Source organism: Macaca mulatta, chromosome 7, assembly GCF_049350105.2.
Source record: "Macaca mulatta isolate MMU2019108-1 chromosome 7, T2T-MMU8v2.0, whole genome shotgun sequence".
In the NCBI taxonomy this organism is placed as follows: domain Eukaryota; kingdom Metazoa; phylum Chordata; class Mammalia; order Primates; family Cercopithecidae; genus Macaca; species Macaca mulatta.
Window position 1 is genome coordinate 46,350,904 of NC_133412.1, and position 144,179 is coordinate 46,495,082.

Consider the following 144,179-nt stretch of genomic DNA (forward strand, 5'->3'; position numbering starts at 1 on the left):
TTTGCTCCCTGCCTGATAACTCCACTCCCCCTGCAGACTTCTCATGAGGAAGCCAGAGGGACGGCTGCCCCTCCTTCCTGGGCCCCAGAGCCTGGAACTGGGGCATTGTTCTTCGTTCCACATTACTGCTTCCATGGCTCCTCCCTCCTCCTTCAAAGAGGCATGAGTGCCTCTTCGTTGCTGCAACTGGCCTCTGCATGAATGAGGACTAGCTTTGATTCATTTTTTTTTCTAGTATTATTCCTATTATCATTCTCAGCAATGTCAACAATCTCAAGAATGAACTGTCCAATACCTCAGCTTCTCAGTTCTGCAACCTCCTCATGTCCAGTGAAGGTCAGCTCCTCTATCCTATGAGATACCTGCTCCCATGGTCACATCCTTGACCTTCTCACCATCTTCTCACCTTGACCTTCTTGATGTTCCCACCCCAGCAACCCTTCAGCCCTAGCACATGTCCATCTGTTGACCTTCCCCACCTTCTCACTATCAATGCGGACTCACTTCCTTCCCTAGCCAGCTTAGAACTCATGGTCCATCCTTACAGTCTTCTAAATGCCCTATCCTCCACGGCCTGCGCTTTACTCATTAGAATCATCTGGCTAGTTAACGCAATTGTCTGCCTCCTTGGTGCCTGCACTCAAGCTGCTGAGCCATGATGATGGGCCTCCTCTTAACATCATGCTCACTGGTCTCAAATAAGTGGGCATTTAGCTCTCCCATGCCTCCCTGGTGTAGTAGTTTCCCGCCCCCAAAACAACTCTCATGCCTCCTCTCTCTCAAACTTCCCACTCCCATTCTGCCCTTCTGTGCCCCCATCTCCCACTGATGACCTTGCTTCACATTTCCTTTAAAAGCCAACATGAACTCTCCCATCTTCCCTCCACCGAATCTGCCCACCTACCTGTACCTACAGTCTTTCTCCTACTCTCCTGTTATGAAGGATGAAGCGTCCTGTCCTTTTCCAAAGGTCAAACTTCTATTTATGTGCTAGAACCCATGCCTCTGAATTTCTCCAAGATTCTCCCCCTCTCGGCCGGGCACAGGGGCTCATGCCTGTAATCCCAGCACTTTGGAGGCCGAGGTGGGCGGATCATGAGGTCAGGAGTTTGAGACCAGCCTGACCAATACGGTGAAACCCCATCTCTACTAAAAATACAAAAATCAGCCAGGCGTGGTGGCATGTGCCTGTAATCCCAGCTACTCAGGAGGCTGAGGCAGGAGAATCGCTTGAACCCAGGAGGTGGAGGTTGCAGTGAGCTGAGACTGGGCCACTGCACTCTAGCCTCGGTGACAGAGTGAGACTCCGTCTCAAAAAAAAAAAAAAAAAAAAGATTCTCCCCCTCTCTCCTCTATCGTCGATGCATCCCTCTCTACTGGATCATTCCTATCAGCATGCATGGATGTCCTGTATCTCCTGACACTCTGGGAGGTGGAGAGTAGAGAGAGGTAGTTAGTCCAAGGTGACACAGGCTTCCTAGCTCTAGCCTAGGATGGTACCACCAACTGTGTTGCCTCTTCCTATTTTTCAGGCATTGAAAGGAGCTGCTGTTGATCTTTCACAACATCTAGTGTCCCTCTCTCCAGAAGCAGAGATCCATTATCCTTGTTCCTGAGGTTCAAGACATTTTTGTTGCAAGACATCTGTTCCCAGAGACTATGGAGAGACTGGTTTTGTCACAGGCTTGGAAGTCTGAAGAACTGCAGAGATGAGTGGGAGGACCGTGCTGGGCCTGAGAGCTGGATTCTTGAGAAAAGGTGTGAAATTAATCAAGCCAAGATTTGGGTGAGATGAATCTTGCTGCAGTTCGTTGTAGGCTGCATAAGACCTAAAAATTGAGGAAACAGCTTCATACTTTAGACCAGGAAGCTACGGGTTCTAATACCAGCTGGTGCCTTCCTGGCTGTGTGACTTTGAGCAACTTAACATAATGTCTCTGAACATCAGTTTCTTCATCTGGAAAGTGGAAATCATAATAGCTACTTCAAGTAGAATTCTGCTGTGAGAATTACATGAGATCATGTGTGTCAAGTTCTGGGCACATAAGGGGCACTCAAGACAGATTAGTTTTATCTACACTTCCTTATTGAGCCAGTTGGATTACCCAGGCAATTGTAGGTGTGTATAGATCAGGTTATCGGTCTACACTTTGAGACCTCAGAAAGCCGTTTTGCAAATTCTCCATCAAAACACTCCTGCCTCACTAGAGAGGCTACTATTTCTCCCACGTTGACCCTTCCTACTGCCACTGCAGAGTTTTGGCAGGGGAATGCTTTATTTTGTGTTCAAAATAGATGTAAATACAGGCCCCAGGGCAATGAGGGAAATAATACAACAAACTATCGACTAAGACTGTCAAAGTCATTTAGTTCGCATCACTGTTTTTGTAGGACACAGAGGTGACTTGGCGACTACCCAGCTAGTTAGTTTCAGAGTTAGGATGAGAATCCAGGTCTCCTGACTCCTGAGCGCCTCACCAAAATGTGTAACACCTGCAGAAGGCCATCAGCAAGATTTAGGATACTCCCAGAGGGCAAATCCATTGCTTTTTATAACCAAGATAGTCCATGGAATGTATCATGACTGTGGTGGTTGATACAAATAAATTATTTAATGGATACAATGTATATTATTCAGGTGATGGTTACACTTAAAGGCCCAGACTTTACCACTATGTAATATATCCATGTAACAAAACTGCACTTGTATCCCTTACATTTATAAACAAACAAACAAAAAACAACAGAGTGGATTTTGCTAATGTAAATTTTTAAGGGGAAGGGAGGAAAACTTCTAAGAAGCTTGTCTTAATTACCAAGGGCCATTGAAAATTTTGTTTTCTCCTTGTTACAAAAAATATTTGGGTTGCCTGGGCTTCTTTACCATACTTTTTAAAAAAATAGAAATTTTCACTTTCCACTGCTCTTTCCCATCTGGTATGGTTTGGATATGTGTACCCTCCAAATCTCATGTTGAAACGTGATCCCCATTGTTAGAGGTGGAGCCTGATGGAAGGTGTTTGGGTGGGGCAGATCCCTCACGAGTGGCTTGGTGCCATCCCCATGGTAGTGAGTGAGTTCTTGCTCTGAGTTCGCTCAGAGATTTGGTTGTTTAGAAGAGCAAGGCATCCCCCCTTCTCTCTCTTGCTCCCTTACAATGTGACGGACCTGTTCCTGTTTCACCTCCACCATGAGTAAAAGTTCCCTGAGGAGGCCGGGCGTTGTGGCTCAAGCCTGTAATCCCAGCACTTTGGGAGGCCGAGACGGGCGGATCACGAGGTCAGGAGATTGAGGCCATCCTGGCTAACATGGTGAAACCCTGTCTTTACCAAAAAAATACAAAAAATTAGCCAGGCGTGGCGGTGGGCGCCTGTAGTCCCAGCTACTCAGGAGGCTGAGGCAGGAGAATGGCCTAAACCCGGGAGGCGGAGCTTGCGATGAGCTGAGATCCGGCCACTGCACTCTAGCCTGGGCAACAGAGCGAGACTCCGTCTCAGAAAAAAAAAAAAAGTTCCCTGAGGACTCACCAGATGCCGAGCAGATATCGGGACTACACTTAATGTACAGCCTGCAGAACCATGAGCCAATTAAAACTCTTTTCTTTTTTTGAGATGGAGTCTTGCTTGCACTGTTGCTGAGGCTGGAGTGCAGTGGTGCAATCACAGCTCACTGCAGTCGTGACCTCCTAGGCTCAAGCGATCCTCCCACCTCAGCCTCCCAAGTAGCCAGGACTGCAGGTGCACATCACCACACCTAGCTAATTTTTGTATTTTTTGTAGAGACAGGGTCTCACCATGTTGCCTAGGCTGGTCTCTAACTCCTAGGCTCAAGAGATCTGCCTGCCTCAGCCTCCCAAAGTATTGGGATTACAGGCATGAGCCACCATACCCAGACAGGCATTTCTTTAGAGTGAGGTAAGAACTGACTGACACACCATCTTTCCATCATCTCACAGCCTGTGAGATACACAGTTGGCTATTATCATCCCCTTTCTACAAGAGGTGTAAAAGACATGTTGACCCAGATTTGAATTCTGCTTGCCACTTGTGTGATATTGGGCAGGTCAGTTAACCTCTTTGAGCCTCACTTTTTTGTTTAAATGAGTATGGCCATATTAGCTGTGGCTATTGAGTTTAATGCAGCATTTCCCAAACTTCCCTCATGATGAGAATCCTCTGGGTATTGTTAAAATCACAAATTCCTGGGCCCTAGTCCAGGGCTACTGAACTAGAATTCCCAGGGATGAGGCCTGGCAGTCTGACAGGCCCCAGGGATTATCAGGGAAATTTGGGAAACACTAGGTTGATTTTTATAAAGCATTTATTGTTGTGTCTGGCACTAAGCAGCCAATATTGAGCGCTTAGATGGGTTCAATCTCTGAAATGTGGATAATAATGATTACCAGATAGGGTTATGATGAAACACAAGAATAATAACGTATAGTGCCTGGCAAACAGTAAGTTGTAAGTATCTGTTGGAGTCCTCACTTCATTGCACTCATCAGGACTCCCAGGATGGGATGGGATCACCTGGAGGTTCGCTGGTTCTCTGTCCTGGCTCTATCCAAGTGCTGTGCCTCCTCAACTCCAGGCCTCCATCCTCTAGCCCAGCACCTCCCATGGGAAGATTCTTGTTTTCTAGATTTCAGGCAGCAAGCCTCATTTGACCAATTTGGGTTTCAGGTCCTTCCTTGTACCCGTCACTGTGGTTAGGATTTGGACTAGGCTGATTGGCCAGGACAAAATAACTTGCTTACCTAAGACCCAGAGGGATGGGGGCCATCCCATCTAAACTTCAGGAGTGGAGAATGGTCCATATCCATGTGAGTCTTTCCAATGGTCCATTGGAGTTGTTGCTAGGCCAAGAAAAACGGATGGTTGGCAGGCAGCCCCACGGACGTTCCCTGCATCAGCTCCCCAGTTTGCAGTTAGCCAGCAGCCTCCAGATGCCTCAGTGACTCCGGAGCTTCTGGCAATCTCTCCTCTGCTAGTGCGACCACCGCCAGACTTGAGGGTCTCAGTCGGATGACCTAGCCTTTGACCTACCCTCATCGGTGCAACCATCTCCAGCCCCCTCCTTGGCCTGTTCACCCTTGGGCCGGCCTGTCCCAGGGGCCTGTCCAAGGGCTGGACCAGGGACTTAGAGCTGCTGTTGTCCAAAGCTGCTTATTAGAGACCCACTGTGGGAATTCTTCCAACCATGAACAATGAGTTTCTAAACCAGGATAAAAACAGCCTTTGCAAGTCAGCAAATGAGACAAACTGAATTGCTCAACCCCCCTTCCCTCATCTGCCTGGTACTTTGAACACAGTGGCTAAGAACAAGGTCTCTGGAGTCAGAAGGATGTCGTTTTGAGGCCCTTCACTTACTAGCTGGGCTAGTTGTCTCACTTCTGAGCCTCGGTTTCCTCTGTGAAATCCGCAAAGATTAGAGGAGGCAATGGATGGAAAGCACATTACACACAGTAGCTCATAATCAAGAAGCATCGTCATTACTGTCCTCTCCAGGCACCGGTCTGCACCAGGAAACACGCAGCCCTTCAGTGGTGATCAGTGTCAGATAGGACAATGTCAGGGAGCCAAATTTTCCACTGTGAATAGCAAGAACCTATGATGCATTCCAAAGCCACCTAAAACACATACCTGGCCATGGCACTCACTATATCCTGTTCACTCAAGGCTCAGCTGTTTCCTTCCTGGAAGACACACTGCATGGTGTGTCTTCTCACTGCAGCTGGCCTCCCCCAACCCAAACAGTACAGCTGTGTGTGAGACGGTGCAGAAGCCCACGGATGGGAGTCCTGGTTTCCAGGCTTGGCTGTCACTCCCCTGCAGTGAAACCTTGGGCACGTCACTTGCCTTCTCTGGGCTTCGATTTCCTCTTTGGTCAAATAAGAGGGTTGCACGGGGACTTAGAAACCTAAGTCCTTCTATCTCAGGGGTCTGTCCTATGGCATTTACTAGCACACTGAGTGGTGAAACTTCCCTCGCTGAAGCCGTGATGGTCAGGGTGAGGAACTACTCCAACACACCTCACTCACACAAGTGGTCTGATCTGGGGAGCAGGAGTCAGGACGTGGGAGGCACTTATGGTACAGGCAAGAGGGCCGGCTCTAGAATCGCACACCTGGTTAGTTCCTGATGGTGCTCTTCTTCCTGGCTGTATGGCCTTGGGCATTACCCTCTAAGCCACTGTGTAGCAAGGGTAACAGCATCTACCTAAGGTGGCTGTGATGATTCGGTAAGATTAATGAGATGCTGCATTTGAAGCAAAGGGCCTAGAACATAGCAAGAGCTCAGGAAAAGCCAGCCCTGCCCCTCTCTCCTCTTTGTCTGAGCTTTCTGTGCCACTCGTAAGTTCCACGAAATGCAAATAGCCCCAGATGGGCCTGGGTTGCATGCTGATTCCACTTTTTCCAAGTGACTTGACCTGTTTTCCTTATCTGTTAAATGGGCATAATACGATCTTCCTCAAGGGTTAACACGAATGCTTGGCATGATCAATACAGAAAGGGTTCTCCTCCCCGAGGCCCATTAACATCAACCTGTTCACCACCTTCCCTTTTTCCTTACATTTTTTAGTTCTTTCTTTGTGAGACAGGTCCTCAGCCTGTCGTCCAGGCTGGAGTGTAGTGGGGTGATCATGACCCACTGCAGCCTCAACTTCCCTTGCTCAAGTGGACTACAGGCATGCACCACCACGCCTGGCTAATTTCTGTATTTTTTGTAGAGACGGGATCTCCTTCTGTTGCCCACGTGGGTCTCAAGCGATCTCCTAGGCTCAAGCAATGCATCCGCCTTGGCCTCCCAAGGTGCTGGGATTATAGGCATAAGCCACCGTGCCTGGCCTATGGTATTTATTGCTGTATCTGTTAGTCACCTGATCCTTAAAGGCCCCATGGAGGGAAGTCAGGGCCAGAAAACCTGAGGCCAGACCAGAGTATCTCTCAATTTCACCCCACTTCCATGTTCTTTCACTCTGAGAGGCACAAGAACATGCTTGCCTAGTTCATTTTCACAGCCCAGCTGCTTATTAGCACAGCACTTGGCCCGGAGGAGGTCACTTCTCCATCCCATCCATCCCATGCTTGGAACCACAGGCAGCTTGCTCCAAAGGGCAGTAGGTGCCAGGGTACCACCCAGAGGGTGAGGTGGGTCACAGACTCTTCTGGAAACACTTTACACTGCTGGAATCACACAATAACTATAAGACACTGTAAGGAATTAGGGCTTGTTGTGGGTTCAAGGCTGTAAAGAATGAATACATAAGAATGAGTATATGTGAACATGTATAAAAAACCACAGTAAATTGGCTTAACTCTTCTGGAAAACATGGAACCTTGTACATGAGCCTCATAAATGTTTTCAGCTTTTGGTCCAATGACTGTACTACTTCTAAGAGTTTGTACTAAGAAATCCACAAAAAGTATGAATAAGTAGTAATATAACAATATCCACTCTAGGGGTAAGTTGGACATAACAAAAACATCTAACCATTTGGTTAGAATTAAGTAAATCAGAATATAGTTGATGGACTACTATGTAGCCATTTAAGATACATGCTTTCGAAAATTAAAGGTACAAGGAAATGATTCTAATACTGTTAAGTAAAGTAACAAAATAAAACACCATATGTAAACCTCTGGGTTTGTGAAATAATTTGTTTTATAAACATTCCTGAGTTTTCAACCATACATTCTTTTTACAATACGACAAACAAAACAATGAAAGATATTCAAAACAAGGTTCCAAGGTTAGCCCAACTTGATTGTTTGGGTACTTGTTTTTTTAGTAACTCTGTAACTTTTTTAAAGGAAGCTTTTAATGAAGATACACCACTGAGTCTTGCTTTAAGACCAAAAATATCCAAACTTAGTATCACATTATATATATATATATATCTCATAAGAAAAGCTATTCTGTCAGGTAACAAAAATGAAGCTTCCCCCTCACCTAGCAGTTCATCTGGAATGCATCTTGACAAGATCAATGGCCTGTTGGACTCAAAGAAGCCATCCCCAAAAAAATTGTATAAAAAGATTTATTGAAATTTATCAATGACAAACAGACATAAAACTCAAAGTTTGGCTCTTCTGAGGGGCAGGAGAAAAACTGGTGCAGATGTTCTTTTATACAGATGAAACATGGGTTCAGAAATTACACGTCACTTCTAAAGCAACCAGAAGAGGGACACGAAAGCAAACCTGTACATTCACTAGGAATTTGCAGTCATTTCAGATTTCCACTAGGTAAGAAAATACAATTTTGCGTTAGTTTTTCCGTGCTCGGGTGTATGAAAAAAAAAACCCAGCCGACATGCAGCAACGTCTCCAGCGCTTAGGACTGTAAAAATGTTCTAAGCACAGAAGTACATGTGGAAGAATTCTCTCATCATTTTTGTAAAACAAAGCGTTCTAATATTTTACAGAACAAGATAGGACAGTATTTTTTTTTTTTCTTTTAAAGAAGTTGAAGTTTGAGGGTGTGTTTCTTCTCTTTTAATTTTAATTACCAAATCCATTTTCCTTGTAACTTACAAGCCTGCCGTTTTCAGCTCTCTGGCTCATAAGCTCTCAAGAGTAACATCAGAGTCCTCTTTGTAGAGCAAAGCCCACCACCATCTGTGAAGGGGGAAAAGGGATGAGAGATGGGGAATGTCCCCAGACCAGTGCCAAAATACGCCTTTAGGTTGCTATTTACAAACCAGGGCGTTGGATGCCTCTAGCAGGCCCGAGAAAAGCAGGTATCACATGAACCAAAGCAAAAAAACATGGCTGGTGCTCAGCCCCTCCTGGGCATTGAGAAACCAAACTGAGACCAGCCACAGCCTTCCACCCAACCCAAGAGACTTGGGAAATACCAGGAAACGTAAGAGAACTCCAAACCATCCTCTTTGAGAGTCAGGAACAAATGCTCACTTAGTGTGTACTTAGCTATCGCATTTACAGGGACAAAAACCGGACACAAAGAAAAAGTAGGGGGAAAAAATAAAGAGTGGCAGTAAAAATAGTATTTTATTCCACCCCCACCCGCCCTCCCTCCCCCCGCAACCCCCAGTACACTTTTCCCCTCTCGTTCCCACAGCAACGTTACAATCAGAAAAAAATAAGTTTCAGGGGGCAGGATTGGAGGAGGGGGAGGGGATATGGGTAAAAACAGTCAAATCACAATAGGAATTTTTCAAAATAGGTTATTCCACTTAGTCATCATCTTCTCCCTCATCTTCAGGTTCTCGTTTTCGCTTCTGACCCCTTTCTTCTTCTGGAAGAGCAAGAAAGTGGCATTTAGATTAGTTATGAATCCCACACCTCTTTAACTCAACCCACCCAATGAGAAGCCACGGGGCCCACGACTACCAAGCTGTGCCATCCTTGGAAACCAAGGCAAGACATCTGCACAGCTGGAGGGGGAACCTGAGGCCTCTGACAGGAGTGTCCTGCCCACTGCCAGGGGACTCAGAGCCTCAGCGATCTAAGGCCAAAGTAAAAGGGCCAGGCTGCTACCAGTTGAGAGTAAAAAGGCTGCCATACCACCAAGCTCTTCTTCATCTTCCTCGTCATCTACCTCTCCATCATTATAACCTTCTTCATCCTCCTAGGAGAAAAGACGGACACCAGAACATTAGAAACGCCCCGCCTTGAGACACGCTGAGGAAGCCACACAGAGCACAAAAAGGCCGGGGTCACCCCCAGCCTCTCAGAGCCCCCACCAAGACTTGCCATCTCGGGAGGAATGTAAAGCAAAGGTTCTTAATTTATTTTGGATCAAGGACCCATTGGGGAATCTGCAGAAAGCTTTGAACTCCTTCTCCAGAAAATGTCCGCATCATTTATAATATTTGCAAGCAGTTTCAGGGGGTGATGGATTCCAGCACCCAGGTTAAGAACTCCCATCTGAAGTCCCTGTAAGGCAGGCAGCTTTCCCGTCTGCGCGTTCTCTGAGGAGAGCAAGTTCCCGAGCAGACTCCCTGCCGTGCAAAGTAGGCCATCCTTTCTTGCATCTGTCCTCAATCTAGTTTTGGCTTCAAGGGAAGACCCCAGTTTCAGCAAATCCAGATTCTGTGGGCAAGTCCAATGTCACCCGATCCAGTCCCTTCCCTAGCTTGCAAACTTGGACCACCTGGAAGGGATGGGGAAGATAAATTCAAGACCCCCCTGAGGACATCATTGCCAACCAGCTTGAGGTTCAGCAAGGTATACGACTTTCCTTCTCAACACAGGACCGTGGCTTTCCTCTGCTCCTGAAAGTATATGCAAGCTGAACCTCTGCTTGTTAAACCCAGTTCCTGAAGTTTAAAAGAACTTGGTGACAGACTTCTTTTTTGTCAAGGGAAATATTCTTTTAAAATGTCACCAAAGAGTTCCCTCATAAGTCTGTTTGCTAAGGTTCTGGGTTTTTCTGCATGTATAAGCTCTCCTTTACTGAAAGTTGGAAATATGCAGATGGTCAGTGAGATTATTCAAAAAAAAAAACAACAAAAAAAAACCCCACAATCCTCCCCGCCCTGCACCGCCGCCAAACCCCACATGCAGCACTTCTGTGACAGGAAGGGGAAGACGAAACAGCTATTAGCCAATACAACTTACTGCCCTGTTCTAGGGAAACCTGTTTTACTAAGACTTTATTTTTAAAATACAATATTCTTTAGAGATGAGCCTAAGAGTCTAGACCTAGGGAGAAGACAAAGCCAGCAGCACAACTAAACAGAAACCAAGCTCATCTCGCCAGCTTTTTTTTTTGGACTGAGTCTCGTTCTATTGCCCAGGCTGGAGTGCAGTGGTGCCATCTTGGCTCACTGCAACCTCTGCCTCCCAGGTTCAAGTGATTCTCGTGCCCCAGCCTCCTGCGTAGCTGGAATTGCAGGTGTCCGTCAACATGCCTGGCTAATTTTTATATTTTTAGTAGAGAAGGAGTCTCGCCATGTTGCCTAGACTGGCCTCGAACTCCTGACCTCAAGCGATCTGCTCACCTCGGCCTCCCAAAGTGTTAGGATTATAGGCATAAGCCACCGCGCCTGGCCTCCGCTTTTCTATTGTCATTGGCCTGTGTCTCTCAAGCCTGGGCCGGCTGGCTGAAACTGGAAGACACTATCTGAGTGAGTCCGTGTGGCAAGCGGATGTGTCTGCATCCTCCATTGAGGGAGACAGGAAACTGCGGGGGGAGTTGGGAGGGGACACAGGTACCTTGTCCATGCTATTGTCACTTTAAAACTCTCTAGGTCTAACTTCTGCAATTAGCAAGAGTTGATTTAGAATTCTGAGCAAGTTATAGAAAATGACTCTGCTACAGAGAGACTCAGAACACACAAACACAAAACCCAACACAGTGCCAGGAACCTGGAGGAGGGTGTGAACGCCTACAATAAGCAGTCAGACACTTACCCCTTGTCAGACATTGTCCTTAAGCATTTTACTTACACTTCACTTTATCCTCTTAACAACCCTGTGAGAAAGCTATCATGATCCCTGTTTTACAGATGAAGAAATAGGCTCAGAAAGGTCAGGTAAATTGTCCGGGGACACACAGCTAGTGAGTGGTAGATCTAGGACTCACCCCCTCACAGATCTTGTTAAAAAACTGGGAACCAGCCAATCTGTTTAGGAAAATGGCCAACTCCTGACGCTCTATTTCCATAGTGTCACTCTCTGATTTGGGATCCAGCAGTGTTATCCTGCTACCTATCAGTTCAAGGCAGTCTTTGGTTTTCCCCAGCACAGTTTAAGTGCTCAATGAATATCTTAATTAGCATATGAAAGCAAAAAGCAGAAAATGGGGTCATGCATTCTGTACTTCTTCACACAGAAACAATGGCCAGGCTTACCCCAGCAGGTTCAGTCCCTGCCTCTAAAATCCTCTTCCCCTCTTCTAATCCAGCCTCCCCAGAGCTTGCTGCAAGTCTTGTCTCCCCAGAAACAGTCCAGTGAAAGGCTCTGAAATGGACTCACTTCACTACCCACGGGGGAGCGACTTTCCTAACCAGGGCTCCAGGGTTGCCAAGACTGATCACAGAGGCAGTCAGTGGGACTGCCTCAAAGGGGCAGACGGTGGCCCTGCCCAGCCCAGTCCAGCCTCCTTACCTCCTCCTCTCCACTCACGTCCTCTTCTTCACCTTCCTCCTCCTCATCCTCGTCCTCCTCGTCTTCCACTACCTGAGCATCTTCATCATACTCCTCCTCTGTGCAATGGAAATGGGGAATGGAAACAGAACTAGTGGTGAGCTGGCTCCGCCCCCACACAGCACAGGCCCCTGTAGCGTCTTCAGTGTGGGGCTCACGACCCTGCCACACCCACCTAAGCCCAAAGATTGAACACACTAACTCTCATGAAAACAATGCCGACATAATTAAACACATCCTGAAGTTGTGCCAAAGATAAGCCCCCCCTCACAAGTGTTATGAATGTGAAAGACCCCTTCTGGAGGTCTCTCACACTGAGACCACCAGGAAATTGTCAGAGCGGAACAATAAGTTCCAGGGCCCGGGAGAGCGGCAAGGTCAATCCAAACTCCTCACATTAAAGGTGAGAGATCGGAGGCACAGAGAGAACTGACTTGTTCAAGGTCACACATTGAGTCACTGGTTGAGCTGGGCCTAGGGGACCTGGTACTGGGACTGCCAGTTTTGGCTCCTTTCTGCCATATCACAAGATCCCCACCAAGGCAAACACGGTCTCTGAGTATCTTGCAACACACTCCCAATTGAACAAGGAAAACCAAAATCCTGTATCTGAATCAATCAGGCAAGTGTCTCCATTCTCAACTTTATCTGGCCACGAAGACCCATGGGAAAGCTGCACTGTGCTGGTGGCAAGGGAGAAGGGGATGTAACAGGACGAAGAACCCCATTCTTTTCCCTCTTTCCTTCCTGTAGGCCGCGACTGCACACCACACTGCCAGGGAACCCTACAGGCGGCCTGCAGCCCTCAACTTCCCAGCACTTGTGGCTCCTGAGCACCTGAGCCAGTGCCCCTAAGTGTGGGGCTGTGGGCTGCAACTACCAGGGGGCCCCACAACCCCTCTAGCTCTGGACCTCCTCTCCACTACTGAATACCTAGACAGGAAAGGGGGGTCTACACCCTCTTCTCTCTCTATCCCCTCCCTCCCTCCCTGAGAGAGTGTCTAAGTGCGGGTCACACTATAGGATGACAGTAGAATACCACTCCCTGAAGGGCTTTGGAAAGGGACAAAAATTGAAGTGGGGATTCAGCTGGATGATTTTAAAGGAGTTATTACGCAGTTGGAGAATCTCAGGATATTTCCATGAGCATGGGACTCATACTTTGTTCTTTTAGGGAAGACAACCAACGAGACAGGTTAGGGACTATGGAAAATAAAGCAGACAGCCCCACTCCCCTCCCTAGCTTTGGAAGGAGGTAGCTGCCAGCTAGCCAGCCAGCCAGCCAGCCAGCCAGCCTTCAGTAGCTGGGTGGGGGCCTCCCAACACCCAGCCCACCCACCTCTGCAAAGCCAAGGAGGAGCCCCAAGGCCTCAGCTGGGCCCCTGTAGCCCTGGGCCACCCCCTGTCACCCACCATCCTCATCCTCCTCCTCGTCATCCAGGCCCTCCACGTAGCCCTCAGCATCCGAGTCAGGGGCCTCCTTGTCGTCTCGGTCGTAGCCGTCGAGATATGTGAGCTGCGGGAGGAGCTTGAACACATTTTCTCGGTAGTCGTTCAGGTTGGTTACCTCGCAATTGAAAAGGTCTAAGCTCTTGAGGTTTTCTAACTTTTTCTGCAAGTGGAAAAATGAAACCAACAGTAAGTGATTTGTGGGAGGAAGGCGGGGGAACAGCCCTAGCAAAAAGGCAAGGATGCCATGAGATACAGTGGACAGACCACGACTTCCAGGTGATAAGGAAGCTTGGATTTGGCTCTGCTTAGCCACAGTGTTTGCCCAGACTTATCACCACAATTTGTGGGCCTCAGTGTCTCCATCTGGAAAATACGGGGTTGGACTGGAGGATCTTTGAAGCCTTATCTAACGTTAACACTTTTATTTTGCAATTATAGCTTCTCTTAACAGTGATTGACTTGAAATTAGCCTGGGGCTTTCTTGGTGCATGAGCCAAGAGGTTTGCTGCCTTTCCCTGAGACTAAGGAACGAGAGGGAAACCAAAAGCAACTTGAACTAACAAACTAACTCCTTCTGTATCTGATAATGATGATGATGAGGGCAGTTAACATAGCACTTCATGTACTGAGTCACTTTATCTCACAACCCCTGTAAGGTAGAAATAATTATTAGTTCATTTCACCTATGTGGAAATGGAGAGTACAGGATTTGGTAATTCATCAGGCAGCCCAACTTCAGACCTGTGCTCTTACTCTTTGAAATACTACCTCTCAGAAAAGGATAAGAGAAAAAGCGATGGAGGATTCCAATTCTGTCTGTAGTATCTGACATCATGTGCTCTGTCAAAGTTTTACACCAGACGGGTTCTAGCCAATGTTATCCCTATTTGATGGTAGAGGAAACTGAGGCCCAGGAAGTGAAGGGTCATACTGCTTGAAAGTAACTGATTTGCATTTTGACTTCCCACCTTTGAGGCACCAGGTACAAAAAAATCCCATCCCAGGCTGAGTCCCCATTCCAAAGGGGGCCAGGTCTAACAAGGGAGTAAAACACTGCTCCTTGGAGTCAATGTCGGGAGCTAGGTTGCTCTCTCTCTACGACCTTGCAGTTGAGACCTGGGTCATTCTCAGCAGAAGCCAAGGGCAGGGAGGAAGTCTTGACAGTGGACTGTGTAGGCAAGCCCAGCACCCCCTACCAAAAGCAGCTTCCTGCCCCAGGGAGGTAAGGTAACACACACTGACAAGCAGGGGCAGGGAAAGCACTGAGACACGGGTGATCTGGGCAGGGGGCAGTGGAAAGTGTGAACATGGGCGTGCCTGAGTGCCTGATCCCTAATGGTGACCGAATCACAATGTTTTACAAGGATTTTATATACTCAATCCCCATACCTCGCCCATACACAGAACTTCAAAGACGTTTTCCTTTTGTAATAACATAAAATCAAGACTTCCAGACAGATCAGAATAGTTTGGCTTTCTCCTGGAAGACCAGTGGAAGGCCTGAAAAGAAGTTCTGTGGGAAGTACATTCTACTAATTGGCCCCAATGCCATTGATGGACAGGTAAAGAGCTTGGAAAAGAAATGCCAGTGTCCTGTTCTGCCACATTGGCCACCAGCAAGTCCCATGAGCATCCATGGAGAGCAAGGAGTGCCTTTTGGGACAGAAACCCTGAAAACTCCAACCCAATCTGAGGGATACCCCACCTCCCCTATAAACCCAGAACGGAAATTTGGCAAACGTGGCCAATTGTCCTCCTGGTCTTTCCCCCAATTCTAAGATGCCTGAGGTGCTGCTGCTGCCCCCCATTTTTTTTTTTGGAGATGGAGTCTCGCTCTGTCACCCAGGCTGGAGTGCAATGATGCGATCTCAGCTCACAGCAACCTCCGCCTCCCAGGTTCAAGCAATTCTCCTGCCTCAGCCTCCGGAGTGGCTGGGACTACAGGCACCTGCCACCACACCCGGCTAATTTTTGTATTTTTAGTAGAGATAGGGTTGTCACCATGTTGGAAAGGCTGGTCTCAAACTCCTAACCTCAGGTGATCCACCTGCCTCGCCCTCCCAAAGTGCTGGGATTAAAGGTGTGAGCTACCACGCCTGGCCTTATGAGGTGACTCCTATATGTATATTCACAACAGGTGTATTTACTTCATGTGGTAGTATTTCCTATTCCAAAAGAGTTGTTTTCAGTGACACATCTTACAGTTGATTTCCTTAAAAATCAAAGGAATACAGCAAATCAGATCCTGGTAATAAAGAAAGCATTGTTTTGAACATGACCTGCCCCTTTCTGGCTGGTAAATCGGTGAAGCTTAGGGGATGTCCATCTCTACAAGGATGAGCAGAGGAGCCAGAAACGCTGCCCAGGCCCCTGAGAGCCTGTTCACTATTGCACCAAGGACTGGTGACCAGGGGTCAGTCTTCTCCACACCACATTGAGGAAGGCCTGCCTGCATGAGGCTCTCACACCACACGGCTCTCAGTCATTCCAGGGTTCTATGTCAGGACTGACTCATCTCCCACAGTTCAGGGGCCAGCGACCCAAGGAGAAAACTGGAGTCCACCTCCAGGGACAGTTTAATTCTTGGATTGCTCCTCCCTTCCCAAAAAGGGGCAACAAGCCACGCCCAGAACCTGAAGACATTACAGCTCAGGTTTCCAAAGCTGAGCAGAAACTATGAGTGGAAAAGCAGGAGCAGAAATTGAGACTAGGGTTCTACCCTACCCATACAAAAGCTGCCCATTCTGTCTGTGTGACCTTGGTCAAGGTATTTAACTTCTCTGGGCCTCAGTTTCTCTATGGACTCAGCAGAAACAACAGCTCAATTCTATCTCATAGCACATCATGAGAGTCAAAGAAATTAAGTGGGAAAAGGATAAATGCAAAAATAGTATTCGCTGATGCCAATTCCTCCCACCTCCTACCCCTGCAGGGAGGGGAGGGTCCGAATGACTTACCAGTGGCTCTATTGTGCTGAGGTCTTTAATTTTGTTGCCACTTAAATTTAGATGCGTGAGGTTCGGACACTTTTCTGCCAATACTTCCAGGCCCCCTGAGACTCTGTTATCGCTTAGTTCAAGCTAAACAAGGCAGGGAGAGAAAAATCAGAAAAGGCTTTTAAAATGAAGGCTCCTGGCTCAGAGCTGCCTGGCTTTCCCCAGACGGGCAAGAAGGGAAAGCAGTCTCAGGGAATTGTCTGGCATGTTAGTGCAAGCACCTGGCTTTCCCTTCAATTACGCTTCCTAAACACAGGTAATAACCCTTCCCCTCCCCACCCCCGCCTCCCAGCACACACAGACTCCAAACACTCTATTTACCTTCTTAAGTTTGTTTAACTTTGGTAAGTTTGCGATTGAGGTGAGGCCTACGTTGATTGTACTTAAGAATTCCAGTTCTTCAAACTCATCTGTGAGGCCTTCGAGTTTGCCTTCATTCGACCGACTGTTGTCCAGGACAAGTTCTTTCACCTGAAAGAAGGCCCAGCTGTGTGAGTGGGGGTGAGGAATGGGGCTGAAGCAGGGGAAGGGTGTTAGAGGACTCCTTAGGGGACAGGGAGACAGAGGCAGGAAGCGGTCCGTCATTCCGTCACTTCTTCTAGCTTTCCGGATCACTGTGCTGCCAACGACCGCACACCCTGACTTTTCTGCCTTTTCAACATTGGGGTGAGAAGAAGTCTGTGGTGAGCTAAGCTGCAGAACCAGGGGGCCACTCCAGACAGGGGCCTTGGTTGGACTGCAGAAGACAAACCCAGTAAGCCCTGCTGCCTTTGCAAGGTTGATGGTCTCATTCCAACCCTGTTCTCCCATTATCCCAAAACGCACACACATCAGCCACAGCGTTGTTAGGGACTTCTGGGCTTGGCCCGCCACCCCAATGCCCCCACATGCCCATTTGCTTTCACCCACTCCTGCCATCACAGCAGAGCCTGCCCCTGTAGCTGGCATTCACACAGCAGTACCCATGTGGCCTGTCCTGAGGCAGGGGCAGCAGACCAGGGGCTCCTCCAACTCTCCCACCTCTAGCCCAGCACTGTCCAATAGAACTTCCTTCAAGGATGGCAACAGTCTGTATTGTCCAAGACAGGGGCCACTAGCCACGTGTGGCCATGGAGCACTTGCAGTGTAGCCAGTGAGACTAAGGAATGGAGCTTTTAATTCTATTTAATTTCAATTAATTTAAGTATAAACAGACACAAGTAACTATTATATTGGATAGCACAGCTCTAGACTTTGCTCTTCATGGTCCAGCATAGACGTGGAAGGAGAGTGGAAACCCACAAACCTAGGATGGGCCCATAATGAAATGCTGAGGTCTGTCTCAAAGGCTGTCTTTGGAGGCACTTCTGTGGCTGTCTTTTTCCCCACTCAGCTCCCTTACCCACAATTTGGGTCCTAAATCCTTTATTTCTAATGAGGTAGAAAGAACGAATAAAAGGCCACCCTCTCACGGGGCTGTTAAGAGGTAGACTTAGCTGAAGGTGAAACTGCAGGTTCTAATGAAGGTAAGAAGACAGGCCGAGAAGAGTAACCAGGTCGCAGGCACGAAATGACCCTTGGAGTAAGCGAGGGAGACCCGGCGTGTGGTAGCTGGCCCAGAGTTCTCCATCCTGCCCCAGAGCAGCCAGCTTCTGGGAAACCTGGCCTCTCTGGACTGGAAGACACCTTAAAGGTGATCCCTGCATGCACCTGATATCTGAAAGAGTCCCTTCAGCCCAAGACGCAGCAGCCCAAGCTCCCAGTAGGTGCCAGGAAACACTTACCAATGTCAACTGGATTTGTTGCCTCCCTCCCTGGAACTTCCATCCACAGGCCCTGATTTCTCACCAATGGGTCACATGGTACAAGCCTGTCCTTCTCAACAGCAGTACGGCATTGTTCAAAGGGTTGCTCCTGCCCCTCAGGGCCTTTTCTTCTCTTGGATAAGCAGCCAGGCTTTCTTTTTTTTTTTTTTTGAGACGGAGTCTTGCTCTGTCACCCAGGCTGGAGTGAAGTGGCCGGATCTCAGCTCACTGCAAGCTCCGCCTCCCGGGTTTACGCCATTCTCCTGCCTCAGCCTCCCGAGTAGCTGGGACTACAGGCGCCCGCCACCGCGCCCGGCTAGTTTTTTGTATTTTTAGTAGAGACGGGGTTTCACCGTGTTAGCCAGGATGGTCTCGATCTCCTGACCTCGTGATCCGCCCGCCTCGGCCTCCCAAAGTGCTGGGATTACAGGCTTGAGCCACCGCGCCCGGCCAGCAGCCAGGCTTTCTAACCTGTCCCTGTCCAGGGCCGCTCCTGCTCCTTTGAGCAGGCCAACATGCCTACCTTCTTCCTTCTGGGCCCAGAGTGACCAGGTACCCCTGTTACTCAGGCATCTCTGGGCCAAACAGAGATATGGGTGGAAAGGAGATGGAAACAGAGTCCACGTGAGGCCTGCTATGCCCCTCCTCAGCCCCCTCTTGCCAGTGGGCAGAGCAGGGGAGCACTGGGGTACATCTGGATCTCAGAGTCCTGCAGGGCCCTGCAGCTGCCCTGCCTTCATTCTTCACTGGTGGGTGGAGGCATGCCGCTCCGCCAGGGACAGCAGCAATTTGTGGCTTTCATCTAGCACAGCCCACAGAGCGGGAGAGCCAGGGAGCGCAGCCCTCTCCTGGAGCTAAGGCGTTCTCAGCCTAGGAAATGGTCACCAAGGCCCACCTTCCTGTTTGGGTCTGGGAGGGGGAGGTTCAGTCCTTTCCCACCCCCTCAGTCCCTGAGATCCAGATGTCCAGGTCAAGCCACCTTCTCAAGGTCATGGCAAGAGTGCCTGGGAATAAATCCTCTAAGGCCTTCTGCCCTAGGACAGGAAAGCAGTATAGAGCCAGGAAGCCAGGCCTTAGGGGACCAGTGCAGATGGAGGGAGAGTAACTGTATTGGGGGAGGGGAGACATCTCCTTCGTTTGCAGTAAACACTGGAGTCACATGGCCCACAGTCTTCTTTAGTAATTGGTTTTCTTGGAAGGCCTGGGAATTCTTGAAGCTCCACCAAAGCAAGGCAAATATGAGAAGAGATTCCAGTCTACCCTCAAAGACTGCAGACATGCGGTTTTTCTAGACAGGTCAATGGCTTCTCCTCTTACTGCTGTTTGCCAAGGAGAGGAGGGCCTCAGAGTGCGGTGCTGGGGAGCCCAGGGAATTCATCTAGGAAGTTGGCCTCCTTCCTGGAGAGGAACAGTGCTGCCTGTCACCCCTGCCCAGGAATGCTACAGATAGACATAGGTTTCGGAGTCCTGACGAGGCCAGTCCCCGGCTCCTACCACCACACCAAAACTGGTGGCTGCTCCTCTCGAGGACAATATGCAAGCAACCACTATCAATGCTTTTATTAAAAATAATCATCGTACCTTTCTCGAACACTCGCTAGGCACACTCTAGGTGCTTCATACACAGTCTCGTTTAATCTCCATAACCATTCCTTGGGGTGTGTTCTCTCTGTTTTAAAGGCATATCCGAACTGCTTATCCTAAAATCCCAAAAGAAGGTCACAGGAGGGTGGGTGTCTACTGCACTCAGGTGGCTGGTGTTAGCCACAAGATGCGGAGGGGCCCCTGGTGGCTTCTTGGGACAGGAAGCTCAGGCGCAAGCTCTCTCCAGACCCCCAAGTCAATTCTACAAGTTCTTGACTGTGTTGGGGCTCAGAACACAATACCCCCAATGTAAGGGGCTTTGGCGTGCTGGGTACTTTGAACTAAAGAAGACTGGAAGGCCTCAGAAGCAAGCTCTGTGAATTTACCTCACCCTCTCTCCCCAGAAGTCATAGAATCCAGAACTTCTCTTCCCCAAGGCAGGCCACAGAAACTAGAATTCCTGTCTCCCAAAGCAAAACTGAGAAAGGCTACTGTCTCCTCTCCCTTCTCCCTTGAAGACCCTCATTCCAGAGAGGTCCTGCCCCATATCCAGGAGGAAGGAATGCTACACTGGAGGCCACAAATTATCTGAACAGACAGGCCTTTCTGGGTTCCCTCTCAGCCTACACCCCTTTGTCCAGTCACATTTCTTCATGGCTGTCTTTTCTTCATCAAACCTAAGTATAAAAATAGGCAGTTTCCCTGGGTCTTTGGGTCATCTTCTCTGAAGGTTCTCATGTCACAACTTTAATTAAATAAATTTGTTATGCTTTTCTTTTGTTAGCCTTTCTTTTGTTAAGTGTTGGCCATGACTCTTAACGATGGGTGAGGAAAGGGAATACACCTTTCCGCCCCTACGGCTGTAACGGTTCCTTTTCAGCTCCTCTTCTAACTGTTCTACCAACCAGGTGGGCACCACCCCCAGAGGTCTCTGCTCTGGTTACACATCCTTAGCAACCAAAGCACAGAGCCCAACCCTGCCCTGGCTCAGATGACACTGCAGGAGTGGGCAAGGATACAGAGAGGGACCTGGGACCCTGCTCTTCCCCAAACAGCAAGAGGTTGCTTCCACTCTCTTGGGAAATCCCCATCTTTTTAAAGGTGAGGTCTTCAGAATCCCCACTGTTTCTGCATTTCCTCCTTGATTGGTTTCAGCACTGTGCAGGGTGGGATCACAGAGGGGAGGGAGGGGACAGGGCTTAGACCTGAGGTTGCTGATACCACCAAAAAGCCCAAATCACATGGGGGAAAGACCCATTGCTTCGTTGTGAGGTGAAAAGGGGTCCCAATGGGAGCAGCAGGTGAGCTGTGAAGTATCTGAAATGCATCAAACAGGACAAAACAAAAACGCCAGCCCAACAGCTGCCTGTGAACCCATCCCCTTCCCTGCCTGCCTCCACGAGGGCCACACTTTCCTACTGCTCCAGTTTCAAACACTAGACCCACCCCTGAACTCTTGCTACAATACCAACCCATTTCCTCTGTACTTGGCTCTAACCCTTCCATGCGAAGAGAACATCCCTTTTCCATCCAGGGTGTGTTCCGCTTTAAAAAGAAAAAAAAAAAAAAAAAATCAAGGCCCACTTCCCCTGCCAAGTCCTGGATGTGAGCGAAGTGCAAAGTTAAAATTAAACTGAAAATTTGTACTTTCGTAGACTTTTCCCCAATTCCACTGGCCATTTAAAAATATCCGAATGTGGTTACTCTATCTAGTTGAACTGAAATTACTCTGCTTGTATTAGGAGCTTTTCCAACACCCCAAAGAGAAACCTACACAGGACCCAATGCTTCATTCCTCAAGTGAACACCTAAAAGGGGCCCTCATACTCGTAAGAGAGGTCAGTGAGGAGGCAGTGAAGGTTCCCAAGATGTCAGATTGCTGGGGGTCCTGTATTTCCTGAAAAACTTGTCCCCAAAGCAAAGACCTGTCAGTCATTTTTCACCAATGGAACCTGAAAATTCCATGATAAACACAAATACGTGATTACTCCAAGGAACAACTTGTTGTTTAAAACTGAAATCTTGTCTTTACAAATCTCTCAAATTTGGCCTTTCCTCTCTGTTCCCAACATTGCACTGTCACCTCAAGTCACTTCAAGCCTGCTTTTGCCTCCAAACCAGGTCTCTATGACTATGAGGATGGAAGTGGTCAAGAGGCAGCCTCGATTACTGGGAACAGGCCTCGACCTAGAGGGCAAGGACCCAACTGGCTCAATGATCTCAGCTCTTTCCCCCAGGCCTCAGGCTTCTGCCTCTGTAGAAAGGGGATGATGAGATCTATTTAACCTATAAAGGGTAAACTCCAGCCTGAAAAACGTTCCTGGTTTCTCACTGCCTTGGGAAAAATTCAAGTTTTCCTACACATGACCTCCAAGGTTCTCCACTCTTGCAGCTCCCTCCCCTTCATCCAGCCTCAGCACCCCCCATCTCTCACTCTTACCCTACAAATCCAGTTCCCCTCCCCAGGAAGCCTTGTCCAGCCCAGCTCTGTGCATCCTGGGGCACCAAGGGCAGCTGCTGCATGAATCATTTAATCGTGTATTAAGCATCCGATCCTCCTAGAGGTCAGGGACTGTCCTCCGTAATCAGCCTAGCAGGGAGCGGAGACCAGAGCAACTGCTTAACAAATGTCCTGTTTATTGCGCCAGGTATAACATTAGGTACTGGGAATATAGAGGTGAGTCAAACTGTCATGAAACGTATTCAACAATATGACGAATAAATGTTGAGTGAACCCTACCTTTTATAAACACCAGTGTTTTTTTTTTTTTGGAGTCTTTCTTGTGCCCCAAGACAAGTATAAGCCCCTGAGAGGCAGGTCAGCTGTGCACACTCCCCCCAACCTGACTGGCCCAGTGTTCTGCATGCAGGTCTCCAGCCCTCTCCACATGGGGCACGCCTGCGACATTGTTGGCTGAGGGGACACGGAAGAAACAGTAAGCCAAAGTCGGGGTCCTTGCCAGCAAGAGGTGTGGTGGCCGGCTGGGAGGAGACAGCCACCAGTAAACAACTCCAGTCCAGTGTGCCAGGTAGCAGGACATGGGCCGGGCCAGGGTGCATTCTTCAAATGCCTCTACCAGATAGAACAGGCACGCTAAAGGCAGATGAGGGGGACCCAGAAGGACCTACAGAGGAGATACACTATATCAAAAGCCAGGACTGGCTTACAGGGCCCAGCATAAAATGAAAAACACAGAGCCCCTTGCTTAAAAATTATTAAGAATTCCAAGACAGTGACAGCAGCGCATTAAACCAAGTGCATGCTGCAGGGGTCGCATGCCTGTGAAGCTGGCCCTGATTCAAGTAGACAGTTTGGGCCTGAAACAGAGCCCTTTGAAGGACAGGACCAGAGAGAAGGAAGCTTACAGTAAGAACTGCTCCTTCTTTTTCTAGTACTTCCTGAGGCAACATGGAAAGGTGGACAGAAGGCAGGCTCTCGAGTCCAAGAGAACTGGCTCAAGTTCAATTTTTCTTCTTTTTAGCCCAGCTTACCTTTCTGAGCTTCCGTTTCCTTTAGTGACTATAATGTCCATCACCTAGGGTTGGATTAAATAAGAATGTACTTAGAGCATCCCCAGCTTGGAAAAAGCCACTTGCCTTCCCCTTTTTCCACGGCCATCTTTACTGTTGTGTACAGTCAAGGCACAAGAATGGGAACAAAAGGCAGGTTAGCAGATTTGAGTCAATTAAGCTGTCTGTACAGCTTCCTTACAGAAATACGAGGTCTCTTAACCTATTGGGGAACCAGGAATGGTGTGCTCAAAACAAACCCCTTTGGATATTTACATTCACACCTTGTTTTGTTTTTCACACTAACCCTGACTACCCTTGATTTTCTTTTCCTGCACGGAGCAAGAATTCAGTAAATATTTGTAGCTTTGGTTTCAACCTTGTCAGTCCCTGACCAATTTGGTTTTCAGGTTCCAGTCTTTGCACACAAGAGAAGACTCATATCAAATTGACCCTGTGTTTTTTGGTGCTCGTGGGTTTTAAATAGGTCAGCTTTTAAATGGGCCATCCCCTGTTGCAGATCCCATTTCAGCTAGAAGGCCAAACTGTCTGAGACACCGAGGTTTTAGACTGGGGTGATAGATGCTTGTGATTTTGTTGTTTTAACCATAAAATCGATTGTTTTGCTGAACAGGCAGTGTGGCAAAACCTGCAAAAATCAGTCAGGTTCCATGTTAGGGAAAAGCAACAGCTCTGGGAGAAAAGTTAGACACTTTGAAAGCTAGAAAGGTCTTAGGGATCTCCTAGGCCAGTGGCTTTCCACATTTTACAGCGTGGCTCAGTACACACGTTTTTATGTGTACATAGACACAACTGAAAACAAAACTTAACACTTGCAATTACTTTCTTATGTTACTTAGAACAAAATATGTGTAGCGTGACCCACAGTCTGCAAAACTCTGGTGTAGCTCAGCTCTCTTTTTCCAGAGGAAGAAGCAAGGTCCAGAGTTGGGCCCAGAGTCACTGTGAGCTGGGCGATTCGTTTCCTGGCAGAACACACCACCACTAGGCATCAGAACTCACATCCCCAATGGAAGACCATGGAATTAACAGATCACCCATGCAGCTTTCAAGTTTTTGCTAACAGGAGGCCTGTAGCCTCAACAGTAGTAGATCCGGATCTCTACACCTCTCAAAGATCTTTTAAAATCTTAACTAGGGGCAGAGTCCCCTATTACTTTAAAACAAACAAAAAATCTCCCCAAGAAAAAAGCATCCATGTCTCTGATGTTTTTTTTTGTTGTTGTTTGTTTCCTACAATAGAGCTCTGAAGGCAGGCGGGGAGCACATGGCCCGGGGAAGTCGGTGACGCCATCCTTATTATTTTAGGGAGCCAAGGAACACAAGCTGAGGCGCGCTGCAGCGGTAATTAAGCTGTCTGCCAGGGCCCCAGCTCATAGGCTAAGCCGCCGGCGCGGGGAGGGCCCTCATTAACATAAACCCTGTGACTTGCTCCTGCACCGCCTGGAACCGGCTTCCTCTCTCTCCTCCCGTGGGTGTGAGAGGGACTTGGGTTTCTGCTTCACCAAAGCAGAGGAGCTGGTTCCACCGCAGATGTTCCTCCAGCCAGAAACAGACTCAGGGCAGTACTCTGCAGGCTGGGGTGGCTGCCGGACCTGAGTTTTGGGCTTGCCAAATGGGCCTATTTAGCTGGTAAATCCTAGCTGGGCCCCTCCCTGATATTGTTCCTTCGCTTCCTCCCCTTAAACCTCCTTCCTATCTACCAGCTGGTATAGACTCTACATCAAGGACCTGTCAGTTCTACCTCCTGCAGGAAGCCTTCCATGATTGCGCAGCCTCTAGCCCAGGCCTGACTGGTTTAAGAGCATGTATAGCTCTTAAAAGGGTTCACAGGAGGAGCAGGAACTGTTTTGGGGTCTGAAGAAGGGAAGGAGGGGTCTTGGGTCTAGCTTTGCTGGGGGATGTGAGCTGCAGTATGGAAAAGGGGAGATGAAGGTTTTAGAACTGGCGGGTTACATGACCCAGTGAAAATCTCACAGACTCGACGACTCTTCTTTTTTTTTTATTTTATTTTGAGACAGAGTTTCATTCTTGTCACCTAGGCTGGAGTGTAGTGGCATGATCTCGGCTCACTGCAACCTCTGCCACCCAGATTCAAGCGATTCTCTTGCCTCAGCCTCCCAAGTAGTTGGGATTACAGGCACCCACTACCAGGCCTGGCTAATTTTGTATTTTCAGTAGAGACGGGGTTTCACCATGTCAGTCAGGCTGGTCTTGAACTCCTGACCTCAGGTGATCCACCTGCCTCAGCCTCCCAAAGTGCTGGGATTATAGGCGCCCACCACCACACCTGGCTAATTTTGTATTTTCAGTAGAGATGGGGTTTCACCATGTTGGTCAGGCTGGTCTCAAACTCCTGACCTCATGTGTTCCACCTGCCTCCACCTCCCAAAGTGCTGGGATTACAGGCATGAGCCACCGCACCCAGCCACAGACTTGACTCTTCTAAATGGTTGTTCCCTTCCTACCTTCAGTGAATGCTGGAAGACTGAAGTGGTAGGCACTGGAAGTAGAGTCCCAGCAGGTGGTGTGTGAACAATAACCAGGGAAGAGAAGGAAAGGGGGCCAAGATGCACCAAGGTGTAGTGCACAGAATACTTGTCAGGCACTCTGATGACCTGGGCTCTGGTCTGCCTTGCCACTAACTTGCTGCGTACCCTTCAGGAAGTCACTACCACTCTCTGGGCTTCTCCAAGTTCTCTAGTCCACACACTGGACAATAGAGCCTGAGTACAGAAATAAGGTCCCTCTAGTTTCAAAATTCTCTCGGTACATACACTTTGAGCCTGAGTGCCCATGCCACATCCAAACTCAGTCACTGTTCCTGAAAGAATGTGGCCAATTTCGTGGGCCAAGGGGCCCAGGATTCATCACTGAGGGATGCCAGAAAGGAAATCTGGGACACGGGGCAGTTACCCTGGGTGAGTGAAATGGGAAACTCAATCATCTAATCTCTTAAAACATATCAGCACCCCCAAAGTAAGTACAACTATATCAATTTGTAAAATTAATTACAAGTTTTTAAGAACCACACATCAGGATATAAAAACACCCCCCAGAGGCCCCGGGTGCTGGGTTCCGAATGTGGGAGTCCGGCATTGTCCCATCTGATGTCTTTCCTCTCACAGGTCATTGCGTGGCCTCCAAGATGCCTGGGGTGGGAGGAGAGGAGAGACTAGGATCACCAATCACTACTCACATCCGTGAGCTGACAATTCGGTGATTCACAACACAAACCACAGCCATTCTTGGTGATCTTATTACAGAGCCACAGCACTGCACCCATGCAACAGAAAAGCCACAGAGAATGAAGACCATGGCCTAGAGAGCAAAGAGGGTAAATCCTGCTCAATCTTCCTAAAATGCTGCTTTGATCACATCACATCATGTCTCATTACTCCCCTGTCCAAAAGCTTTTAATGGCCACAGGGATCAAGTGTAAATCCAGAGTAGGATTCCCAGGCCCCCCACCCATCAGTGTCCTCTGGCAAAAACCCTGTGCTTCCTCCCATCTCAGCCCTCTGCTAGCCTCCCTGATGTGCAGCAAAAATAATGACACAACTGGGTGCTGCATGTTACAGTTTACAAAGTGCTTCCCCTCATAGACAATGGAAATTTTACCCCTTCTGTCCCTCCCAGGCAACCTGCCCCTGTCCACCAGGGCCCTGAGAGCTGCTGAAGGCCAGTCATTCTTCCTCCTGTCTCTCCCCCAACACAGCCTTGCTAAGGTCCGAGGTCTCAGGGTCACCTTGGTGCCCTCCCCAGAGGGGCTGGCTTTCAGTAAATGCCTGCTGAATGGCCAAACAGGCTAGGGGAGGGGTTGGGGTGTGGGTGGGGAATGGCTCTGGAGAATCATCTAGATTATAGAAGGCAAACCCTTTATTCACTTTCTGAGGCAAAGCTCCCCACTAAAACCACTCAGAAAAATCAACTGTCCCAGCTGACAGATACAGATAGGGTTAATTCTGGCTGCTGAAATCAGATTGGGAGATTGAAGCCCAACTTGGCTGGGACCGCTTGCGGACTGCGGGAGCTGTCTGCTAAGGAAATCCCACTGGAGTCTTCAGGGAGCAGCCCAGGGTTTCTGCCTCGGAGTCCGGGATGGACCCCCGAGTGGAGGAACTGTCAGCAAAACAGAAGTTAATTCATTTCCCCAGTGTTACTATTCAGAGACCCAGGAGCTGGCAGTTCAAAGTTTCTGCCTATTCCAGCCCCCAGCGTAACCCATCTAAGAAAACATGCCAATCAGACTCAGAGGCCGGGACACATCCCACAGCCGTGGTGTGAGCGTCTGCTCCATTTCCAGATAGCTTTTAAAAAATGCTTCAAAGAAATAAAGGACCCCATCAATGCCACTTTTCGGGAACCACTGTATCTAATCCAACTTCCCTAGCAATTGACGAAGCTGGGTGGAAACTAACTCTGACTCACCCAAGGCTACACAGTTACCCCATTGTAGAATCGAACCTTAGGCCATTCTCTCAAGACTCCTAACTTAGGGCCCACACCCTCAAAGTTACAGGCCTCTCCATCCTCCCTGAAGCAAGAGGAAAGAAAGGTGAAAAACAAAATTAGCTGTTAGGAAGAGCCCCGGCCTGAACTCAGCCCCTGCTCTCCCCTCCCACCTTCCACACACCCAGGCAGGGCTGCAAATGCAGAAGAGGCAGGGAAAGCTAAATGGCCTCATAGATGAAACCTCGACCTTGGCCTCCTTCCCTGCCACCTCTATGCAAAATGACAGCAGCATCAGCAATGACAGAAGCAGAGCAAACGCCGCCTCGGCACTGAAGCCCTAGTGTCCAACCACCAATGGGAAATCGCTGATTTGGGCAGAAATGGGAACCAATCATGCAGAAGAACCTAAGGCTGGGGCTGAAAGTTTTTTCTATCCAAGGCCACAAAACAAATTAGCCAAGGGCTACACATAAGAAGCCATTTAACATTAGTTATTTCTCCCTTAGACAAGTGTGAAATGTGCAGCTTCCTTAATCTGTAAATTACACATGTATGGCAAAAAATATTAGTGATGGAAGTGCAAGAAATGCTAGCAGTATATGTTAGCTCCATATTTCTAATTGGAAGGAGGATTAATAAAAGCAATGGAATGAGGGAGAGCAAGGAAGCTATGGCAAAGTGAGGGGCTGCTGGAAGGAAGGGGAGAGGGAGACAGACGCAGAGAAAGACACGGAGAGGGAAGAAAGGAGTTAGAGGCTTTGCAGGTATTGCTGAACTTCCAGAGTTCCATCTCCTTCCCCTGGGTTTGGTGATAGAACTTTACCTACACTTGTTGTTTTTTAAAAAGAGTGCAGGTTAAGTTTATTGTTGTTCACAAGTCTATGGCTGCTTTAATCTCAAAATGCTAAAAAACAAAACCCCCAAACCAAAAAAACTATGAAGAGTCAGGGAGGGTCCACATGACTCGAGACAATGTAAAACGGAGCTTAATGATTTTAGTCTTCATCAGAGGCTCATGAAGGAGGCTTCTACCATGGCAGCCAACACAGACGAGCCATTGAAGGCTATGCTGATAGGAACACGTGGGATGGACCAGGGTTCCTTGGTCCCGAAACACTCTGCACTGACAGGACTAGACCTGAAATTCCAACATTTGAAGAACAAACTTGAGGAAGGCAACCAGGGTAGGAAGGCATCTGAAAACTGGGATACTAGAAGAATAACTGAGGGAACTAGTGATGTTTAGGCCTGAGGGTAGGGGAGACCATGATCTCTCTCTCTCTCTCCACTTATTTGAAGGAGTGTCATGTATGTTTATTGTGTTTTCCAGCGGTTCAAGAACTAAGATCAGAGTGTAGGAATCATAGGGACAGCTTTCTCCCCAGTGTACTTTGTAAGAAGGTCCCCAGATCATTATGGCTGTCTCACAAAATAATGGGCTGCTCTGAAAATCTGGGAGCTTCTCATCCCTGTATGAATCAGAAGGCTGTAAGTGACTGTCTGCAAAGAGCTTCATACATAAACAGTGCTGGATGCTTATTAGATGAATTAATAATATTGTATGATAAAGCCCTACAAAGAGAGCCCTGAGTCTTTTCCCCTCTTAAAATGCTATGATTTGATTCCTTCTTCTTAAATATTACTTGCTTTAGGATGCAGGCCTGATACAGTCATTCAACAGTCCATATAGAGTATATACTACATGCCATGCTAGGTACCATGCTAGGCATTAGTGATACCGTGGTAAACAAAACTAGGTGCCTATCTCACGGGTTTACATTCCAGTAGGGGAGCCAAATAATAAACCAATAAATATATACATGTGTATATAATGTGTATGAATGCTTTAAAGAAAAAAAAAAGGACAGAAAAGCAATAGTGACAAGGGATACTACTTTAGAAAGGGTAACCAGGAAGGCCTATCCAAAGTGAGCTTTCAGCAGAGACGTAAGGCCAAGTCTACAACCGGGAAGGGCCTTCCAGGCAGAAAGAAGGAACAGCCAGGGCAAAGACCCTGAGTGGGCAGCATGCTTGGCTCTATTGGGGAACAGCTAGGAAGCCAGCTTGGTACGAGAGAATTTGTGGAAGGGAATGAAAGGAGGTGGCAGCATGAGATTGGGGTGGAGAGAAGGCTGCTGTAGGTTACACAGGTTACACACACCTTTACCCACATGGGACATTCCGCATGCAACTGGTGGTAGGATAGTGGGTTTCACAGGCAAAGCAAGAAGAATTGCTTGGACCACAGGAAAGGAGATAAGACCTGAGATCTGGCCATAAGCCTAAGAGTTACCTTGCTCTGCCTTAAAGGAAGAAAAAAAGCAATGGAAAAAAGTGAAGGAGAAGAAGCTTTAATCAGGACTGTGCTTGCCCCATGTTTCCAGGTGGAAACCGGCCTAATCTACACCCCAGATATCTCCTATGGGAGAATGTTTTGATTACGGGGGTTAGGACACGTGAGAAGTAGTCGGAAAATCTTGTTTGGTTCCAAACTGTGTGACTTTGAGCAAGACTTCACTGCGAGTCAGTTTCCTCACCTGTAAAATGGGAAGAATCCCTACCAATCCCACATGTCTCCATGGGACCCAATGAGAGCATGGGTAAGCCAGGCTGTCCTAGAGGTTACTATGATGAATTTTATGAGCATGTTTCTTACTTAAGACTTTGCACCCCGGAAAGCAGAGGTGAGGTATTACGCAACTGATTCTCCCACACTGCCTTGCACTTAGCTTTCAATAAATGTTTGCAGAACTGAGAAGCATTAAAAATAACCCGGAAAATGTTCTGCCATTTTTTTCCTTCCTATTAAACTGTAGCACTTTGCCAGAATGCTCCAGAACAGTCTCTCTTCACTGAAATCCTTCACTTTGGAGGAAGAACCAACTGAGTCACATCAGAGGCATGTGCTCAGAGGATAAACTGAGGAAAGGGGACAGGAACAAGGCCTGACTCCTCTGGGGAAGGCTCCTTGCTCTCTGTGGCCTCCAACCTTTCTCAAACATCCTGAGAGGGCCAGGCCAGGCCACCAATGAAAGGGACTGCAGATTACCCTAGCACAAGGTCAGGATCTCCTGGAAAAGTCCACGAAAGCCTGGGAAATACAATATTCACAACGTTCCACTTCAGACTAAGGAGTCACAATCTGGTCCAACTGCCTCACATACAGATAGGGAGACTAACGCCAGGTCAGTGGAATCGCTGGTTCGAGGTCACCTCTTTTATTTTTTTTCTTTTCAATTTTTTGGCTAGCACACTCATTCTGATGGTTTTAAAACTAAAAAGTATAAGAAGATACACAGTTAACTCTCCCTCCCATCTTATCCTCTGTCTGCCCAGTCAACCATACTACCTGCTAAGTATCTCTCTAGAACATTCACACACATACAAGCAAATTCAGAATCTTATTTCTTCTCTCTTTTATTAAAAATCTAGCATATTATCCTAATCATTGCCTTGCCTTTTTTTCATGGAGTTTGTGTAACAGAGCACATAAAAACCTTCTTCGTTTCTTATTTGCAACTACATAGTGTGAGATCATTTTTCTTAACCAGTCTCTTATTGATGAATATCTGGGTTGCTTCCAATCTTTTGCTGTAATAAATAATTTTGCAATATCAATAAGCTTGGGCATGTCAGTTTGCATTCCCCTAGCTTATTGATAAGAGCTGGAATGAGATCCCATTTCTGACCTACAGGGTGGCAGTCATAGAGCCTCAGAGTCCTATTATCTTATTTATTTATTTATTTGAGACGGAGGTTTGTTCTAGTCGCCCAGGCTGGAGTGCAGTGACGCCATCTGGGCTCACTGCAACTTCCACCTCCCAGGTTCAAGCGATTCTCCTGCGTCAGCCTCCCAAGTAGCTGGGATTACAGGTATGTGCCATCATGCCCGGCTAATTTTTTATATTTTTGGTAGAGATGGGGTTTCACCATGTTGGTCAGGCTGGTCTCGAGCTCCTGACCTCAGGTGATTCACCCACCTCAGCCTCCCAAAGTGCTGGGATTACAGGCATGAGCCATTGCGCCCAGCCCAGAGTCCTATTATCTAATGTCTAAGTTACTTAACCTCCATTCATTCAATACACGCTCCTCGGAACCTACTAAATCCCAGGGACTACACCAGGTGCTAAGGGTACAATGATAAAGGTGTCTTTGACTTCTGCTCCCAAAGTGTCCAGCCTGGGAAGGACAAACAGAAGGGACCATTACAACACACAAGGGCTGCTCAGTGTGCCCTGGAAGCCATCTGGACCTCTAGGCCAATCTCTGTCTGGAAATGGGTGGCCATACCTACACCTCAGGGGTGTTCTAAAAGGTCAAAAAGATGCTGCTTGCCAAGTACCTGGCAAGCAAGGACCATACAAAGCTCATGGTAGATAATCAATAACGGGTAAGCCTCCTCTTATCCCAGAATGGGTCTTAAGTGATGGCAGCAGCAAGGTGCTCCAGGCAAAGGCACTGCATTGCCACACCTGTTCCACAATGAGCAATTCTCTTTTCTTAGAGGAGTCTGGAATACGCTGCTACTTATTTTTTAAAGCAGCACCTAAGCCCCTAATTATGTCTTAGCCTACTTTTATTGGAAAACTATTTGCCTTTCTCCCACATTCCAGACTCTCTTCGGTATCTCTGAGGCACCTGGGGATGCTTCTCACCTGCGTGCACAAGCCCTGGTGTCTGATGGAGTGTCAGAGCCACAGGGGAAACCCAGACACATTTCTAACGCCCTAGCACAGAAAGGCACAGGCAGGCACAGGGAAAGTCGCTTTTACTAGGATATCCCTGAAAGTATTAAATAATAATTTAAATAGAAAAAAATAGGCAAAAAATCATTAAATCTCACACATATTGTTTGGTTTTATGTGCTCTATTTCACAATCAAACTGTTTTTTTTTTTTTTTTTTTTTTTTGAGACAGAGTCTTGCTCTGTTGCCTGGCTGGAGTGTAGTGGCGCGACCTCGGTTCACCGCAACCTCCACCTCCTGGGTTCAAGCGATTCTCCTGCCTCAGCCTCCTGAGTAGCTGGGATTACAAGTGTGTGCCACCAAGCCCAGATAATTTTTCTATTTTTAGTAGAGATGGGGTTTCACCATGTTGGCCAGGATGGTCTCGATCTCCTGACCTCATGATCCACCTGCCTTGTCCTCTCAACGTGCTGAGACTGCAGGCGTGAGCCACTGTGCGCGGCCGTGTCTTCCTTTTAGAAGCTCCAAGAAAAATATTAGGCATGAAATTATCCAGCCCTCATAATACTGGGAAGCTGTTTTCCTAACAGGCTAATTAATAAAGTCTTACTTCAACCAGAAGCTCCTTTCACATTGATGTAGGATGCCTGCTTCTAGATGAAACTATTGGCCAATTATGGCTCAGCCTGGTCCTTGGGAGAGGTGGGGTCCGCTGCTTTATTTGTGACCTCTGATTTAACTGTGGGCCTCTCTCTCCCTGAAATAAGCCCTGGGGGCCCTCTGAGTCCTGCTTCACCATCTCTGGTCAGAGGCATCAGTAGGGTCTCTCCAGCCTCCATTCAAAAGCATCCAACCCCCTAAACCAGGTCCAGATGGAATCCAGAAAGTACTAATGGGGGTCTTCCAAGAAACACTGCTATTTCAGAAACACCAACAGAAATTCCACTCTGACAGACATTGACAGCAGCTGGTGGTACAAAATTGGGCCGTGTCTCTGCCTAGGCAGGAAAAACACCAGCTCCAGGTAGTCAGCCCTTGCCTTACCTGGAGGGCTGATCAACCATCACAAATGTGTTCAAAATTTCTACCCCATCCCCACACCCAGCCATGAGAAAATACATTTATTATTGTTAATAAATGCAATTTGGAAGTCTAAATCTTTCAAAGGGCTGAGTCTTGAGGAAAATAAAACACATTCTGGGATGAAAAGGCAGATGGCTAGAGCCCAAGGCTGGTGTGGGCAGAGCAGTGGCCAGCTATTATACTTGTCCTTCTTGGATATAATTTCATCTTTCCCATGAGTCGTACCATGAATTCACATCTTAACCTCACTGGACCCTAGCTTGTTTACTGGGAAAAGGACTTCTAGAGGTACTTCTAGATCAGATATCCTAAGTTCCAGCTCATGGGGTCAGAAATCCAGTGTAAGTCACTTGAGTGCTCAAATGCCACCTCCTCAGAGAGGCCTTCCTGGACCACCCATCTCCTTTAACACAGCTTTATGGGTCTTCATGGAACTCATCACACCAGCAGCCATGCCTTTGCTTGATGGCTTACTACTGACTGTCTCCCCTAGTGGAACAGAAGCCCCACAAGAGCAGCATAGGTGATGTGTCTTATCTAGTTCCTAGAACAGAACCCAGTACAGGGTCGGCATTCATCAGTGTGTGTGGAATGGAATGAATGAATGAGTGAGTTAGGCAAGCCAAGGGTCAACCAGAAAGACAGGGATTCCAATCTTGCACCTTCATTTGCTATCTGGGCACCTCTGGGTAAGCCACATAACCCCTCCACAGTATTGTGTATTTGCAGAAACCACCCCCATAACTCTGGTTAACATCAGACAGTAGTGGCCAAGTGCTGCTCACCATCAGGGACATTTGTGGCCGTAAAAAGCCTCCTGGGGCTAACAAGCCATTTGCTCAATACAAGTCTAGTTTCTGATACAGTGGGCACCTCTCAGACCAAGATCCTCATCTTGCTGGAGTCTATGGCTACTGGTCAATCTCAGAGGCACACTCTCACTCCCACATCCGACCTTATCGCTCCTGATGATGACCACACTGGCCGCTGGAACTGAAGGAAGGCTCCTGAGTGCCTACACATGCCAACTGCCTGCCCTGAACGAAGTAGGCTTTTGGCTTTAAGAGGGCAGCTAGCGTTCCATTTCCGCTCCCACTACTCCCACCCCAAAGAGCAACCCTGGAGGGCTCTCCTCTAGGAGAAGCTTTCCCAGACTCATAGACCACACCTAAATGCCCAGACATACCAGTACTTTTAACCAAGACACAGAAAGGCATGTCTGCAACACAGTCATAAACTAGACAAGGGCTAAAAAGAACAGAACTGCTCATTATGGCTTCAGGCCAACCTCTGCAGATAGGCTTCATCGGGCCTACCAGAGAGAGCAGAAAGCTTCACAAAGTACATGCCTGCCCAGTCTTCACAGGCCACAAACAGGGTACACCCAAATCTTCACGGGGAAAGGAAGACGTACAGAAGTGGAAGGAATGCCTGGGTGGCTGTGAAGGCCAGTTCCTGGCCCTCCATACGGAACAGGCCCCTGTGCCAGAGCAGACAGGCTATTCCCACTGGCAGCCAGGCGGGAGGCTGGAGAACCACATCTGCTATCATCACAGAGCTCTTCTATGTCCCCAGCTGCAGGAGAGTCACACTGGGCTCTGCACACCCTCAATGCTGCCCTCTGGCAGGGGGTATGGACATATAAAGGAGCACTGACCAGACACAGAGAAAGCCACAGATGCACACCTAAGTGAGTGGTACCGGACTTGGCTGAGAGGCAAACGCTGCTGTGTGCCCTGGAAGTCCCCAGGGTGGGGACTTACATCACCTGGGTGGACACAATTTGCTCCCTTTCTTCCAATGAGTTGAGGAGGGCTTCCCAGAAAAGGGGACCTCTCAGGAGCTGTGTGAATGAAAGATAAAGGACAGCGAGAGGCTTGCCCAGAGTTCTGCAGCCAGAAGGGGAGTTTAGAGGCAAGAAGGCTAGGGTCACAGAATAACTGCTACAGAAAAGGTGAGCCAGGGCGAGAGCCCACACTCCAGAAGAGGCCTGGCAGGGGGCAGGGGATGCCTGCAGCTTGGCTGGTATCCCTCCAGCCCCAAAGCCCCCAAAAACTGGGGGGAGTCTCTCCTTTGCCCAGAGCCTCCCTGCCCCCTCTCCTCCGCTTCAACAGCTCCAGGCGAGGCCTCCTCCTGGGGCAGGCCGAGACAGCTCTTCCGACTTTGCTCCCACCCCAGCAAGCGCCTTCTGGATAGGGGCTGACTCCACCCCACCCCCACCGCTGACCAAACAGCTCATTCAAGCCCTGACGGGTAGAATTTAACCTTCAGTCCTTCTACGACACATACCTGGCATAAAGGATATCTCTTTCAGTCCTAACAATAAGCCCTGGGAAGCAGGTAGTACTGTTATTCACCATTTCACAGATGTGCCAACGAAGGCTCAGTGAGGTGACTTGCCAACATCCTCAGGCTCAGTAGTCCTCAAGCACTACTGCCCACTGTATCTGATTGCCTGGGTCTGTGCCTGGGCCCCTGCCATTTTACAAAAGGTCCACGGCCTCTCAAGAGCTGGACATGAAGGATGGGCCAAGTCCAGTCTTGATCAGTAAGGCTCACTCGACACTCCCAGCAGCAGCATCCTGAAATACACGTAAATGAAAAATTCCAAGTGTAATGAGCAGAACGTGCTCGTGTGAACCCCGTGGTGGTGGGGATGTGGGGGGCAAGTCAAGGAGCGGATCCCTATACCCCAGCAGATTAAATCCTGCATCCTTCTTTCCTATTTCCTGGTTTCTCTGCTGCATTTTCCTCTAGTTTCCACTTAGTTACTTCTTTCTACCTGCTGTGAAGCTCTGCACCCTGCTCCATGGGGTAGTTCCCAACTGTGCTTTAGAGTCCCCTTTAGAGCTTTCTAAAAATACACGGACTGGGGCAACACCCTCAGAGACTGATTCAGTTCAGGCAGAGCCTGGGTATTGATTCAGATGCTCTCCTGGCAGTTCTGATCCACAGCTGGGGTTGAAATCTGCTTTACTAACCACACACCTTCTTCCCTCCAGTGTATGTGCTATGCTCCATCACCCCAGCTCCACCACGGGAGCCAGACACCACCATCCTCTATAATCACTCTCCCCTACCCAGCCCAGGATGCAAAGACTGGATTCAAGAAATGAAATTTGCTACAAAAATACTTACACAGCATTTATACAACTCCTTGCCTCATTCTGGATGCTGGGCACACAGGCCATGTCAGTGGACTCCCCTCACCCCTCCATTCAGTTATACTACTTAGGCCTGCCTGTGAAGCCAGTGGCTAAGGTGACAGTTGGTTACATAAAGTGAAGATGAGTCCCTCTTCCAGATGCATGGTCCCTGAAGAAATCTGAAAGTAATTCCTCTAAATTTAGAATGACAGGCCCTTGCCTCCACCCTATCACCCCCTGCACACGCACATGCATACACACATAGTTCTCACGAATTCTATAGGAGGCAGCAGAATCCAGAAACCCAGGGGTGGGCACTACTGGCTGCAGAGTCCCAGCACAACTTTGCTGAAATCTTTCAGCAAAGAGACTCTGCGGGCCTCTCTTTCAAGCTTCACTGTGTACCTCTGTCTCTGCCCTTCCAGCCCACATATGCTGCCTCTTACCTGTTCCCCACTCCAAGATAACTAGGAGAAAGCCACGTTCCCACCCACCCTGAGTCTATGGCTGATGGAATCCTTATCATAGCTACTTCTTGGCCTCTCAGGACATGGGCAGAGAGAACCTGGGGATTTATCAACGTGGGAGCCCAGGGGTGACTGGAGGGGACTTTGGTGGATCTGTCCACACAGCCTAAACAAAGAGTACCAAGCTGACACATGGCAATGGAGCCTTGATTCACCAAGGATCTCGGACAAGCTAGCTTATTATATTAAAGGGGGACTGTGAATGTCCCCCACCCCTACTCATCACACGCTAGGGCTGGAGAGATCTTAACAAGCAAACAGTGTCTGGGAAGGTATGAGCATTTCTTTTACAGAGTGAACTTTAGTAACTGAATTTAAAATAAAATGAGCAATTAATTAGAACAGTCGTCTCTTATGTGGACTGCCCAAGACAAACCACTGGGATGCAAGAATTTCAGGACTTCTTAAGATTTTTAAACGCAGCCTTTTTAATTTATATTTTTGGTGTTACATTTTATAATGTACATATTTATAGGTAGTGTATGTGAATAACTGTAACTGCAAGATAGACATACTGGGGCTCAGGTTCAAATTGTTTACTGGTAAGGGATGTGATAATGAGAAAAACGTGATGACCAGCGACCTGCGAAGTATGCATCACCCACCCAGAGGCAACTCCAATCAGAAACTCACACCAGCATGGGTGGGGGTGGGGGTGCGAAGGTGTGGGCTTCGTTTCAGTGGCTTCCCTGCTTGATGTACCAACCGGTAGGTGGTGAAAGTGACAAGAAGGTGTAAGTACCGCAGATCTTTCTCTCCATCAGTACTTCTAGAATGCTTACCATGTGCCGGGCACAGTGTGGAGCTCTGAGGACTATAATGATCAGCAAAAGCAAGTCCCTCAAATCGTGCAGTGTACCCACAAGGCAAGGGGACAGAGATGCTAATTAAACACTCATAATCTGGAATATGTAGTTATAAACTGAAGCACTCTGAGGGAAAAGTTCTGTAAGAGTTTTCTGGCAAAAGAACTAGATCTAAACCTGAGAGAGGAGGCTGGAGACAGTAAAGATGACTAGATGCTAACTGGATACAGTGGCAATCTCCGTGTAGTGCAGATTTGCAGGAATGAGAGGTAGCCGGGAAGGCCCAGAGAGGGTGGGGCAAGGGAACAGATGACAGGAAGAGGCCAGCAGTGGCCAGACCATGCAGCACCTTGTTGGTCTTTATTAAAGATTTGGGACTTTATCCTAGGAACAATGGTGAATTTTAAGTATGGGGTGACATGGTTACATGTGTGCTTTGATAAGATCATTCTAGTCGAAGGTCACAGCATGGCTTCAAGAGGACTAGACTATGATACAGGGAGATCAGTGGCAAGCAACAGAGCATGTTTTAAACAGACAGGACTTGTAATGGTGATGGATGGAAAGAGGATCATGAGTGTGTGTGTGTGTGTGTGTGTGTGGGTGGTGGGGGGCAAGGGACAGAGGACACGGGTTCCCTTTGGACTTAAGAGTAGGACACTGTTGGAGCACCAAGGTGGAGACATCAGGTGGGTCTCGAGCTTACCCAAGCAGTAAACATCAAACCTCAGGGAGCAGCACATAGTACCTGCAGCTGTCAGTGAGGGAGGGCAAATTTCCCTTTGGAGAGAATACAGGATAAGAAGGCCCAGTGCCCACGTTTGACTAAGTCAGTACTTCATGGCTAAACAGGAGAGCAACAGGACACCAGAAACTGAGGAGTGACTAGAGCCGTAGAAGACATACCAGAGAAAGGGAGAGCCAAGTGGGGAACATCTTTCATAAAGTCAAGAACGCTGAATCCCGGCCAGGCGTGGTGGCTCATGCCTGTAATCCCAGCACTTTGGGAGGCCGAGGCAGGTGGATCACTTGAGGTCAGGAGTTCGAGACCAGCCATGCCAACATGGTAAAACCCTATCTCTACTAAAAACAGAAAAGTTAGCCAGGCGTGGTGGTGCGCACCTGTAATCCCAGCTACTTGGGAGGCTGAGGCATGAGAGTTGCTTGAACCCAGGAGGTGGAGGCTGTAGTGAGCTGATATCACGCCACTGCGCACTCCAGCCTGGATAGAGCAAGACTCTGTCTGGAAAAAAAAAAAGAATGCTGAATCCCGCCACTGAGACATCATGCAAGATAAGAAATGAAGGCTGTTGGGATTCTTGGCACTATCTGGAAACAAACCAGACTTCACGGGGTGGAGTCAGAGAGGTGACAGGGTGGAGAAGATAGACAATTCAGAAAGTTTAGGGAATAGGGAGACGAGTGTGATGGGCAGTAACTATAGCACAACACAGGATCAATTAAGGGAGTCTTTGCTTTAAGATGGGAGAAGCATCCCCAGCTGGAGAAGAATCCAAAGGACAGGAGTGGCTAGGTGCCCAGGAGGAACAAGGGAACTAGGCAGGGGTGGCCAAGACAAAAGGACCGCTGAACTGGGAGGGATTAAGGCAGGTTCAGCCTCACAGTTGCTTAGGAAACCAGGAGGTTTCCATTTTCTGTGAGGAGGATGTCCTGGCTGGGAGGGAACGGGTGGAGGCCTGAAATAGTTGCTGAGGGCAGTAAGAAGAGCTACCCAGAAGAGGGACGAGTCGCTTTATCCTCAGTAGAAACTACCCAGAGTCCAATATCATGACTGTAGTGAATTCCTAGTGGGAAAAAGTAACTTCTGGTAAGTTTGAATCTCTGGCTTCTAAACCTCTTTTCCCATTGAAAGAAATGTCACTTTTTTTATGTAATTTGTCTGTGAATAATATAAGCTGGTTATTTTCTTGAGACAGAGTTTCGCTCTTGTTGCCCAGGCTGGAGTGCAGTGGCATGATCTTGGCTCACACTGCAACCTCCATCTGCTGGGTTCAAGCGATTCTCCTGCCTCAGCCTCCCGAGTAGATGGAATTACAGGCACCCGCCACCACACCCGGCTGATTTTTTTTTTTTTTTTTTTTTTGTATTTTTAGTAGAGACAAGGCCAGGCTGGTCTTGAACTCCTGGCCTCAGGTGATCTGCCATCTTGGCCTCCCAAAGTGCTGGGATTACAGGCGTGAGCCGCTGCGCCCAGCCCTAAGGTTTTGTTTTTTTTTTTAAGTGAATACCAGTTATGGTATTCCAGCTATGGTATTCTAATGGCAACAACAGCTAACATTTCTTGAGAGCTTACTGTGTGCCACCCAGTGTGGCAGGCACTATTACAACCTCATTTTGCTGAGACAAAAAGGGAAGGTGCCCTGAGAGGGGCATACCCAAGTGCCACAGTTGGAAGTAGGGGAGGCAGGACATACCCCCACGCAGTCTATGTGGGGAAACCGGGTGCACTGTCCTCTCTCCACAGTCTACCCTGACCCAGCACACAAAGTGTGCAATGCACTGAAGGATGGGTGCCCTGGGTGACAAGAGTGTGGAGAAGGGGCTAGGGGAACATGGCTGATGGGGGGCCACTGGCACCAGGAACTTTGGAAGGCACCAGTCTGGGGTAGGAGCCTAGGATTGAGTCCTTATGCTGTGAGGTCTGCGGGGAGAGGAGCAAGACAGAGGAGAGCAGCTGGAGAAGATGGGGTGGGCTGGTTTAAAACAAGTCATGACTGACCCTCAGTGGAGAGGCCTCACAAAGTTACCAAGGGCATATCCATCTTTTAATGGCTTTCAAACATTAACAAGTAATGAAACTAATTTGTAGGTCCAAGCCAGTCAGTTTTCTTTTTAATGAATAAAAATATTTTACATGTAGTAAGAGAGGAGTGTGGCGTCGGTTTTTCACAGAACACAGGAATGCATGTACACAACTGATAGTGGTGTAAAATGGATTTCTTACTATTAGGACCAGAAAGTTTGAAAGCCACTGATCTAATTCAACACTCCCATTTTAGAATGGAGAAAACAGAGGCCCAAAGAAGCCAAACAACTTGTTCAACTTAGTTAATAGCAAAGTATCCAAGTCTTTAATAGTTGTCCGGTAATTTCCTTACCAAACCAGAATCTCCAAATGTAAATACCTCTGGGAAAAACAGCGCTGACTTTAATCCACATTAGAGTAAATAACAGTGGAGTAGTAAGTAAGCTGATCTTTTAGATCTGCTGCCTGGAGCAAGTTTTGGTAAAGGAAACAGTAGCTGAATGAATTCAGGGGGCAGCTGTGGAGCTAAAAACAAAATAAATCCGAGGGAAAGCAGGGGGTTGCAGGGTGTGGCCCAGCACAGGGCTTGGTATGGTAGAATAAAGGGACGTCTATCTTCTTTAGAGTCTGTATATCATCAGGACAACTAGTTCTAGACAAGGAGGCTGCTTCCATGTCTGAGAAGGTGGCTCAGGGCCATGGTGCTTTGCTCATCTAGTTTCAACAAATTTTATTAAATGAGAAGTTCTGAATAACAGATGCCTTCACAAATCTCTGTCCCTGCCAGACTCCATCTCTTTAATGAAAACATCATTGTTGGGTATTTATCATTTGTTGTATAATTATATTTCAAAGCAATAGAAGATTCAGAGTCAGGTCCATGTTTCTCTACTTGAAGGCAGCGGTGCTGGGGGACTGGGAGAGGGTAGTTCCTAGGAGACCAGAGAACTAGCTAGAGCAAGGGATGGACTGCCAGAACAAGGAGGAGGGATCCTGGTGGCAAACGTTTCTAAAGAAATGCCTCTCTGGACACCAGAGCTATGAGCCTCCTCTTAAACTAAGTTAGAATTCAGGCCAGACAATTGGACCACGTTCACTGGGCCAGGGCCCAATCACCAACAAGCTCCCTGCTCCTTTCCTAAGTGACTGCACCAAAATAGAGAAGGCATGAGATGTCTGAAGAGTATCCTACACAATTTCCAGGAAGTTTTTAATTTCAGTGTGATGTAATTAATTTGGACCCAAGTTCTGGGATGGCCAGCTCTGAAAGCTCAAGCAGGTGTTTTCCAGTGGTACTGAAGAAGGGGGCCAGGCGCACTGGCTCACACCCGTAATCCCAGCACTTTGGGATGCCAAGGTGGGCAGATCACTTGAGTCCAGGAGTTTGAGACCAGCCTGGTCAACATGGCAAAACCCCGTCTCTACAAAAATTATAAAATAAATAAATAAAGGAAACAAGTCTCATACTGCTAGAGGAAAAGAAAAAAAAAAAAAAGAAGGATGGCCAACTGTCTAAGTCTAGAGTAAGTCACCCTGAGAGGCTGGTGGTGCAGCAGCAGTACGAGAGAGGGAACTGGGGTTGTGGTTTGCTGTCATAACACAGGCTGCCGTTACGGGGACTAGAATTTGTCCCCTTGAATTTATCTCCTCCTTCCCTTGACCTGGCCAATTTTATAACCATTCCTTCTGTTCATTAGCTCAGGCATAAGAGGCTAGAGGGAAAAACTGTTCTGAAACTCAAAGCCACTATGCTGCTGGTTCATTCCCCAGGAAACACACATGGTAGAAAAGCAGCAGGCCAAAAACTAGAGATTCCAGGATTATCTGTTGTTTTCAAAGATCTGTGCTCTGAAAGGCTGATGTCAGCCACTGGGGCCCCACCTTTGGTTCAAGCCTCAAAGCCCTAACTGTTGCAATCCAAAGCTCCTTCTGTCTGAGATGACATCTAGAACCTAAGAGTGACCATTCAACTACAAGATACACAGAAGGCTTTGACATGTTCTGGGTACACAACGAAGAATTTCAGTTGGCTATACAGAACTCTAGATGAGAAGTGCTTCATATTAAACCAGTAACAAGGATAATTTCTCTTCCTGTGGAGGTTCCTGGGTTGAGCCTGATTTCCACTAGGCGCCAATTACTTAAAGGGCACAGAACACATAAAAGGACTTAAAAAGACCCTGAGAGTACCACCCAAATATATGGCTTGCCATTTGCTTAAACAAAGCAAAACACCAGATCCCAGGAGCCAATCTACTGAACCACCTTTTCACCAAACCTCTTCTGCAAAGGAGACAGATAGTAAACTTCATCAAGAGCCAAAATTGAGAACACTACATAGGCACTTTTACAAGAGAAAAATCTAACACATTTCCACAATTCTTTTATTGATAAAGTTCAGAATATATTGAGTACTTTTTTTTTTTTTTTTTTTTTGCAATGAGATCTGCTAACGAGACAAGTGGATTTCTTATTTCGGGAGGGAATAACATCTCGTCATTGGGATTCAAAGATAGTGTTCCATACCATCAGACTGACTGCAATGTTTGTATGTACAAATAATTCTTAGCTCATGGCTGTACAAAAACAGGGAGCTCAGTTACAGTTTGGTGATCGCTGTGGTACTCCTGTGACTAGGGGTAGAGCCCAGAAATCCACATTTTACATGCCTCTCACATGATTCTGGTAATGGGCCATGGATCCAACGGACTATCCAATCCTCGGAGTCTCTGTCCACTGTCCACCAAAGGGGACTGTGGTTTTGCAGTGCGAGAACCCAGCTGTGCCACCTACCAGTTGCTCAACCTCTCCAAAAATCAGATGATTCATCCTCACAACAGGGATGGCATTGCACTGCTTGGCCTACCCTTAAAGAGTTGCTGGGATGATTAAGTGAGATGATCCATGAGGTGTTATGAGTATACTATGTCCCAGATACTAACGACATGCCAATTATGTTGAGTTTTTTTTGGCTGCAGATGCAGACTGCCTGAGCAGCTCCTGCTTGTCTTCTCCTTACTCAAAACGTGTCCCCCAGCACCTTAAAGGCCAGATCCACTTCAATCTAACCCACTGTGATGTGCTAAAGTAAACTCAATGCATGGCTTCATAAAATGATAATCCAGAGCCCCTGGTCCTGAACCTCCTGGCCCTCTAACATCTTCAACTAGGATGCTATCCACTCTTCATTTCAGCATCTTCAATAATAGAAAACTCATTCTCTTTCTAAGGTGGCACCACTCCAAAGCTGGAGAAGTAAAAGCTCTTCCTTACGGTATCTTAAGAAAAAAGGGTGTTTCAAAGGAGTGTGTAGAGGTTGAGTATGCAGACTGGCTGAGTTTGAGTCCTGGTTCTGCCACTCCCTGGTCACATGACAACCCCTGTATGCCTCAATTTCCATATGCACAATAATGATGATAATAATACTTACCTCACAGTGCTGTTGTGGGGACTAAATTAGTTGATACATGTAATCCACTTAAGAAATGTGCCAGACACAGCGTGGCTGCTATGTAAGCATTAGCTAATATTGTTATTATCCTAAACCATGGAGGAGCTCAAAGTAATGCCTGGAAGCACCCTGATATGTCTCGGAGACTAACACTGTCATATAGACAGCATATACTGAGAGTCATATCAAACCAGTTTTGTCATCATTTACTGATTAAATGGAATTATTTCATTTTACAGGTGAAGAAACCAAGTTTCAAAAAGGTGGGTTAAGCTCACCAGTCCAAGGTCACAAGGGCAGGTAAACGTATCCTACCTCCTTGTGGCAGGGGGAATTCAAACCCAGGTCTGTGTAATTCCTAAGCCCATCTTCATCATGGAGCCCCCCAGACTCCAAACTATCAGCAGCAGAACTCAACTGACTATGACCATACGGGAACTTCAGGCTCAATTTTCTGCCTGTGAGTTCCTGGTTGGCTTGCATAAACTGGAGTTAATACCACGCTACTTGAACCCAATTAGGCAGTAAGTCAGCCTGGAAAACATCATGCGACGTATTCCAAAGGTCAAAGTAAAAGCTGGCTTCCAAGGCAGTCTCTGCTGGACACTGCCATGAAAGTTAGTCTCTGCACAGATACCAGAGTTCAGCTCGTGAGGTGCTTAACCAGCACCTAAATACCGGCTTTTAAAAATTCTCAGAGACGCCAGCACCGGAGGACCCGACACGACGAATTGCCTGGCTCCTAAGTCAACAGCCGGAGGAAGGCGGTTTACTTTTTTCAAAAGCAAACCTTCATCCCTCTCTTTCGGTTTAGGACCTCATTACTATTGTAGCTGTCTTCCCCCAGGCAAAAATAAAAGGGCGAAGGAGCAGGTTAAGACCGAGGAGGGTTCCCCTAGCCTGCAGGGCGCTGCAACATCCACCTGAAACACGGAGCTCGACCTACCTTCCCGGAGAGCCCAGCCCGGGAGGGCGTTTCCCCAACGGATCGACAACTCTTCCCTCCCGGGGAAGAGGCTGCTGTCCTTGGCTTCAGTCAGGGCCACTACAGTCGCGTGCGCGACACCCTTCACCCCCGCCAAAAGAACCTCATGTTTAATGTTCCCCTTACTCTATCACTTCCGCCGAAAGAGCAAACACCAGAGCGAACGGTTAGTCCTTAAGGCCACATTTAACTACGTCTGAACGCCTGCAGGAGGAACAGCGAAACCCCGGAGAGGAGGGCGTGGGAGGCAGGGAGCGCGTGGGGGGGCACTTGCACAGAGGATCGTCGTCCTCCCGGCGCCGCGGCCGCCGTGACGCTCCAGCACAGCCTCAGGCCGCTGGCGCCGGGCGGAAACCCCCATCGGGGCTCAGAGCACAACTGGGGGTCCCCAATGCCGGCTCCCCCTGCCGCCTCCGCGCGGGAGGCCGTCGGGGCGATGGCGCAAGACTCCGCTCCCCCCGCCCCCCACAGCGACAACAGCCACGGTGACAAAATGGCAGCCCGGCGCCCGGCAGTCGTGCCACAGGCGCGCAGGGCCCTGGCGGCGGCTCCTGCCCCCCAGTAACGCCTGGGCGCCCTTCGGGCTCAGCCCCTGGCGGGCCTAGCCGTTAAAATAAATAAACAAACAAAAACAAATAATAAAAATAAAACCTGGAGCTCGAAACCAGCCCGGGAAGCCACAAGGCCGGCCCCGCGCGTACTGCACCCCCACCGCCCGCCTGCCCGCGCCCCGCGCCGCATGGAGCCCGGAGCCCGCATTCCGAGCCCCGCGCCCCGCGCCGGGGAGGAGGGGCGGGGCGTGCGGCGCGAGCCCCGGGAAACATGGCTGCTCGTCCTATTTCGGCGTCGCGGCATGGCCACCAGCTCCCGGAGCCCAGTTGGGAGAGGTGCCGAAGGTGGGTGTGTGGGGGGCCCGGGAGCAGCGCGGCGGGGAGGGGCGCAGGGGGCGCGCTCTGGGAGCCATTTGTCTTAAGAACGTTTAAAAAAATACAGTTCCTCCTCCCCCACCCCTTTTGTCCCTCTTTCGCTAGCTTTCTCCCCCACCCCCGCAAATGTGCAGAAAGTGCCCCCTCCTCCGCCACCCGCGCCCCACCCCGCCTCCAGGCAGGGGGCAGGCGTGTGGGCCGCGAGGCTGGGAGGCGAGGGGGCGAAGCGTGAGAAATCGCTCCCAGAACGGCGCGGTGCGCTCCCCTCCCCAACACACACACACACTCGGGGAAGTTTAAAGAGCCGGTTCGACCCGCTTTCCGGCTCGCTCCCGGGGGGCCGGCAGCGTCAGTCGGGTTCGCCAGGCCAGCCGCGCCCCCACACCCACCCGCGGCGACCCCGACCCCGCGCTCGGCGCCCTTCCCCCTCCGCGCAGGGGGCTTCCGGAAAGTACGCGGGAAGACCGCGGCCCCGACCCCCTCCCCCATCACCACACCCAGCCCCCAAACGCAAGGCGCCGGGTCCCGGCCAGGACGAAAGCGGCCGGAGAGAAGCAAACCAATGGCAAATAGTGCGGGGAAACTCCGGCCTCCTCCGGCGGCGCCCCCTACTCTCCCGCGACCGCCCCCTCCCCGCCCTGCGCGCCATAAGGCACTCGCACGTCTCCAGTCCACAGCTGCGTTAAGGCGGGGAGGGGGTAGACAAAAAGGATCTTGTTTTCAAAAGTCTCACTCAGGTTTGGGGGGAGGAACTAGGGAAAAGAGGAAGCGAGGCCTGTCTTCGCGGGGATTCGGGTTTAACGGGCTGGAGGAGCGACAGGCCAGCGCACGGTGCTGCCCAAACTCCCAACTCCGTGGAGCTCGGGCCACCGAGACTGGGGGCGTCCTCCCGCCAGCGCGTCCCCGGTCCCCCCGAGGGGCCAAGAGGGGAGTTGGCCGGGGTCTCCGCCCCAGAGCCGCCAACTCGCCGAAAACACTCAGGTTTGAAAGCGAGAGGGAGGCAGAAATAAAAACCAGCGTTCGAGTCACCCACCCTCACCTTCCCCCTCCTCGGGGGTGGGCTTTCGCTCGAGCCTGGCGATTCCCACCCGTGTAAGTTTCCTCCGGCTGTGCTCCCGCCGCTGCCCAATCAATAACGGCGGCTAGCGGGCAAACTCCCATCCTAGAGCTGCGTGTTTGCCATGCCCGCATAAACGTGGACCCAGCCAGTACCCACCACCGGCGCCAGCTCCGGGCAGCTCGCGTCCTGACAAAGTTTCCCGTGCCCATTTATTAAGCAGGCGCCGAATGGCTGCCGACGAGCCCAGCCCTGAGAAAGACGGGCCGGGGGTTCGAGCTGGGGGACACCAGGGCCCAAAGGCTGGCATCTTGGGGAGGCCGGAAGGAGCTGGGGCGAGGGGGGACCGGGACGTAGCCTTTGGGCAACTTGCACCAGCGATCACTGGAGGCAGGGAGGCGCGGGGATTATCTGTGCCTTTGCACGTTCGAAAATCCCTCCCCCTCCTTCTAATTTATCCTCCCTTCGGAAGGAAAGGAAGAAACATCAGCATCTGGCCCGAAGGTGGGGTGGAAAGAGTGAGGGAGAAAGAGGAGGAGAGGAAGGGAGGCAGAGAAAGGGAGGGAGGGAGAGAAAGGGCGCGTTCACGAACACTACAAAGTTACAAATATGGCTCCCCCGTCTCTCGCCTCATCACTGCAAAGAAATGAAGACGCACTTTAAACTCCAGCCATTCCCAACTCCGCTGCAGCCCCCTCCCCACGCGCTCTCCCCGGGGCCCTCGGCCCACATTTATCAGAAACTAAACCGGACTCGCGAAGCCCCAAACTTATTGTGTGTGCGAGCGAGCGAGCGAGAGAAAGGGAGGGGGGAGGCGCGGGAGGGGGGCGGAAGGGGGGATACATTTATAAAATGTAAAACCCCCTTTTTTTGTTGTTAAATTCAGGAGGCAGCCCCTCTCCTCCTCCTCCCTCGTTAATCTTCCCCCCAGACGGAGTCACGGGAGCAGCGATCTGCGAGGGTGATTTCGCCTCATTCTCTCCGACCCAAACGCGTGCGCCCGCCGGCCCCCGATGGGTGCACACTCGCACGCACACTCTCGCACCCACACTCGCACACGCGGGAGCACACGCACAGGTAGTCACACACCAAGGGCAGCGGCGGCGGCAGCCGGAACATGCTCGGATGGCATTGCAACCCCCCAGCCTTGCCAATTCGCTTGCAGTCCGACCCCCAAACCCGCACCTCCCGGGCGCCCCCCCCGAAAAAAGTGCCTCCCCCCAGCGCGCACACACACACACAAAGTAGGAGAATGGACCGACAGAGATATTTTTGGCAAATGCTCACATCAGAGGGCGTCCTGTTCCGCAGCTCTAAATGAATCCGTCTGCCCATCTCCATCTCTCGCGCTCTCTCTCTGCAGAGGCTCCCGCGCCGGCGGAATTCAATCAATAAACCCCGAACCCACGGCCGCGCGTTTTAGGACTTTGAAGGCTCAACCAGCTCCGCTCGGTTCTCGAGCCCCCAGCACCCGCGGCGCACACTAACCTGATCGCCGTGGAGGCGGGATCTGCGGCCCCGCGGACGAGCGGCAGCGGCCCGAGCCAATCGCCGCCGAGGGTCTCCGGGCAACAGCCAATGGCAGCGGCGGCGGGGGGGGAAGGGACCAATGGGCGGGCTGCGCAGCCGGCCAGGGAGGCTCGGCCATTTGGTTGTGGTGCCGGAGACGGACCCCTTTAGATTTCGGGGCGGCTGAGGAGCGCAGCGGCTGCTCTGTGGCTGAGTGAGGGGGGTGGGCGGAATGGCGGGGGAAGGGAAGGTGACTGTGCCTCGAGGGCCGAGCCGCCCGGCCTCGCCAGCCCGCCGCCGCCTCAGCGTTCGGCCGGGGGCGGGGCCGCAGGTGCGTTCTACGAGGGGGAGGGGCGCGGCCGGAGGGGTCGGGTCGGGGTCCCAGCCCGGCTGAGGGCTTCGCGAGGCGGCGCGACGGGGTTGCGGAAGGAGGCGGGAGGCTTGAGGTCTGGGGGCCGCGGGCTGCCCAGCGGGAGGGCAGATGAAAGGCCTGGAAGGAGGGGAGGGGTCAGGGTGCAATGCGGGGAGGGGCTCGTCGTGTCCCGGGTCCGGCGGCTAGCGCTGGGGAACGTGGCTGCCCCCGTCACCCCCGCCGCGGCCGCCCAGCCCGCGCCCCTCTTCCCCTCCGGCCTCGTCCCGGTCAGGCCGCCGCCGTCGCCACCCGCGTATACATAAGTCAGTAAAAGCAAGATGCTTCCACTTTTGGATGACTTACCGCGCGGTCGCGACCCTTCCCACGAAGAGGCTTTTCAGTTTGCTGTCACATAAGGTCAGCTTGGAAGAAGTGATCACCAGGAGACACCCAAGATCTTGTTTAGGCAATAAAGGAATGAAGACCATGGATTAAGAACTGTTGCTGGATATACAGAATATTAAAAGGTGGAAAAGGAAGGTGCTCATAACTCCTGGTTTTCTGGACGAAACATAATTTATGGGCTTTATAGACCTAGTGAAAGAGAACGGCGCACGGTTTATTCTAATCGTCCACCTGAGTCATTTGGTTCGGTTTGGGTTGCCAAGGAGGCTCTAACTGGAGCACTTTCTCCAGGTTTTTCGGCGTGCTTGCCTTGGGTATTTTTGAATCACATTAAGTTTTAAGAGACCCTAAAGCCCTGATGCCCACTGGGTTACCGACTTATGGCACTAAGTTGGCTGCCTGTGGCTGTTAATAAACCACGGGGATTGTTGTCAACAAGGACAGATACATCCTTACCTTTCCACACAACTGTATTTTAGTGTCTGTTTCTACATGTCTGCACTCTTCCCCACACACCTCAAGATAGTTTTTCCGGATACATTGTGTTTATTTTTCAGGAACACGGGTTCAAAGGAGAGAGAAACCAGTATGTATGTTGCAAAGTTAAAATACTGTTACATAATAGCAATACAGTTTCATTCTTAGACATATAAAGTTGAGGAGGAAGTAAAAAGTGACAATGTAAATAAAACACATACAGAATGCTTACACTGGGGAAGAAGCTGTAGTAACTTTAATGTTGCAACCTGATGGATTGCAAGTGTAAAGCCCTGCAACTAAGGATTTGACTGAGGAAATTCTTTCAGATAAAATGATAAATGGAATTTGAAGTCTGATGTTTACTCTGAGTAGGTGGGAAATGCAACATAAAAGTTAGAAGTCATTGTTTTATTTCATCTGGGTATAAATAGTATAATTTATTTAACTTGTTGACTTACCTGTCATCCTCAGATTTTGTTAATCTTACTGAAGCCTATTTGTATAGTTGGAATTTATTCTAAGTTTTATTGGCTTCTTTGTAATACACGAGAAACCCCAAATTACCGATTTATGCCATTGAGACAGTTGTTGTTTCTGGAGATGGTGTTTAGGGTTGTATTCAAACAGAACCTTATCAAAACAGGTCAATATAGTGTGTATGATCTGTGTAACACAGGAGTCCTGAAGTTTGTGTTCTCTTTGATGGTAAATGTTCATCTTCTATTTAAAAGTTGAACCACAGTTAAGACCACGCTGCTAGCAATTCGATATGAGACAGTGTCTTTCCAGAGGAGTAATCCCTTAAAAACCAACCAATCAAATGCAGAGATATGCCCCATCCAACTCTGCTAAATAGAAGCAAATAGCTCACTTTATTGTACAAAGACTCAAGAGGAAGACTTAGAAGCCCACCCCCTCTCCCATTAAAGAGAAAGTACAGAAACAAATTAAAGTTAGAGTTGAAAAAATCATGACCTGATTACTAAATCACAACATTAAATGTGACAGTTGTTTTTAGAAGCATCTTACTTTTATGCATTTTGATAACTTTTGTATTAATGTTAGAAAATTGAAAGAAGGCTTCACTGGATGTCAGTCATTACAGAGACTGAAATATCTAAAAGTATATGTATAACCAATTGAATACTTTCCGCTTTCCTTACATACTTGAAATAAGAAATTTTCTTTTGCTTTTACAAATACATCTATTTGTAAGAAAATTTTCATATGATTTTGCTTTTTTATTATTAAAAAAAGGAATATAGCTCAGCCAAAGCGGAGCTGTATTTGCCCCACACAACATGACCAAATACAAAAAAACAAAACAAAACAAAACAAAAAAACACTGCTCTTACATACCTTATTTTACAAAGTTGTTTTTTAAATTACATTTTATTGTATATTATAGGAGTAAATAAGTGTTCTAAGTGGCAATGCAGAAAATATAGAAAGAAAAGAAATCCTATATCAAGGAATCTTGGCTGAATTTTGAAACGGAGTTGGGAACAGGTAAGAGTTCCTATCTACTGTGTAATTCTACATTAGGAATTGTGTTTGAAAGATGTAGAATCTCTAACCTCTGAAACTAGGTTTGAGTCACACTGAGAAAAATAAATGAGATACAATTCAAAGTTTGACCCCCTAGAGAGAGAGATGGCCAAGGGAGGAAAGATCTTCCCGCCTTCTAGAATATCCTCCATCAAGAACCATTCCAAATAAATAAGCAGCCTATTTTGTTCTTAAAGACCTGTGATCTATGAGTATCTTTAGGCTCTTTTGAAATGTGTAGGAGAGTACTGTTTTACAAATAACCATATCGTTACTATTGCCATTTTATTAGGTTGGTGCAAAAGTAATTACCATTTTAAAAAAAGGCAAAACCACAATTACTTTTGCACCAATAGCACATTTGCCCTTGTTTGGTCTCTGAAGATGGAGACCTTTTGGTTAACATCCTTTTTATGAGTCAAGCTAATATACCCACAGCTCAGCTTTTTGTTTTTGAACTTGAATCACATCACTGGCAATCGGCCATAGTACTCTTACCTACATCATGGTTCTGCTGCTTGAACCCCAAAGACAATGACATGGAAAAACTCCAGCTTAATTATATTCTCTTTTGTTTGTATATGTAAATAGTTTTTAGGAATGTAGATTATTATTTTGAAATCTGTGGTAACAAATGTGAAAACTACTACATTTTTATTTGAATAGCAAAATAATGTTGAAGCCTGGGATCTAAAAAGTTTATTCCTTATTTTCTTTTGCTTAATAAAGTATTTGATAATTTAGAAAAAGGATTTTTTTTTTTTTTAATGATTGGGTAGTTACTTTATCAATGGGTTGGTCATGGACAAAAAGCACTGTTGGATGAAAACAGTCATATATGTGACTTTTAAAATTAATAAGCCAGGCATGGTGATGTGCCCCTGTAGGCCCAGCTACTTGGGAGGCTGAAGTGAAAGGATCGCTTGAGCCCAAGAGTTCAAGAACAGCTCAGACAACATAGCAAGACCTGTTTCTCTAAAGACAAAAAATAGTCAAAATCTTTACAAACAGCTTTAAGATGGTTGGTTTCTTTTAAAAAGGAAAAACAGGCCTGGGTGCGGTGGCTCACGCCTGCAATCCCAGCACTTTGGGAAGCTGCAGGCAGATTGCTTGAGCTCTGGAGTTCGAGACCAGCCTGGGGAACATAGTGAAACCATCTTTACCAAAAATGAAAAAAAAAGAAAAGAAATTAGCCAGGCATGGTGGCGTGCACCTGTAGTCCCAGCTACTCCAGAGGCTGAGGTGGGAGGATCACTTGAGCCTGGGAGGTGGAGGTTGCAGTGAGCCGAGGTCGCACTTCTGCACTCCAGCCTGGGCAACATAGCCAGACCCTGTCTCATAAAAAAAAAAAAAAAAATGCCAGGTGTGGTGGCTCACGCCTGTAATCCCAGTACTTTGGGAGGCCAAGGCAGGTGTATCACCAGAGCTCAGGAGTTCAAGACCAGCCTGGCCAACATGGTAAAACCCCATCTCTACTAAAAATACAAAAAAAAAAAAAAAAAAAAAAGCCGGGCTTGGTGGCACATGCCTATAATCCCAGCTACTCGGGAGGCTGAGGCTGAGGTGGGAAAATTACTTGAACCTAGGAGGCAGAGGTTGCCATGTGCCAAGATTGCGCCATTGCACTCCAGCCTGGGCAACAAGAGCAAAACTCCATCTCAAAAAAAAAAAAAACAAAAAAAAACACTTGCACACTTGTTTGGAAGTCTCTAAAAATTTTGTGAATCAGTTTCTTAAATATATTAAAGACAATTTTGAAGTAGCAATGAGGGAAGTTTGTTTACCATTCATCAGGAAGAAAACCAGAGCTGTAAGCTCTTACTTTTAGTATTAAAATATGACTGTGAAGGAAAAAAATAAATGCCTTAAAGACAGATAATGGAATGAGGAGCTATAGAACAAAGTGACCTAAGGCAATTTTGGTTGTAAAATAGAAATACAATTAAGTTAGATTCTACTGATTTGTTTTAATCCATCTGGAGTTGAGGTTTACCTCTATGAAGAAAAGAATACTAAAATCTATTAAGATGTGAGGTAGAGATCAGACTTTTTAGGAACTTTTAATATTTTTGCTATTTGCAAATGGCATTTGTAACTTTCATATACATAGTAAAATTATGTGTACAATAATTAAATCCTCTTAGATTCTCTGCTTTGTAATGGCAATTGTTATTTGTACCTCTTAAGTAATGATCTATCTGTAAAACATTTTCTACAACGCCTCTTGAATTAGAAATCAATTTAATGCATTCTGAGAAACTAGTAAATTTTTAATGTATTTCTAGTTGAAATATTGGGTCCTTTCAGGCGAGAGTATATGTATACCCTAAACTTTCTTTGGAAGTTCTGGATCCTAGCAACTATAGTATAAAAACTTTGAATTCATTTGTACATGATGAAATGAGATAGCCATGATAGGTGTTAGAGGACTTTTACCCAGTGGAGGAACATGTTTCATGTTTTACTCTGCTGCGTTGGTCTTTTTTTTTTTTTTTTCCTTTCTTTTTGAGACAGGGTCTCACTGTCACCCAGGCTGGAGTGCAGTGATGCGATCATGGCTCACTGCAGCCTTGACTTCTTGGGCTCAAGCAATCCTCCTGCCTCAGTCTCCCAAGTAACTGGGGCCACAGGTATGTGCTAGCATACCTGGCTAATTTTTAAATTTTTATGGAGATGAGCTCTCACCATGTTGGCCAGGCTAGTCTCAAACTCCTGGGCTCAAGCGATCCTCCTGCCTGGGCCTTCCAAAGTGCTGGGATTACAGATGTGAGCCGTGCTGCCCAGCCTTGCATTGGTCTTATAACTCAATAATGTACGTGAAATTATTGTATATGCCTTCTTGTATATGAGAATTACCACTTCTACATCTATTTGTTGGAGGGCAAGTCAAGTAAGTGTGACAAACATTTTTCACTAGGCTAGACCAACTCATGTCTGTGTTCATGTTGAGAAGTAATTCTATAGATGAGGCAGAAGAGCAGACAAACTCAGGATACAAGTGTGCAAAGATGTATAGCAGACGTGTTGATCATCGTATCATAGCACTTTTATAATAGCAAAAAAAAGAAGAAAAGAAAGGGGAAGAGGGAAAATGAAAAAGAAAAAAAAAAACAGAAAAGACTCATATGCCCAGGAAAAAAGTCTGGGAGAGTATGTACCAAAAAATGTTTTAAAACTTTGATTACAATGGTTTTGCATGGGTGATGAGGTCATAGTGGTTTTTGGTTTTGGGGTCTTTTATTTGTCTATATTTTAAAAGTTTTCCATTGATAATTTTTGCAATGAAACAGTTATTTTAATGGAAATTATAGGTGTAGATGATATGTGGAATGTTTATGCTAGTCAGAATTTTTGGTGAAGACAACAGAAATGTACCCTGACCAACGCAAGAAAAATTTTTATAAGTCTGTCACAGAGCTAAAGAAGAAGAACAAGGTCTAGGAAAGAATAAGCAGCCAGGGAAGCTGGCAACCTGGAGCACAGCCAAGATGGTCCCTGCCCTAGGTACAGTCTTCAGAGGACCGCACACCTCAGAAGTCATCTCTATGCTGTGGGCTGTGAACCCCACCATACCTACAATGATCTCAGCATCCTGCCTTTTTGTGTCACTCCCTCGAGGTTGAAAGCCCTTGGCAAGAACATTTGCAGATGCCCCAGCTGTCAGAGAAAAAAGATTATCTTCCTCCTTCAGCTTCTACGGTGGGATGTGTGACCCTGCCTCCTGCCTATTTTAGGACTCTGCCTAAACAAAGTGTTCTGGTGCTAGGTGACCAAAACCAAAAATCCATGAACATGTTCTAACAAAATAATGCTGTGAAGGTTTCCTGATGATCCATGTTACTCCCATAGTATCTCCTCTCTTCCTCCCTACTACTTACCAGCAAGAGACCATATCACCTATTTAGGATCAATGTAAAGCAGAGCTAATATCTGAAATCCCAATTTCTTTTCAAATGCTTGCCTTCCCAAATTTGAAGTCAGAAGAAACAATGTATTCCTGCTGATGTCAATAAGACTTCCTCAGCTGGGCATCGTGGCTCACACCTGTAATCCCAGCACTTTTTGAGACCGAGGTGGGCAGATCAGTTGAAGTCAGGAGTTTAAGACCAGCCTGGCCAACATGGTGAAACCCCATCTCTACTAAAAATACAAAAGTTAGCTCAGCGTGGTGGCGCACACCTGTAATCCCATCTACTTGGGAGGCTGAGGCAGGAGGATGGCTTGAACCTGGGAAGTGGAGGTTGCAGCTAGCCAATATGGTGCCACTGCACTCCAGCCTGGGTGACAGAGTGAGACTCCATCTCAAAACAAACAAACAAACAAACAAACAAAAACAAAAAACTCTACCAAAGCAGAACTGGTGATAATCTTAAGACTTGGAAAAGAAATATCCCTAGTAGAGATATTTGATTTTTAAATTACAAGGAATTTAGTTCTAAGGGATAATCTATATATTTCATAGATAAATGGAAATCTCTCTAGATATCAGATGATAGAAGATCTTGAGCAGTGATGGATTACTGCTAATGGATTTCTGTCTGCTACTCTGAGCACAAGTTCAGGCTCAAGTGCAGAACTAACATGAAGGGTTTGAGAATTTAGTCAAAATCTGGAAGTAGGCAAGTGGTCACAGGCTAAGTAAGGGTTCATAACAGGATGCAGTCATTGAAGGACAATTGTGAAGAAAAAATGCTGATGGTGAAGCGAATGCAAAAACCACAAACACATTGAAGAGGCCTATATTCCTGGGAACAAAGAGGAAGATTATCAATGATGTGCTTGTAGAAAACATATTAATACTGGAATATTGTCTTCTTTCCCATCATTTCAGATCAGTTAGCTTAGATTACTATTCAGCTAGAAAAAAACAAATTACACCCTTGCAAGGACTCTGAACAATATTGGAATTCAGCTGTTTTGTTTCTAATAAAACATGGTTTAACTGTTACCTGGATAGAAGTTCCTTATAAGTGCAAATTACTTCAGAGAATCAGTGCTAAAGATTCTGTTCATTGGTACACTAAGTGTTCTTCATGACCCAGTGTTTTATTTCTTATAATTTAACTTTTTTCTCAGATAATTTAATGAAAATTATGGCAGTCTGCTCATTGTTCAACAAAATCCATTTCCTCTTCTCCTTGAACACAAAACTTGACTATGTTTCCTAGATGACCCTTGCAGTTAGATGGGGCCATGTGACTGGGTTCTAGCTTGTTGATTATAAGTGGAAGTGATGCTGCCACTTAAAGGCTTGAAAGTGCCACTGCATACTGACTGAGATGCAGTGACCCTTGGAAACCTTGTGTTTATGAGGTGGACCCCCTCTCAGGCTGTATCTCTTAAGAGTCATTTCAGCAACCTATTTACTTGCCCACCAAGAGATGAATTGTGACCAAGAAACTTTTATGGGGCTGTGCCATTATGTGCTTGTATCTGTTTGTTACTGTAGCCTATGCTAGTAACTAGTACAATAATAAAGGTTTTTTTCGGTCTTAGTTTTCTATTCATTTGTAGACCAATTGTAAATGTGAATATTGTATTTCCATTGTATCTTGGCTTACATGTTCAAAGCACCATAAAACAGATAGAAGGATTATATTAACAAGTACTTATTGAAGAAAAGGTCAGTGCAAGGGAGTCTATAGAATAACATGTAAATGTGTCTCTTTCCCCCAAACTTAGTGCTTGGCTCATAGTAAGTATAAAACAAATGCCTGTTGTTTCATCAATAAGTAACCGTCCCCTCCCAAGCTGCAGACTCACATTTTAATTGCTCATTGGGCATTTCCAAACAGCTGTCTTACAGGAACAAACTACATGACATTTCCAAAATGAATCTCTTCCTTGCCAGCCTCTGCCTACTCTGCCTCCACCAAACTACCTTTATCCTCCTGGCTCTCCTGTTTTGATTAATGGTACCCTTGGAATTGTCCTCTGTTGACTCCCATAACCAAATAGTTACCTCGTCCTCTAAATTTCCAACTACCTTTCCTCCTACCAGCCCCACTTTTTCACCACTCTATCCAAGCAAGCTCGCCCCACTCTCTCATGTCTAAATTGGCACCGTGTGCTAAGAGTTCCCAGGCTTTGGGTTTTCTCACCAATAACATTTCAAAAAAGGGTTTAGGACCAACATAGAATTCCAAACTTTTAATTGTGCCAGATAAAGACATTCTTTAAAAAACTTATCTTTTATTCTATAGACTATTTTAAGAATGGTAATGTAGAGAGGACTCAGCTTTAGAATATAGGACATTCCTCTACATTGAATTTAATTTTATGAGAATTCACTACCTTGTTCAAGATTGGGTAGTTGGAAAGTCTTGCCTAGATCAGCACTGGCCCTGAGGTCTTGATGTGGTCTTGTGGCCAGATGAATGTTTCTGAGTTCCAGTTCCAGTGCTCCTCTGGTCAACAACAGCCTCTCTGGTTCCCTGTGGCCTGCTTTCCCCAACCTGGCATTAAAACTCCCCAAAGAAGACCTCACACTACCTTTCCAGTGTTATCTCCTAATTTCCAGGCAAATTAGACCTTCCATTATTCCTTTTTGTTTCCTCTCTTTGACTATGCAGTTATTGCACCTGTACAGTCTATCCTTTTTTCCCCACCACTCAAAATTCTACCCAAAATTTAAGACCACATTTGATATCACTGCCTCCTTTGAAACCTTTGATCCACTTTACCCACACAAACAAGAGCTTTCCTCTCCTTGAACTTGCATAACATTGTAAAGTATAGCAAGTGGCTGCTTTCTTCCACATGCTGTGCTTATTTACCTCTCCCACAAAATTACAATAAATCCTTGAAGAAAAATGTTTGATTCATTTTTATTACCCCTTCATTATTTGAACATTAAATATTTAATATATATTTAATGACTTAATGAATACTTTAAACATAGTGAGCTCCAGACTTTAAAAAGTATCTTTGAAACGTTTAAATAACTTTAATCTTCAATGTCAAGTAAATAACAATAGGGTATTGGGGAAACAGATTGCTAAGTAACTTGTTTATTCTTTCCAAAATGAAGGAAACAAAAATAAATTCCAGTTTCTATGACCATAACACAGAAGATTTTTCTACTATAAAGATTTTATTTTGGGCTCCTACCCAGGAATTGTCTTTTATTTTAGGGCCCTAACCAGGAATTGAATTGTCTTAAAAGACAATTTGTAGGAGAAATAGGAATTACAGATCTTCCTAACTCTGATCTAATTTTGTGTACAAGCCATTTTTAGTGAAGGTACTTGGGCACGGCTTTTATTCCTTTAGATTTTGTTTTCACCAAAAAGCAAGAAAAAAATGGGGTAACAAAACTCATCTATTTCCCTCTTATTTCACTTTTGAAGGAAATCTGAGCACTTGTACTTCCATGTTCTGTCTTTGACCTAAGAAATATTTTTTTTATAGTGTGCTATTATTATGAAAATCAATATTGGCCAAGCACGGTGGCTCACGCCTGTAGTCCCAGCACTTGGGAGGCTGAGGCCGGCAGATCACCTGAGGTCAGGAGTTCAAGACCACCCTGGCCAACATGATGAAACACTGTCTCTACTAAAAATATAAAAATTAGCTTGGCATGGTGGCACACACCTGTAATCCCAGCTACTCGGGAGGCTGAGGCAGGAGAATTGCTTGAACCCTGGAGGTGGAGGTTGCAGTGAGCTGTGATCGTGCCATTGCTCTCTAGCCTGGGTGACAAGAACCAAATGTCTCAAAAAAAAAAAGTAAATTTTAAAGTTTTATTCCTCTTATAGGAATAATAGAAAAATCCTCAAAGATTAGGTCAAATATATTCTATCTTGTTATTAATCATTTTGGGGGTTGTTTTTTGTTTTTTTGAGATTGAGTTTCACTCTTGTTGCCCAGGCTGGAATGTGGTGGTGTGATCTCAGCTCACTGCAACCTCCACCTCCTGGGTTCAAGCGATTCTCCTGCCTAAGCCTCCTGAGTAGCTGGGATTACAGGTGCCCGCCACCACGCCTGTCTAATTTTTGTATTTTTAGTAGAGACGAGGTGTTGCCATGTTGGCCAGGCTGGTCTCAAACCCCTGACCTCAGGTGATCCACAAGCCTTGGCCTCCCAAAGTGCTAGAATTACAGGCATGAGCCACCGCACCCGGTCATTTTTTTGTACTTTTTAGTAGAGACGGAGTTTCTCCATATTGGTCAGGCTGGTCTCGAACTTTTAACCTCAGGTGATCCACCCACCTCAGCCTCCCAAAGTGCTGAGATTACAGATATGAGCCACCGCGCCCAGCCATGATTAAGTGTTTTATGGAAGGTATGAAAATAAAAGACAGAACCCTATAAAAATATAGAACTTTCTTGGCTCTTAGAACTGGCCAGGAAAATACAACTTGTAATCTGAATTTTAGTCAGAGTATGTGGTAAGAGCCTTTTTATGTGTAGCCGTGTACTACAACTAGAGATGGGGAAAGCATAATGGTTTTTCAAATTTATTCCTTTAAAAAAATAAATTTCTTGACATCCAGTTCCAGTCATGATTGAGGAGCTGGTATTGGATTCACCTTTCTGATGTAAACAACAATAGAAGCTAGACACATTACGTAAAATGACAACATGCGTCACTGGATTATTATCCTTCAGAAAAAGGAAGCCTGTGGCCAACCTCACATTCATCCCAGCACAGAGAGATGGAGCCCAAAGAGAGAGCAGCAGTGTCTCTGGGCAGAAGAAACAAAGATTGGAGCTCAGGCCTTCTAACACAGTTGGGTTTGGAGGGCAAGGAGACAGGAGCTACAGAAAAGGAGCCCTCGCAAATTGCATTAAAATTTCCCTCAGCTATTCAGCGCACTGTTAAGATCTGTATTTTCAGGGCAAGACTTCAGAATGTCTAGCAGATAATAGTTTTTGGGAGGCTGAGAGCTGAACAGAGATTTCAGAGGTTGCACAATAATGTGGATATGCAAGCCGTTAGGCTCATTCTAATGTACAATGTGTAAACCTTCATGGATGCCGAGGTATTCACAGAGACTGGAAAGCCCACATCCTAGGATTATGGACCATGAATTACCAGTGTTACACAGTAGGAGTGAAGGCTAAATTTATTTATTTATTTACTTATTTATCTATTTTTAATGTAATGCCATTTATTTAACCTCAAAAAATTTCAACATTCTAAACATACAAAAAATAACAACAAAATAACAAATTGTGTTTAAGTATGGAAGATTCTTGAACTTTCATTCATACAGTGGCTCTTCGCTTTGCTGACAGTGAAGAGTTCTACAATTTGTTTAGAAACAAAGTTTAAAAACGACCGCACTTAACTAAAACAAAACAAAAGGAAACAAAAAAGCTCCTCATGCCAGCTGATCCCCCTTTGTCCACAGCTAAGATGGCAGCAGAATGCTGTCACTATATACAGAAACAAGACAATCTGAAGCTAAATGGATGCCACTGCAGAGTCAACAGGCCCAGCCTCGCAGTGCACGCCCTGAGCTACCGCCCCTCCAAAAGGCATCTTCTCCACTGCCTCGACGCCAAGCAGGGAGTGTCAAGAATTCATCTCGTTTGTTTTGTTCTTTTTACAAATATATATAAAATATACAATATATGCATATTATATGTTATATATGCATATTATATATACATATATGCAATATAATATATACATTACATATATTACATAAATATTACATATATAATATATACATGTATTATATGTATAGTGTGTATATATTATATATAGGTATATATTATATATAATATATGCATATATTATATACATATACATTATATTATATATAATATATACGTGTATTTTATATATAATATATACATATATACACACACAGTTGATAACTTAGAATTTCTAGCCAATAACCACATAGTTAACACCACCTTACCAAAAAAAAAAAAAAAAGCCAGAAACATCTTTAGATGCCTTGTCACACCAACAGCAAAGTGCACAGAGGGAGGAGAACACGAGAGTGGCTTTTCATTTTGAAAATGTTTGCGTGGGGTCAACGACTGAGGAGAAGCTGGGAGCGAGCCCAGGCGGCAGTTTTTAGGTTCATCAGCACTGCACTGCAGGAATGGCAGACCTCGGGATCTCTGCTAGCCAGTTTATGGCAGTGGTCTGGGATAAGTCATCCCCAGTGGAGGCTCTGAAAGATCTGGTGGATAAACTTCAAATGTTAACTGGCAATAAAGGCCGCGTGTCTGTGGAAAACATCAACCACCTGTTGCAGTCTGCCCACAAATAATCCAGCTTTGACATTATTTTGTTGGGTTTAGGCCTGGGAAGTACCACTCTGCACAGTGCTGAGATTTTTGCCTGAAATCGCCCGGATCCTTCAGCCTAGTGGATGTCTTTTTCTGAAAGAACCATAGAGACAGCTGTAGGTAACAATAGCAAAGCGAAGACAGCAAGCTGTGTTCAGCCTTGACTCCTTCTGGTCTTGTGGAAGTGAAAGAGCTGCCGTGGGAGCCCTTAAGCCCTGAGGAGGTACAGTCTGTTCAAGAACACCTGGGTCATGAAAGTGACAGCCTGCTGTTTGTTCAGATCACAAGCAAAAAAAACCAAGCAAACTTTGAAGTAGGTTCTTCTAGTTAGCTTAAGCTTTCCATCACCAAGACGTCATCTTCAGTGAAGTTTGCTGGGTACCCTGCTGCTGCCAAGCTGTGGACCCTCTCAGCCAATGATATGGAGGATGACAACATGGCTCTCATTGACTCAGAGGAGCTGCTGGATCCAGAAGATTTGAAGAAGCCAGATCTGGCTCCCCTGTGGACTGCTTGTGGGGAAGGGAAAAAAAGGAGGACCTGCCAGAGCTGCACCCATGGCCTTGCTGAAGAACTGGAAAAAGAGAAGTCAAGGGAGCAAATGAGCTCCCAACCCAAGTCAGCTTGTGGAAACTGCTATCTGGGCGATAGTTTCCGCTGTGCCAGCCGCCCCTACCTTGGGATGCCAGCCTTCAAACTTGGGGAAAAGGTGCTTCTGAGCGATAGCAGTCTTCACCATGCCTAGGAGGGACCTGACATGGGACACATCTGCTCCTCTGGCCAACTCCTGTTCCTCAAATCCCACCACTGTGCTCCTCCCACCTCCTCTGGATTTCTTCTCTCTGTTTGAGATCCGTTTGCAAAGTGGGTGCTTAGCAGACAGAGTGAAGCTGGCTGGGGGGCACAGTTGTGTGTAGTGCTGCTGTGTATCAAAAGACCAAGGTATTATGGGGCCCCGTTACCCAGAATGAGATGGGTTTCTTCACCTCGTGTTAAGAGAAGGGAGTATGTCCTGAAGAAGCCCTTCTCCTTATGTTAAAATGCTGACCAGACACTCTTGAGCCCAGGCATGCTTGAGCATCAACACTCTGTGACAAAGCTCCAGGCCCTGGCCCCTAGTCTAATCTCAGCAATGCTGCCACCTTACTTGTCTTTCAGAGTTGTTCGTTTACTTCATTCTTTGTGACACAGTCAAGTGTCTCATGACCTCAGGGCACCAGAGGAGTCATTCACTGGTGGTTGTGATGATATCCAGTGTCCCTCTGCCCTGTTCTACCCCCAGCCCCATTTTACTGTAGCATTGCATCTGTGTCCTGTTGTCATTTCTGTTAACCTTCAGGTATTAAACTTGCTGCATATCTTGAAAATAAATAAAATAAAAGTGTTTGGAAATATGTACAACTTTGATACAGTTTCAGGGTGCTCCAGATACCCATGACCACTTCATGTAAACCACTGAAAATTTCTAGAGCACTTTGATAGGCTACAATATGATCATGATCCAATTTTGTAATTCTCAAATAAGACGTGTCAATTATGGCATGTGAGGGCTAAATTTCAATTTGCTGCTAGAACAAGATTAAACATGCAGAAGAATATAATCTAGAGCCCATCCGCTGTTTTAATCACTATATCCAGCATACAAAAAAAAAATCACTGAACATGCAACAAAAAAAGAAAAAGGAAGAAACAACCAATCATGAGATAAAACAGTAAAAGAAGCAGACCCAGAGATGATTCAGATACAAGAGTTAGTGAACAAGGACTTCAAAATAATGATCATGAGTATGTTTTAAAAAATTGGAAAGATGGATAACATGGATGAAAAGATAAAGTACTTTAACTGATCATTTGAATCTCTGAATAGGAGTCAAATGGACATTTATAAATGCAAGTTGAAATATCTGAAATTGGCTGGGCGCGGTGGCTCAAGCCTGTAATCCCAGCACTTTGGGAGGCCGAGACGGGCGGATCACGAGGTCAGGAGATCGAGACCATCCTGGCTAACATGGTGAAACGCCGTCTCTACTAAAACATACAAAAAACTAGCCGGGCGAGGTGGCAGGCGCCTGTAGTCCCAGCTACACGGGAGGCTGAGCCAGGAGAATGGCGTGAACCTGGGAGGCGGAGCTTGCAGTGAGCTGAGATCCGGCCACTGCACTCTAGCCTGGGTGACAAAGCAAGACTCCGTCTCAAAAAAAAAAAAAAAAAAAAGAAATATCTGAAATTAAGAACTTTTTGAATGGTTACAGCACCAGTCTAGATTCAAAAATAGTCATATAAAATATTCAAATGGAACACAGAAGGAAAAAACATAATGGGGATAAAAAATAACAGATGTGGGCATAGGCAAAAGGTCTAACGTATGTGTAATTAGCATTTAGAAAGAGAAGAGAAAGAGAAAGAACATAAGTAATCTTGAAAAAATAATGGCTGAGAATTTTCCTAATCTAATAAATGATAAAGTCCACAGATTTGAAAAGCTTCAAGCAGGATAATAAATGCACACCTAAGCACAGCACAATAAAACTTCTGAAAACTTAAGATAAAAATAAAATATCTTTTTTTTGAGATAAAGTCTTGTTCTGTTGCCCAGGCTGGAGTGCAGTGGCACTATCTTAGCTCACTGCAACCTCCACCTCCTGGGTTCAAGCGATTCTTGTGCTTCAGCCACTTGAGTGGCTGGGACTACATGCACGTGCCACCAAACCCAGCTAATTTTTGTATTCTTAGTAGAGATGGGATTTCGCCATGTTGGCCAGGCTGGTCTCGAACCCCTGACCTCAAGTGATCCGTCCTCTTTGGCCTCCCAAACTGCTGGGATTACGGGCATGAGCCACCAAACCTGGTCCAAAAAGAAAATCTTAAAAGCAGCCCGGGGCCAGGCGTGGTGGCTCACGCCCATAATCCCAGCACTTTGGGAGGATGAAGCGGGTGGATCACCTCAAGTCAGGAGTTCGAGACCAGCCTGGTCAATATGGTGAAACCTCGCCTCTACTAAAAATACAAAGGTTAGCCAATCGTGGTGGTGGGTGCCTGTAATCCCAGCTACTCGGGAGGCTGAGGCAGGAGAATCACTTGAACCGGAAAGGCGGAGGTTGCAGTGAGCAGAAATCATGCCACTGTACTCCAGCCTAGGCAATAGAGTGAGACTCAGCCTTAAAAAAAATAATAATAGGCCGGGCGCGGTGGCTCAAGCCTGTAATCCCAGCACTTTGGGAGGCCGAGACGGGCGGATCACGAGGTCAGGAGATCGAGACCATCCTGGCTAACACAGTGAAACCCCGTCTCTACTAAAAAAATACAAAAAACTAGCCGGGCGAGGTGGCGGGCGCCTGTAGTCCCAGCTACTTGGGAGGCTGAGGCAGGAGAATGGCGTAAACCCAGGAGGCGGAGCTTGCAGTGAGCTGAGATCTGGCCACTGCACTCCAGCCTGGGTGACAGAGTGAGACTCCATCTCAACAACAACAACAAAAATAATAATAATAACAATAAAGGCAGTCAGAGAAAAAAATGATACAATTTCTCTTGGGGAACAACAGTAAAGATAACTGATCTCTTATCAAAAACCTATGGACAGCAGAAGACAATAACATCTTTAAAATGCTGAAAGAAATACAAAGCTAAACAAAAACCCTGTCAACCTAGAATTCTGTTACCCTCCACCAAAAAAGAACTTCAAATATGAAAGTGAAAAAAATGTCCTCAGACAAATAAGAACTGTGAAGTTGCACACCTAGTAGACTAACATGAGAAGAAATCCTAAAGTAATTTATCAGGTCAAAAGAAAATGATCCCATGTCATCCTGCCCAGTAAATACGAAAGAAGACCATTCTCCTTTTTTTTCTTTTTTTGAGATGGAGTCTCGCTCTGCCACCCAGGCTAGAGTGCAGTAGCATGACCTTGGTTCACTGTAACCTCCACCTCTTGGGTTCAAGCAATTCTCCTGCCTCAGCCTCCCTAGTAACTGGGATTATAGGCAGCTGCCACCATACCCGGCTAATTTTTATATTTTTAGTAGAGACAGGGTTTCACTGTGTTGGCCAGGCTGGTCTCGAACTGCTAATGAGACCAGGTGATTCATCTGCCTTGGCCTCCCAAAATGCTGGGATTACAGGTGTGAGCCAGCATGCCTCACAGCAGACCATTTACTATTAAAACAACAATTATAACAAATATTTGCAAGGTTTATAACATAAGTAGAAAATTAAATGTACCATCTTGGGCAACATAGTGAGACCCTGTCTCTACAAAAAAATTCAAAAAATTAACCAAGCTGTGGGAGGCTGAGGTGGGAGGATTGCTTGAGACCAGGAGGTAGAGATTGCAGTGAGCTGAGATTGTGCCACTGTACTCCAGCATGGGTGACAGCGCCAGAATGATACTTCCCTAAAATTAGGAAAAGGTAAGACTATGCATTATCACCACTTCTGTTTGACATTATATTGAAAGTCCTAGCCAGTGTGATAAGACAGGAAAAAGAAATAGGTATGCAGATTGAAAAAGAATGAAGCAAGACTGTCTTTATGGCAGTCATGATTGTTTACATTTAAAATCCTTAAAAATCTATGAAAAAATACTAAAACTGAAAAGCGAATTTAAAAATATTGTGTAATACAAAGTCAATATACAGTCAACTATATTTGTATATGCTACCAACAAACAATTGAAATAAAAACTTTAAAAATACCACTTATGATACTCTTCAGAAGTATAAAATATTTGAGAATAAGTTTGATAAAATATCTTCAAAACATTTATACTCCAAACTATAAAACATTGTAAGAAAATTTAGCAAATACCTAAATGAATGGCAATATATGATGTTCATAGAATAGAAATTTAGTATTATTAGGGTAACAATTTTCCCCAGTTTGATATATAGATTCAACATAATCCCGATCGAAATACCAAGCAGTACTTTTTTTGTAGCAAATCAAGCTGAGTGTAGAATTTATATTTACATGGCATTGGATTGGAATTAGAAGTGTTGGCATAGATGGGCATGATGGTTCACACCTGTAATCCCACCCAGCACTTTAGGGGGCAGAGGTGGGCAGATTGCTTGAGCCCACGAGTTCCAGACCAGCTTGGGCAATAGGCTGGGAAACCCTGTCTTTACTAAAAATAAAAATAAAGAATTGCTGTAGACTCATGGTTTTCAATACACATAGTTAGATATAGAAAATTCAAAGACCTAGGAAAAGCAATCTTGCAAAAGAAGAACAGAATTGGAGAGCTTATACCACCTGATTATCAATGCGATAGTGGCCAGGCACAGTGGCTGACACCTGTAATCCCAGCACTTTGGGAAGCCGAGGCAGGCGGATCACCTGAGGTCAGGAGTTTGAGACCAGCCTGATCAACATGGAGAAACCCTGCCTCTACTAAAAATACAAAATTAGCCAGGTGTGGTGGCACATGCCTGTAATCCCAGCTACTCGGGAGGCTGAGGCAGGAGAATTGCTTGAACCCGGGAGGCAGAGGTTGTGGTGAGCCGAGATCGTGCCATTGTACTCCAGCCTGGGCAACAAGAGCAAAACTCTGTCTCTAAATGAATGAATAAATAAATGCTATGGTAACCAAGTACCATGGGATATTGGTGTATTGATAGACTACAGATCAATGGAATAGAATAGAGTCCAGAAATGAATCTCCAATATATGGCAATTTATTTATTTACTTGTTTATTTTTTAGAGATAGTGCCTTGCTCTCTCTCAGGCTGCACTGCAGTGGCACAATTATAGCTCACTGCAGCCTCTGTCCCGTGGGCTCAAGTGATCATCCACCTCAGCCTCCTGAGTAGCTAGGACTACAGGTGCACACCACCACACCTGGCTAATTTTTAAATTTTTGTAGAGAGTCTCACTGTGTTGCTCAGGCTGGTCTTGAACTCCTGATCTCAAGCAGTCCTCCCGCTTTGGCCTCCCAACATGCTGGGAATACAGGTGTGAACCACCACGTTCACCTGGTAATTGATTTTTGACAAAAGACCCAAGGTCATTCATCAGGAAATGAATATATTTTTCAATAAATGGTGTTGGAAAACTGGATATCTGCATTTAAAAAAATAACTTTGACCTCTGTCTCACAGCATACACAATTTATTTTTAAATGGGAGAATATCTTTCTGAATTTAGGTAAGTGTTTCAGACAGGACACACAAAAAAGCACACTAGCCATAAAATTAAAAACTTACACATTGGACTTTGTAATAAGTAAAAATTTCTGCTCAATACCATTAAGAAAATAAAAAGCAGGCCACAGTGTGGTTGAAAACATTCTCAATGTATTGATTTAAAAAGGACTTGGATCCAGAATATATGAACTCCTACAAACCAATAAACAAGAAAAACAACTTTATAAGTGGGCAAAAACCCAATCAGACATTTGACAAAGGAAGATGTATAAACGGCTAGTAAGAACATGCCACATGATGGGGATTTGGTGAGGTAGGGGGAGGCAGCTGCAATAGGTTAGAACAGTATTATCAGAGCCTGAGAAAGGTGAGTAAAGCATCCCCACAGTGGAAGTCCTGGCATGGTCAGAGCCCAGGTAGGGAGAGAAGGCCAGTCATGTAGGAGGAAGCCTGGCATGGAGGAGTTCAGAGCTCCAGCAGAGAGAGAAAGAGAGGTGGTCATGTCCAGGGACAGTGCAGCATGGTGTACTGGAGTAGGAGCCCCAGGGTGAGACAGATATCCAGATAGGGGCAGCCCAGTGTTGCATATCAGAGCCTGAACTAGGAGAGCAGAGTCCATAGGAGAGATAGCCCAACCCGGGGAATTAGAGCCTTAGCCCGGTGAGAGGGGTGTTGCTGTGAAGGTGGCCCAGCATGGGGAGTCAGAGCGTAAGTGGAGTAAGGAGGGCATCTACTGGAGGGGAGGCTCAAAGAAGATTTCAAGGTGAAGATTTCAAGAGGCGAGGTGAAGAGGGTACACTGGCAGAGGGATGACCTGGAATGGAGCATCAGAGAGTGGGCGCGATGAAGAGGTTACCATGCTGGGGAGGGGATGGCAATGAACATGGGAGATTGGATGCACTTAGCATATTGACCAAATAAGTGGATATAATAAGGACAGCACGTGTCAGAGAAAGGAGCTATGAATGCAGAAAGGAGAAAAACTAAAGTGAACTCTATGGTGTTGGATTGGATTTAGAAGTACTGGCATAGGCCGGGCACGGTGGCTCACGCCTATAATCCCAGCACTTTGGGAGGCTGAGGTGGGCAGATCGCTTGAGCCCAGGAGTTCAAGACCAGCCTGGGCAACATGGCAAAACCCCGTCTCTACTAAAAATAAAAAAAGAACAAATATTAGTGTACACTCATGGCTTTCAATACACATAGGTGTAGAAATAAATTCAGATGTAAACGTATATGCTTGTGTGTGTTTGTGTATCCATCCATATATTCTCTAGCTATGTTCTGAGAGACGCCCTGGAAGCAGTAACATGCCATAAAATTGAGCACACCAAGTGCCTAAATTTTGGTTTCTAGATACAAGTTTTCACTAAAAGAAACTAGGCTTCCTTGAAGAAATGGCTGATTCCAGGGTTGGATAGAAAAAATATAGGGGATTCTGGATATTCTTGTTCCAGAAAGGAATAGGTTGTTCCAAGAATGATAGGAACATGTGCGTCAAAAGGACACAGAAGCCAGTTTGGAGAGCCAAATTTAGCACAATCTGAGTATTAAAATAAATGATAGATTATAACTCACTGAAGAATATAGGAAACCACAAGTTTATGCAGATATAAATTAATAAATGAACAAATTAAAAATCTGTCTGGGAAACAACTTGTTAACTAATCTCAGAGTACCTCTGTGCAAAAGTATTACTTACAAAGGGAAAACAATAACTTTAGTGGAGAAGACTTGCAAACACCACCTAATTCAAGTGATCGTGAACATCATCAGTAAAGGGGCAAATGAAAGTGATGTGCCTTCTATGATAATCTTGCCAAAGCTGCATAATCTGAATGTAATTATGAAGAGACATTAGATAAACCCAAATTTTGTGGACGTGTCTAGAAGTGAAATTTCTAGATAAACCCAAATTTGGGGCTGTTCTTCAATATGCTTGGCTTGTAAACTTCAAAAGTAGCAAGATCATGAAAGTCAAGGAAACCTGAGAACAGTTCCAGCTTGGTGGAGACTAAAGAAATTTGACAACTAAATGCAGCATATAATTTTTGAATCATCCTTTTACTAGAAAGAATATTATTGGGATAATTGTTAAAGTTCGGGGCTGAGCACGGTGGCTCATGCCTGTAATCCCAGCATTTTGGGAGGCTGAGGCAAGAGGATCACTTGAGCCCAGAAGTTCGAGATCAGCCTCAGCAACATGTCAAGATCCTGTCTCTACAAATAAAATAAAATTTAAATTTAAAGAAAGCTTGAATAGGGTCTGAGAATTAGATGGTTGTTTGCATCAATAATTTCCTAATTTGTTGGCTGTATGTGGTTAAGTAGGAGAATGTCTTTGTTAGTATAAAATGCACACTAAAGAATTAGGGGGAATGGAGCAGGTTGGCAATTTATTCTAAAACGTTCAGGAAAAAAGTTATTTGTTTTGTTCTTGCAACTTTCTCTAAATATGTGATTATGCCAAAATTTTGTTAACTATTATCATCACACACATACACACACACACAAATAATACCAAGTGTTTGTGAGGAAAGGGAGCACCTGTCCCACTTAGGAAAATTGTGTGTCTGTTTCTCTTAAAGTTACACCTAACCTAGGTGTAACAAACTTTTGCTTCTAGACACATCCACAAAAGGACCTGTGTATTCTTAAGTTTTATTCAACATATCCCCAAACTAGAAAGAACCCAAATGTCCATTAATAAGCAAATGGATAAATTGTGGTTTGTCCATACAATGTGAATACTATTCAGTAATAAATAGGAATGAGCTGCTAACACACGGAACAACATGGATGAATCTCAAAAGTGTTATGTTGCATGAAAGAAGTCAGACACAGGTGAGTTTGTACTTATGAGTCCATTGATATGAAATTCAAGGACATTCAAAGCTAAACTATAGTGATTGAAATTAGAATAGAATAGTTGTTGCTTTGGGGAAAAGGAGATTGACTGAAAAGGATTGTGGGAAAATTTCTGGGTGCAGAAATATTTTATATCTTTTTTTTTTTTTTTTGACAGTCTCTGTTGCCCTGGCTGGAGTGAAGTGGCATGATCTAAGCTCACTGCAACCTATGCCTCCCAGGTTCAAGTGATTCTCCTGCCTCAGCCTCCCGAATAGCTGGGATTACAGGCTACCGCCACCGTGCCCAGCTAATTTTCGTGTTTTTAGTAGAGATAGGGTTTCACCATGTTGACCAGGCTGGTCTCAAAGTCCTGACCTCAAGTGAGCCACCCACCTCGGCCTCCCAAAGTGCTGGGATTACAGGAGTGAGCCACCGTGCCTGGCCATGTTTGATATCTTGATTGGGTGGTGGTATATATTTGACAAAACTAATCAAATTGTACATTTAAAATCTATGCATATTGTTTTTGTAAACTATATCTCAATTTAAAAAGCTAAAAACTTTAAAATGTACTAAATCCTCAGCAGTGGTTATCTCTAGGGAACGGGATTCCCACATTATGTATTTCTGAGGTTTTGAACTATTTCAACCAGTATGTCTTAGTTTTTAAAAAGAGCCACACTGAGCATCTAAAAATATAATTACATGAAGATAGTGGGATTTGTCCAAATTGCACTCAAGCAACTAGTTATTTTGAGGAAAACTTAAGTTAGATCTTCTTTTAATATATACAAAAAATACTTAGGTAAGTCAAAGAGGTAATGTATAAAATCAAGCCACAAATTTTAAATTAAGTCATAAATAATAGAAAACAGGGGTTAACATTTATCTGCTTTCTGAGTTGCAAAGAAACTTTCAATGGTTAAAAGTAATGTTAGGAACTCTAACCAAGTAAATTTTTGCTACATTAGAATACCCCAATACATAATGAAATGGAAGCAATTAAATGTAACAGGAAGTTGGGGGAATCTACAAAAACAGAAGGACATTCAACAGATTTATAAATAAAGAATGTAAATCTAGAAAGGAAAAAAGAGGGGAAAGAAAGGAGGGAGGAAGGTAGGAAAGGAACAATGGCAGGAGGGAAAGAAAAAAAGACAAGAAAAAAAAGGGGAAAGGAGTTAAGGAAGAACAGAGTGGGGAGAACACAGATGGTTAATCAGCAGGTGGATAAAAAACCTGAATTTTTACACCCAAATTAAATCTATCAAAGTAGCAAAATTATTGTTAAATGATAGCATTCGATGGCAGCCGTGGCGTGGCGAGATGAATGTATGTTCAATACGTGGAAGGGTGTAATTGTTACATTTCTGAAAGCCAATCTAGGGATGTGTAGTGATAATCCTTAATATGATTATATATTTTGAACCAGAAATACCACATTTTGGAATCCGTCTAAAAGAAATAATAAAAATACTTTTCAGGATTATTCATAAATCAAAACAAGAAAAATTAAATGCCAACATTAAGGGACTAATTCTTAAATTATGAGACATCCGTTTGATGGATTATTATTCTACCATTAAATGGTGTTTACAAGGAGTTTTTAATACTACGTTTTTCTTTTTTTAATGTTTTATGCTCACGATAACTTAAGGACAGCAAGGCTGAACTCTGTGTGTGTGTGGGCGCGGGGGCGGGGGGGAGGCGGGGTGGAGGCAGTATTTAAATACAATGAAGGAGAACAAAACTGAAGCGTGTCTTAGAGGCCAACTGTGCTTTCACCACCCGTCCGAAATAGAAACTTCCCGGTGGTGAAGGGTGCCTCCACCCTTCCCCGCCCCCGCCGCCCCCCCCCCAACACACACACACACGTGTGTGTTTCAGGGGCTGCTCAGGAGACAGGCGGCTCTGCGCTGCCGCCGTGGCGAGCTCCGTGCACACCGCGCTAGGCTCACAGGGCAGCTGGCAGGTCCAGAGAGCGGCGTGGAAGCAGCTGCTGCGACGGTGGCAGCGGAGATGAAGGTGTCAGCCTGACGCGGGCGGTTCCTGAGAGCTCGCTGGGGCGCCTCAGCGACTCTCACATCTGTTCAGCATCTGGCTGCCACCCCCTCAGGAGAATCAGATCCCCTTCCCTTCTCCCAAATATCCCTCAAGTTCCTCCCAAGGCAAACTCCAGCTGGAAGGGGGCATCCTGGGAAGTGTAGTTCCCGTTGCTCTGCATTGCGGAGGAGGGGCGGGAAGGATGCTGAGCGCTGTCTGTTTATCCAACACAACACGCCAGGTCCGGCTGGAAATCGTCCCACCTTACCTGTCAGCCAGGGAGTCAGAAGGTCACAGGTTGAGTCGGAAAAGGATCTGGATTATAGATAGCAGAGCTTGGACTATATATAGTTTATAAGTAAAATAGTTTTTTTTTTTTTTTTTTTTTTAATGTGTATGGCATTCCCAGTGTATTTTATTATACATTTGCAAAACAATACAAGGCAAAAGCTGTATCATTTAAACCAAGTTATACAAGCTTTTAGAAGTTTAGAAAAGAACAGCATTAGAAACTTTTCACTTGAAACCCTCATATATTGGAGGGAATGTAAAATATGCAGCCACTGTGGAAAACAACTTGGCCGTTTCTCAAAAAGTTAAACGTAGAGTTTTCATTATAACCCAGCGATTCTATTCCTAGGTATATTCATTTTCATGTTTACAAAAACATTGTAAACATGTGTTCACACAACAATTTGTACACCCATGTTCACAGCAGCGTTATGCATAATAGTTCAAACATGGAAAGTCACCCACATATCCACCAACGAATGAATTAACAAACAAAATGTGGTATATCTAGACAATGAAATACTATTTGGCCATGGAAAAATATGAAGTACTGATACATGCAATGATATAGATGACCCTTGAAAGCATTATGCTAAGAGAAAGACACAGGGCCACATATTTTATTTCATTTATATGAAATGTCAAGAATAGGCAAATCTGCAGAGACAGAAAGATTTGTGATTGCCTGGGGCTTGGGGTGGGAGGAAACAGGGAGTGGTTGCTAATGGGCTTGGGTTTCTTGTTGGGGGAGATAAAAATGTACTCAAATTAGATAGTGATGATGGTTATACAACTCTGTGAACTGAACAATGTTTTAAGAATTGTGGTAAAATATACATAAAACTTACCATTAACCATTAAAATATTAACCATTTCAAGTGTACAGTTCAGTGGCATTAAGCACATTCATATTGTTGTGCAAACATAACCAGCCACCTGCAGAAGTTTTTCATCTTCCCAAACCAAAACTTTGTGCCCGTTAAACAATAACTCCCCATCCCCCTCTACCTGCATCCCCAGGCAACCACCATTCTACTTCCTGTATGAATTTATTATTCTAGGCACCTCATATGAGTAGAATCATATAGTATTTTCCCTTTTGTGACTTGCTTATTTCACTTAGCATAATGTCTACAAGGTTCATTCATGTTGTAGCATGTGTTAGAATTTCCTTCCTTTTTAAGGCTGAATAATATTCCATTATGCATTTATGCCATGTTTCATTTAACCATTCATCCATCATGGATACTTGGGTTGCTTTCACCTTTTGACTATCGTGAATAATGCTGCTATAAACATCGATGTACAAATATCTGTTCAAGTCTTTGCTTTCAGTTCTTTTGGATATGTACCCAGAAGTGGCATTGCTGGATCACATGGTGATTTTATTTTTAATTTTTTAGGGAACTGCCACACTGTTTTACATAGTGGGTATATCATTTTACTTTCCCACTGACAGTGCACAGGGTTCCAATTTCTCCACATCCTCATCAACACTAATTTTCTGATGTTGTTGTTTATAATAGCCATCCTAATGAATATGAAATGATATCTCATTGCAGTTTTGATTTGCATTTTGAATTGTACATTTTAGGATGAATTTTATATGTGAATTATATTTCAATGAAAAAATGTTCATTGAGAGACCCAAGTAGCACCAAGCACACCTTGTGCCCAGAGTTGGGTTTCTAAATAGCTTCCTTCAATAAAGGGGGCCCAATATGGGGCAGAGGAAGTACAAGGTGAGCCTGGGACATTTCACTGTACAAGAAAGCAAGGAAGTGCTCAAAGAATGGCAGGCATGTCTAAATGACACTAGTCAGATCTGGGAAAATTTGAGCATCAAAATGAATAATGACCATAATTATTTGTAAATACTGCGTAAATAACAATTCATGAATTCATGGTAATAGAAATAAAGAGAGAAAAAGGCAATTTTTTTTGTGGAAGAGTGCTAGTAGCTAATAGATGTAAAAGGAATGATAGAATTTTAAAGTCACCATTTTACAACTTCTAATGAAATAATTTTGGTTCCAGCTGGGATTGGATGGCAATCCCATCCCAATTGCTGGGATTGGCAATGGATGTTACAGTCATTAGGTGAACAATTACTAGGGAACCAAATATTCACATGATTATTTGAATCATGCAGATTATTCGTAAACTGCAAACTGAAACATATCTTTGCAATGAAGAAATCTGGCAATTACCACCTTAAGCAAGTAATCAAATTCAACATCATGAATCATAGAAAAACTTGATATGTATGCGTCCTAATATGATGCAATATTAAGCGTACAACATCAACTACAAAGCATTTTTACTACAATGTGTGGCCTGAGTGTAAGCAAGCTCCTCTAGACCGGATCTCTACCTTTCAGGAATTCAGGGAATAGTGGGACAAGTTAAAGAACACCATGCAGAATATTTAACAAGGCAATTGACCTGGAATCTTCAAAAAGTCAATGTCATGTAAAGAAGCAGGAGCAGTAGCAAGGGGACTGCTGTAGATGAAAAACACTTGAGGGACCTAATTAAACAATTGCAACAACAAAACACACCTGTTCAGTGAGGGCTTACTGCTAGCTGTACTTAGATTTTATAAATTAATGCAAAAATGATGCAGGCACATTCATTTATGATGTGTTAGCGATAATCAAAAATATTTATTATTAAAACTTTTTAATAAATGGGAATTTTTATTGCAATTTGCTTTTGTATTCCTTCCCGTGGGAAAAGAAACCATAATCATATAAATGGCTATCCTTGAAAGCAGATAATATAACATGTGCTCCAAGATATTTGTATGATTTATCACTAAATTACAGATTCAGCCTGGGAAGAAAATAGAAATGTATGGAACAATTTTTCATTTCACTGGACATGAGAAACCTTTCTACCTGTTAATGTCATTAATTGCAACATGGGCATCTCCATAACATAATATTTCTAGATATAATATGCTTTTTTGTGTGTGAGACATAGTCTCACTCTGTCACCCAGACTGGAGTGCAGTGGCGCGATCTCAGCTCACTGCAACCTCTGCTTCCTGGGTTCAAGCAATTCTCCTGCCTCAGCCTCCCGAGTAACTGGGATTACAGGCGTGCACCACCACAACTGGCTAATTTTTGTATTTTTAGTAGAGACAGGGTTTCACCATGTTGGCCAGGCTGGTCTCAAACTCCTGACCTCAAGTGATCCACCTGCCTCGGCCTCCCAAAGTGCTGGGACTACAGGTGTCAGCTACCACGCTCAGCCCATAATGTGCTTTTAAAATAGCACTGTCCAACAGAAATACGACGTGAGCCACAAATGTGAGCCCAGATATACTTTTACACTTTCTAGTAGTCACATTAAAAAATGTAAAAAGAAAATAGGTAAAATTAATTTTAATATTTATATTTTACTCAATATATCCAAAATACTATCATTTAAATAACTAATCAGTATAAAATGATTAAAGAGAACTTTTATATTATTTTATTGTACTAAGTCTTTGAAATCCAGTGTATAAATTACACTTTCAGCAAATCTCAGTTGGGACTGGCCACATTTCAAGTACTTGGTAGTGGCTTACATGTGGGACAATTCTGGTCTGAAATAAAAATACTGGGCCTAGTAGAATTGGCTTTAGGTGTTGCAGGTGAGCAGTATTAAGTACAACATTTTCAAAGGTGAACTTTCCAAATATGTACTTTTGTTTTGCATTTGTTCTAGAATATTTTCAAGAATGGAAAAATAAGCTGAAAAATTCTATTTACCCAGCAAGCAACTAATATTTTTGCATTTAGGATAAGATAGTGGAGATAACAGTGAAAAGAAAGAACCTTCGACTTTGTACGTATATGTCGGAATCATGAAACACTGAATTAACTTATAATGCAGTTTGCCACTAGGGTCTGAATGCAAGGGACACAGAAATTCCAAATCCTCTCTATCCTTCCTTCAAACAAGACTTTGCATTTCCCATTGGGTTCTCACTGCCCAGGTCTTGTTAACCCAAACACTTTTCCACCAGTGCCTGGTTTGGTAAAGAAGGCTTTTCTCTGTTGTCTCCGCTCCTGAAGTTGCCCCAGCTCTGCCTCACATATACCACTAGATTTGTCCTTCTTTTCCATACCCCTGCCTCGAAGACCAGGTGTAGCCCCAGCTGCCTCATTGTGTCCCAGCCATCCTGAATGGAAGGTTTACTATTATCTGGACTAACATCTTTCCACCGTGAATGCCATCTAACTCCCCGCAGCAGCCCAGGCTCATGCAGTTTCCCTCAGCTAAGACATTCTCCCCGCACTCCGTCTGGCTACTTAAGTCCTATTTCTTTCCCTGCCTAGTATACATTTCATTGCCTTCAAGGCGCCTTTGCTGTCCTGAGTGTTGGCAGGTTGCTCTCATCTTTCTCTGCCCGTGTTGGGGTCACTTGTGGTTCACTGCCATTCACATCTCCTGATTGTTCCCATGTGTATCTTATCTCGCTTGCGAGCCTGCAGAGACAGCTTACTGATTCCTATAGATTCGTGCCTCTGTACGCTCCTCAGCCTCACAGTGGTGCTGAGCTCACAATAGCCACTCAGCAGGTACTTACAGACCTTTCCAAGGCTTCCCCACAGTTTAGAGAGGAGATGTCTAGAATGCCAAAAGACAAACATAATACTTGCACTTGAAAAAGTGTGTATGGGACCCCCTGCTACTTTGCCTGGAGAAAAGATCAGGGTTGTGGAAGATATTGGCCATTTGTGGTAGATTAATTGCAAAAATATTCTGGAGTCTTCACCCTGTCCTAAAGCCATATCTGTTGCAATGTGACTTTGCAGGTACTCCTACTGGGAGGTGGAGTCCACTTCCCCAGCCTTGAATCTGTGCTGCCCATGTGACCTGCTTTGGCCATTACAATGAGACAGGAGGGAAAAAGTGCCAGTTATGAATGTAGGCTTCCAAATAAACATGATCTGTGTGGACACATGGGAGGAGAGGAGAGTGAGGAGTCTGGACCCCCACAAACCGGTCTTGGCTCTGCCAATAAACTAGGAGGATACCCAGGGAAATGCCTTTCACCTCCTGGGCCCAGTTTCCTCATCTATGAGACAAAGAGATCCAACCAGGATAATCCTACAGATTCTTCTAGATCTTTATGATTTCATGTTCATGAACACTTTTAATGTATGTATGTTACATACAGCCATTCTCACCCGACTAGACTAAGGAATACAATTAATTGCCAGCCATTGTGGAAAAATATTCTCTATGTGGAAAGTATTCTGCATGTGGAAGTGACACTCTAGCTGTTGTGTTCACATAGTTTTAGTAATCACTAACCACATCTTAAACCATCTTTGAAAATAGTCACTAAAAGAGGAAATACAATTTGCCGGGTGCTTTCATGCACCATTGTCTCATTTAATTCTCACAACTCTGTCAGTTGGATTTTTCTTTTATTGAGACAGAGTCCTACTCTGTCGCCCAGGCTGGAGTGCAGTGGTGTGATCTCAGCTCACAGCAGCCTCCGCCTCCTGGGCTCAAGCCATCCTCCCACCTTAGCCTCCCAAGTAAGTAGCTCAGATTACAGGCATGCACCACACTCCTGGCTAATTTTTATATATTTAGTAGAGACAGGGTTTCGCCATATTTCCCAGGCTGGTCTCCAACTCCTGGGCTCAAGCAATCCACCCACCTTGACTTCCCAAAGCGCTGGGATTACAGGCATAAGCCACCATGCCCTGCCTGTAAGGTGGACATTATTAATATCATAATTTCTCTTAATTTTGGGGGAAACAAACTCACATAGATTAAACAACCTCTGTGAGGTCACACAATTAGTGAATGGTAGGTGGGGCTGGGATTTAGACCCTGGTCCTACCCAGAACGCATACCCTCCCCACTGGGCCACAGGGCCCTGCAACAGTTGGGATATTCACAGTGACACATGTCTGTTAAATTAGTTACCTATGTGCATTCTAGTGTGAAGACAACCCAGTGATACACCTTTAAAGCTGGACATTTTTTTATACCTTAATTATTTTCCTCCCAACTTGAGGCCTAGGGATAAGGCCATAATCAGGGTTTTCTTCTAACTCCTGTTTCTTTGGAACAATTCTCCCAGGTATGGTCTGTCATGGTCAGGGATGCACATTTCAGAGAATCACATGTGAATGTTGTTTCCAAATGAGATGATATCTGACTTCGTAAGGTACACTGATGAGTGGAAGAAAAAGATGTTCTTACAACTTTAAACTTTATTGGACATCAGTGCTGATAGTGTAGAGTAAATTAATACTCTAATAATTCTACGATTATCTTAGAGTAAATAATAAAATATAAAGGTTGTACCTGTTTTGTATTTTAAAGAAGGTCACATTCATTACACGTAAAAATGTAAAATGCGCTCCAGTTTTTGTAACCCTTGCTTAAAGTTTCTCTGTTTTATAATATAGACTTGATAAAAGGAAGAAATGGGCTTCTACTAAGAGAAACAGTTTCTGCTCATATCCGAGCCATTCTAGGTACAGATAACCCTATAAGGATGGCTGGTTTCATGTTAGCCCCTTTTAGAGAGGAACAGAATATACCTAATTTCTTCTAGCACCAAAATAGATAATTACTCTAGAAGGATGGTTGTCTACAACTACTCTAATCCTACTCCGGAAACCAGGCAGTGAACCTATTGACTTCCCAACTCAGAGAAACTTTCAGCAAAAAACACAAAAACAAAACTCAAACGGAGATTTCTGCATCTAGGTGTGACAGAGTAGTTGATACCATATTTTCTCTCCTACTGAGAACCACTATGAAAACTAGATTTAAAAAGCTATTTTATGAAAGCTGTTCGAAAGCGCTAGAGAGGAAGCGGATAACTAGGATTTGAAGGACCAATATCCTGAAACAAAGAGAAGTGAATTGAATTGTTTTCTAAATGCGTTCTCAGTAGCCTTTCCCCTTGGGGTGTTTGCAAATTCACAGTTCTGGCCATGGAAGCTGACTAGAAAGCAGCAGCCTGGAACCTTCAGCAAGTTTACTGGGACAGGGAGACAAAAATTGCAGTTCAGTGCTACCTATACAGCTAGGATTTGAGGGGTCAAAAATCCCAGGAAAAAGGAAACTACAAAAGAGTGAGCCTGAAATTCTATTTATAATCTTCTTCTAAGGCATTTGCTGACACCAAAGTTGAGCTTATAAGATTCCAAAAAAATAAAATAAAATAAAAATAAAGAGGTGCAAACAGGCTAAAAAGCTAAGCAGCGATTTTGGCAGTTTCATATTTATGAGGAGACAGATATTGAAGTTCAGAATTCACCTTGGATGAAAGACCCTCATAAAGCCCAGGCCCTTCACTTGAGCCCCCTGAACAGGCGATGCCTTAGGCAAACTGGTCGTAGAGCAGCGTCAGGGGGACAAGACGATCTGCCTGAATCTCTCTGTCTGATAGTGTGAGGAGGGTGTCCAGTCTGTGGGGTTTGGGGTGTCAGAGCTGGAACAACATGAAGACAGCTGCCCAGCACAGGGTGGGAAGGTGTCCATGCAGCAAGGGGAGGGTGAGAACCAGACCAGAGCCAGGTGAGAAGCACATTCACAAGGGGGAGCCCATCCTAGGCGTGCAGATCCCAAGCAGGGTGAGGAGGATACCCAGGGTGAGGGGCAAGAGCTGTCACGGGTGTCAGAGCCTAAGCCAGGTGAGGACCAGCATTCACATGGGGGCCGGGGAGGCCCTGGGTGGGGTTTCAGAGCCTCAGCAGGGGAAAGGAGGGCCTCCGTGTCGAAGGCCAGCCTGGCATTGGGTGTTGGAGCCCGAGCAGACTGAGGAGGGTGTTCATACAGGAGACTGGTCTGAGGGGAAGAGTTGACACCTGGACATGAGTTTTGCATGAGGGAGGAGTGGATGGCAGTGATGTCAAATTGATTCCATACTGAATAGCTAGACATTTTAAGGATGATTGAAGCAAGGTTTCTCACTGTCAGAGAAGAGAGTACAAACCTGGAAAGGGATTAAACTAGAATGAGCACTGAGATGCTGGACTGGAACTCAAGGTATTGGTGTAAGCTAATAGTTCTCAATTTACATAGATAGATATAGAAATAAATAGAGATAGAAATATATGTATCTTTGTATGCATATATATATACATACCATATACCCATATATAAGCATACATACGTATTTTGTGTGTACACACATAATACATATGCGTATATTTGTGTTATGTAGACACTTGCTCTGTCTACTGAAAGGGCCTGGGAGAAGGAGCCCCCCAATAGTGAAGAGTCCAAGGGAAGCCTGGGACATACTGTTGTGCCTGAAAGCCAGAAAGTGCTAAAAAAAAAATGATGAGGATATGTCAAAAGGACAGAGAAACCAGCTTGAAAGGACTCCTACCAGCCAAATCAGGGACAATTTAAGCATCAAAATACATAGTGAATAGTAATAGATTATGACCATTGAATTAAATAGGATGGATGAGTGAGTATGGAACATGAGTCCATACTGATATAAAGAGGTAAACAAATGGAAAGTTTAATGAGCAGCAATACATTTACGTACTCAAAAATGATTTTCCCATAGATATTCATTAATTATGAGGGACAATAGAGTGGCTTTAGCTACATATTGCGTGATTCTACATACATTCTTTAGCTATACACTGTATGATTCCATTTATATGACATTATCCTCTAAAGCACAAAGACAGTATGGAAAAGGCAAAACTGTAGGGATGGAGAACACATCAGTGGTTGTTTGGTGTAAGGGGTTGAGGGAGGGCTTTACTGCAAAGGAGCAGCATGAAAAACATTTTCTAGAGTGATGGAACTGTTCTATATCTTGACTACAATGGCGGTTACATTGTTTTATATATATATATATAAAAATATATATATACACATATAAATATATATATATACATATATATATATATGTATGTCAAAACTCACAGAACTATGTGCTAAGAGTGATTTTTGCTGTGTGCAATTTTTTTTTTTTTAAACCAAAAGGAGCAACCTTATAGTGGAAAAGCCTGGGAGACAACACTTTAATCAAGCAATCAAAGTGAACTTTGTCAGTGATGAGACAAATTGAAACCTAAAAACTGAGAGGATGTAGCAAGAAAAACCAGCACCCACTTTTGTGATATTCCTGACAAAAATGCATAACCTGAATCTGTGAGGAATCACCAGAGAAACCCAGATTAATTGGGATTCTACAAAATACCTGCCCTGTAATCAAAAGTGTCAAAGCCATGAAAGTAAAAAAAAAAAAAAAAAAAGGCTTTGTAAATTTTGTATACATATCCTTTACATATTTAGTTAGACTTACATCTATATATTTCTGTTTTTTGTTTGTTTGTTTGTTTTTGTTTTTTGAGACGGAGTCTCGCTCTGTCGCCCAGGCTGGAGTGCAGTGGCGCGATCTCGGCTCACTGCAAGCTCCGCCTCCTGGGTTTACGCCATTCTCCTGCCTCAGCCTCCTGAGTAGCTGGGACTACAGGCGCCCGCCACCGCGCCCGGCTAATTTTTTGTATTTTTAGTAGAGACGGGGTTTCACCGTGGTCTCGATTTCCTGACCTTGTGATCCGCCCCCCTCGGCCTCCCAAAGTGCTGGGATTACAGGCGTGAGCCACCGCGCCCGGCCACATCTATATATTTCTTTTTTTGAGTGATTGAAAATGCTATTGTGTTTTAAATTTGGTTTTCACATGTTTGTTGCTAGTATATATGACGGATTTTTGTGTGTTGCCCCAAAGCTTTCTTAACTCATTTATTCTAAGACGTTAGCTTTTTTTTTTTTTTTTTTTTTTTGAGACTCCTTGGTATTTTTCATATAGACAATCGTGTAATTTGCTAATAGAGACAGTTTTATTTCTACCTTTCCAATCTGTATGCTTTTTATCTCGTTTTCTTACTTTATTGGTCTGGCTAGGATTACCAGTATTGTTGAATAACAGTGATGAGAGGGGACATCTTTGTTTGATTCTGATCTTAAGATAAAAGCATTCAGTCTTTCACCATTTAATACAATGTTATCTGTAGGTTTTTTGTAGGTTCTCTTTATCAAGTTGAGAAAATTCCCCTTTATTGTTAGTTTGGTAAGAGTTTTGGGGTTTTGTTGTTGTTGTTGTTTAGTTGGTTTTTATCATGAATGGGTGTTGAGTTTTGTCAAATGCTATTTTTGTGAATTGACTGATGTGTTTATTATTTGTTTACATATTGCTAGATTCAATTTGCCAACATTTTGTTGAAGATTTTTCTTCTATGTTCGTAAGACATATTGGTCTGTTTTACTTTTTCTGTGCTTTCTTTGTCTGATTTTGGTATTAAAATGATAATGGCCTCATAAAAATGAGTTGGGAAGTGTTTCTTCTTCTATTTTCTAAAAAAGATCGTATAGGATTGGTGTTAATTCTTTTTTAAACATTTAGTAGATTCAGCACAAAATGATTTGGCATCATTTCTTGCTGCTCATCCATTCTCATCCACTGAAACCATCTGGGCCTGGAGATTTATTGTTCAGACTTAAAAAAATATAAATTCAATGTCTTTAATGGTTATAGGCATCTTTAAATTACCTATTTCATGTTGGATTAATTTTAGTAGTGGTCTTTTTAAATGAATTTAATGAATGGCTTCACGAACAATTTACCTAAATTATTGAATCTATGTGTGTAGAATTGTTCCTAATATTCCTTTATCATCCTTTCAGTGTCTACAGAATCTGTAGTTTTATTCCTGATATTAGTAATTTGTGTCTTTGTTCATTTTCTCTTTGTCAGTCTACTAAATGTTTGTTAATCTATTGATCTTTTCAAAGAACTGGTTTTAGTTTCGCTGATTTTCTCTGATGTTTTTCTGCTTTTGTCTTTATTCTCTCATTCCTTCTGCTCATGTTGCATTTAGTTTTCTCTTCCTTTTCTAGTTTCTTAAGGTAAGAGCTTAGATTATTGATTTGAAACCATTTCTCTTTTCTATTATAATCATTTAGTTCTATACATTTGCCTCTTACCACTGCTTAAGCTGCATCCCACACATTTTAATATACTTTATTTTTATGGCCAATGCATTTAAAAAATTTCCCTTAAGACTTTCTCCTTGATCTATGTATTATTTTAAAGTGTGTTATTTAACGTCAGGTGTTTGGAAAATTTTCTCTTATCTTTCTATTTTTGATTTCTAGTTCGATTCCACTGTAGTTAGCAACACACTCTATATGATTTTTACTTTTTAAAAAATTCGTTGGTTTGGTTTCTTTTGTTTGTTTGTTTTTTTGAGACAGAGTTTTGCTCTTGTCCCCCAGGCTGGAGTGCAATGGTGTGATCTTGGCTCACTGTAGCCTCCACCTCCTGGGTTCAAGCTGTTCTCCTGCCTCAGCCTCCCGAGTAGCTAGGATTACAGGCATGCCACTACACCTGGCTAATTTTTGTATTTTTAGTAGAGACAAGATTTCCCCATATTGGCTAGGCTGGTCTCGAACTCCTGACCCTGAGTGATCCACCTGCTTCGGCCTCCCAAAGTGCTGGGATTACAGGCATGAGCCACCACACCCAGCTGTGAGGTTTGTTTTATGACTCAGAATGTAGTCTGTCTTAGTGAATGTTCCATGAGCTTGTTAGAATGTGTATTTGGCTGTTGTGACTGGAATGTTGTATAAACATTAATTAGACCCTGTTGATTCATGGTGTTGTTTAGTTCTGCATTCTTGCTGTTTCTGTTCATAGTTCTTTCAGTTGTTAAGAATGGGGTATTGATGTATTTTAGTATAATTGTAGATTTATCTCTCCTTTTAGTTTGGCCAATTTTTGCTTTATATATTTTGAAGTTTCATTGTCTTGGGCATAAATATTTAGGAATGCTATGTCTTCTTGGTGGATAGACTGCTTTATCACTGGGTAATGACCTCTTTTTTCCCTGTAAAATTCTTTATTCTTAAATCTACTTGATCTGATGTTAACATTGCCACCCTTGCTTTCTTTTGATTGATATTTATATGGTATATCTTTTTCATGCATTTACTTTTAATTTACCTACATCATTATTCTTATAAATAGCATATAGTTGAGTCACATTTTTTGAAAATACATTCTGCCAATTTTTTCTTTTAATTGGTGTATTTAGATCATTTACACTTAATGAAACTATTGATACATTAGGGCTCAAGACTACCATTTTTTTTTGTTTGTTTTCTGTTTATTCCTTCTGTTTTTCTGTTTCTCTTTTTTGCTTTTCTGTCTTCTTATAGGTTGCTTGAACATTTTTAGTCTATTTGATTTATCTATAGTGTTTTTGAAGGTATCTCTTTCATAGTTTTTTCAGTAGTACTCTAGGTATTGTATTATTCATTCATAACTTAGCAGTGTTCACTGATATCAAAATTTTACTACTTTGAGTAAAGTGTAAAAACCTATAGGTTCCTTTATCCCCTCCTTATAATATAATTATCTTAAATATTTGCTCACATATATTGAGAACCATATCGCAAAGTGTTATAATTTTTGCTTTGATCATCAAATATAATTTAGAAAACCCAAGAGGAGGGTAGCTTATATTTACATATTCTATTCTTTTTGTCATCCTTTCTTCATTCCTCATGTTTCACATTTCCTTCTTTTGTCATTTCCTTTTTGTTTGAAGAACTTTCTTTAGCTATTCTTTTAGTGTAGGTCTGCCAGTATCAAATTCTGTTAGCTTTCCTTTATCTGAGAATGTCTTGACTTCCCCTTCCTTATTGAAGGACATTTTTGATGGGTATAAAATTCTGAGTTGACTTTTTTTTTTTTTGAGACTGAGTCTCTCTCTATCGCCCAGGCTGGAATGCAGTGGTGTGATCTTGGCTCACTGCAACCTCCACCTCCCAGGATCAAGCGATTCTCTTGCCTCAGCCTCCTGAGTAGCTGGGATTACAGGCGCCCACCACCACGCCCAGGTAAGTTTTGTATTTTTAGTAGAGACAGGGTTTTGCCATGTTGGCCAGGCTGGTCTCGAACTCCTGACCTCAAGTGATCCACCTACCTCGACCTCCTAAAGTGCTGAGATTAAAGGTGTGAGCCACTGCACCCAGTTGACAGTTTTTAATCTCAGCACTTGAAAAATGTTGTGCCACTTCCTTGTGGCCCCCATGGTTTCTGATGAAAAATCCACTGTCATTCAAATTGTTGTTGCTCTATAATTAATGCATCATTTCTCTCTCACTGCTTTTTTTTTGAGACAGAGTCCCGCCCTCTCACCAGGCTGGAGTTCAGTGGTGCGATCTCTGCTCACTGCAACCTCTGACTCCCTGGTTCAAGCGATTCTCCTGCCTCAGCCTACTGAGTAGCTGGGATTACAGGCATGTGCCACCATGCCCAGCTAATTTTTGTATTTTTAGTAGAGACAGGGTTTCACCATATTGGCCAGGATGGTCTCAGTCTCCTGACCTTGTGATCCCCCTGCTTCGGCCTCCCAAAGTGCTGGGATTACAGGCATGAACTACTGTGCCCGGCCCTCTCTCTCACTGCTTTTGAGATTTTTCTTTGTATTTAGTTTTTAGAAGTTTGAGCATAATGTGTCTTGGTGTGATTTTCTCTGGGTTTATTCAATTTGGGATCTTGCTCAACTTCCTGAATCTGTAGGTTTATATATATTGCCAAATTTGAGAATTTTGCAGCCATTATGTTTAAAATGTTTTTTCTGCTCCATCTTTCTTTTTCCTCTCTTTTTCAGTCTTAATAAGGTGACATTTAATATTTTATTTTTCTCCTATAGGTCCCTGAGTCTCTGTTTATTTTTTTATCAGTCTATTTCCTGTCTGTTGATCAGGTTTAATCATTTTTGTCCTTTTAGCTTTAGGTTCACTGAGTCTTTCTTCTGTCTTCTCCATTTTATTAAGCCATCACTGAGTTTTAAGAAATTCAAGTTGTTGCATTATTTAATTCTAAAATTTTCATTTAGTCATTTTTTGTATCTCATATTTCTCTGAATTTTTGTTAAACAACTTAAAATATTTCATCCCTGAATAGTTCAATACACATCTGTATCAATCAGCTTTTACTACATTATACTGCTATAAAAAGTAACCTACAGACCTCAGCAGCTTTCAGGAAAAAAAGATTTACTTTCCTTCACATTACATGTAAGCTGCTGGTCATACTCCAGCCTTTGGATAGGATATGGGTCTGCTCTACTTGTCTCTTCATCCTGGGACACAGGCTGAAGGAGCAACCTCTATCTGGGTCATACCATTCTCATGGAAGAAGGAAAAGAATAAGAGAGCAGACAGAAACTTGCAGTGCCACTTCAAGCTTCTGCCAGAACCAGCAAACTGTCACCTTTGCTTACATTTTACCCATCAAATATCAGCATGATGTCAATGGAGTAAGGAAATAGATTCCTTCTATAAGAAAGCTACAAATCACAGGGCAAGAGGAGTGGGGAGGGAAGGATGTATAATCCTCACCCAGGGAAGAGGGATTATGTAATTGAGAATAATAATAGATTCCTACAGCATTCGCAAACAGTAAGTACATTTTCCTACTTAATCACAACACATTGTCACCTCTAACAAAATTAACAATAATTATTTTTCTTTTCTTTTCTTTTCTTTTTTTTTTGAGACTAGTTCTTGTGTTGTCACCTGGGCTACAGTGTAGTGGAATGATGATAGCTCACTGCAGCCTCAAACTCCTAGGCTCAGCAATCCACCAACCTCAGCCTCCTGAGTAGCTGGGACTACAGGTGCATGCCACCATGTCCCCTGTAGATGGGGACTCACTATTTTGCCCAGGCTTGTCTCAAACTCTTGGGCTTAAGTGATCTTCCCATTTCGGCTCCCAAAGTGTTGGGATTACATGCATGAGCCACCACACCAGGCCGACAGCAATTCTTTAATATCATCTAATACCTAGTCTGTGCTCAAATTTTCCGGTTATCTCCAAAATAGACTTAAAATTTAATTTATTGAAACCAGGATATAACCAAGGACCAACGTAACATGATTATGTGTTTTAAAGAGAGTGCAGTGCTGCAGTCTTGGCTCACTGCAACCTCTTCAAGTGATTCTCCTGCCTCAGCCTCCTGTGTAACTGGGATTACAGACATGTGCCACCACGCCTGGCTATTTTTTTGTATTTTTAGTAGGGATAGGGTTTCACTGTGTTGCCCAGGCTGGTCTCGAACTCCTGGCCTCAAGTGATCTGCCAGCCTCAGCCTCCCACAGTGCTGGCGTTACAAGCGTGAGCTGCCATTGCTGACTGAGAGTTGTTGTTTAAATTACACCATACTAGGAGGCATGTGATGTCTTGTTGTCTCACCATGAAGGATGACAAGATTGATCATTGAGTTAAGATTTTTAGCAACCTAATTCCTCCAATGTAAAGATGATTTTTCCCTCTTTTAATCATCAAATGATCTGTTGTGTGAGACTTGTGAACTACGTGAATATTCAGTTTCTCACCAACTTTTCATTCAAAGGCTTTAGCACCCACAGATAAGTCTATCTGAATTAATCATTTTTTCAGCTGTAATAAAATTATAACTTTCTATAATTATTTTTACATTTGTTAGCTGTCAAACAATATGCCCTTTCTGTGTAAAGAAGGGCTTTCCTCATCAGTATATAGTGTCATTTATGAGACAGATAGATATGAAAAATAAAACTCTTAGGATTCTATACATTGAGTTTTTAATCTTACTTTTTAAACATTAATATTATATCATAAGTACTTTTCTATATACTTATTTCAAAATATCATTTTGATGGCTATGCAAAATGTATTATGGTGATGATGACTATGATGAGTATTAATCTAACAAAAATGTGTGGAATTTATATGCTGAACATTACAAAATAGTTTCTCATGTTTTCTTGACTTTCACATCTCTGACTCTTTAAAAAAATTATAGGGCAAGTATTTTGCAGAATATCAGTCAATTTGGTTTTGTGGTTAGATTCAGGTTATTCATCTAGAATTTCTAGAATTCTGGAATGTCTAGTTGGGTTTTTAAAAATGTTTTCCCATTTTTCTATTGAGATTCCCTACTTAAGACATTTATACCTGAGCCAGGCATGGTGGCTTATATCTGTAAACCCAGCTACTCAGGAGGCTGGAGCAGGAGAATTGCTTGAGCCCAGGAGCTTGAGGCTGCAGTGAGCTATGATCATGATACTGCACTCCAGCCTGGGTGACAGAGTGAGACCCCGTCTCTAAAAAAAGGAAGTTAAAAGAAGATATTAATATTTGTTTGAAGGCCCTTCTCAGCTAATTGCAACATCTGAGTTATTTGTGAGTCTGCTTCTACTGATCTCTTGATTACAGGTCACACTTTTTGCTTCTATGCATGTCTAGTAATTTTTAAAATCATGTATCGGTTGGTTTGAATAATATGTTGTGGAAACTCTGGGTTATGGTATCTTCCTCCAAAGAGCATTACGTTTTGTTATGGCAGTGATTAAATTGCTGGCAAATCAACTCGATCCTGTGGGGCTTAGTTTTAGGCTTTGCTAGGGTAGATATATTCATTTTGCCCTTGGTTCCAGGATGTGGTCTTTATCCCTAAGGTCTGGTAAGGTGTGGTCCTTTTGACATTTCAATGGAAAGCCCATTGTATTTATTTACCCAATTCCATTTTTTAAAATTTTATTTTAAATTTAAATTTATTTATTTTTGAGATGGAGTCTTGCTCTGTTGTCTAGGCTGGAGTGCAGTGGCATGATCTCGGCTCCCTGCAACCTCTGCCTCCCAGTTTCAAGAGATTCTCTTGCCTCAGCCTCCCGAGTAGCTGGAATTACAGGTGTGCATCACCACGCCCAGCTAATTTTTGTATTTTATTAGAATCTGGGTTTCACCACGTTGGCCAGGCTCATCTCGAACTCCTGACCTCAAGTAATCCTCCTGCCTCGGCCTCCCAAAGTGCTGGGATTACAGGCATGAGTCACAGCACTCGGCCTAATTCCAATATTTTTGTTTGATTTAAATGCCAAAGTTTATGTCCTAGACAGCTGCTAAAATCTCATCTCAGTTCTTTAGCCTCCTTCTTTTTCCTAGGGTTCTTGAGTCTTGTCTTGTGGATACACAATTTAGGAATCAGTCAAAGATTTGAGGAAAATTTACATGAACATTATGGATCTGTTTCCTTTGTGACTCTCTCCTTTCTAGGATTCTCCAACTCAATTTCCAATGCCTCTGGATCATTTCTTAAACTCTGACTTCTGTCTCACCAGCCTACTAAAGGTGCCATTCTCTGCTTCAGCTCAATTTCTCCAGATACTGCAGTGAACTGGGAAGTGTGGTATAGGAAAAGCTGATTTAAACATGGACCTCACCCAGGGAGCTTTCCTTTTTCAAGAATAATATCAATTCTCATCATTTCCCAACTTCAGCTGCCCTCCAGTGCCTTCACCTGGTTGTTTTTTTTTTTTTTTTTTTTTTTTTTTTGAGACGGAGTCTCGCTCTGTCGCCCAGGCTGGAGTGCAGTGGCTGGATCTCAGCTCACTGCGAGCTCCGCTTCCCGGGTTTACGCCATTCTCCTGCCTCAGCCTCCCGAGTAGCTGGGACTACAGGCGCCCGCCACCTCGCCCGGCTAGTTTTTTGTATTTTTAGTAGAGACGGGGTTTCACCATGTTAGCCAGGATGGTCTCGATCTCCTGACCTTGTGATCCGCCCATCTCGGCCTCCCAAAGTGCTGGGATTACAGGCTTGAGCCACCGCGCCCGGCCCACCTGGTTGTTTTTTTATGTTTTGTTCAGAATTTGTAATTGTTACTGGTAGAAGAATTAGTTCAATACAGGCTACTCCTTTAAAATGTGAACTGGAACTGGATAAATGTTTTGAGTCAAGACACTTGAAATTAAGTCTAAAGATGAAGAAGTAAATTAAATAAGCAGTATTAATATTTATGTGCTAACGAATTTGTTTCTGTTTGGTTCTTTAGATGTTGGTAATGTTTAATAGCATTTAGCATACTAGATTTGAGATTCTAACTTACAATGTGTAAATGAGTTTGGTTTAAACTTGTTATTTAATGTTTAAGTCTCACTTATTTTATAAACATAGAGGAATAAAGGCATTTAAGACTCATCAATTTATATTTAACTTATTAAATTTGAAGTATTACTTAAAGACACTGGAAGGATCTCTTTGTTAATGAGATAAGGATCTCTTTGTTAATGAGATAATTGAAATGCATAAAAGAGAAATTTATTATATTAAATTTTAAAATTCAATTTGAAATAATTAAAGCATTTAATTAAATTTGTAAATGGGACCAAAATTAATCCAAGCTCCTTATAAGCAATTATTAAAATTCTCTAGATGTATAAGGAGAATAAGAGCATGATTAATATTTTAAATTGAACTGCAGTTTTTGCATTTGTAGCTTTAATTAATTGAATAATTAATTTTAAACCAACATTCTAAATGAGTATTTATTGACATAGATTAAGTGCATGGGTTTGGAGTCTCTAAGACTTGATTAAAATTGCTCCAGATCACAATTTACTTAACATCTGTCATCCTCAATTTTTTAGCTGTAAAATGGGAATAATGATTCTGCCCTGAAATTATATGTCGCAGTAATTAATAACTCTAATAATGGTGATAACAATGATTAATGATAGCATATGTTTAAGGAAAGCTATTGAACAATGTGTATGGTATGATTCCATTTTTTGGTCAAAAAAAAAAAAAAAAAGATATGCAAGCGTAGGTGTAAAAAAATCTCCAGGAGGTTATCTAGGTGACTTTAATTTTTCCATGTCATTCTCATTTCTAATTTTCTAATAGTGTATATCTATTATATTATATCTATTTGCCCTCACAAGTAGATATAATAGATGTACATCTATTATAATATATCTATGCTAATAGATGTGTGTATTCACATATAAAAACTTTAGTTGTAGTTAATTATTTTGTGGGGTGGGATTATGAATAATTTTTACTATATGTTATTTAATTTTATTAATTTTCTTCATTGGACAGATATATGAACAAACATACACCTGAGCATTTTATTTATTTATTTATTTATTATTTATTTATTTATTTTGAGACAGTCTCACTCTGTCACCCAGCCTGGAGTGCAGTGGCGCGATCTTTGCTCACTGCAACCTCCGCCTCCTGGGTTCAAGCGATTCTCCTGCCTCAGACTCCCTGAGTAGCTGGGACTACAGACGTGTGCCACCACGCTCGGCTATTTTTGTATTTTTAGTAGAGAAAGGGTTTTACTATGTTGGCCAGGCAGTCTTGAACTCCTGAGCTCAAATGTTTTGCCCACCTCAGTCTCCCAAAGTGCTGGGATTACAGATGTGAGCCACCACGCCCAGCCCACCTGAGCATTTTAAAGTCATGAAAGGGACTTTTGTTTTTCTTTTTCTTTTTCTTTTTTTTTTTACTTTTAATACCACGTGAAGACCGTACCGCCAGGGTTGAGGGAGAAGGAAGGAAGTTATGCTCAGTATCGTCCATCATCACAGCCATCCAGTGGTTCCTAATCCTTCCGTGGTGGTGCTCAGTTGCAGCACCTTCACTGAATAAAGAACGCCCTAGTACTTGCCTTGAGGCTGGGTGCAGACTGACACCCTGTATCTGCTTCCTTCCTGACAGCCATTGCGCTCTTGCTTCACGCTGTAAAGGAGGTGTATGTCTGGAGAGAGGCTTCTAAGTAGGAAAGATCTTTAACTCCTTTCCTCTTCTTTGACCATCCCCTTTCACTTTCAACTCTCTCTCTCGTAAAGATTCTCATTACTCCTGAGGCCTCCCGAATCCCCCCTGAGAATAAATTTCCAAATCTGTCTCTTAAATTCCTTCCTCTTCCCAGGACCCCAACCAGGCTATCCAAATATCTACCTGATGTTCCCATCTCAAATACAACAAATCACACATGAGTTTCACAGCCTACAAACCAGATTTTCATTCTTTTTTTTTTCTAATAATGGTTAACAGGACCTTCAGTTATTTTATTTATTTATTTATTTATTTATTTATTTATTTATTTATTTATTTTAAGATTAGGGTCTCGCTCTGGTGCCCAGACTGGAGTGCAGTGGTGTGATCTTGGCTCACTGAAGCCTCGACTTCCCAGGCTCAAGTGAGTCTCCCATCTCAGCCACCTAACTAGCTGGGACTACAGATATGTGCCATGACACCTGGCTAATTTTTAAATTTTTTGTATAGACCGCATCTCCCTGTGTTGCCCAGGCTAGTCTTGACCTCCTGGGCTCAAGCAATCCTCCTGCCTCAGCCTCCCAAAGTACTGGGAATATAGGCGTGAGCTACCGTGCCTGGCCAATCACCAGTTATTTACTTAACTAGACAAGTGTACTCAGCTTCACCTCATATGTCATTCTCTCCCCTAGGGCCTTTCCTGACTTCCTCTCTCCCAGAGAGTACACTCTCTCTCACCTGGGCCATCGAGGCTCCATGACGCCTAGGACACACACTGCTGAGCACCTCTCACTTTGGACTGTCACTCTTTGCTTAGATATTTTTGTCCCTGACAAGATTGTCCCCGTCAAAACCAGCACTATCTCAGGGTATCCCCAGCACTGACCACAATGCCTATAAGATGATCTTGTCATTTGTTCATTTCTTGAAACAAAAGCAATGCATTATAAGCCTTAAAAATTTCCTCTCCCCACTGAGCAGAGGCAAATATTCTTCATAGAAGAATACCAAATAGTATATGAAGACACCCCCACTCTCTACCCCAAGTCTGAGCTTGACATAGTGACTCACTTCCAAAGAATATAGAAAGGGAAAAACAGTATTTATATATAGTATAGGAACCTGGCAAATATCCCCTTAACCCAGTGGTGAAGGTTAATGTCATTGGCAATGTCATGTTGATATCCATGTATCCTGATATGACGTGACGAGAAAGGCACTTCATCTCCTTGGTATTCATCCCCAAACCCATAAACAGGAGAAAACACCTGACAAACCCAAACTGAGGGACATTCTGTAAATACCTGACCAGTGCTCCTCAAAACTGTCAAGGTTATTAAGAAAAAGAAAAACAAAAACAGGGAAATAATGAGTAACTGTCACAGACCAGAGAAGATGAAGCAAGACGTGATACCTAAATGTAATGTGAGATCCTGGAGTACATCCTGGAAGAGAAAAAGGCACGCAGTGAAAAAACTGGTGAAATCCAAACTAAGTTTGGAGTTTGATTAATAATAATGTATCAAGTGCACAAGTGCACATGTTGGCTTTTTAATTTTGACAAGGGCACCATGGCAATTTAAGATGATGACATTTGGGGAAACTGAAACTGGGTAAAGGAGCTTTCTGTGTTGGATTCATCAGCTTTTCTGTAAGTCTAATATTATCCCAAAATAAGAAGTTTATTTAACAAATTCACTTCCCCCTGTACAACACCTTTACACCCCCTCTAAAGGCCAAAAGATCAAACATCTCTATCTGGACACAAATAGAACCCATTAGTTAGATAGTATGTAGTAGAGTTGAGCTATGAAAGCAACATTTTATTTTTATTCTATACTGATTATATGGTCTGTGCAGGAGAATGGCAATTGTTTGCCCTATCCATCCTTCACTAACAGAACCGATGCTGGCACCCAGCCTAATGACTACACCTACCTGCCTCCCTCATTGCCTGGGGTGACCCCGTGACTAACCTCTTTTCAGTGCCGTGGAGAGAGAAGTGTGTGACACTTTCAAGTAGTCTCCTTCAAAGGGATGGTAAGCACTTCCCTTCTTCTTACCTGCTGGCATGTGTGAGAATGGGAAGGCTGGGAGGTGGCACACTGAGACAGACCAAGGAACCCAAGAGCATGAACCTGGGTCACACTGATCTTGATTGAGACAGATCATACACATCCATTTTTTAAAAAACTGGAAAATTCAGAAAGTAGATAGGTACATATGGAAGAAAATAAGAATGACCTGTAATTTTACCACCTGGAAATAGCTTGTTTTGACATATGTAGTATCATGTATGAGATACATAGACACCTATGAGATTAAAATCCCACAATCCTATACATCCAGTGTTGCATTTTCCTTTAAACCTTAATATTTTATCATGGGTACTTTCTATATATTTTTAGAAAATGTTGTTTGGATGTTCGTGTAACATGCATTATGGTGCTGAAGGACCATGGTGAGTATGAATTTGGCGTCACACAGACCTTAGTTCAAGTCTCATTTAGGCCCTTGGCTAGCTGTGTGACCTCAGGCAAATTGTGCCACCTCCCTGTAAAATGAAGGTAAATAAAAGACTTGCCTTTTAGAGTTGTTGGGAGCATTGAATAAGTTAATGTATTTAAAATCTCTAGCGCAGGGCCTGGATCATAGTAAATTCTTCATAAATATAAACTACTGTGATTAACATTATTCTTTAAAAAATTTTTGTGAAAAGGTCTTGCTCTGTCACCCAGGTGGCAGCGCAGCGGCACAATCTCAGCTCACTACAGCGTCGACCTCCTGGGCTCAACTTATCCTCCTACCTCAGCCTCCTGAGTAGCTGGGACTACAGGTGTGCAACATCATGCTTGGCTTATTTTTGTGTTTTTTTTTTAGAGATGAGTTTTCACCACGTTGTCTAGGCTGGTCTTGAACTCCTGGGCTCAAGAAATCCACCCACCTCAGCCTCCCAAAGTGGTGAGTATTTGAAATCAAAAAAATAATAATGCAAGGAATTGATCATAAAGGTGATGTGAAAGCTGAGAAATAAAATAGGAAAATGAAATAACCCAAAGATTAGCAGCAGTTAGACAGCACTACCACATTAGGTGGAAGGAGAGAAGGAAAATATACTGTAACCAGAGTCCAGGGCCAGAGTTACCTGGCAGAAGCTAGAATTATGGTAGACATTTTCTGTGGGACATAGACCCATGGAGGAAATTCAGCTATTTCTGGAGATGCCACTTGTGGTAAAGAAGGCTGGGGAAAAATACGTTGGATTGGCCCTTCCACCCACTTTGTAATCTCCTTCTAGCACCCTTCAACCCATTCAGAAGCCTGGGAAATGGGGTCTTAGCCTCCTTGAGCTACAAAGCAAAGCAGGGGAAGAGGATCTGATGGAAATAGATCTAAATGGAATGGATCTGATGGAAACAGACCGAGGACTGGCACAGTCCACTCCTTTTACTATTCAACATTTATTCTCATCCTTCCACCTCTATTTAACAAAACCAAACATGAAGCCCCTGTATCCTACAAATGAAGAGGCTTTCTTCTTTCCTCCAACAAGAAGAGGTGCAAATCTCTCTAGTCATAATGTCCACTTCATGCCCAAGATGTCCAGGTGAATTTCAGTCCTCCCCATCTAGTCTGAATGTTACTTCTCATGATCTGTTGAACTCATTGTAAAATTAAGCACCAGCAATACTTCTTATATAAAGTATACAAGGAAGAGGCAGGGGGGAAAAGATATCAATCATGAATATGTACATAAAAATATTCATAGATACTTTAGTTTTCATTTCTATAACTGGTCACAAGGTCATTCCACTTCTCATTCCATGTTACCCTGGCCCTCAGCCAGTACCTTGGCTAGTTGGGGTTATTTGCTTGGTGGAAAATGCCTTCACACCTGAATGGCCTGAGTCTTTGGTATTCTTTGAGTTACTTTAGTGTTTTATTGTTTGTTTCTTTTTGGTTTTTGAGAGGGAGTCTTGCTCTGTCACCCATGCTGGAGTGCAGTGGTGCGATCTAGGCTCACTGCAGCCTCTGGTTCCTGGGTTCAAGTCGTTCTCCTGTCTTAGCCTCCTGAGTAGCTGGGATTACAGGTGCCCACAACCATGCCAGGCTAATTTTTGTATTTTTAGTAGAGACAGGGTTTCACCATGTTGGCCAGGCTGGTCTTGAACTCCTGACCTCAAGTGATCCGCCTGCCTTGGCCTTCCAACGTGCTGGGTGAGCCACTGGGCCTGCTAAGTTACTTTAGCTTTAATTGACCTTTAATACTGGATGTGCAGTTGTTATCCTTGAAACATTTTCCTATTCTAAATGGCACCCTAGTGACTCCTGAGGTTTCAGGTACAGTGGTCCTTTCTGTAGCAACACAATTTTCCTTTGATGCTTGGTACTACCTACCCCAAACAGCACAGTTATCCTTCCTCAGCCTGTGAGAGACTCAACTTCAACTTTAATGGAAGTATTATTATATTCCTGAATGAGCAGAGCCCAGGATTTGGGGATGGGAAGCAAGAATTCTTCCAGTGATTTTATCAGTTGTAATAATGAGGGGGGACCCCTCCCAATTTTACCCCATGGTTCCCAGACTTTTTAGGGTAGCAGTTCAATGTTGCAGATGTTGTCTCCTGGAATATAACCACAGAGAGTCTTTAACATGTCATTCTCTGTTTTGTTGGGTCGCCTATTTCTGAGTGAGGGGGTATGTGATAATATCAGTGAATTCCATGAGCGGAAGCCCACTGCTGCATTTTTATTGCTATGGAGCGAGTACTTTGGTAAAAATAAATAAATAAATGAATATCGTATGGGTTTTAATGATGGTAAATAAGATTTTCTCTAACTCCACAGATGACTATGTTGGCAAACACATAGTGGTCAGGCAAGACAAACCAGCACCCTCAAATAGGTGTGTATTTCAATTAGGACAAATTGATAAGTACAATATAACAAAATTGCTAGTGGGTGGTTGACTGGTCACCCTGGGAAATGGTGTTCAGTCTTGGTTTTTGCTATTAGTTGCTCCAAGATAGATCCATAATCGCATTTGCTTGATATGGCCACCTTTTATTTAAGAGCCTCCTCTACAATGGATGCCCTTTGCATGAGGCACACATGTCCTCACACTCTAGGTCTATTTCATATATCCATCCTCGTAACTCTTACCCAGACTTTATTGTCACCAATCTTACAATCTTGCTTTTACCAAGTTCCTAACCAGGTGGCCAAACTGTTGGCCACTGCCTAAAACTCAAGGTAGATCTCTTCATTTATCAGGGCATTCTCCTTCCGTCTGCTGTGGACAACCAGATGAATTACTCTCAGTTCTGTCTATGGGGCAATGGAAGTTCCTCATAAGGGCACAGACTGAACTGAGGGAGGACCAGCACTATAGCTGAAGGTGGCCGATGTCACTTGCATGTGCCTTCCAGACCTACTTGAACCTGATCTCACAGCTACCACCTCCGTTTGATAAGAGTTTGTTTCTGCAGACATCAAACCTTAAGACTTAGAGGATCAGAGAACACTCACTTTATGGTGGGAAACTCAAGCCACATAGTCACTCAGTCTTATGGTAGAGTGGATACTGTGGCACTCAGCTCACATCTCCCAATCTAGGATTGAGGCTGCCACAGCTGAGCTTCCTGTGAAATTTCCTCAACTTTGTCCAAGGTTACATGGTTCCCACATCTAATACCTGATTGATATGGCAACACTGGCGCCTGTTCCCTTTCAAGGCAGGACAACTCAATAGGGACATCCCAATTTGAGTTCCCTGTGTGAGCAGCTGAGGCCTCTGTTGCAACAATCACAGTTCACCTTCTTCCTCTGTCTCTCTTACGCTCTAACCAATCCTGTCTCTCTTACTCTCTAACAGACTGTTGCTCCCAAACGCAGTCTCCAATATACCTTCTGTCCATCAAACCCCATCTTAGAATTGGCTTCCTGGGGAAACAACCAAATAGTCACATGTTCAGAATCTACAAAGTCCTTGAGGTGAACCAGGGTCTTCTTCTCAAAATAAGATTAGTTGTCAGCTCAGGAAGGTGTAGCTTTGCTTCAAAACACTATGGGACTGTGCTAGGGTTCTCTTATTGGGACTTCCCTGTTCCATACAGCCTTTTTATTTACCACAGACCTCCAAGTACTATTAGATCTGCTGGGTCACAGTCCTGAGCCCCAGGCAGCATGGCCTATGCCACACCTGGACTCACTATAGAACCTGCTCTTGCTTTGGGCCTCACCTAAAGCTCAGCCTTAACAAGTTACTTGTTAGATGGATTGGAGCATCACACCCAATCTATAGCCTCTAAAATCCAAAGAAGCTCGGGAATGGTCCAGATAGTTCAATAAAACACATGAATTTCACAAATGTGTCTTATATACTGATGTCTACTATATGGCAGTGACTCTGGGAGATGCAGGAAAGAAACGAGAAATGGTTCAGCCTTTGAAGGATTTGGTCTAGTCAGTTATGCAGCAATGTGAGCCAAGGTGATGACACTTGGTGGACAGTGCCATATGGCGTTTATGTATGAAGTGCTATGAGAGAGCCAGGAGAGAGTAATCATTCCTGCCCTGCCAGGCCGGGTGAGAAAAGTGGGTGATATCTGGTCATATTAAACTGTAAGCTGATCAGCTCAATAAACAACAAAATATCTTATACCAAATATAAAAGGTGTTAAGATATTTCATAACTCTGAGATTTAAGCTGTTCCCAAGTATGTAATTTATATATCAGATACACTTTTTCTTGGTTTGGATCCTAAAAATGCAACAGAATGACTTTCTGTTCATTTATAAAAGGAGAATTTTAAAAAACCAGATAATTTCTGATTGCTCTTCAGAACAATGACAATATAATCCTCACCATTGTCACCTTCTGTTCACAGCCTGTCACTGAGTAGAGATAAACAACTACACACTTAATTATAAGTTATGTGCTAATTTGGGCACGCCAAGTATCATACTATTGGATGTATAATATTGGCCCAAGTTTTGAGAGTTGAGTACAGCCTTTCTTTTGTCTTTTATTGCCAAATCAGATGCAAGATATTCAGGACACTCCAGCGTTAATTCCTATTCACTATTTCTAATTATTTAAAAACTAAGATGTCATCTTGAAAATAAAGTAGGGAAATGTTCAGCTACTTGAGGGAACAATCTGTACACAACATCTTGTATACACTTAGGTCAAATACAAGACGGAATAATTTATATTTTCCTAGTGACAGCAAAGACTATTTTGGACTTTCTTTACAAAAAAGGACTTCTTGGCTGGGTGCAGTGGCTCACGCCTGTAATCCCAGCACTTTGGGAGGCCGAGACGGGTGGATCACGAGGTCAGGAGATCGAGACCATCCTGGCTAACACGGTGAAACCCCGTCTCTACTAAAAATACAAAAACAAAATTAGCCGGGGGAGGTGGCGGGCGCCTGTAGTCCCAGCCACTCGGGAGGCTGAGGCAGGAGAATGGCATGAACCTGGGAGGCGGAGCTTGCAGTGAGCCGAGATCACGCTACTGCACTCCAGCCTGGGCGACACAGCGAGACTCCTTCTCAAAAAAAAAAAAGAAAAAAAAAGGAATTCTTCTGATGCCTACTTTCTAAACTAACGTATACACACACACATACACACACACACAGAGATGTAAATGCTTTGCTTCATAATCTTACAGCAATGTCTTAGGTGTAGTGTGTATGTGAAGTAATGGTGGTGGCTAACAATAGTGGGTGTAAATAATGTATAGACATGCACTGCATAACAATGTGTCAGTCAACAGCAGATCACCTATATGACCATGGCCCCAAAAGACTATAATGCAGCTGCCCTATACAGGTGTACCATTTTTTCTTTTATACTGTATTTTTACTGTACCATTTCTATGTTTAGAGGTGTTTAGATACACAGACACCATTTTGTTACAGTTGCCTATGGTATTCAGTACAGTTGTGTGCTGTACGGGTTTGTAGCCTAGAAACGATGGGTTATACCATGTAGCCTAGGGGTGTAGTGGCCTATCCCTTCTAGGTTTGTATAACCACACTCTGTGATGTTCACACAACAACAAAATCACCAAATAACGCATTTCTCAGAACGTATCCCCATCCTTAAGCAAGGCATTACTGTGTCTCCCACAGTCTTTTTGATAACTTCAAGTCTTTTTAGCTGACTTTTTGACAGATCTGATAATTTGATGGTTGCTGTTTGTAACCTTGCAAATAGGCAGGAGATGTGTCAGGTTTGCCATTCTCTTGTTGTGCACTTGTGCTTGTTTTTTTTAGTGTCATCTTTGATCCAAGGTTCCTTTGAAGGTACAACTTTGTAACATTTGTCCATCTTGGGAGGGTTGCTTAGGTTAACAAGAAATGATTTAATTTGTAAATCCATGTAACTTACTGCCTGCAAACCTCAGTGCTTTGCCATGAGCTGAAAGAGAGGAAAATCTCAAGGGCACCATCACGTTGGCCACTCGGAGTTGTGGAGCCTTCTTTGGTCCCTCAGCTTCCCGGGGTTCCCATGAATAACATGCGGTTGTCACATGATGGGATGAGAGTGCTAGTGTCAATCTGATTACTGCAAAGTTGAGCAGGGGCAAAAACCCATTCAAACAGCAAGACAGACCAATGGATTTTAACATGACTGTGTACTAAAAGTTTATTGATATGGTTTCAGATTTCTACCCTGCAACTAACCTTACAAAGCGGCCACAATGATCTATAAAGGCTACTGACATATTCTTCCCCTCTCCAATTCCTCATCCGTGTGAGCTTGGATTATCTTCATATATTTCTGCCAAACAGCGTTTCACAGCAAATTAAATGCCGAAGCAGATGAAAGAAGCTGACTGTCTTCTATTTGGCCAGACACTAAGAAGATTTGCAAAGTAATGATTTAGTTTTCTCACTAAAATTTTTTTGTGTCTTGAGAAATACAGTCATTTCTAATAAAATGTATGTTTCTATGTGAATATTCAAAGGGGTCCTTGTTATTTTAAAACAAATAAATATTTTTAACAATTCTCATTTAATTTTTACTATCTATGTTATTGTTAGAGGAAATCTTCATAAATAAAAGCTCTTAGGATTTTCAGTAATTATGCAGACACCAAAAGGTGGAGAAAACAAATGTATAACTGACATCAACAATATGGATAGATTTTATTAACATAATAAGGAGTAAACATAAGTTTTGGAAGACTGCTATGATGTCCTTTTTAAAAATGACGTTATTTTTTTAGAGCAGTTTTAGGTTCACAGCAATATTGAGAAGAAGGTACAGAAATGTTTCATATACCTTCTGCCCTGGGACGTACATAGCCTCCACTATTATCAACGTTTTCCACCAGAGTGGTACATTTGTTACAATTGATGAACTTACACTGGCACATCCTAATTACCCAAAGTCTGTAGTTTACATTAGAGTTCACCCCTAATGTTGTACTTTCTATGTGTTTGGATGGATGTATAATGATAGTTATTCACCATTATAGTATCATACAGAGTAGTTTCAGTCTCCTAAAAATTCTCTGTGCTCTATGTATTCATCACCCTGCCTCAGACTCTGGCAACCCCTGATTTTTTCACTGTCTCTACAATTTTGCTTTTTCCAGAATGTCATATAGCTGGAATAATGCAGTATGTACCCCTTTCAGACTGGCTCCTTTCACTTAGTTATATGCCTTTAAGAGTCCTCCATGGCTTAATAGCACATTTCTTTTCAGTGCTGAATAATATTTCATTGTCTGAATGTACTATAGCTTATTCATTCATCTACTGAGAACATCTTGATTGCTTCTAAGTTTTGGCAGTTATGAATGAAGCTGCTATAAACATTGGTGTGCAGGTTTTTGTGTAGACATCAGTTTTTAACACCTTTGGGTAAATACCAAGGAGCACAGTTGCTGGATCCTATGATAGGAGTATGTTTAGTTCTGTAAGAAACTGCTACACTGTCTTCCAAAGTAGCTGTACCAGGCTGGAGTGCAGTGGTGCCATCTCGGCTCACTGCAAACTTCGCCTCCCCGGTTCATGTGATCCTCATGCCTCAGCCTCCCAAGTAGCTGGGAGTACAGGTGCGTGCCACCACGCCCAGCTAAATTTCTTTTCTTTTTTTGTGGGGGAGAAAGGGAGTTTTGCCACATTGGCCAGGCTGGTCTCAAACTCCTGGCCTAAGGTGATCCATCCATCTCGGCCTCCCATAGTGCTAGGATTACAGGCATGAGCCACTGTGCCTGGTCAATGATATCTTGTTGTTGTTCTAATTTGCATTTCCTTGATGACATATGATGTGGGCATCTTTTCATATGTTTACTTGTCATCTATATATCTTTTTTGGTGAGATGTTGTCAAGGTCTTTGGCCCATTTTTTTAAAAATTGAGAAAAATTGTATTTATAATATACAACATGATATTTTGACAATGTATACATTTAGAATGGTTAAATCGAGCTAATTAGCATATGCATTACCTCACATACTTGGCGGTGTATATAGTCAATTTTTGTAAATATTCTGTATGTGATGTGAAGGATGTGCTTTGCAGATTGTTGTCACAGGTCTATAAATGTGTGTTACATCAATTGAGTTACTGATGTGTTCAAATCTCTATCCCTTATTGGTATTTTTGTTTGTCCTATTAGTGAGATGAGTATATTAACATCTCCCATTGTAGCCATGATTTGTCTGTTTATCTTTGTGGTGTTCTGTTCACATTTGCTTTATACATTAGAAGACCACATTATTAACACAGCTTGCCATCTCAGGAACCAGGAAGCCCCTACATCTGCCTGATGACATGCCTGTAACCCAGGTGTCATGAAGCTTTCCCTTTATCATTCTGCTTCTCTCACTTTATAAAAGAAAGGCATCTCACTTACCCATTTCACTTCTTACTATGTCTCTGCCTCTGGAGCACCAAAGAAAGATACACTGAAGCATTCATTATTAATGGGGATCAAGACACCACAAACTGAAGGCATGGCTTTTCATCGTCCAGACATCTATGTGTTAAGGGCACAGCATGGCATTAGGTCATCATGGGATTTTTGGCATATAACTCAAAAAAATTTTAAAAAGTTGAATGACATTGCACAACAAAATTCCTTCAGTTTCCACTCACTGATATATATATACACATACACACACACGTATAGATGTGAACATATATTTTTAAAATAAACATAAATATATTTATTTATTTTTGAGATGGAGTTTCACTCCTGTTGCCCAGGTGGGAGTGCAATGGTGCGATCTCGGCTCACTGCCACCTCCGCTTCCTGGGTTCAAGTGATTCTCCTACCTCAGCCTCCCAAGTAGCTGGGATTACAGGCATGCACTACCATGCCTGCCTGGCTAACTTTGTATTTTCAGTAGAGATGGGGTTTCACCATATTGTCCAGGCTGGTTTCGAACTCCTGACCTCAGGTGATCTGCCTGTGTTGGCTTCCCAAAATGCTGGGATTACAGGCATGAGCCACCGTGCCCGGCGGGTAAACACATTTTCTAAGTATTAACATATACAGAAATAAAAATAGGAATAGGGTTTATTCTGAACCCTGTCTCATTTTAATAATCAGTGATATTTTCCATACACATATGAACTAACTGAAAAACAAAAGCCTATTTCATTAAGGAATACACATATAATTTAATACAATTTAAACATGATATGGTTAATGTAATTCAGCATTTTATACTTAATAAAAAATTATAACTTGATGTTTTGTTTAATTTTATACAGATGATACTTGCAATGATAACTCAATCTGGATTTTTTAACATTTAGAATTATATGAAATTAAAAAATTAAAATAAATTTCCCCATATTTTAGTTATAGATAAGGATAATATGGTAATCAATTAAAAAAACTTTGAAACATAAAGATATATTTGTATGTAAAATTTTGAATTGAAGGAGAAAAAAAGATGTAACATTTTTGACTGTTACAGATGAGCTAGCTCACGTATGTTTTAAATAGACAATGGAAATCAAATTACATACTAATTATTTTCCATTGTATATATTTGTTTATTTTTATTTATTTTTTATTTATTTTTATATGGAGTTTCACTCTGTCACCCAGGCTGGAATGCAGTGGCACCATCTCAGTTCACTGCAACCTCTGCCTCCTGGTCTCAAGTGATTTTCCTGCCTCAGCCTCCCAAGTAGCTGGGACTACAGGCATGTGCCACCACACCTGGTTAATTTTTGTATTTTTAGTAGAGACGGGGTTTTGCCATGTTGCAGGGGGGTTTCGAACTCCTGAGCTCAGATGATCTGCCCGCCTTGGCCTCCCAAAGTGCTGGGACTACAGGCGTGAGCCACCACGCCCGGCCCCATTGTGTATATTTAAAAGAACATTATGAAAGTTTTCTTTAAAAATGTCAACTCCCACGACAGACAACAAACAACTTAGAATGAAAAATTGTAGAGGGAAACTGCTAGAATGTGTAAAATTCTTGCGGGGTATACTCGAGAAGGACAATGTGAAGACCCCACCTCCTGCTTTTGGGCAATCATGTGTCCAGCCAGACACTAGATGAACTACAAATTTCCTGAGAAGAAATTTCCTCTCTTGGTGAAAGTGTTTCAGTATTCAGAACACTCACCATCTTGGAATTCTTCCTAGTACTCACCTTTATATCTAGGGGAAGGTAAAGAAGTGGGGTCCCCCACACAGCAGTGAGTGCCAGAGCTGGAAGTATTCAAAAGATAGAATGGTGGACCATGCTCCCTTTCAGAGCCAGCAATTGATAACCTATCTCATTCTAGTTGGAAAGAATAAGGAAAGAAGTAAAGATAGAAAGAGGCACAGGTAGACATACCTATTTATGAAGTGCCTTCCGTGTTCAGGTATCACATTGGCTGCGTGCATGTAGGTTATTTGATTTCCATAACACTGCCTCCTACAGATGAAGAAATGGAGCCTCAGGAAGATGACACGGCTTGTCCAAGTTTATATGGTTTGTCAGTGGTGCAATTGGGATCCCAGGTTTGTCTGACTTGGCTATAACCACGGCCTTAGAGTCAGAAGATATGTGTGCCCTGGGGCAAATTACTTAACTTCTCTGAGCTCAGGTTTCCTCGTCTGTAAAACGGGGTATTACTAGCTATTTTGCAGGGTGGTCGTTAAAAGCTAGTGAGTTAGTATGTGGATGTGCTAAAATCCCTAGCACCAGGCCTGGCGCACAGAAGGCCCTGAAGTTAGAAGAGTTGACTATTCAGGCACAGAGTCGGGTATTCTGGCACCAAACTTCTGCCAGCAAAGTGATCGCTGGTGTTTGGGGCACAAAGCTTTGGGAGTAGAGCTGCCACTTAATGGTGACAAAGTGAGTAGTGGCTCACCTTAAATTTTAAGATAAAGCAGCTAAAACTTTGGACGTTGACGTGGGGTTGCCTTAAGAGATCCAAGGCTAGTGCCCATCCACTGCATTCCCTCCTAGCCAAAAATGTCTCGCCCTTCACATGTTAAAACTAAACAATGTAGCCCGCGGAGCCCATTCAGTGTTCTGCAGCCAAGGGTTAAAAACTCATGCTGCCTAGCAATCCCAGCTCTGTGGGAGGCAGAGGCGGGCGGACTAAGCTTGAGGTCAGGAGTCTAGTACCAGCCTGGCCAACACGGTGAAACCCCGTCTCCGCCAACAATACAAAAATTAACCGGGCGTGGTGTTGCGCGCCTGTAGTCCCGGCTACTCTGGAGGCTGAGGCAGGAGAGTCGCTTGAACCCGGGAGCGGGAGGTTGCAGCGAGCCGAGATCGCGCCATTGCACTCCAGCCTGGGGGACGGAGCGAGACTCCGGAACAAACAGATAAACCAACCAACCCAAACTCATGCTGCCTCGCCCTTGCCGGGCAGAACCCACAAAAGACACCATGCCTCTGCTGTTCATTTTTCACTTTTTTTAATGTTATAAAGTAGGATCGTGTGTGTGTGTGTGCGTGTGTGTGTAAACGGATCCAGATCTAAAATTGTCACTGAAAGGACGAACTCATCAAAGAAGTCCTTGGGTAGCTGCAAGTAGCTTCCTGGAACTATTGGTGTTGTTTGCGCGCCCCCTGGTGGCCAATGGCCTTCCTTGTCAAGGAGGTTGGCACAGATCATCAGTTTCTTAACCGTGGTGGCACGTGAGGAATCACCTGCAAATTCTGATATAAAAGGTCTACTGCTGGTTCACGCCTGTAATTCCAGCACTTTGGGAGGCAGAGGCGGGCGGATCACCTGAGGTCAGGAGTTCGAAACCAGCCTGGCCAAAATGGTGAAACCCTGTCTCTACTGAAAATACAGAAATTAGCCAGGCGTAGTGGTGCACATGTGTTATTCCAACTACTCGAGAGGCTGAGGCAGGAGAATCGCTTGAACCTGGGAGGCGGAGGTTGCAGTGAGCCGGACCGCGCCATTGCATCCCAGCCTGGGCAATAACAGCAAAACTCCGTCTTAAAAAAAAAAAAAAGTCTACTGCTGGGATAGACAGTATTATTTTATTTTTTTAAAAAAGAAATTTCACAGGTGATTTAATGTGCAGGCAGGGATAACCACTGCTAGGGGGATTTCACTTATTTATTTATTTGAAATGGAGTTTGGCACTTGTTGCCCAGGCTAAAGTGCAATGACGCCATCTCGGCTCACTGCAACCTCTGCCTCCCGGGTTCAAGCGATTCTCCTGCCTCAGCCTCCCGAGTAACTGGGATTACAGGGATGTACTACCACGCCTGGCTAATTTTGTATTTTTAGTAGGGACGGGGTTTCACCATGTTGGCCAGGCTGGTCTCAAACTCCTGACCTCAAGTGATCCACACATCCCGGCTTCCCAAGGTGCTGGGGTTACAGCTGTGAGCCACCATGCCCGGCTCTGGGGATTTCATTTAGAATTACCGATTGATGGTTTTATTTGATTCATTTTGCAAATATTTATTGAGCTCCTACTAGGCGTTAAGCACTGTGATAGGAGATGATGAGCAACAGAAAGTCCAGTGCCGTGTCCTCATGTAAATTACAAATGTGAGTAAAATAAACGCACAATGAAAAAATAGTTATCAGAGCTCAGAATAGGACAATCTGAGTGCATCTGGAAGTCAGCAAAGGCTTGAGGACTTGCCTTTTGAAGCGAGGTCTGAAGAGTGAGCTGGATTAACTAGGCCAGGCTGACGCACTGACACAGATAGTTGCCTCAAGTTTCCTTGCTGTTGTCAGGCAAGTGGCCCACCACGTTGGAGGCAGGTCTTCTTTGATACGGCTCCGGCCTCCTGCCCCAAGTGGACAATCAGATCCCTGGATGACTGACGATGATTGCCTGTTAATTCCATCAGGGTAACGTGAAAACATTAAAAGGAGGAAAGTGTTGCTCCTCAGGACAGCAAAAGGTGTGTGGGTGAAGAAGGTGGAGGAGGAAGACAAGACAGAGCACTGAATATCAAAGAAATGCAACTTTAAACAAAAAGGAGCCATGTCTTGTCAGGCCAATTGGCAAAGGCGTATAATACACAGTGCTTGATGAGAATGGAGCTTCTTCTCTCTGATCCAGCAAATTCACTGTTAGGAAGTCCCCCTGGGAATGATGGGCATAGATATGTGGAGAGTCTAGCAGAGAAAGGGAGTATGGCTGAGCTTAAAGAACAGGATCATAACCCCTTTGGGAGGAGAGGTTTATTTTAAAGAGAGGAAGAGTAAGTATTGTGTGGGACGTTGTCTCAGTGGCTGAATTACCATTGATCGCTCCATGTGGGATTACATAAAAGAAGATTCATGTGTAGAAAAATTTCCATATAACAACCTCTCTTATCCTTTTAATTTCAACTGAATTTGACATACCTATTCAGTACCTGCTGTTGCAAAGCTTGGGTGGGTGTGAAGAGCTGTATTATCATGAGGGATGGGTGACATACCTGGCTCCCTGTCCTCCAGGAATGTAGGCTAGAGCGGAAGGCTGACAAGCGACAAATTGAAATGCAGTAATTGTAATAAAATAAATATTATATTATAGGTATAAGAATGTGTGTTTAAAGTGCTATGAGAAGAGAGGTAAAACATTTTTCAAATTGTAATTGAAGAAATGTGTCTGAGGAAGATTCCCAGAGGAAATAACATTTGAACAAAATTTTGAGGAAACAATTGGATTTTCACTAGATTTGGCATAGGGGTATTGGAGAGGAGAAGGCCCTTCTGCTTTAAGGAGAGTTGCATGAGGCTTTATTTATTTATTAAGTCTTTACTGAGCACATTGATAAATGCTGTGTGGGACACAGAAGGAAGAGAACTTTGTACCATGAAAAGGAGACAAAACACACAAGGAGAAAACAAGCCATGATATTACATTATATTGTGTAATTAGTTGTCAATGTTGTCAGCAAGATCCAGAGATGAGGCCATTGCTTTAAATATTTGCAGCGCAGTGGACAGAAGCCTGCTGAGGGCAAAGGGAGAAATGAGAAGTACATTCTTACCATCACCTTTCCACAAACTTCTGGATTAAAAAGTATTATTGTTTCTTTAACAGTTTTTTATTTCAATAGTTTTTGGAGTACAGGTGGTTTTTGGTTATGTGGATAGATTCTTTCCCGGTGAATTCTGAGGTTTTAGTGCACCCATCACCCGAGCAGTGTATACTGTACCCAATGTGTAGTCTTTTATCCCTCATCCCCCTCCCAACCTTCCTCCTGCATCCCCAAAGTCCATATGTCATTCTTATACCATTGCATCCTTATAGCTTAGCTCTCATTTATAAGTGAGAACATATGATATTTGGTTTTCAATTTCTGAGTTTAAAAATTATTGTTGTTTTTTAATGTGACATGAACCATACCCGAAAACACTTTGGCAAAAAACTCAAGCATAAAGGGGGGAAAAAAAGCTTCCCTCACTACCCCAACTCCCCTGCAATCCCACGTGTCTCCTGAGATGTAACTGTTACCGCCTTTTTGATATGGATTCTCCCAGAATGTTATCTATGTATTTACACACAAATACAAATATGTAAATACATAAATATATAGTTTTTGGGTTGCTGTGTGTATTATATAAATGGTAAATTGTTTTTACCATTTTCTATAGCTTTTTTTCACTCCAAGGTATTTAGGGAATTTTCCAGGTCAGTTCATTTATATATACCTCAATATTTTAACTTGTATTCCATGGCGTGGTGCATCTTAGTCACTGAACTATTTCCAGTTGATAATATGGGCTGTTGATAAAATTTATACTTGATTTGCACATCAGCAACAACAATAATAAAATCCAGCCTGGGTTTAGTAAATGGAGCCCTGTCTTGAGGCACCAGTCTAGAGAGTAAGAGTTCCACTTACTCAAGAGCATATAAAAAGTATGGCTTTAAAGAAAGCATGGGTGCAGATGTGTAGGAATGCTAAGTATGGTTGGTTGATGCCAATGGTGACTATTATTAGGCCTAGTTGGCTTGAGGTGGAGAAGGCTACAATTTTTTTAATGTCGTTTTGGCTGATTCCACGATCTGAGTCAGTTCCCAAACCCAGAATGAAAGGAAAGCTGGGGACCCTCAGAGAAGAACCCGGCATGACAAACAGCTGAGAGCTGTACTGCACGCCTCCCACAGATGACTGGTTGCCATTGATCAAGTAACTGCATGCTAATAAAAGGAAAATACCAGGAGCTTGAAAGCTACTCTGGCCCATTTGTGAAGGTGGGGGCTCTCAGCAGGTGGGGGAATAAATGGTGCTTTGCTTTGACTCTGTCTCATAGTAGGCTCATTGTGACAAGGACTCTAAGGACATCTGAAGATATTTGGGATGGGGAAGGGAGGTCTAAAAGTGCTTTGTATTGCTAAAAGTTAAAGACATAAAGATTAAAACAAGATGGTTAGCTGATAGGCAAGTAATACGTTGTTTATGGGATGAAGATCTATATTTTCCCTTTGACCCAGCAATCTTACTTTTAGGAATTATCCCATAGAATTACTCTCATAGATACATATAGAGAGGACCAGAGAATGAGAGAGCTGGTAAACTGTGTTTTTCTTAAGGCATGGAATTAAGGAACACCTGGGGTAAGATATTTTGAATTTATCTGGTGATTATTCCCCAAGTTCCTGAGTGTACAGTTGAAATTGATATACTTAGAAACTGGCAGAATTTTCACACTCGATCCCCTCTATGGAATAAGAGCTGTCATTATTGGAAGAACCAAGACATTCCCCCTTCCCCTGCTTTTTTAAAAACTAAATTAAAGAGTAATACTGCATTGCTGGGGGAAACACAGCGGTTAGCATGACTATCCAAAACTTGAAAGATGCGGAAGTGATGATTTCTCTTTCTTTCTTCTCTTTTTTTTTTTTTTTTGAGATGGAGTCAGTCTTGCTTTGTTGCCGAGGATGGAGTGCAATGGCACAATCTCACCTCACTGCAACCTCCGTTTCCCAGGTTCAAGCGATCCTCCTGCCTCAGCCTCCCAAGTAGCTGGGATTACAGGCGCCCACCACCACACCCAGCTAATTTTTGTATGTTTAGTAGAGACAGTGTTTCACCATGTCAGCTAGGCTGGTCTCCAACTCCTGACCTCAGGTGATCTGCCCGCCTTGGCCTCCCAAAGTGCTGGGATTACAGGCATGTGCCACCACATCCAGCCAGAAGTGATGATTTCTATCACATCTGCAATTTAACTGACAATACGGCTGATGCAGTATATAGAATAAATCAGAGAATGAAATGACAATGACTTTAATTGCATCTGCTTTTACAGACATTGTCTCCTTCATAGCCCGTGTTACATCATTATCAATTTGGCAAATGCTTTTTTCTCCATCCCAATAAGCAGTAACACCAGAAGCAGTTTCCTTTCACATGGCAAGGGCTGCAGAATACTTTCAACGTCTTGCCTCAGACGTATACTAGCTCTAAGGTCCTGCGCTTCAGTTTTGTACTTAGGAATCTTGATCATATCACTAACCCACAGGACACAGCCCTGGCTCTCCACATGGATGCTAGTATGCTAAGAAGGCCTGATGAGAAGGAGGGGGGCAGGTGCCCTGGCTGACTGTTAAGACACACACACGCTGAAGGTGGGAAATATGCAGTATTCCATGCTTTCACTTTCCAAGGTTTTAGTTACTCATGATATAGTACAATAAGATATTTTAGGGGTACAAAAAATAATTGGAATGAATGAATAAGACCTAGTATTTGCTATTAACAGAGTGACTATAGTAAAAAATAATTTAATTGTACGTTTTTAAATAACTAAAAGAGTGTAATTGGATTGTTTGCAACACAAAAGATAAATGTTTGAGATGAAGGTAAATAATTGCATTTAACCTGATACGATTATTATGCATTGCATGTATTAAAATATCTCATGTACCTCATAAATATATACTCCTACTGTGTACCCAAAAAAGAAAAATAAATTAAAAAATTTAAAAAAGGACTGGGCATGGTGGCTCATGCTTGTAATCCCAGCACTTTGGGAGGCCAAGGCAGGTGGAGCATCTGAGGTCAGGAGTTCAAGACCAGCCTGGCCAACACGGCGAAACCCTGTCTCTACTAAAAATATAAAAATTAGCTGGGCGTGGTGGCAGGTGCCTGTAATCCCAGATACTTGGGAGGCTGAGGCAGGGAGAATTGCTTGAACCCAGGAGGTGGAAGTTGCAGTGAGCCGAGATCATACCACTGTACTCCAGCCTGGGTGACAGAGTGAGGCTCTGTCTCAATAAATAAATAAATAAATAAATAAATAAATAAAATAAAATAAAAATAAAAGATATTTTAAGAGAGAGAGAGAGAGATCACATTTATATGCCTTTTATTATAGAATATTGTTATAATTGTTTCATTTTACTATGAGTTACTGTTGTTAATCTCTTACTGTGCCTAAGTAATAAGTTAAACTATATCATAGGTATGTGTGAATAGAACAAACATAGAATATATGGGGTTCGGTACTATCCATGGTTTCAGGCATGGACTGGGGGTCTTGGAACGTACCTGCTGTGGATAAGTGGGGACTACTGTATGCAGGTTAATTTTATTCAAGTGAGAAAAAAATGGTTCAACCGTAAGTATATTCTCAGGGTGTTTTGACGACATCCATACAGAAGGATAAGTCTTCCTCATGAAACGTTAATGAAGAGGCTCATGGGACTCTGCTTCTCCAACATATGGTGTCTCTGGGGGAAGAACAGGGCCATAGAAAGCTTTGGGCGTAGACTCTAAAGACTGAGGTTGCAATCTCAGAATTTCAAAATAGGTTTGCATCAGACAACCTGACATTCCTACCCATGTTTTAGCCATCGTGTACCATAAAATGATTTGACCCTCTTCGAAGTCCATCTATCATGTGCCAACCAGCCACAGGATGAGTTTTGTTGACCCTAATAAGTGCCACAGTTCGCTAAGGTATACAGAAGCCATGTAGTGGGGTAGACCTAAAGTTGGAGTCTCAAATTTGTACTCTCTTGGGTGGTAAATATACATCTTCAGGCACATTTAAAAAACAACATGTTGTTATTTAGAAGTTGTTAAAAAATAACATCGAAGGCCATAGCATGGTGTGGGACTGTCCCCTTTCCAGAAGAAGAATCCATTAAAACCCTATCAATTCATGTATCCATGTATCCATTTATCCCATTCAGCCCTTTTGAGCAGAGGCAGACAGCTTATTTTACATCGTATAAAGACTGGGGAGGGTGACCTAGGAGCTAAAATATGGAGAGAGTCCTTCCTTAGACAGCATGGTAGAATTTGGTATTGGGAAACTTCTGAACTGATAATCCAATCAAAATCAAATGCACTGGCCGGGCGCTGTGGCTCACGCCTATAATCCCAGCACTTTGGGAGTCGGAGGCTGGTGGATCACGAGGTCAGGAATTCAAGCCATCCTGGCCAACATGGTGAAACCCTGTCTCTACTAAAAATAAAAATTAAAAAAAATTAGCTCCGCATGGTGGCACGTGCCTATAATCCCAGCTACTCAGGAGGCTGAGGCAGGAGAATTGCTTGAACCAGGACCTGGGAGGTGGAGGTTGCAGTGAGACGAGATCATGCACTGCACTCCAGCCTGGGCTACAGAGGGAGACTCGGCCTCAAAAAAAAAAAAAAAAAAAAAATTCGAGTGCATTACAGTTCTGTTTTCAGAGGCAGCCCAGCTTCACTCATTTTGATGATGCATTTTTCTATGTGGTATAGAAAATTAAAGAAGTCTTCTCTGGATACCGTTCTAACTGTACCGAGTTTGAATCCATCACTTTGTAAGTTGAAGTATTCGAAAAGTATATATAACCAACTACATGCTCACCATTGAAATATTTTTTACAACATATATTAGAAAACACCCTCCTCCCAATATTTTACAAATAGAACTTATGTTTGCAGTTTCTTTCTAAGGTAATTGTAAAATCTGACTTTGATTACTTCACATATTAAAAATGATATGAAGGCTTATATCATGGATTTAAAGGCTGAGTGGTTTACTCCGTGTTACTCAGCTCAGCACTGCTAAGGCTGCCACTGTCAGGTACGTTGTACCACCTGATGTGAGGCCGAACGAAGCACATGGCACTGCACTTGCAGTATCCTTCCTTAAAAAAGGAAAAAAGTAGATCTAATCAACCAGGGGAACCCAACATCGTGGTGAACAACATCACAGAAATATAGTCAGCCTCATGGTACCCTTATGTCAAAAGATATCACCACTTTTCAGATTACTAGTATACATGACTGAACTGGTTCCAGAAAGTTAAAAACGTATGTACTCGCCATAGTGAGCAGAAATTCATCTTACTGCGGAATTGTTTATTAGAATCAATTTTAAGTAATGTGCACCATTTGAATTTGGCAAAATGATATTTGTATTGCATCAATTTGCAAATAATTGAGGTTAAATGTATTTTTTGCCTATTAGTTATTTTTGTTTTTTCTTTCTGTTTTTTTGTTTGAGATGGAGTCTCTCACTTTGTCACCGAGGTTGGAGTGCAGTGGCGGATCTCAGATCTCAGCTCACTGCAACTTCCACCTCCCAGGTTCAAGTGATTCTCCTGCCTCAGCCTCCCTAGTAGCTGGGATTACAGGTGCCCACCACCACACTACTCCTGACCTCAGGTGATCTGCCCACCTTGGCCTCCCAAAGTGCTGGGGTTACAGGCTTGAGCCACCTCCCCCAGCCCTTTATTAAAAGAATTATCTATTCATATTTTTTTGCCCATTGATTTGTTTGGACCTTGAGGGTTTTTTTGTTTATACATGTGAGGTTTACACTTAGTAAAGATTTTTACCATTTATCATAGTTGTTGTAATTTTTTCCAATGTAATGAAATCTACTGCTACTTTCCTTTTCCTTTGAGGTGTTTTTTTGTTTTGTTTTGTTTTTTTTGAGACAGGGTCTCACTCTGTCACCCAGGCTGGAGAGCAGTGGTGCAATCTCAGCTCACTATGGCCTCAACATCCTGGGCTCAAGTGATCCTCTCACCTCTCACCTCAGCCTCCTAAGTAGCTGGGACTACAGGTGCATGCCACCACATCTGACTAATTAAATTTTTTTCTTTTTTTTTTTTTTTTTGTAGAGACCGGATTTTGCCATGTTGCCCAGGCTGGTCTCAAACTCCTGGGCTCAAGCAATTCTCTCACCTAGGCCTCCCAAAGTGTTTGTACTATAGGCATGAGCCAGTACACCCAGCAGAATTTCTAACATTGCTCTTAAACTTAGGAAATTAATTATTCTCCATTGAGAGAGGGAGATTCTGTTTGGTGAATAGCACCTGGTAGATATGCAACTTTATTTTCTCTATTTATGGATTGACAGTTACATATTTAACTATTTGATCTACCTAGGCATTTCTGGTATAAGATAGGCAAAGATAATTTAACTTATATTTTCCCCAAATAAAAAATTCTTGGCTTGAGCACCATATTGAAGAATTCCTACTTTCTTACGGCTATTGGCAAGTGAAGTTATTATGTCATCAATTCCTTCTTTATTGCTGATCTGGGAAGACCAGTTCTCTCAAAACTTGAATTACTTTGGTCTAGATATATTTTGCTAATTTTTTTTTTTTTTTTTTTTTAGGTAAAAAAGGAAGCTAGCTTTTTCCTCCCTACGTTACTGAGTAACAAATAATGGATCATCATTTGCAGTTTACATTAGTGAATATTTTCCCTGTTTATATTTTGTAAACTGATATCATTTGATTTTCACTAATAGGAATAAATTTTGATTTCGGTTTGCATGCACTCATCTAAAAACCGGAAAGCCAATTTCTTCAATTACTGTAAGTAAAATCCTGACTGATTCTAAATTTAAAATATATTCCTAAAGGGGAAGTACAAAATTAAGAAAAAAATATCAACTCACAAAACAGAGAAAATAATAACAATCAACATGTTGATTGGACTAATAGACCACAAAGAAATAAAGAGGAGGTGAGTTTTGTCATGGGAGAAAGGGAAGAAGAGAACCCCCCCCTCAACCCCTGAGGACAGTGCCAAAGTGGGTCGGCCAGACATTCCAGAGAAAACTGTGAAATTCAGCAGGAATCCAGCCAGGCTAGATTCTGGTCTTCTGCTGGAATTTGTCATTTAATATATATAAAACCCGGTGGTGAAACACTGGCTGCCTCTAGATACACCGCTGGGTTTAAATATATTAAATGATGCCAAAGAAAGAATACATGCCAAGTTTCTACGAGCCTTACACAGTCATTCCTGCATGTCGAAATTGAGCAAGTAAGCAGGAGATCACAGGTGCTAGAGCTGAGGAAGAAAATAATCTGAAGACAGCAGAGCCGTCCTAGCAATGGAATTATTAATACATTATTAAAACATTCCACTTTTCACACATCTAACACTGTGGATTCCTTCTTCTACAAATTAGCAAACAAGTAAACCAAACTGTGCAAGCTGAGTTGTACAACATTATCAAAGGCAATAGTAGAAAATGTTCACAAACTATTCACTGAGGGCCCACAGTGAACTACATTAGAATATGTTCAATTAAATTGCACCTTAGTTTACTGTGCTTTAGTAATAAAGGTAAAGGATCTGTATTGACATTATGTTTTATGTTTCTTCCCAATGGGGGAGAAAAACCAAACACAAAATTTGTCCTTGAAAGCAGAGGATAGTAGACATGTGTTTCATGATACTGGTATCATTTATCACTAAAAAGTGTAGCCAGGCTGGGAGGAAGGGTTTGGAACAAGCTATGTATGCTTTGGACACAGGAGACAACTGCAGCCCTTATCATCACTAGCCGCATAATGGACCACTCTGTGACAATGCCTAAGGTCTATATACATGTAGGACCAACGTGGAATTGGCCATACAGATGTGCAGTATCAGTACAGAATGTTCAAGCACTTGCTGTGGATCTCTCCCCATCCACTACTGTTAACGCTCCAGATTATTCCCTATGTGGGTCATACCTCATCCATGGGCCTGCAGGGATGGGGCACTAACCTCCGAATATTCCTGCTTTTGGTGTAGCTCCCAACAGGCTCTTCTAGGTACTCACTGGATAACTTTCCAGAGGGGCATCACAGTTTATAGAGGAGCTATCTGCAAAGTCTCACAGGCATTAATTTAACCTGTGCCCCGGGGGGGGGGGGGGGGAAGAAAACATTTGGGAGAAACATGACTACTTTTGTGCAAAATACATTTTTGCATGTGGGAGAGATGTTTGCCTTTTAAACAATATGTTCTTTTCTCCAAAGTTGCAGCTAAACTTCTAGACCTAAATTTTTCAGATCCTGAATTACACTTGAAAAATGAGGAAGAACAGGTAGTGAAAGATAATTTTATGGTTGTGGAAAGTACTGACATCTGAGTCAGAAGAACAGAGTTTAAGGTTCAACTCAGTCAATGTCTAACCGTGTGATCTTGGGCAAATTGTTTGGCATAAACAAAACATATAAACAAATATATTCTAAAAGTCAATGTGAAAGCAAATACATACAACCGTTAGGCTTTCTTATTATCACATCCCCCATCAGATTTGAGATTAGATCAATACTTTACAAAGAGCTACCTTAAAATCGGAAATGAGCCAGGTGCAGTGGCATACACCTGTAATCCCAGCACTTTAGGAGGCGGAGGTGGAAGGATCGCTTGAGCCCAGGAGTTCAAGACCAACCTGGGCAACATAATGAGACCCCATCTCTACAAAAAAATCAGCTGGGCATGGTGGTGTTCACCCGTGGTCCTTGCTACTTGGGAGACTGAGGTGGGAGGATTGCTTGAGCCTGGGAGGTCGAGGCTGCAGTGAGCTGTGATCATGCCGCTGTACTCCAGCCTGGGCCACAAAGCCAGACCCTGTCTCCACAAATAAATAAAATAAAATAAAACTTAAAAATCAAATCAAATCAGAAAATGGGTAATGGAAATACTAGGCAGAGAGCATTGTTTATTTAGTAACCTTCCTATGTCCATGACACAAATAGCCCAAAAGACTCAGACGAGCCACGGCAGCCTGCTTATGGTAAAGAGGAAAGAAAAGGGGAGAAGAGGTGGCCCTGGAGACTCATTTCCTTCTCTTTCCATGGCTCAGCCAGGGAGCTGGCTCCTTAGGGCTGACTTTGCTGATGGAAGAATAGGCTGATTCCAGACGTCGTTCCCTCGAGGAGCCTCCTTTCTAACAAGGCCTCACCCTCAGCCTAGCAACTTCTGCAGTTACAAAGGAACACAGTGTTACCTGTTGCTTTGATCTCTAAGTATACAGAGTGTTATGAGGGTGGGGTCCCTCGCCACTAGGATGCTAGCCACAGCGTGCCCAGACCTATCTCTGGGTGGGATAAGGAGAGCTCAGGTGACCAGGTGCCTCTGATACTTCTCTACTTAAACCAATTTTCTGATAAACTATTTGACATTGGTATTGCATGGTGCTAAAGGTGTAGGTCCATGCCCTAAATTACATTCTGGAAGATTTTCACTCCCAGTAAATATTGTCAGGGTAGACAAGAATAAGGAGAATTGAGGGTCTGGGGCCCCGTACCCCAATAACCAGCGGGGTGACCTTGGGCAGGGCACTTCACCTCCTGGGCCCAGTTTCCTCATCTATGAGAGATACTCTTAAAGATTTTTCTAATTCTTTGTTGTTGTTGTAGTTTATTTTTATTTCTGACTTTTCTAATTCTTTAGCACATCTGGTGCTTCTATTTCGAATATGTGCAGTGTGAGGGACATTTCTCACCCAAGCAGAATACCGCATTAGGCAGAACCACCTCACACCTGGCAGTGGGAGACACGCAGCTTGGTAGGCGTGGAAAAGTTACCGCAGCCAACATGTACATTGTGTTGCTTTGCTTTGCTTTATTATGGAAAAATGTAAATATACAAAACATAGGATGGTATGATGTAGTGTTATTCAAAGTATGGTTTGTAGACCGCCGTCCATCCATCAGGAGATGAACACAGAATTGAAAGTGAGGGAGAGGGAGGTGGGGTGGGCTCTGGGTTGCCCTTCCAGCCTCGGTTTTAGGTTAGTCCCCTGGGCCTGGGTTGGGGAGGAGGGGCGTGCTTTCTCAACATTCCTGCCCCTCCCTCTCATGGCAGCCAAATGCTGCATTTGTTGATCTTGGGTGGGAGGGTTCCTCACTCCTCCCTCATGGTAGCTAACCTATGTTGGTGTTGGTGTAGGGTCCTGAACCCAAGACCATTTCCTGCCCCTCTCTCAAGGACAGAGGGATTTATTTCCTCCCCCAGTGACAGTAGGTCTGTGCTTGTGCCTTGAGGACAACAGGCTTTGCTGCCTCTACCCAGCAACCTACGGCACTTTCTTTTTTTTTTTTTTTTTTTTTGAGACGGAGTCTCGCTGTGTCACCCAGGCTGGAGTGCAGTGGCGCGATCTCGGCTCACTGCAAGCTCCGCCTCCCGGGTTTACGCCATTCTCCTGCCTCAGCCTCCGAGTAGCTGGGACTACAGGCGCCCGCCACCACGCCCGGCTAGTTTTTTGTATTTTTAGTAGAGACGGGGTTTCACCATGTTAGCCAGGATGGTCTCGATCTCCTGACTTCGTGATCCACCCGCCTCGGCCTCCCAAAGTACTGGGATTACAGGCTTGAGCCACCGCGCCCGGCCTTTGAAGCAGAAGCAGCTGTCACCTCCTGCACCCCCAGGGGCTCTCCCATCTCAAGCCCTGCCTTCATCTCCATCTTGCCCCGCCCTCAACCCGCCCCATCTCTCTTCTGAACCCTCTGTGGGAATCTGGGAAAAAGAGCTTTTGGGGGATTGCAAACTCTTCTTGTGTCTATTCCATACTTCGTCTTTATTAAAATTTTTGCTGATTCTTCTCGCTCTCTTGTATGACAGCCACTTCTTCCTCCCATACTCAGCCTCCGGGGAGACCTTGTGTGTCCCTCCCTCCTAGGTGGCACCCTGTCCCTCTCCAGAACTCAGGCTACTTGGTTGTCTTGCAACTTCGGACTCTGACAGGCTCAAGGGAAGTTATGATTTTGTAGTTTACCTAGCTTTCCCACATTTTAGAGGCATTTCCAGCTTTCTATATCCTAAGTAGAAGAGGAAAGAAAAACGGATTTGTTTTGTATACAAATTTAAAAATGACTATCCTGAGTTTGCTGATATTGCTTTAAAAATTTGTTCTTTCATCTCCATCAATGTACCTCAAGAACGCTGGGTTCTTAAAATGGGTGCTACTAAAACAAAACGTAGAAACAGTTTAGATATGCTGTGATATCTGTTTAGATATCTGTTTAGATATCACAGTTTAGATATCTGTGAACAGTGGCATCGCTAATTCCATCTGGTTTGGATAAGGTTATATACAAGAACAACCTCATTTCTCACAGTAAAAACTTTAAATAATTTCTTGACACGTACAGTGTTCATCAGAAGTGTTTTTATGGATGTTTAATATGAGGACTTCCTATTTCATAAGTTTTATATAGCTATAGTGGTGAAATGACAAAGTTATGAGCATAAAAATGATTCTTTTTTGGGGGGTGGGGGGAACAGAGTCTCACTCTGTCGCCCAGGCTGGAGTGCAGTGGTGTGATCCTGGCTCACCACAACCTCCACCTCCTCGGTTCAAGCAATTCTCCTGTCTCAGCCTCTCAAGTAGCTGGGACTACAGGTGCATGCCACCACGCCTGGCTAACTTCTGTATTTTCAGTAGAGAACGGGGTTTCACCATATTGGTCAGGCTGATCTTGAACTCCTGACCTCAGGTGATCCACCTGTCTCAGCCTCCCAAAGTGCTGGGATTACAAGCGTGCGCCACTGCGCCCAGCTGAAAATGATTCTTTATATTATTACATGAATGCGTATATCTATGTCACATGTTAAATCAATGATGAGTATACTTTTTATAATTTTATTTTCCCATTTGTTGCTTGTTCTGATTATACATATTAAAAATGCCTTTGTTGAGTCTAATAATAAAATTGGAGTTTGTGTTGTTGCATGTCTTTGTTTCTTTTCCTTTTTTTTTTTTTTGAGACGGAGTTTCGCTCTTGTTGCCCAGGCTGGAGTGCAATCATGAGGTCTCAGCTTACCACAACCTCCACCTCCTGGTTCAAGCGATTCTGCCTCAGCCTCCTGAGTAGCTGGGATTACAGACATGCACCACCATGCTTGGCTACTTTTGAATTTTTAGTAGACACGGTGTTTCTTCATGTTGGTCTGAGTGGTCTCGAACTCCTGACCTCAGGTGATCCACTCGCCTCGGCCTCTCAAAGTGCTGGGATTACAGGCGTGAGCCACTGCGTCTGGCTGGCCCTCTTATCTTTTCCTTTTACAAATTAACTGTTTATATTATAACAGTTTTAGATTTACAGAAAAGTTGCAAAGATAGTACAGAAAGCTGCTATAGACCCTATTCCCAGTTTCTCCTATTATGAACATCTTAGGTTAGTATGGTACATTTGTTACAATTAATGAACCACTATTGATACTTTATTATTATTAACTACTTTGGAAAATTTATTCATATTTCCTTCATTTTATCCTAGCATCCTTTTTCTGTGCCAGGATCCCATCCAGGATACCATATTACATTTAGTCTTCATGTCTCCCTGGGCTTCTCTGGACTGTAACAGTTGCTTGGACTTTCCTTGTTTTTGGTGTCCTTGCCAGTTTTAAGGTGTACTGATCAGGCATTTATTTATTTATTTGTTTATATTTATATATATTTTTTAGAGATGGAGTCTTACTCTGTTGCCCAGGCTGGAGTGCAGTGGTATGATCATAGCTCTCTGCAGCCTTGAACTCCTGGGCTTAAGCCATCCTCCCACCTCAGCCTAAAGAATTGGATTCAATTTCTTTAGAAAATATAGGCCTATTCAAATTGTCTATTTTTTTGTGTGTGAGTTTTGGCAAATTGTACCTTTCAAGGAGCTGGTTCGTTTCATCTAGGTTATCAAATTTGTGAGCATAGAGGTATTCAGAGTATTCATTTATTATGAATAAATAATAATGTTCATATTTAATGTCCATAGGCTCTGCAGTGACTGATGTCTTCTCTTTTGTTTCTGATATTAGTAATTTGTGTCTTGTCTCTTTTTTTCTTAGTTAGCCTGGCTAGAGGATTATCAATTTTCCTTCAGTCTGACAATCTCTGTCTTTTAGTTGTTGCATTTAGTGTACTGATATTCAAGGTGGTTTGATCTTTTCAAAGAACTAGCTTTTGGTTTTGTTGATTTTCTCTTTTGGTTTTCCATTTTCAATTTCATTGATTTCTGCTCTAAACCTTATTTTCTTTTCTTCTGCTTACTTTGGATTTAATTTGCTCTTCTTTCCTAGTTTCCTAAGGCAGAAACTTAGATTATTGATTCTAGGTCTTTCTTCTGCTCTAAAATATAAAATCAAAGCTAAGAATTTACCTCTAAGCACGGCTTTTACTGCATCCCACTAATTTTGATAAGTTGCATTTTCATTTTTATTTAGTTCAAAATATTTTTAAGTTAATCATAAAATCTCTTCTTTGACACATGTGTTATTTAGAAATGTGTTGTTCAATCTCCACAGACTTTGGGATTTTCCAGTTGTCCTTTCGTTATTGACGTCTAATATAATTTCATTGTGGTCTGAGAGCAGATCCTCTATGGTTTCTGTTCTTTTACACTTGCTAGGGTGTGTTATATGGTCCAGCATGTGGTTTATCTTGGTCAATGTTCCATGTGAGCTTGAGAAGAACGTGTATTTGTGCTATTGTTGGATGAAGTAGTCTATAGATATCAATTATATCTAGTTGATTGTTTTTAAGTTCAACTATGTCTTTACTGATTTTTTACATGCTGGGTCTGTCTGTTTCTGAGAGAGAAGTGTTGGAGTTTCCAACTATGGTAGTGGATTCCTGTATTTCTCCTTGCAGTTCTATCAGTTTTTGCCTTATGTAGTTTGATGGTTTGTTGTTAGGCTTATACATGTTAAGGACTGTTATGTCTTCTTGGAGAATTTACCCCTCTATCATTATGTAATATTATCCTTCTTAATTCTGGATATCTTTCCTTGCTTTGAAGTCTGCTCTGTCTGAAACTAATAGAGCTACCCCTGCTTTCTTTTAATTTGTGTTAGCATGGTATATTTTCTCTATCCATCTACTTTTAATCTACATGTGCCTTTATATTTAAAGTGGTCTTAATGTAGATAACATATAGTTAGGTTTCGTTTCTTGACCCACCCTGACAATCTGTCTTTTAATTGGTACGTTTAAATCATTGATGTTCAAAGTGATTATTGATATAATTGGATCAATATCTATCATATTCGTTACTGTTTTTCATTTGTTGCCCTTATTCTTTAATTATAGTCTTGACTTCCACTCTTTTTTCTTGTCTTTTGGGGTTTTAATTAGAATTTTATGTATTGATTTTTTTTGAGACAGGGTCTCGCTCTGTCACCCAGGCTGGAGTGCTGTAGAGCGATCTCAGCTCACTGCAATCTCTGCCTCCCCAGTTCAAATGATCCTCCCCATTCAGCCTCCTGAGTAGCTGGGACCACAGGCGCATGTCACCACACCTAGTTAATTTTTGTATTTTTTGTAGAGACAGGGTTTTGCCATGTTGTCTAGGTTGGTCTCAAACTCCTGAGCTCAAGTGATTCTCCCGCTTTAGCCTCCCAAAGTGCTGGGATTACAGGCCTGAGACACTGTGCCTGGCCTAGTTGACCATTTTATATGATTCCATTTTCCCTTCTTAACATATCAGTGATACTTCTTTTTTTGCTTTTTAAAGCGATTTTCCTAGATTTTGCAATATTCATTTATAACTAATCAAAGTCTACTTTCAAATAATATGATATCATTTCACAAGTGGTGTGGGTATCTTCTAATGACAAAATAATCCCAATTCCTCCTTCCTGTCCCTTGTAACATTTCTGTCATTCATTTTACTTATATATAAGCATATATCTATACACACACATACACATAAGCACAACTAAGTATATGCACACACAAGTGTTCACAATCAGATGCATTGTTGCTATTATTATTTTGAACAAACTGTTATTCGTTAGATCAATTAAGAAGAAAAACATAGCAGTTTTTATTTTATCTTCACTCATTCCTTCTTCAATGAGTACTCTTCCTTTCTTTATAGAAATTGAAGCTTCTGACTTATATCATTTTTCTTCTCTCTAAATAACTTCACATTTCTTGCAAGGTAAAACTTCCCTCAATTTTTGTTGTTTGAGAAAGTCTTTATTTCTCTAACTTTTGAAGGATAATTTTGCAGGGTACAGAATTTTCGCTCAACACTTCAAACAGTTCCTTCCACTTGCTTTGTGCTTGCTTGGTTTCTTTTTTCTTTCTTTTTTTTTTTTTTTTTTTGAGATGGAGTCTTGCTCTGTCGCCCAGGCTGGAGTGCAGTGGCATGATCCCGGCTTACTGCAACCTCCTCCTCCAATGTTCAAGCGATTCTCCTGCCTCAGCCACCTGAGTAGCTGGGATTACAGGTGCACAACACCATGCCCAGCTACTTTTGTATTTTTAGTGGAGATGGGATTTTGCCATGTTGGCCAGCCTGGTCTCAAACTCCTGACCTCAGGTGATCCGCCCGCCTTGGCCTCCCAAATTGCTGGGATTACAGGCGTGAGCCACCACGCCTGGCCCCTTCTTGCTTGGTTTCTAAGCAGAAGTTGGATGGACGCAATTCGTCTTTGTTCCTCTATAGGTAATATGTTTTTCCTTTAGAACTTTTATCTTTGATTTTCTGTAGTTTGAAAATGATATGCCTAGGTATTTCTTTTCTTTTGCATTTATCCTGCTTAGTGTTCTCTGAGCTTCCTGGATCCCTGATTTGGTGCCTGATATTAATTTGGAGGAAATTCTCCGCCATTATTGTTTCAAATACTTCTTCTGTTACTTTATCTCTTCTCCTGGCATTTTTATTTTGTGCAGGTTACACCCTTTGTAGTTGTCCCACAGTTCTTGAATATTCTGTTTTATTTATTTATTTTTTCCAGTTTTTGTTCTCTTTACCTCTCAGTTTTTAAGCGTTCTATTGAGATATCCTCAAGCTCAGGGATTCTTTCCTCAGCCGTGTCAGGTCTAATAAGCTCATCAAAGGCATTCTTCATTTCTGTTACAATGTTTTTGATCTCTAGCATTTCTTTTTGGTTCCTTCTTGGGATTTTCGTCTCTCTGCTTACATCACCCATCTGTTCCTGCATGCTGTCTACTTCACCCATTACAGCCCCTGGCATATTAATTGTAGTTGTTTTCAATTCCTGGTCTGATCATTTCAATGTCCCTGCCATGTCTGGTTCTGATGCTTGCTCTGTCTATTCAAATTATGTTTCTTGCCTTTTGGTATGCCTTGTAATATTTTTCTTGATAGGCAGACATGATGCACTGGGTAAAAGGAACTGCTGTAAATAAGCTTTAGTGATGTGATGGTGAGGTGCAGGGGAGGGGAAATGTTCTATAGTCCCATCATCAGGTCTCCGTCTTTTAGTGAGCCTGTGCCTCTGGACTGTGAACATCACATGTGTTTCTCAGCTTTTTTCCCCCCACTTAGGTGAAATAGGATGGCTAGAGGGAGCCCCAGTTGGGTATTTCTCTCTACCAGTTAGGTTGGGCTCTGATAACCCCAGCAGGTTAGGCTCTGGTTAACTTCTTACTCCTGAAGAGTAGACATTGTTAAAAAAAAAGTACACAGTGCCCTGGGGTATTTTCAAATGGTTCCTTTCCACCTCTTCCTGCTGGAAGCATGAGGGGGTTTTCTCCGATATTTACTGTGGGAATGGTGGTTGAGCTCCTGAAGATAAACACCACAAGATTGTGGGGGCCCTTCTATGAGTGGGTCCCCCTGGAGTTTTTAACTGTTAGGCTTGTCCACACTGAGCCTCTGGCCAATTTGTCAATGAACAGTTCAGGTTCTCCTACCAACACTGCTTCCCCTGGTTGTTTCTGCCCATGAGTCTGCTCTGGTAAGTCGTGGCTCTCTGTATTTATCTGTCTTTCCCATCTCGGGGCAGCAGTTTGCCCATGTCCTCACCTCTTTTATGGATCCAAGAGCAGTTGTCCATCAGTCTGTTCAGCTTTTTTCTTGTTAGGATGGAGTGGCAACTTCCAAGTTCCATACATGTGCAACCAGAAACAGGAAGTCTATCAAGACTTTATATCTTTACATCTTTAAAGATTTTAACATTATCTCTAAAACACAAGCACAGTTCAAAGCTAATGACAATACCACTGTCATACTCAAAATTAAAAAATTCCTTAATATCATCAAATTTTCAGTCAATGTTCAAATTTATAATTGCTCAAATGTCATTATCTTACAGTTTACTGGGATCAGGATCCAAATAAGGTCTCTATATTGCCATTAGTTGAAACCACTCTACTAACTTAAATGTCTGTTTGTTCTTTCTTTTCTTTTCTTTCTTTTTTTCTTTCTTTCTTTCTTTCTTTCTTTCTTTCTTTCTTTCTTTCTTTCTTTCTTTCTTTCTTTCTTTTTCTTTCTTTCTTTCTTTTCTTTCTTTCTTTCTTTCTTTCTTTCTTTCTTTCTTTCTTTCTTTCTTTCTTTCTTTCTTTCTTTCTTTCTTTCTTTCTTGTTTTCTTTCTCTCTCTCTCGTTCTCTCTTTTTTTTTTTTTTTTTTGATGGAGTCTTGCTCTGTCACCCAGGCTGGAGTGCAGTGGTGCTATCTGGGCTCACTGCAAACTTTGCCTCCCAGGTTCAAGCGATTCTCCTGCCTCAGCCTCTCAGGTAGCTGAGATTACAGGTGTGCACCACCATGCCCAGCTAATTTTGTATTTTTAGTAGAGATTGGGTTTCACCATGTTAGCTAGGCTGGTTGAACTCCCAACCCCAAGTGATCTGCCCGCATCAGCCTCCCAAAGTGCTGGGATTTTAGGCGTGAGCCACTGCACCTGGTCTATTCTCTTTCTTTCATGTGAGAATCTCAGTTCTCATGACACTGGGGTGGTAGAATTAGAAGATCATACAACTACTCATTTGCTGTATTCTACAGCATGTGTGCACGTGCGTGTGCACACACACACACACACAATGTTTCAGAGTAACAGTACGAACATTACCACCAATAAAAAAATTATAAAAAAGAGTTTATGATTTTTGGGGGTAGTTTTCCTTATACATTAAGGATATTTTATAGGGATGAAAAGTCACATCAATTTTGTTTAAAGTTACTTGGAGTTAGTTACTAACTGTGTGATTACGGGACCAGCTTGCTACCTATTTAGGTTACATACAGTTAGAATGCTCATTAGTAAACCTAGGAACAATTATCACTACTCAGAAAGTCACCAATAGTTACCGAGCACCTCCTAGGTACCAGAAATTTTAATAATCATTGTTACACTCAAGTCTTGCAAAACCCTATAAAATAGAAGTTACTTTTCCCTTATAATTTAGGAAACAAACTCAAAGAGGTTAAAAGCTTACAGTGAGTCAATCTCACAGCTAGTAAGAAGAATGAGTGAGGTAAGATTGAAATTCCAGTCTCTGGAGTCCATATTCTGCCCTTAGAAATATTAGGATGATTTATGATAGCTTATAGAAAAAGCTGCTAGTTCTATTTATTTTATTATCTCTATATATTCCAGTAGGGAGACAAAGTGGTAACTGTGTTATACCTGATTGCAAAGGTGATAATTTTTTTCTTACAGATTTTATGCCCAGAAACAGTGCACCTGTCAGTGTTAACTGGTTTTCTCTAACTTCTTTTTCTGGGGCAATTCTCCCAATGGATTGGAATTTTTATGAGCTTACTGATGGGCTTAAAAGGGTGGCCTTCAATATTTCCTTCCATTTACGGCCTATTGTGTCCTGGGCCTCAAATTCACAGGGGCCCTTAAATTTAGAATTTGGACCTTACATCCATCCCAAAGAGGTTCTATCTGTGATCACAGAGATATACCAACAAGGACAGAAGAAAGAGATGTGCAACTTAGAGCTTTACCATTGGATCCCATTAGTGGAAGGCACTGCTGGTAGGTAGAACACCATCATTATGGTATTCACAGGATATTTACAGGATTTATAAAAGTAGTGATGAATCACTGATTTCATCACCTTTTTTTTTAAAATAAATCCTGTAAATATCCTGTGAATTCTGTAATAATGAAGAATTATATATTTTGATTGAGTTTAAAAGTGTCAGCTTATTAAATGTAAGCATCTCAAATACATAATGATTTTTGTAACTCTATTTTTTCATTTCTATAGTGTCTAAAATATCAGGAGTTGCAAGCAATGGAATTATCTGGTGACTCAGGGCAGCTGAGAAGCTCTGTTTGCTTCCACTTGGCCCTGAGCACTTCTGCGGACAAAGCACTCTGACCTGACAGGGCGCTGGTTACACATTGGCTGAGTTTGTGGCTATTTCTAGCGAGGAGCAGAGTCTAGCTCTTTCCTCATTCACCTGTACAATAAGAATACCCGCCCGCCAGGGGAGAGGTGAGGATTCACTAAGCACAGCGTAAGTCTCTAGTAAAAGACAGCTGCCATGAGGATGATAACAGTTAATGAGAACATGTTGTTCAGGAGGTTTTAAAGGGCAGATACAGCATGATCCTGATTTTTAAGAAAATTAGACATAAAAACATGGGCACATGAAAAAGTCCCAACAGGCTACAGACTGAAATATTTATAATGGTAGTGGGAATAAAGGTGAATTTTACTTTTTCCATATACTTGTCGGTTTTAATTTTTTTGCAGTGTACCTATACTAATGATACTTATTTTGTTTATGTAGATATGCATAAATCTACAGACATACAAAATTGTGGATAATTTTCCTTTTGTCTTTCTAAATTTATAAAATTTCTCACTTAAATATGTGCAAGTTTTATAATTAGAACAAAGAGATCAAAGGCATTTTTAAGACAGAGAGAAGAGACTGGGTATCATGGCTCATAATTGTAATCCTAGCCCTTTGGGAGGTCAAGGTGGGAGGATCGCTGGAGCTCAGGAGTTTGAGACCAGCTTGGGCAACATAGGGAAACTGTGTCTCTACATAAGAGCAAAAAACTTAGCCAGGCGTGGTGGCATGCATCTAGAGTCCCAGCTACTTCGAAGGCAGAGGCAGAAGGATTGCTTGAGCCCAGGAGTCGGAGGCTGCAGTGAGCCGACATCGTGCTACTGCACTCCAGCCTGGGTGACAGGGTGAGGCTTCATCTGTAAAAAATGATGAAAGACTGGGAGAAGAGCCTGGCTGGGTTTTCAGCCTACTTGGGGACGTGGCTGCATAGATTCTGAGAAACACAAAGAGCCTGCTCAGCACCTGCCATCATCTCAACCAGAAAGCCCACTCCAGATGTTGTCTTGTCAGTGGCTCAGTCAGCGCACCTTTGATTTATGATGAATTCCCCAGTGTTTACAGAGTGGCGAATGCAGAACAGTTTCTCCCCATTAGAAGGAGTCATGGCGTGGCAGGTTCAGATTAGTTCTTCCTCTATGGAGTTTCATTCTTTCATGAAATGTGGTCTTGCTTCACACTGTGAGGGAGTTCGGTGCCTCTCTTGGCCTGGGTCACCTGCTAGTGTGTGTCTGGCCCTAGAGAGAGGCTCTCAGGGAAAGGGTTCCTGACTATGTCCTCCTTTCCCTGCCCCTTCTCTCTCTCCATGCTCTCCAAGAAAGAATTTACCACCCTTGAGGCCTCCTACTACCATCAGGAAAAAGATTGATAAAACGATGACTTTAAAATTAAGAAGTTCTGCTTATCTAAAGATTTCATAAAGAGATTAATAACACGGACCACCGAATAGAAGTAGAAGCTATTTGTAATACATATAACCAACAAAGGACTCTTATCCAGAAAATACATGTTTAAAAAAACCCCTAAAAAGTAATAAGTAAGACATAAACCAACAAAAATTCCAGAAGCGGTGGGCAAGGCCAGAAACTCAGACAAATGGCTTTGGTACCAAGACTAGGCTACACAGTGGCTGGACCAGCAGCTGGTAATCATGCAGACTCAAGCTCAGCCTTTTTGCAGTGAGATGGAGCAAGTGCTGTGAGTGCTGGAGATGTTGGCATGCAGAGGATCTGATGGGCAGAGGATCCAAAGAGCTCACTAGACCTGGTCGCAGAAGCCCCGGCCAGATTCTTAATGCCTTTAATTTTCCAGGGAAGAAGCTTCTCCACCACTAAACTGTTTCCGTATTTTACATACTGTAATATCTGTGGGTTTTCCTAATATCATCTTTGTATTAGCTGACATTTTCACCCAACCAGGAAAGGAGTGGAGCCATGAAGCAGTGAGTGCCCAGAACTAGAAGAATTCTGAAGGAGATGGGACCATGGACCATGTTCTGTCTCAGGCTAACATCTTAATAACAGCCTACTCTGTTCCTACCAGAAAGAATGAAGGAGGAAGGGAAGACGAACAGACAGAGGCAGATGGACACATATTTATGAAGCGCCCACTGTGCTCAAGGAATTTGCTAGGGGCTTTCACATTTGTTGTTCACTTTACTTCTTGTAACACTCCATTCTGTTGATGAGACGGGAGCCTCAGGAGAAGCACATGACTTGCTCAAGTTTACAGTTTGTCAGTGATGTGGTTGGGATCTGATCTCAGGGTCTGTCTGACTCATTCTTTTTTTTTTTTTTTTTTTTTTAAGATGGAGTCTTGCTTTCTTGCCCAGGCTGGAGTGCAGTGGCACGATCTTGGTTCACTGCAATCTCCGCCTCCCGGGTTCAAGTAATTCTCCTGCCTCAGCACCCTCAAGTAGCTGGGATTACAGGTGCCCGCCACAACACCTGGCTAATTTTTGTATTTTTAGTAGAGACAGGGTTTCACCATGTTGGCAGGCTGATCTCAAACTCCTGACCTCAAGTGACCCGCCCACCTCAGCCTCCCAAAGTGCTGGGATTACAGGTGTGAGCCACTGCGCCCGGCCCCGTGACTCATTCTTCTAATTCCACGGCCTTAGAATCAGGTGAGCTTGGGAAATTACTTACCTCTGTGAGTTCAAGTCCCCTCTGTGAAATGATATCTGGCTAGTATGAGCACCCTTGCAGGACTCTACGCATGATGTATAGTGGTGGGTTTAACTGTAAATGTACTCAAATCCTTAGCACACGGTCAGGCACGCTGAAGACAGTGAAGAGAAGGGAGTTGAATACTTTTCAAGTCGTGTTTTCTTTTCTCAGACTCAACCACTCTGCTAGGATTGAAAGGCAGAGAACAGGACAAGAAGATTGAGAAAGAGAGAGAGGTTGATTGCAAGAGATGTAGTATCTGGGACACATATATTGGGACGCATATATTTGGTCACAAAGTCATGACTTGAAGGGTGGCGAGAAGTTGCCTGTCTAACTCTCTGAGACTGAGCAGCTAAGATGGAAGGCTGAATATTGACTTGGGACAATACAGTCATGAGCTGCTTAACAAGAAGCATATGTGCTGAGAAATATGATGGCAGGCAATTTCGTCACTGTGCAAACATCGTAAAGTGTACGGTACTTACATAAACCTACATAGCACAGCCTACTACACACCTAGGCTGTATAGTGTAGCCTATCACTCCGAGGCTACAAACCTGTACAACATGTTACTGTACTGAATACTGTAGGCAGTTGTAACACAATGGTAAATATTTGTGAATCTAAACATATCATAAAAAGGTACAGTAAAAATATGGTATTTATAACGTATTTTATAAGAATATGATGGTTGCTACACTGGACTAGCTAAGAGATCTGAGGCTAGCAACTGTCCACAAACCTCCTCCCTCTTCCCCCAACCAAAGCCAAAAATATCTTACCCACCATTTCTTAAAACAAAACAGCATGCAAAACCATTCAGCATTCTGCAGCAGAAAACACAAAACTCAGGTTGCCCCATTCAAGAAGGTCAGAAACCTTTGGAACATCACCCACTTAGGAGCATCCTGACTCTGCTGTTCACTGCCAGGAGTTATTTACAAAGCCATGCTTCTGTAGACCGTCCACAGCATGGGCTAGCTTTAATGGAGAGCTGGGTGAGGAAAATTCCCTACTTTGAGCCTTGGCTGAAGAAAACCTAACCTGGGGAATGAGGGCCATTCTTGTTTATTATGATTGAATCACTATTCATATTACTTTCATATGTAATGCATTTGCCATTCTGAAGTATGCAGTGGGGATGGGGGTACTCCCACTTAGCCAAATCAAAACACAGTTCCCAAGATTCTCAGTAGAAGAGATGAGCCCCCTCACCTGGGAGGTCCCAGGATGGCTGCAAGTACTCTCCTCATACTATTAGGGTTGTTTTGGCGCCTCCTCTTGGCAAACACTAACAGAGACACTGTCCTTGTTTCTCAATCCCTGCTACAGACTGAAATTATCTGGGAAATTAAAAAAAAAAAAAAAAATGTTGCCAAGCCGCTACCTCCAGCAATTCTGACTTAATACATTTGCATTGAAGACAAGGATTTGGGGTTGTTAAAAAACTCCCCAGGGGATTGTGCTGTGCACCCAAGTCAAAACCAAGTGCTATGCCGATTTCATGTAAAATTGTTGATTGATTAATGTCTTCCACTTCTTGAGCTCCTGGTATATGTCAGGCACTGAAGCACTAATGAACAGAAACAGGCAAGGCTCTTACTCTCATGGACATTATAGATATCAGTCAGATAATTACATAAGCATATAATTTGGAATTATAAAAGTATATGGTGCTTGGGGCCGGGCATGGTGACTCATGCCTGTAATCCCAGCATTTTGGGAGGTGGAGACGGGTAGATCACCTGAGGTCAGGAGTTCGAGACCAGTCTGGCCAACATGGTGAAACCCCATCTCTACTAAAAATACAAAAACTAGCCAGGCTTGGTGGCGGGCACCTGTAATCCCAGCTACTCAGGAGGCTGAGGCAGGAGAACTGCATGAACCTAGGAGGTGGAGGTTGCAGTGAGTTGACAGCACCACTGTATTCCAGCTTGTGTGATAGAGCAAGACTGTCTCAAAAAAAAAAAAAAAAAAAAAAAAAAAAAAAAAAGTACATGCTGCTTGGGCAGATGGGGAGGGAAGGGGTAAGAGGATTAGAAAAGTTACCCACTAGAATCTCCCTGGTGTACCTCTCTCTTTCCAATGCTTACTCACCAAGGCATAGCCATATATCTGACTGACCAATATCTATCTCCCAATAATTCCATGGGAAATAACTCCTATTTTTCAGTGATAGGAGAATGAATAAAAGACGAAAAATGTAGACTCTAGGGACATTCAAAAGCGACAAAGCTGACTTTGAGGAAAGAATATGCTATTCATGTATCATGTGCTAAATAATTAAAACAGTCAGACACAGGGCTCACACCTATAATCTCAGCACTTTGGAAGACCAAGGCAGGAGGATTGCTTGAGCCCAGGAGTTTGAGAGCAGCCTAGAGAGACCCCATCTCTACAAAATACAAAAACTGACCAGGTGTGGTGGTACATGCCTGTAGTCCCTGCTACTTGGAAAGCTGAAGTGGGAGGATCACTTGAGCCTGGAAGGTCCAGGCTGCACTCCTGCCTGGATGACATAGCAAGACTCTCTCAAAAAAAAAAAAAAAAAAAAGTCAACACCAAAACAAACAAAAAAGAATTAATACAGTCTAAAGGATGCAGAGATGAGGTGAGCTGCTGCCCAAACATCTGCAGCAAATTAACCAGTGGGAAGAAGTCAGCCAAACCTAGTAGAGAAAAAGGGAGGAATAGATTACTTCTATCCCTACCTTCCCACAAGGTTCTGGATTAAAAATATTTGATTAAAAAAATAAAATTATGTGCATAAAATCTGAAAACATTCTTGTTGCAAAAATGTTTAAGCAATAACAGGATAAAGAGTGCCAACCAAAGCCGCCCTTTACCACACATCTTGTTTCCAATCTCTCTTCTCTCCCTAGAGGGATCATCATTCACAGCTGGCTGTGTTTCCTTCCAGAAGTTTTTCTCTGCATTTATAAACACATATTTCCAGAAACAAGTGAATAGTTGTTTTATTTGTCTGGTTTTTACATGCTCTTCACGTTCATCTGCAATGTAGTTTATTTTATTCAACAGTATATATTATTTTGTGGCCAGGATAAAAGTGAGGCGAGTGAGGCATTTTGGCACACAATTTAAGGGAGTCCCCAAAACAACTGAAGGGATTGCCAAAAGCTCAGTAATCGAGATAAATTTTAGTGCAATATTTTAAAAAAATCTAAATCTGCACCAAAATTGTATAATGAACAAAATATTAAAATCTTCAAGACTGGATCTGTATTACTGAGTGTTCCTTTGGCTTTGGGCTTCAATACGGATGAGCAAGTGATTGTTACCGATCCTGTCCATGTGATCTTTCTATGTCGGTACATGTAGATCTTCTTTCCCTAAAAAAATCATATTTAGAAATAATTTCAAACTTCCAAAAGTTGCAAATAACTCCCATATTACTTTACCCAGTTGCTGAGGCTATTTTCTCTATTACCCTCTCTCTTTACTTATATACACCCATTATTATTAGTCTTGTAAGGAACCTTTGTATATTTTCCAAAAAACTAGGCTATAAAACCAGTATACAACCTCCAAATGAGGACATTGACATTGGTTCCCCACTGCTGTCCAATCCATAGTCCTCATTCATATTTGCCACCTGTCCTAACAAAGTCTCTATTTCCTGTCTGGTCCAGAAAATATATGTTGCATTTAATTGTCATGTCTCCTCAGACTTGTAAATCTGCAACAGGTCTTTTGCCTTTTCCTGTTTTCTATGTCCTTGACAGAAACTAAGTACAGGACTTCCATTCTGTGGGATGACCTTCAGCGTGGGATATTTCATTATGTCTAGATTCAGGTACATCAAGATCTGCTACTCTGTTCTTCTCAGGGCATTCCTTCCGGGAGCACACGGTGTTGACCCATCCCGACACTGGTGATGTTAGCACTGATTATCTAGTTGTGTCATTGTCTGCCCCATTTCTTCACCATAAGGTCACGATTCTTCCCTTGATAATATCATAGTATTTTGTAAAGAGGCATTTGGTGATTATTGCAATATCTTGCTCCCCATCAAACTTCCACCCAGCCTTAGCATCTATTGGCAATTCTCACTTCAACTGGGTATCCCCATGATGGTTGCCAATGCTGATTTTCTATTTCCATTCTACATATATTAGATGGCATTCTACTGTAAAGAAAAGCTTTCCCCCCACCTTATTTATTTATTTATATGTTTATATCAGTATGGACTCATAGTCTCCCATAATTTTCAGTAGGTTGTAATTCATTACTATCCTTATTTATTCTGAGTGTTCAGATTCTTATTTGTTCAGATTGTCCCTGTTTTTGGCTCTGGAGGCTGGGAAATCCAAGATCAAGGCACTAGCAGGCTCAGTTGTTTAATGAGGGCTCCTCTGTGCTTCCATGATGGCACAGAGGATCCATGGTGCTGGATCCTCTGGAGGTGAGGAATGCTATGTCCTCACATGGCAGAAGGCAGAAGGGCAAGAGGGCTGAACCTGCATGAAGCTTCTTTTATAAAGGACATTAATCCATTCATGAGGGAGGAGCCTTCATGGCCTAATCAGCTCTTGGAGGCTCCACCTTTTAATACCATCACATTGGCCATTAAGTTTCAACACTTACATTTTGGAGGGGACATATTCAAACCTCAGCACATACATACTCACAAATATGTGAATGCACTCAAACATCTATATCTATTCCTATATTTGTCTCTGTACATATATATTATATGATCTCCATCTGTCTATAAAATATATACCTAGGTATCTATATGCATCTACATATATATTGATGTCTCCATACATATGTTTTTTTTTTTTGAGACTGCATCTCGCTCTGTCACCCAGGCTGGAGTGCAGTGGCATGATCTCAGTAGCTCACTGCAACCTCTGCCATCTGGGTTCAAGCAATTCTTGTGCCTCAGCCTCTCAAGTAGCTGAGACTACAAGTGCCCACCACCACGCCCAGCTAATTTTTGTATTTTTAGTAGAATGGGGTTTCACCATGTTGGCCAGGCTGGTCTTGAATTCCTGACTTCGAGTGATCCACTGCTTCGGCCTCCCAAAGTGCTGAGATTACAGGTGTGAGCCACCACACCCGGCTGGAATATGCACTTCTTTTAAATGAATTTTCCATATTTTGGATGTCCCTTACTTAGTTATCTATAACTACATTGATGGATCAAAAATGGGTAGCCTCTTGAGGCTCTCCTTGATTTGTATGACAACATTACAAACAAGGACTAAAGACTTCTTTTGTCTAATTCTGATCCAGTTCACAGACCAAGAGGCCTTTGACAAAAGGGGAAACTGGATACCCTTGAGGAACAACTAACTGTGATGTCACAAGTATGTATCCAGGGTCCAACTCCAGTTCATTCCTAATGGAATAAACAATTACCCAGCTAACTGTGTGGTGAGAAAAGAGAAGTACCCAGATTTTGGGAAATACCCAGATACCTTAATTCATAGCAACCCAGAAAGCCACTGATGTCCCCAGAGGATGTGGGGTCTTACAGGGCAAACCTTAGTCTTAAAACACACATGTAGAACTTCAAAGACTTTTCCCTTATCAAATGGAGTTATGGCTTCCCAAGTGCATCAACATATTTTTGCTCTGTTCTAGGTCAGTAGAAGACTTGAAAAAAAAAGAAATGGTAGGCATCATGACATTGTGTCACAGATGGGAAAGTAAAATTTGGGCATGTGAAAGGAATGTTAGCATCCATGGCTCAGGAGACCCAACTCCTCCATTTCCTTAATGCCTGTATTCCAGGTCTTTATCAGTGAGCACTTTTTGGACAACAGCCCTGCCAATGAGAGAAGCTATAGCCTCTTACACACACACACACACACACACACTCACACACACACTCACACACTCTCTCTCTCGCAGAAAAAATAGGCACAGACTTAGTAAAATGTCCTCATGGTATTTCCTAGATTCTAAGAAGTATGGGTTTTTATGTATTAGCATTTCTGAAATTTGATGTATTAATTTTTATTTAATCAGTGTGTTTCTTTAAAGTGGCAGTCCTTACTTTTGCAAAAACAATTTTGTTATTAAATCGGTGGACATTTCATCCGGGCTTCTGGGAAAGCCATGCTATTCAGAGGTTCTGTGTTGGGAGTGGCCCAATTTCTAACATTCAGAGTCCTCCAGCCTCAGGTCAGCCACTCAAGGAGAAGCTGGAGCTGTCTTCCCGCTGTCCCCATCTCCCTCCACCCCCTGGGCCAGCTTGACTCCTTAAGACATAATTAGACTCTTCTTATATCTTTTCAACTCAGAATGGGCAAGGTTCATGTTTTCATGCACAGTAGGACCAGATTGCATTGTGTGATAGTTTAAGGTTAGGTAGTTAACCATAATGCAAAAATACATAAAAATCTGAAAAAAGTAAGCATTTTGATAACCTGTTTTTATAATCCATCTAATTTTTAATCAATTCTACAATTTAATTAATAATATAACATTATTAGTGAATTTAGGGCAGTAAAATTTGTGTCATTTCTAGAAAATACATAGCTTTTCTAAATATAGCACCAGTAGTAAATCAAATAATGACGATGAAAGTAATTTTGAAGACATGAAAACCAAAAGAGTTTCTACTAGATTGACTCAGAAGTATGATCCTTTACATACTGAGTTCAGTTGCACTGCTCTAATTAATTGAGAAGTAGTAAAATTTGAATGTGTTACTTGCAGAGATATACTGGCTAATGTAAGCAATTCACCATCAAAATGTAGGCAACATGTATGTGCAACTCATAAAGACATACATTCATGATCAAAAGAATTGTTTGAAAGAAGGAATATTGAATTTAAAAGTTAATGGAAAAAGATGTTCAATATTTCATATATGAAGAGTGAGTAGTACTTTTCAGGCTTCTTATCAAGTAGCATTTTGCATGACTAGGACAAAAAAATTAAATTGTGGCGACATTAGCAAAAAACTTTGTAAAAAATGTTCGCTTCAAAATGATGGGGGAATCTTGAGTAAAGAAGATACTGTGAAGACTATTTTCCAATGACACTATAGATTAATGTATTTTAAAACTAGCTAATTATGTGGGAGACCAATTTATGGTACAAATAAAACCATCAAACTATTTTTTAATGAAACCTGATGCAAGGTAATACTAACAAAGCAATTCTTTTAGTATATGTGTTATTTGAGCATGATGGTGATATGAAAGTAGAACTCTTTTTTTTCCAACTTCATTACCACAAACACAACTAACTGAGAACTGCATAAAATGATGATAGATTACATTGTCTACGTGGTTTGGAGATTAGGGATAGAAGTATTTTTGATGCATAGATGTAATGACAGGTAAGCATTCTGGAGTAGTTAATCCAGAGAAAAGAGCTGGGTCAGAATGTAAACCAACATGCCATTCCTTCATTGAGAAAATCTTGCTATCAAACAAGCAAAGAAACAAACAAAGAGCTGAACGAAAGTGTCTTAGTAGCATAGTTAAAATTGTGAGTTACATAAAGGATTATGTGTTAAATGTGAGGCTATTCTATTCTGTGATCATATGGAAGTTAATCACAAACAAGTGTTGTTATATGATGAGGTATGATGGTTGCTGAGTGGAGAATTCTGCAGAGAATAAACATTCTCTGCAAACACCAACTCGTGGTATTTCTTCAAGATAAGAAACTAATTTGGTCCCAGTTTTTTTAAAGATGTAAACATCTTTTTAAAGGTGTCAGAATTGCTAACTTTTATGATATTCCCAATATTTGGAGTTATCTCACTAATTTCATGCAAGGAGGAAATGAAATATTTTCAAATGACAGATAAGATGGAATGGCAAAATGGCAAAACAAGATGGAAGACTGGAAGGACAAAGTTTCTGCAGCTGGTTATGGCAAGTTTCATAATTTCACAATTATTGATAGCATAGATGAAGATCTTGATACTGCACATCTGCAAAATGTTCTCATTAAATGATTGAAAATGGATGAGCTTTGTGCAGGTGGAAATCTACTGTACAATCCGGCAAGGGCACCACGCGGAAGAAGTGCTTGGCTCATTGGGGGTCTGAATGTAGATTTGTACAGATTTTTTGAATGGTAATTTGACAGTGTATATTAACATTTAAAAAATTATGTTTTTATTTTGAAATATAATTTACAGAGAAGTGTATAAGACAGAAATGAAGAGCTCTGTGATTGGTCACAAAAGGGAACACCTGTGTAACTTCTACCCAGGTCAAAATAACTAGTCGTATTTCGCTTTTATTAATGGCAATCCATTTTGCCTTCTATTTGTATGTCTAGTTGGAAAACACTCTTCCATTAACAAATCCAGTTTTTAAAATAACCGTAACTGAAATTCTGGCCAGTTCTATATAAACATTGCATTCCTTTGAAAAGTTCAATGGTTAGAAGAAATCAAAGTATTAAAAGGAAGAATAAATAAATACCAGCTGAAAGGTTTATAGGGGTAGTTGTCGGTGAAGAAGAAAAGATAAGTTCTCACTGGAACAGGGGATTCTGGGGTTGCAGAAAGTGGGTTCAGCAAGAGTGGAAGAGTGAGAGGAAGGCTGGTGTGGAAATGGTCTTGCAAAGCGTTTTAGAGAAGCGGTGGAGCTCAGGGAAAGCCCAGCGAGGCTGGATTTCAGAGTGGTTGGTAACAAAATTCCAAATTTGTGAAAACACAACTCTGAGTTTTAAATACAGTTGGTACCTAAATGATGCAGGGGTTAAGGGCGCCCACCGCCTGCTCAGTCGAAAATCCATGTGTAACTTTTGACTCCCCCAAACTTAACTACTGATAGCCTCACTAATAACATAAACAGTCAATTAACACATATTTAATATGTTATATGTATTATATACTATACTCTTAAAGTAAGCTAGAACAAAAGAAAATGTTATTTAAAAAATCCTAGGGAAAATCCATTGACAGTACTCTACTGTATTTATCCGTATCGTGAGTTAACTGTTTACAAGGTGAATTGCCTGTCTGAAACGGCAACCATAGCTGCAGACCTCAATGCACAGTACATATCAAGCAATCTAACTTTTTCTCGTAATATCATGAATTTTCTCTGCTTTGTGGGATGCTTCCAGCATCACTAGGGGCACTTTGTATGGGTTCCATGGTGTGACTCAAGGTTTATAGTATTGAACTAAACACAATGAAAGCTATGTGAGAAGTATGAGAGATCACATGTACTGTGGTTCCAGTGGTCTGGAGGGAGAAACTGCTCACCTGGAGGTGATCAGCATCACTTGAGTTAAGCAGATACTCATGACAGTTGAGCTCCCCACAATAGCAACAGGAGGTGGCTATGAAGTTTTTACAGTAGTACAGTATATACCACAATTCATTTGATGCATTATGATTTAATACTGCATCTTATATTTGTTTACATTTCTCTTAACTGTGAATTGTGTCATCCATGGTCTGTAAGCGCGTGCATAAGTTTTTATAAATTTTAACATCTTATAATGGATTCGTGTTATTTTACAGTAGTAAATGATAAATGGACCAATATCTATATATATTTTATATATTTATGACATACTTAACTTTTTCTTAATTTTTTCATTATTTTTAGGCTACATGGTTCACATGAAAGTTTTTTCAAATTGTTGGAAATGTAGAAAACATTTTGTAATGTATTTATTTTAAAAACCCACATATAAGTGGACTCATGTAGTTCAAATCTGTGTTGTTGAAAGGTTAAGTGTATATGAAATGATCCCTCCCACCAGCCCACACACTGAGGATACATGCCAAGTCTATCACCTCTAAATCTCATTCTCATTCCAGCTTGTTATATTTGAGCAAGCAGCCAGGTGGTCACAGGTTTTAGGACTGAGTAGAAAAATAATCTGGAGCATAGACCACAGAGTTTGTGCTTTTTATCTAGTGCCTAAGAGTCTACTGTCCATATCAGTGGCAATGTATTAAATTACATTACAAATTAGTAAACAAATGAGCAAAAATATCAAATTGTTTAAGCCAAAATATTCAGCCTTTCAGAAAGATAACAAAATTCAAACATGTTTCCTTAAGTCCTACTGTGAGCTAGATTAGAATTTTGTAAATTAAAATTAGAATAACATAGGCACCTCAATTTGTCATGTTTTAACAATGAAAATTTAATAAAGAAAATGCTTATTAAACTGTTCTTTATTGAATGTGAGTTTGTATTGTAATTCTATTACATATTTCACACTCTATGGAGAGAAGATCATAAACCCATAAATGTCTGTCCTTGAAAGCAGAGAGGGAACATGTGCTTCATGATAGCAGCAGGCCAGGCTGCATCTGTGAAGAATATAGAAAAGTTTGCAAAGGTGTATCCCTTCATTGGGTGTGTAAAACACCTCTACCTGTTAATGTCATTAATTGCAGTTTAGCTCACTCCAAAGCATATTATTTCTAGACAACATACAGTATCTTTAGACTGTAAACACTAGACAACATAGCAAGACCCCGTCTCTAGAAAAAATTAAAAATATTAGCTGGTTGTGGTGGCATGCACCTGTAGTCCTAGCTACTCAGGAGGCTGAGACAAGAGGATCTTTTGAGCCTAAGAGTTTGAGGCTGCAATGAGCTATGATTGCAACACTGTATCTAGCCTGGGCAACAAAGTGAGACCCTGTCTCTACATTAAAAAAAAAAAAAAAAAAAAAAAAGAATATAAAGACTGGATCTAGATAGAATTGGTTTTATGTATTACACATATCAGATAAAAAAAAAACTTCAAAAGGTACATTTTTCTAAAAGTTATTTATTTTTGTGCTAAAAACACATAGTATAAAATGTATCATCTAAACCATTTTTAAGTGTGAAGTTCAGAAGTGTCAGCTATTTTCATATTGTTGTGCAATAGATCTCTAAAGCTTTTTCATCTTGCAAAACTGAAGCTCTACACCTATTAAACAGCAACTCCCCCTCTCCCCTTTCCCCAGCCCCCGGCAACTACAATTCTACTTGTTTCTAAGAGTTTGGTTTATTTAAAACCACATATAAGTGAAATCATGTAGTATTTGTCTTTTTGTGACTGGCTTATGTCACTTAGCATAATGTTCCCAAGATTTGACCTAGAACAAACTGCTGAATATGCTTATTACAGTATCTATATACCTTTTGGTGGGAAACTAGTTGGAAAAAAAAAAAAAAAAGACAGCTGGTAACACTGCAATGCCCAAAGCCCAATGCCAAAGCTCCTTAAATATTGCTTGCGGAGCTAATGTTTGGGAGCAGTGCTTCTGGCAGGCCTCTTCTCACTTTCTGTTTTGTTAGGGGGCAGTCGATGGCAGACCTAATATATTCAACATCCCCGATCCTCTATAGGACAAGATTACCTTCTGTAATAATCAGTAGTCATGATTCTCTTGATTTGTTCTTTAGTTTTATAACAACTATTAAAAGAATATAAATTTTAAAGACATTTCATGTATGAAGTAAAATTTGTGTTAACAACAAAAATATATCTCACAATTTGCCCTATTTTACTGTTTTCAACTGTATTATTTTTTTCCTTTTTAATTTTTTGAGATGGAGTCTTGCTCTGTCACCCAGGTTAGAGTGCAGTGGCATGATCTCGGCTCACTGCAACTTCCGCCTCTCAAGTTTAAGTGATTCTCTTACCTCAGTCTTCCAAAGTAGCTGGACAGGCACACATCATCATGCTCAGCTAATTTTTGTATTTTTAGTAGAGATGGGTTTTTGCTATGTTGGCCAGGCTGGTCTCAAACTCCTGACCTCAGGTGATCTGCCTGCCTCAGCCTCCCAATGTGCTGGGATTACAGGCATGAGCCACCGCACCTAGCCTGTTTTCAACTTTAAATACAAATGAAAACTCAAAGAGATCACAAAGAATGACATGATTGAAGTAACTCAGGTTTTGCTTCTTCATCTTTACAAGGCTGTTCCATCATTGCTGATGTCAAATCTACCATCTCAATGCAGGAAAGTGTTTTATCGCTTGAGCTGGATTCAGGCAAACACTGTGCCAGACAGTTGGAACAATTCTCAAGTATAAGCAGTAAACAGATGTACTAATTGACAGATTACATGTATATTCTTAAAACTCACCAGTAATCACTGCTGTTGCCTAGAGTGTAGACCATAAATTTTTTTTTAAGGGAGGAGTGTTTTATTATTGACTTTTTTTTTTTTTTTTTTTTTTTTGAGACAGAGTCTTGCTCTGTCACCCAGGCTGGAGTGCAGTGGTGCATTCTCGGCTCACTGCAACCTCCGCCACCCTAATTCAAGTTTCTCCTGCCTCAGCCTCCCAAGTAACTGGGACTATAGGCACACACCAGCACATTCGGCTAATTTTTGTACTTTTAGTAGAGACAGGGTTTCGCCATGTTGGCCAGGCTGGTTTCAAACTCCTGGCCTCAGGTAGTCTGCCCGCCTCGGCCTCCCAAAGTGCTGGGATTACAGGCGTGAGCCAACGTGCCCGGCCTTACCATTGACATTTTTTATAATTGCCAGGGAGTAGTGACAGTAAAAAGTAGGTCAACGTTCCACTGGTTTTGTTACTTTATAATTTTTTTTTTCGATGTTCCCCTCTTGCCTGCACCATGGGCAGGCTGACCTTGTTCTTGACACTCCACCCTCTTGTGTGTCTTACATTTTGCCAGTTTAGTGGCAGAATGACTCCTCCCACCTCATCAGAGCTGCCACGGCCCAGGCCATACTTTCATAGAGGGCCTTGCATTTAGAATGTGGACATGCCATCTGTATGAGGCTATTTCTGTAGTCAGAGACAGACCAACAAGAATGAAGGAAAGAAATGTTCACATTACAATTTTTAACTTATGCTATTAGTGGACTGCTATGTGTAAACTAATATTGTTAAAAACTCTGAGATTATTTTTATCAATAGCACAAGTAAATTGTACATTGGGGTGTTTCAAATGGGTTAATTAAAAAAATTTAAATGTTAAAACAGATCACAACTTTTATAACCATTTTGCCATTTCTACAAAATGACAACGTAATAGATGCCGTTGAGACTGTT

At 43.2% G+C, this 144,179-nt stretch overlaps 1 protein-coding gene, 4 long non-coding RNA genes and 1 pseudogene across 7 annotated transcripts; 4 read left to right on the plus strand and 2 right to left on the minus strand.

Annotated features, from left to right (window-relative positions):
• Positions 1 to 9,040: 9,040 nt before the first annotated feature.
• ANP32A (acidic nuclear phosphoprotein 32 family member A) lies at positions 9,041 to 48,837 on the minus strand. The gene is made up of 7 exons (NM_001260818.1): positions 48,638 to 48,837; positions 16,885 to 17,034; positions 16,525 to 16,647; positions 13,529 to 13,727; positions 12,077 to 12,174; positions 9,530 to 9,593; positions 9,041 to 9,260 (listed from the first exon to the last, which is right to left on the minus strand). Exons 1-7 carry the CDS (start codon positions 48,689 to 48,691, stop codon positions 9,199 to 9,201), a joined length of 750 nt encoding a protein of 249 aa, NP_001247747.1. The 5' UTR covers positions 48,692 to 48,837; the 3' UTR covers positions 9,041 to 9,198.
• Positions 18,327 to 25,578, plus strand: LOC144329936 (uncharacterized). The gene is made up of 2 exons (XR_013395689.1): positions 18,327 to 18,497; positions 18,809 to 25,578. It is a non-coding gene; the product is annotated as an uncharacterized LOC144329936 (long non-coding RNA).
• LOC144329935 (uncharacterized) lies at positions 18,500 to 28,217 on the minus strand. 3 transcript variants are annotated; one of them, XR_013395687.1, is made up of 3 exons: positions 25,931 to 28,217; positions 23,424 to 23,467; positions 18,500 to 23,056 (listed from the first exon to the last, which is right to left on the minus strand). It is a non-coding gene; the product is annotated as an uncharacterized LOC144329935 (long non-coding RNA). The 3 variants fall into 3 exon arrangements; XR_013395686.1 differs by having other exon boundaries at positions 18,500 to 23,467; XR_013395688.1 differs by having other exon boundaries at positions 18,500 to 22,521; positions 23,424 to 28,217.
• A 140-nt stretch (positions 48,838 to 48,977) lies between the features above and the next one.
• Positions 48,978 to 58,433, plus strand: LOC144329937 (uncharacterized). Its single transcript, XR_013395690.1, has 3 exons — positions 48,978 to 49,190; positions 51,505 to 51,605; positions 55,050 to 58,433. It is a non-coding gene; the product is annotated as an uncharacterized LOC144329937 (long non-coding RNA).
• Positions 58,434 to 59,606: 1,173 nt separating this feature from the next.
• On the plus strand, positions 59,607 to 64,590 carry LOC694479 (anamorsin pseudogene; annotated as a pseudogene).
• A 31,112-nt stretch (positions 64,591 to 95,702) lies between these two features.
• LOC144329938 (uncharacterized) lies at positions 95,703 to 101,811 on the plus strand. The gene is made up of 2 exons (XR_013395691.1): positions 95,703 to 95,796; positions 101,509 to 101,811. It is a non-coding gene; the product is annotated as an uncharacterized LOC144329938 (long non-coding RNA).
• Positions 101,812 to 144,179: the final 42,368 nt, after the last annotated feature.

What these genes read in the sequence shown, in the direction of transcription:
- ANP32A (NM_001260818.1), bottom strand. Translation starts at nt 48,691, where the DNA reads ATGGAGATGGGCAGACGGATTCATTTAGAGCTGCGGAACAGGACGCCC. An exon ending in GGAACAGGACGCCCTCTGAT is followed by an intron (nt 17,035 to 48,637) that starts GTGAGCATTTGC and finishes GCCTTCTTTCAG; the next exon opens with GTGAAAGAACTTGTCCTGGA. An exon ending in ACGTGAGTGGAGAGGAGGAG is followed by an intron (nt 9,594 to 12,076) that starts GTAAGGAGGCTG and finishes CTTTTCTCCTAG; the next exon opens with GAGGATGAAGAAGGTTATAA.